Source organism: Urocitellus parryii, chromosome 15 (genome assembly GCF_045843805.1).
Source record: "Urocitellus parryii isolate mUroPar1 chromosome 15, mUroPar1.hap1, whole genome shotgun sequence".
In the NCBI taxonomy this organism is placed as follows: Eukaryota; Metazoa; Chordata; class Mammalia; order Rodentia; family Sciuridae; genus Urocitellus; species Urocitellus parryii.
In genome coordinates, this window is record NC_135545.1 from 46,719,500 (window position 1) to 46,863,678 (window position 144,179).

General features: G+C 41.1%; 4 protein-coding genes, 1 non-coding gene and 2 pseudogenes across 13 annotated transcripts; 3 read left to right on the forward strand and 4 right to left on the reverse strand.

Annotated features, from left to right (window-relative positions):
* The first annotated feature begins 14,854 nt into the window (after nucleotides 1–14,854).
* Nucleotides 14,855–24,437, forward strand: Tat (tyrosine aminotransferase). 2 transcript variants are annotated; one of them, XM_026399250.2, is made up of 12 exons: nucleotides 14,855–14,914; nucleotides 15,400–15,646; nucleotides 15,797–15,901; nucleotides 17,849–17,916; nucleotides 18,795–18,953; nucleotides 19,465–19,603; nucleotides 20,193–20,245; nucleotides 21,014–21,166; nucleotides 21,738–21,866; nucleotides 22,204–22,287; nucleotides 23,005–23,103; nucleotides 23,538–24,437. In XM_026399250.2, the coding sequence occupies exons 2-12, from the start codon at nucleotides 15,412–15,414 to the stop codon at nucleotides 23,676–23,678; spliced, it is 1,365 nt and encodes a 454-aa protein (XP_026255035.2). In that variant the 5' UTR covers nucleotides 14,855–14,914; nucleotides 15,400–15,411; the 3' UTR covers nucleotides 23,679–24,437. The 2 variants fall into 2 exon arrangements, with proteins under 2 accessions (XP_026255035.2, XP_026255036.2); XM_026399251.2 differs by lacking the exon at nucleotides 21,014–21,166.
* Nucleotides 24,438–26,210: 1,773 nt separating this feature from the next.
* On the forward strand, nucleotides 26,211–113,795 carry Znf23 (zinc finger protein 23). Of its 7 annotated transcripts, XM_077792948.1 has the most exons (6): nucleotides 26,211–26,272; nucleotides 27,396–27,514; nucleotides 104,935–104,999; nucleotides 107,290–107,466; nucleotides 108,040–108,087; nucleotides 111,605–113,795. In XM_077792948.1, the coding sequence occupies exons 4-6, from the start codon at nucleotides 107,433–107,435 to the stop codon at nucleotides 113,323–113,325; spliced, it is 1,803 nt and encodes a 600-aa protein (XP_077649074.1). In that variant the 5' UTR covers nucleotides 26,211–26,272; nucleotides 27,396–27,514; nucleotides 104,935–104,999; nucleotides 107,290–107,432; the 3' UTR covers nucleotides 113,326–113,795. The 7 variants fall into 7 exon arrangements, 6 of the variants coding, with proteins under 6 accessions (XP_077649074.1, XP_026255052.2, XP_026255055.2 ...); XM_026399267.2 differs by lacking the exons at nucleotides 26,211–26,272; nucleotides 27,396–27,514 and adding an exon at nucleotides 100,731–101,498 and having other exon boundaries at nucleotides 107,340–107,466; XM_026399270.2 differs by lacking the exons at nucleotides 26,211–26,272; nucleotides 27,396–27,514 and adding an exon at nucleotides 100,731–101,498 and having other exon boundaries at nucleotides 107,340–107,466; nucleotides 111,608–113,795.
* LOC113190095 (mitochondrial inner membrane protein OXA1L pseudogene) lies at nucleotides 31,869–37,804 on the reverse strand (annotated as a pseudogene).
* On the reverse strand, nucleotides 37,938–38,616 carry LOC113190096 (lysosomal dipeptide transporter MFSD1 pseudogene; annotated as a pseudogene).
* Nucleotides 52,537–53,724, reverse strand: Chst4 (carbohydrate sulfotransferase 4). The gene has a single exon (XM_026399221.2). It carries the CDS (start codon nucleotides 53,722–53,724, stop codon nucleotides 52,537–52,539), a length of 1,188 nt encoding a protein of 395 aa, XP_026255006.1.
* A 20,722-nt stretch (nucleotides 113,796–134,517) lies between the features above and the next one.
* Tle7 (TLE family member 7) lies at nucleotides 134,518–137,529 on the forward strand. Of its 2 annotated transcripts, XM_077793403.1 has the most exons (9): nucleotides 134,518–134,825; nucleotides 134,932–134,954; nucleotides 135,087–135,145; nucleotides 135,483–135,695; nucleotides 135,784–136,025; nucleotides 136,211–136,352; nucleotides 136,510–136,663; nucleotides 137,043–137,116; nucleotides 137,425–137,529. In XM_077793403.1, the coding sequence occupies exons 1-9, from the start codon at nucleotides 134,518–134,520 to the stop codon at nucleotides 137,527–137,529; spliced, it is 1,320 nt and encodes a 439-aa protein (XP_077649529.1). The 2 variants fall into 2 exon arrangements, with proteins under 2 accessions (XP_077649529.1, XP_077649530.1); XM_077793404.1 differs by lacking the exon at nucleotides 134,932–134,954 and having other exon boundaries at nucleotides 134,518–134,839.
* Nucleotides 137,530–140,876: 3,347 nt separating this feature from the next.
* Trnam-cau (transfer RNA methionine (anticodon CAU)) lies at nucleotides 140,877–140,949 on the reverse strand. Its single transcript has one exon. It is a non-coding gene; the product is annotated as a tRNA-Met (tRNA).
* Between the last annotated feature and the right edge of the window lie 3,230 nt (nucleotides 140,950–144,179).

Sequence of the window (144,179 nt, forward strand, 5' to 3'; positions counted from 1 at the left end):
GTGTTAGGGCTCACTGACATGAAGGTAGGATCTTCATGGAAAAAAATTAACGGAGCAGCAAAATCCAGTAACGCTCATCAGCAAATTTTTTGGTCACTGGTAGATTTGTAATATGGAAACTTTCTTGAGAAAACATTGAAACAGGTACTTGTGTATAAACACAACTACTATTTTATTTAGTTTTAAGGAAAGGAGACAGGGGTTCCTGGGAAACCCCAGAACAGCTACATTTGAATTTTGTGTAGTTATTGATTATTGCTGACATCAGGCAGTATTCCCTCATTGTCTCCACATACTCTGTATACAGAAAACTTTGCAAAATCAATCTCCAGCCACTGTTTTTTTTTTTTTTTTTTTTTGTGTGTGTGTGTTGGGGGCAGCTACTGGGGATTGAACTTAAGGGCGCTTGACCACTGAGCCACATCCCTTGCCCCATTTTGTATTTTATTTAGAGACAGGGTCTCACTGAGTTGCTTAGCACCTTGCTTTTACTGAGGCTGGCCTTGAACTTGGGATCCTCCTGCCTCAGCCTCCAGAGCTCCTGGGATTACAAAAGTGAGCAAAACTCTTTTTTTTTTTTTTTCCTCTGCATCCCTGGTGACCCCTGGTTCCTCCTCATCTCATTTACCAGGATTTAACCTTGCCTCAGCTGTCTGATTCTTGTTTGGCGGCGGGGCAGGGAGGAGGGCAGGTGATGGGGAATAGATCCATGTCAGTGGCACATGCAATAAAGTGCAACATTTAAGTCATCAAGCTGGACATTTCTCAATATTTGCTCTGACAGAGATAGGGAGCTGGAGCTGATCTCCTGTTTCGGGGAACTGAAAACCATTTTGCAAAGACAGGGGAGTGAATGGACCCAGCCTCAGGTTTGGAGGGCAGGAGGCTTGCCAGGCACCAAGTCTAGCCTTCCTTTGCCTGTCCCCTTGGCAAAATGAGATGCCTCCCACGAGTCTCAGGTCAAGGTATATAAAGCCCCTGCTCTTCTTTCAGGCTCACCCTGAACTTCCTACAGGCCTGCATGGGGATGACCACGGGTTTACTGACCTCTCACCTTTGCACTGGGGGCACCTGTGTCACCTCTCTGTCCCCATCCCCTAGCACAGTGCTAGTCACATCTAGGACATCTAGTTAATATCAACAAAACAAATCCAACCAGGGGAGGTTGGCTCTGCCTTCCTTTTGCCTCTTGATGTTTATCAGCCAGAAAACTGAACAGTACAGTTAACTGGGGGTTGATGGTGTCACTTTGGTCGTAAAAGTTAATAATATTTGTTGCTTTATTGGTTTCTTAAATATCACTTAAGTAGACACAAGACAGCATGCTTTAGTGGCTATGAGACAGCATAGCCCATTACCTTCCTTGGGTTGAATGTTTTGACTCTGCCATTTAGTAAATGTGTGACCTTGGACAAGTTCCTTAACCTTTCTGTACCTGGGTTTCCCCATTTACAAACATGACTTATAATAGCACCTGCCCCGTGGTGGTGTGAGAATTAAATAAAGTAACATATATTAAGTGTTTAGAACTTACAAAAGCACAATAATATAGAGATGCTCAGTCAATACTTATTGATGAAAAATAGTATTGTTTTTAAATTTTCAGTTAGTTGTTAAAGATAATTCTCTTTTTTTTTCTTCTTTCAGTTGAATTTTATGTCCAGGCTAGGTAGTGAAAAGTATCACCCCCTGGATTATTGCTAATTTATAATAAATTCCCATTCTCATAAAAATGTTTAACACAATTCAAAGAGTTAATACCAGTAAAGAGCTTTGAATGGTGCCAGACACAGATGCTCAACAATATTTTTAGCATTTTATTATTATGCATTTGTTCATCCAGCCAATTTTTTGAGTACCTATTATATGCTAGGCACCAACATATATCATGGAACAAAAATCCTGCTCTCATGGAATCAGAATTCCAAGGGGGACAAATAGACAATAAATAGAATACATGAACTGTACGCTACATTTTATTAATTTCAGTGCATTTTCACATGTCAATATCTCAGAATTAGAGTGCATCTCAAAGCTGGTAGCATCTTACCATTATAATTGCTGCCATTTTTCTTTGGTATTAAAAATGACAGTACATGTGTCAATCAATGGCATGTTAGACTTGGTGTAATAGGACGGCCTGTTAGATATAATCAGTCATGTGGAAAAATAAAGCAGAAAAAATGATAGAATCTTGGGGAGGCTTTGCAACTTCAATATGGCATATACCCAAGTCTTTTTACATTGACCTATCTTGGAAATCAAGGACCAATAATTACCAAATGAAATCAGAATTTAAAAACATTATTTGTGCTAAATGTAATGTATCCTGAATGGGCTCCTAAAACAAAAAAAGGCACTTTTTTTCCCCCAGGACTTGTGTTTTATTTTTCTTCTTTTTGGAGGTGATCTTTTATTCATTCCTTTTTAGAAGTGAAGGTATAATTTACAAACAGTAAAATTCACCATTTTTAATGTATAGGTCTGCTCTAGTCTTAGGACTGAACCCTTGATATGTGTTTTCCTATACATGCACACCTATGATGAAGTTTAACTTATAAATTAGGAATAGGAAGAGATTAACAAAACTAATCACAAAATAGATTAACTAGATATTAATATACTGTAATAAAAGTTATATAAATGTGGTTTCTCTCAAAATATCTTCTCATTTATCTTTTTTTCTTTTTTGCAACTGGGGACTGAACCCAGGGGTGCTTACCGCTGAGCCACATCCCCGCCATTTTTATTTTATTATTTTGAGACAGGGTCTTGGTAAGTTTTAGAGACTGGCTCCAAATTTCCCATCCTCCTACCTCAGCTTCCTAAGTAATTGGTGTACTGCTTCCAGCTCAGAAAGGACTCTTGAAGTCTCTTTTAGAAATAATCACTGTGAGAATCAGAGTTTCTGGTTCTCTTTGCTTTAAGAGAGGAAGAAAAAAGGATTTTGGCAAATCAAATGAAGGAAGGGGAATTATTTATCAATATGCAGTGAACTGAGAAGACAAAACAGGAGGAAAAGGCAGAACCACTCTGTTGTGGATGCAGGAGGATTGTGGAGATGGGGATCCTGAGGTTCCCTGCTTTCTCTCTCACCCTCCTGCAGATGACTTCTCACTGTAGAGGCTCATTGAATTGCTCTGTGTGGACACCTAGCTCTTGGATGACCACTGACACCAGGCCTGGGTTACAGAATGTGGACCCAGAACTCAGTTGGGGAGCAGGAGCAGGGAAGGAGGTTGTTCTCAACCCCAGAAGTTGGGATGCCCGCAGCAGGAATCAGTTGACCTGAGATGACCTGCTCCCAGGCTGTGACTGCTCAATTCACCCTTGTTATACTCACCTGAGAGAGGAGTCCCAATACCCCACAGTCCACTGTTGCAGGAATAACTTCTAAGAACAAGAGTGGGATATTAAAAATTCATTTATTAAAGGCTTTAAAATTCCTCTGAGAGAACCCATCAGGATCCTACCACCTTACCACTGAAACCATTGTTCTCTGAAATTGTCGCCCTGAGGGACCCTCAGGCAAGGGCCAAAGGAATGGCCCGATTTGAAGGTCCTTGGACGTGATGGAGCAGGGATGTTCGAACTCTCTGTGGGGTACTGAGTCCCAGTTCTGTGCAGACACAACCAGGAGACAGTCTCTTAATTCCCATCTGCATTTCTGTTCGGTCTCAGTGGTCTGAACCCAGCTGCCACATAGCAGGGTGACCCTGCTGCCCTCTTGCCAGAAGCACATGCCTTTTATGGGTTTTGCTTTAATTTCAGACATATTCACCCACCCCTGATGTTGAAAGGCATTCATAGAGGGTAAGTTGAGGCCCAGTCTGAGGCCACGAGATAAATGCTTTTGTGTTAGAACACTAGCCATAGTTCCTCCTCTCCTAGCCAGACTGAAGCACCTTCTCTCTGACATCATCCCCTACCACACTCCACTCGGTTCCTCCATCCTCTAGCTGGGCTGTGCGTGAACATGCCTAGTGCAGTCCCAGGTCAAGGCAAGACTTGCGGTTCCCTCTGCCTAAGTGACTGTCTTCATCCATAGGACCCATCTCCTCCCTTCATTCCCTTCTCCATTAACTGCCACTGCCTTGGTTGGGGGGCATGCTAACGGTCATACACAATCCCACACCTGGATTTCTTATCATTAATGCATTAACACTTCCTAACACCAGCTTCTTAATTCATTGCTTCTCTTCCCCCAAAGGCACTTCAGCTCCATGAAAACAGGGGCTTGGCTTGCTTTCTTCACTTAGAACAGAGCCTGGGCCAGAAACACTTGTCCGATGAGTCCATAGATGAGCCTGGATGGCAGAATTCTTGCTGTAGAAGAGATTTGAGTGACAAGTAGGCCCACAGGCCCGCCTTCCCAAGTTTGACTTGGTTCAACCCTGGCTTCATCCTGGCTCATTGTTTTTCATTCTCTCTACCAGTCCTCCCCCTCTAAGCTGGTGTTCAGTGTCCCACCCCATTGCCTCTCATCTTTGTTTTTGCTCATGGTCCTGTGGGAACTTGGTGTTCCAGACTTGGGTAATTCTTTGTGATTTACCACCCCCTCCACCCCCCGCCATCCATGGTCCTCTCCCCTTTGTAGATCTCAGCAGTGAGTCTGGATAAAGGTTGCTGAGTTACATCACTTTTGGCATTTGTTTCCAGGAAGAATAGGCCTTGAAGCCTCATTGTGGGAGGGCAGTGGCAAAACCTTTAATCTTTGGAACATTCTCTGCTTCTTGGTGGACAGAACGTTTCAGAACTGCAGACCAGGTTATCAACTTGAGACTTTGTGCACCTGCCTTGTGTGGAAGACAGACTCCGTACATCCCCCTAAGGCACAGGGCTGGGGATGCTCAAGTGTGTGCTGTGGTACCACAAGATATTCTTTCTCATATAAAATCTGGGCCTTAGCTCACAGCCATTACTGCAGGAAGAAATTTAGGTCTCAAGAAAAAGCTAAATGGGACCCCTAAGCGCACAGACCCAAAAAGGATCAGCAGGGAAGAGAAAGATTTCCTATTTCATGTTATTAGTATTTAAACCATCCTCTTCCGACAGCTCAGAAGTCAGGCTTGATGGGAAGATAATCTCATCTCTTTCTCTGGGTTATACATTGTGTCTATATCCTCCCCTTATTTGCAGAGCTAGTTAAACTGGGCTCTATTTTGGTACCAACATCTGTAAAATATTTCCAGAAAAACAAGGAATAAAATGCAGTTGACCAACTGTAGGACCTTGGAGGAAGCTTTAAAAAACTGATTTGCTTAGCCTGGAAAAGAAAATAAAATGAGATGCATTTTCTAGAGTCTGAATAATTCAGTCTGCAGCAGATTGGCCTATCCTGTTACATCTTCTCTTGAAAGTGGCTTCTGAAACATGTGACTGAAGTCCCGTTTAAGGTAGGGGAGAGAGAGACCCATGCATAAAGGATGACTTCAACTCAATGGCTTTTCAAGATTATTCCAGCCCCAATTATTCAGGATTCTGTGATCCTGGTTAGAAGTGGAATTTTGGTTGCGGTTTATGGCATCTCAACAGGAAACAGATGGTACAGGCAAAGAAGGAAATTGGAGAGAGTTTATTAAAGGGACCGCACACAAAGGTGTTTTTTTCATAAAATTATTGATTTGTGATCTCCTATGATTCTGAGAGTTGACTGGGAATAATTGAGTGGATCTTGCTTGTGATTTCTTATGCAGTCATGGTCATCTTGACCCAGTGTCATCTGAAGGCTCAGATGGCCTGGTCATCCAGGATGTCTTTTTCACTTTCCTGTCTGGTACCTCAGGATTTCTGTGTCTTCTCTTTCCAGAAGAGTAAACTGGATTTCTTACATGGAAGCTCAGGATCCCAAGAGGAGGAAGCAGACGCTAGTAGTCAACTGGCCTATATTCACAACTGTCACAGTGTCCCTTCCTCCAACTTCTATTGGTCACAGCAGTGACAGGGCATCTCTTGAATGTTAAGAGCTGAGGTGGGATTGAGATCCAGTGAGCCACAAATGAAGGAACATCAAGTTCCAACTGAAGAAAAGTGGATGAGTTAATAGACATGGTTTACACAGTTATGCAAAGCGCAGAGCAAACAGGATGGTGTTATTTGCTAAGCACCATGAGAAAGGTGGTCAGGAGGCACCTCAGTCAGTAAACAAATGAAGATTCTATTTCTTTTTTAACCTCTAGAGCTCTGATGGAGAGTGAATGGCCATAACTTTAAAATCTCAGATGCGGGGCTGGGGCTCAGTGGTAGGGCGCCCGCCATGCACGTGTGAGGCACTGGGTTTGATCCTCAGCACATAAAAATAAATAAATACATTGTAAAATTTTCTAAAAAGAATTAAAAAAAAAAAAGCTCAGATGCTCTTTCTAAACCCGGTGGCCCCTTCTAACCATAAGAAAATGCAGATTGAGGAACATTCTACATCAAATCTACCAAGGTCATGGAAAACAAGGAAAACCTAAGAAACTGTCTCTGACCACAGGAGGCTGAGGAGACATGACCATGACTATATGTAAAGTGGGTTCCTGGTGCAGGAAACAGATGCTGGTGGAAAAACTAGTGAAATATGAACACAGGTATTACGGACCAATGTTTGCTTCTTAGTTGTGACTAAGAGTGTATCAGGATAATAGGATATCAAAAATAGGGAGACACTGGGTGAGAGGTATGTGGGAACTTGGTACTATCTTTGCAACTTTTCTATACATCTAAAACTATCCTAAAATAAAAAAGTTCAATCATAAAAAAGAAAGCTCCACCAGGCCTATCTTTCTGTTCCATCAGTGAGTGAGAGAGAGACTGTTACGTGAGATAATGTAGATAATGAATATGAACCCAAATCACAAGGTTCTCTATGAATGCAAGGCATCATAAATTATAAAAATCCAAACTACCTCCTTATCCCATCTAAATTCCACACTCTACCTTCTATAAATACGGAAAGACTTTTTTCTTTCTTTCTTTTTTTCTCTTACCACTCCACCACTTCTTTCCCTCTGGTTTATATGCTCTCCATTGTCAACTGGTGAATAAGTTTGGAATGTGGCTGTATAAAAACACTGTGCCAAGAGAGTATAAAGAAGCCTCCTCACTGTTACAGGCCTCTAGGCAGTTAAAATATGTACATTCCTTTGTACCCAATAAATAAGAGGTAATAAGGAGGATTCAGGACAGATAGATAGTATGTAACTAATAAGGAACAATGAAAGTAGGTGAGCAGAGGTGGTGATGTATACTTATTATCCCATTGACTCAAGAGGTTGAGGCAGGATAATTGCAAGTTTGAGGCCAGCCTCAACAATTAGGGAGACCCTGTCTCAAAATTAAGGAATAAAAATAAAAAGGATGGGGAATGTAATTCAGTGGTACATTACCTCTGGGTTCAATCCCCAGTACACACACACACACACACACACACACACACAGAAAGTGAATGTCCATGTGTAATTCACATAGTGAATTCATTATTTTTCTAAGGCTTTTTCTGATGATCTCTCCCTTAGTGTTTTCTGTTTTTATATTCTGTAGGGAAGAAAGGGCTCTATGAATCTCAACCCATTTTGTCCTCTAAAGATAAGCAGATATGTTTGTGTAGTGAGATCTGGAGCCAGATTTCAAGACTTGTACTCCAACTCACCACTGACTACCTGGGGAGTTAGTTTTTAACCAAGTGAAGTGGAGATGATACAGACTGTCCTTCTGGGACTGAAGTGAAAATTATATGAGTTGGTTCAGAACAGTGTGTCCTTCTGCTATGGGATAGATGTCCATTCTGCATGGGTAGAGGAAGAAGAGTATTGAAACATTTTTATTGAAATTAGGGACCCAGGGTTGAAGGTGACTATTAAAAATAAAATTTACAAAATTTTTATAGTCTTAGGAAAATGTTCGCAATATATCATGAAATGAGACCCACAGAATACAAAAATTCTGATGTATAAAACATATGGATGTCTACCTAGAAAAAATAAATTTCAAAATGCTAATTGTTGGTAAAAAAGATTAACAGTTGTCATCTCTGGGGAGTTTAATTATTTTTTAAAATACTTCTATTTGAAAGGAGAAAGGTGGTTGCCAAGAGCTAAGGAAATGGAGAATGAGAAATAAGTGTTTAATGGTTGTAGAGTTTCAGTTTTGCAAGGAGAAAAAGTTATGGAGAATGGAGTTACACTGGTAGTGTATTCATATATGAACATAGGAAAGTTATATTTTACCACAATTTCTAGAAATTTTCAAAGTACCTTTTTACGACAGACACAGTAATGTAATCACTGGAAGTGGTTTGGTTTTTAAATGAAAGGTCTTAAGATAATACAAATCGAAGAAATGATTTACAGTAGAAGGGGTAGAGAGAGAAAAGGGGAGGGGAGGGGAGGGGAGGGGAGGGGGAATAGGACAGAATAGGACAGACAGCAGAATACATCAGACACTAGAAAGGCAATTTGTCAATCAATGGAAGGGTAACTGATGTGATTCAGCAATCTGTATATGGGGTATAATTGGGAGTTCATAACCCACTTGAATCAAATTGTGAAATATGATGTATTAAGAACTATGTAATGTTTTGAACGACCAGCAATAAAAAAAAAAATAAATGAAAGGTCTTAACTCCATTTGTTGATGTAGTTTCTTGTGAGTGTCCCTAAGTTTATTGGGTCCTTGACCCTTGATTCAAAATCAATTTTACCTTTTTCCAGTAAAACTTTCTCTCTTTCTCTCTCTCTCTGGTGCTGAGGGTTGAGCCAGCACTTTTAAATTTTGAGACAGGGCCTTGTTAAGTTACCCATATTCTTCTGCTTTAGCCTCCTGAGTGTTTGCTACTTCACCTAGCTGAAATTTTTCTTCCTACCTTTCTTTCTCTCTTCCTCTCTCTCTCTCTCTCTCTCTCTCTCTCTCTCTCTCTCTCTCACACACACACACACACACACACACACACACACACACACACATTTTTCTCTCTATGTCTTCCTCCTTTCTCTCTCTTCTCTCTTTTTCTTTCTAGGTCCCAGGGATTGAACTCAGGGCTTTGCTCATGCGAAGCAAGTGCTCTGCACTGAGCTACAGCCCCAACCCCATGAATCTTCCTAAGTAGAGTTGGGTCCTCACCTTTTGCCTTGTCTGCTTTCTATTGAGGGGAAACACTAGCTCCCCAAGAGTGGTGTTACCCAATCTTGTTTGCTTTGTCTGTTTTCCCTCTGATCTCAGCTGCACTGCTGGCTGCTGAGGTGGACATGAGGGTGTGTGCATGGCGCTGGCCTTCTGATGCAGGAGCCCTTGCTCTGTTCACACACCCCTCAGTCCCGCAGATTCTGCGTCAGTGGCAGTATTTGCAGGACCATTTGCCAAAACCCTGTGCTGCTCATTGTCCTTTGATCTTTAATCCTTTATCTGAGCCAGTCAGGTTGAGACAGAGGCCACTGGACCTGTGATAACTCAAAGCAGCTGTTGTGTTACCGTGTGACCACGTCCTAGACCAAGGTCTCGACTAAGAAAAGATGATCCTACTGGCAAGAAATAGGCAAGGGACATGATCAGACAATTCACAAAACACAAAGATCCAATATACAGGAAAAAATGATCCTCCTCACTAAAATGACAGGGACAGAAATAGCAGTTCTGATTGAATACCATTTTCCCTTGTCAATCAATTTGGACAATTATTTAGAAAATAATTCCCAAGGTTTGCAAACAATTACTGATTGGAAGGTAAATGGCTTTTCTGAAAACAACCTGGAAATGCATATGAAGAACTATAAGAATGTTCATTTTGGAATAGAATATTCTAGAAATAATGATGTCATAAACAATTTCTTGAGGATATAGGAATTTAGTACAAGATAAAAGTGACATTTAAAATTAGTAAGGTTACTCTATATATAGAGTTACGAAAAATTGTGCTGAGAATGGATAATTATGAATGTAATGCATTTCACTATTGTCATGTATATAAGAAATAAATAAAAAATAAGTATTATAAAAATAAATTTTAAAAAATTAGTAAGGATACTACCATTTTTGGCAATCTTGAGGATAGAATAACCTGGAAAATCTTTAGCTACCAAAATATCTAGAAATATTGCACAAAATGTAACAAAATGCTTTCCTGAACTAAGATAAAAAGGCAATCAGAAAGGACTGAAAACTAGAGACAAAGGTGGGCTAACACTGATGTTGCTTCAGGAGGAATTAATAATTAAATAATCTCAGGCTCCTGTTTTAATGTTTTAGTGGTAACTGGTCACCAAGCCAACAGGTTGCATGTGTCATGGGAGAGGGAGTTGGATCTGAGTCTCATGGGTAACTGGGATTCTTGAATTCTAAAACTTCAGTGATAGCAATCAATGACTGTAGCCTAACTTTGAGAAAATCCCATTCTTGCTTAGTCTAATGTTTTTAAAGTTCAATAGAAGAACAACCTAAACCTCTGATAAAGATTCTTTGATTGACCAAACTTTAGTCAGGTTCCTGGACCTTCTCTAGACCCATCTGTGCACCTCCTAGCAAAATCCAGTTTTAGCCAAGAACTCTGCAAGATTATTTTATGAAGAACCCCTTGATACGTGATCTCCTTGGATATCTGATGAGGTTTCTTATGCTCTTCATCTTATGTGATCACACTGGCCTATCTTTAATAACAATCCTATTAGGTCGTTTAACCAGAATCCTTCTTACTCCTAATGTTTTCTCTTAGTAAATTTCCATGCACTCATACCTACCTTGCTCCTTGGCTACAAATTCCCACTTGCCTGTGTTGTATTTGGAGTTGAGCCTAATCTCTTCCCACTGCAAAATCCCATTGCAGTGGTTCCTGTACCATTGCCACGGTGCTGAATCAAGTCTGTCTTACCATGCTTTAACACGTATCTTTGAATAGTTTTTTTAAAAAAATTGAATACTTGTGAGATACTGTTTATGTGGAGGACCCCTATAGAAGCACTTAGCTGATTCCCTGTGCTATTCCTCAAGCAGGATATGTTGTCCTGATAAGTGGCATGAGCTCCAAGAGGCTGTCAAAATAGGCATATCGGCATTATCTTCTCTTCTATAGTCTATCATTGACAGATTTGGGAGATCTATCAATATTTGGGAGATCTATCAATAATTTGGAATGTGATTCCATTTTTAGGAAAATATCCCACAAGTCACAGTCAACTCATAAAATTGAGCAATTGTAAATGTACAAGGATGCTCTATCTGCTTTATTTATAATAGGAAAAATATGGAAGCTGCTCCATGCCCAATGAGAGTAGAATAGACAAAGTAACACTGTGTAGCCTCAAAAAGGAATAACTGATTTCTATGTTTGACAATGTGAAAATGTCTAAAAGGCTTTAGAAAATATGCTTAGAATAGCCTTGTCCAATAGAAATAGGATGTAAATCACATAATAATTTCAAATTTTCTAAAAGGAATAATTTAAAAAGAAAAAGTAAATCTAAAAAAACAGATGACATTAATTTTTAGAGTTTATTTAACCTAATATATATATATTCTTTAAATGTGTAATCAATATAAAATTAAGATATTTTGCATTGCCTTTTTATACTAAGTTTTTAAAACTTGATGCATATTTTGCATTAGCCATACATCTCAATTCAGACCAGACGCATTTCAAGAACTCAGAAGCCAATTATGACTACAGGCTACAATACTAGATAGTGCAAGTATAAACAAATATATAGTATACATATATTTTTAGCAATCCTCAAACATCTTCAAAAGTGTTGTATAAACATAGAAAACAGTTGGAGAAGGATACATAAGAAGTGACTAAAAGTAGTTACCTCGACAGAGTGGAATTGTGGGAAGGGAAGATAATCAGGGTTTAGAACATTCCTATTTAAATTTATCATATAAGAGGAGCTCAGATTGTGGCTCAGTGGTAGAGTGCTTGCCTAGCATGTGTGGGGCGCTGGATTTGATCCTCAGCACCACATAAAAATAAAATAAAGGTATTGTGTTCTACTACAACTAAAACAAAATATTTTTAAAATTTATTATATAAGAATATATCATACTTTACTAAAAAGGTAAGAGAAAAGTGTTTATTCTCTTCAGTGTCGTAATTCAATATAGAAATTTATTTTAAAGAAATAATAAAATATATGAACCAACATTTATGAACAAGGATGCCCTTGGCAGTATTATTTATAATGATAAAAACTAAACTCCATGTTATGTTTAACAATAAGAAAATTACTCAACAAATTCTGATACTTATCCATGGTATAATGTTTCTTATAACATGGGAAAATATTTATGATAAAATTTAAAAATTCAAGATGAAAACACTAAGCATATAATGATCCAGTAACTTCAAGCTATATACCTAAGAGAATTGAAGACAGGTATTCACACAAAAACTCATACTCAAATGTTAATAGAAGCATTATTCAAAATAGGCAAAATGGAAACAATTCAAATGTCCATCAACTGGTGAATGCGTAAACAAAATGTAATATATCCATTTCATAGAATATTATTCATTCATAAAAAGAAATGAAGAACTCTATGCTACATGTAATATGGTTGAGCATGGAAAACATTTGCTAAGTGAAAGAAACCAGACATAAAAGACCACATATTGTATGATTTCATTTATTTGAAATGTCAGAAATAGGGAAATCTGTAGAGACAGAAGGTGGATGTTGGTTTTCAGGAGCTGGGGAGAGTCAGGGTGGGGAGCCACTGCTCCATGGGTATGGGCTTCTTTTTGTGGTGATTTGAATGTTCTGGAAATAGATAAGTGGTGATGATTGCACAAAGTTTTAAGTGTGCTAAAAATCACTGAATCTTATACTTTAAAATAATGAAAATAGTTGGGTGTGGTGGCACATGCCCGTAATCCCCCAGTATCTCGGTTGGGTGAGTCAGGAGAATCACAAGTTAAAAGTCAGCCTCAGCAACTTGGTGAGATCCTGTCTCTAAATAAAATATGAAAATGGGTGGGGATGTGCCCAGTGGTTAGGTGCTGAGTTCAATCTTGGATACCAAAAGGAAAAAAAAAAAAGAAAGAAAAGATGAAAACAGTGAATTTTCTGTTACATGAATTTTATTTCAGTTTAAAGAATATCTATATAGTCAAGACCCCAGCTTTGTGGGGGGAAATAAAACCATACAAGTACCAATATGTTAAGAGTGGTGGTGGGATTGTAAATTCTTATAATTTTTTTTCTAATTTTCCTCCAACATATTTATATTTAAAATGGACAGGGGCGTAAAAGATTGTAGAAAATAATGGTTTACTCTCTTGGCAAAATCTGTTTGCTTCTGGTTGTGGTGGTGCACACCTGTAATCCCAGTGGCTTGGGAGGCTGAAGCAGGAGGATTGCAACTTTAAAGCCAGTCTTAGCAGCTTAGTGAGGCCCTAAGCAACTTAGGAAGATCCTGTCTCAAAATAAAAAACTAAAAGGGCTGAGGAAGAGGCTTAGTGAGCATCTCTGGGTTCAATCCCTTGTACAAACAACTATGTGCTTTGGAAATAATACCATGTTCTCACTCTGTCAGTGATTCTGCCAAGTGCAATCCTGTCTAGACTGTGAGGTATACTTCTGTCTACAAGGACACTTTGGGCATAGGGTGGTAAATGCCAGAGCCGACCAGTCCTTTCCTTCTCTGTGTCTTTGGATATTCCTAAGACAGGGCTATGCATTTGCCTTTTGAGACAGAGGAGCCCTGGTTGGTGAGCTCAGGGCTTCTAATACTAGAACTCCCATTCCTTTGAAATGAAAGTGTTGACTTCCCATCCTCACTGATGCTTCTGCATCTCCACTGCTAAAATGAGGTGGTAACTGCTTGCTTCATTATAACAGAGAAGAGAAAGCATTATACACATTCTGGAAAGTAATAAGGGATACAAGGTCCAGAAAAACACAAGGTTATTCAACTCGCACCGCCCCCCCAACCTCCTGACTCAGATCTCTGAAAAGTAGATGGAGAAGAAAAAATTATGTAATAACTCTGTATCCAAACAAATAAACAGGATCTGAGCCCTGGGAGTCACTGATATTTTCATTAACTCACAGGAATATTGTGGTTCCTTCTGAGGACTGTGACTTTGCTTTTGTTTTGTAGATGTCATCTGTATCATATTCTTCCAATCATACTACAGCTGATAAATGAAGGAGGCTTTACCTACACAGAAGGATACAATTGTACAAGTTTTAGCTGCCTTGGAGACCCTGAGCTTTTAAGCTATTTGTTGAGTGACCATTTATTTCAACTGTCCACCTTTCTTCTAATTGGAGTTTGAAACTTTGGGGACTGATAAGGAAAGGGGAACAAGATGTAGGAAATTTTTAAAAAGACCTTGTCAAGCAAGTCGTAGAATGTGATTCCCTCTGTTTTGAAACCCTGTGAAAGTATGCATCTGGGTCTATCTTAATCTAGCTATCATCTTTTTTTGGTGAATGACAGAAGGAATCAAATGCCTATACTCCCTACCCCCAGGAAGGAGAATGGAGTGTGTGCACACAGAGGGGGGCAAGAAAGTACTTTCACCTTTTCACTTTATGTATTTCTGTACTGTTAAAATTCAATAGAATGTTTTGTAACCAAAAGAGATTTAATAAAAATTACCTACTGACATCATAACTGCCCTCTGGTTGTTTTCTGAAACACCCAACCCAGTGCCTGGAAAGGATTAACAGAGAATTCCAGATGTTTGAAGTGAGGACACATTCATGATTGGAGGGTGGCAGCAGGTGAGAAACAGTCAAGGGGAGAAGAGAGGCCCAGACGAGAACTTAGCTCTTACCCCTAACCAATAGCATAAAAGTTTCAGGTCCAACGCCCATTAGTGGAGACTATTTTAGGAGTCGGAATTTGTACCTGAGTTCATTGCCACGGGTAACTTGTCAGAGGACTGGTGAGCTTTCAGCTTTGGCTGCTTGGAGGTTGCATCTCCCCCAAGAGGAAGGTAAACCTCAAACCTCAGTGATATGGTGGTGGTGAGTGGGGCGCTCACACTTTTCTCTCCCATGTGCTAACTTCTTTTTCCACCCAGGGCCAGACACAGAGTGTTGAAGACTTAAAGGAGATTCTTTCTCAGATTGGTTTTTCATAGAAATGGGGCAGGACTTTTTCTTTGTATCATTTTCCCTTGGTTTTCCTTAGAGAATCCTTCTGCCTTTGCATCGATTACGTTTGTACCCAGCAAATCCTACTGAACAGTAGATAAATATTCAACCAAAATGGGACCTGTTGATGTTGTAGAATAGGTTGTTTTGTTTTCCATCTCAGCAAAAAGCTTTAAAACTTTCATTATTTATAATAAAGCTCCTTTATAAGAGAAGGCAGCAAAAATGTTTGGAAAAGAGACATCTAGTGATGTCACCCTGATGTTTAGATCCAAACGTGGCTGCCCACCCCTGCTCTGCCTCACAGGACCTTCTTTCCTCATAGGCTTCTCTAGTGATGGACCCCTACATGATTCACACCAACGGCGATGGCAACCTCTCCCCGGTTCTGGATGTGCACGTCAATATCAATGGGAAAAGCTCTGGACTGGGAAAAATGAAAGGCAGGAAGGCCAGGTGGTCTGTGAAGCCCTCTGACATGTCTGACAAAACTTTTAATCCCATCCGGGCCATTGTGGACAGCATGAAGGTGAAACCTAATCCAAACAAAGCCATGATTTCTCTGTCCATTGGTGAGTTGGGGACACTTGATGGAGGGGTAGTATTGTCTCTCCAATCCTCACGGGCTGGTTGGAGAAGATGGTGGTAGAAATGCATCTGAGTACTGAACATGGAAAAGTAATTCTGGGCTCTTTTTGGCTTTTTTCCCTTCCTATGAATAGGAGACCCAACTGTGTTTGGAAACCTACCTACCGATCCTGAAGTTACACAAGCAATGAAAGATGCCCTGGACTCTGGGAAATACAACGGTTATGCCCCATCCATAGGTAGGCTCCTGTTGAGAATATACCTGGTGGCTTTCAAATGTTTAGCTCTTTTAATAGCAGATCGTTCCTACCAACTCTAGATTAAATAGCCCTTTGGTTTGGGGGAAAAGAGTCTTGCTCCAGATGCTTCAATGTGTTGAAGGTCTAACTTCTTTCCGGGCTCCCTTTGGCATGCTGGCCCCTCCCCTCTAGATTCTCAAACAGACTTACTTCTCAAATAATGCTCTCAACCCATCATTACTAATTCTAATAGAAAGGCCTTGAGGCTGGCTGGAACTGCTTGTTTGCTGAGTCCTCTAGGTCCTACATTAATTTACTTACCGCCCTATGTAAATAGTTCCTTCATTTTATTTCTCCTTCTCTCTGTATTAAAGGCTTATTTTCATTGTGGTTCTGATCACATTGAAATGCAATTATAACTATTTAAGGTAGAAAGGTCAAAACCACACACACACACACACACACAAACACACACACACACAGGGCAGAACAGGCAGCCATACTGAAGGATAGAAGGTTTCTCTGTTAGCAAGTTTTTCTATTTAGGTTTAACATTCTCCATTTGTCAAAAATTTCTGCCCCAAATATTTTGGTAAAATAAGTGATTACTGTCAGTGTTGCACATTTTCTTCCCTGTGTTTATGTGTACATAGGAACATATTCTTAGTATAGAATAAAAATCCAGTTAAATGTTAAGATCAGATTTTAAAATTGCTTCACACTGGGTATAGTAGAGCACACCTTTTAATCCCAGATACTTGGGAGGCTGAGGCAGGAGGATCTCAAGTTTGAGGTCAGCCTTTGCAACTTACCAACACACTGTCTCAAAATAAAATTTTTAAAAAAGGGGCTGGGGATGTAGCAGCTCACTTTTAGAACACTTGCCTAACACGTGTGAATTAAGTATTTAGTATCACAAAAACAAAACAAAGTGCTTCAAAGAGGGGTCAGGACTGTGTTTTTAGTTGGGTTACTTACACATTAGATATTTTTTTTAAAATTATTTTTTAGTTGTAGTTGGACACAATACCTTTTATTTTATTTATTTATTTTCATGTGGTGCTGAGGATTGAACCCAGGGCCTCGCAGATGCTAGACAAGGGCTCTACCGCTGAGCCAAAACCCCAGTCCCACATTAGACAATTTAATACAGCAAATATCAACACAAAAGTTATGTAATTAAGTTTCTGACTTTAATATCCAAAGTATTAGGGAACTGATCCAACCCAGAAAACCAAAACCAAATCTCCTTTGACAAACAGTTGGAGGATCTGAACATCTCATGCCAAAGGAAATACAGACAATAATGTATAACTAGGAATTTGCTTCTCTTCACTCATAATGGAGAGCTGATTTATATAATTTCAAGGGGTCCATTGTTTCTATTAAATGAAGAAACATGAAATGTTGCCCCTGGCCTTGATAACTTGTCTTTTTGGATAGAAGCTTTACAAAATATTATAATGGGCATGAAACTGTCAAAACTTCAGGCTTATAAGCCAAAGGTGGAAATATTGTACAAGAATATAGTTTCAAAGAAAGAATTTGTACAAAAACTTATAAACATATAATATAAAAAAATATAAAATGGACCACACTTACTCAATGCATTGATGACAACTTTTCAAAAACTGTAGTTCCTATAAGGGACTTAGGAATAATTTAAATCTTTTATCTTTTAGAGACCAAAACATAATCACAGTAATCAAGATTACATAAAATATTTTATAGTTTGGGGATCTGTTTCTTTTATTGACAATGAATATAATAAAATTGTAAGATATAAAATATCAGTTAATCACCTTGATCTACAGTGGCTGAGAGCTAAGCTGAACAGATTGCTTTGAGCAGGGACAGGAGGCAGCTTGAAGCCCACGTTGACACTCTAGGGCACAGTTGTCAGTTGGAGGAGAAATCGCCAGCTTCCTCTCCCTGCTCTTCTTTCAGGATACCTGTCTAGCCTGGAGGAGGTTGCTTCTTATTTCCACTGTCCTGAGGCACCATTGGAAGCTAAGGTGAGCGTTAGTCAAAGTACCAGCTTGGAAGCAATTTAGGACAAACTGTACCCCCTTTCCTTGTTTATGTTTTATAGGAGTAATTGTCTGGGTGGGGATACTGAGGATAATTTCCCTTTAGCAATTTGAGGACTTTTTATTAATTGGGACCACTAATCAGTGCTTATATTTAATGTCATCATAGTATGATATGGATATCTCTTATAATATCTGGGGTGTCTGTCACAAGGAGTCTCAAAGGACCCAGAGGTCACCCTAGATTTGATGTTATGCAAAAGACCATTTGAAACACAACTCACAAACACCAAATAATTAAATTTAAAAATTTGCCAATAAGATCATTTTAATTTGTAGCTTTCTTCATTCACCTAGGGCATTCAGAAAGAGAGAGAGATATTCCAAAGGCATACAAATTGATGGCAGTGCCAAGTTTAGATGCCGCCCTTCCCTCTATTGTCTGCGGTGTGGGGTAGACATTTCCTAACATAAGAGGTGTCCTTCATCTGTGCTTCAGAGAAGAGCCAGATTTTAAGTCTCTGACCAAAATTAAGTAAATAGCCAGGCTAAAAATGCCCAGGTCAGCCCAAGGTCTCTCATGGAAGTTGGCTGAGTCATAGCCAACTTATCCTCCCCCCACAACTTATCCTTATAAGAATGATTTGTTTATTTCTTTCAAGTGGCCAACATTTTCAACAACATTTAGGTATGGACACATTTTTGGTTTTGGCTTAATATAGTTCTTACTATTTTACATAAAACTTTTTGATTCATTACTGCTCCTAACTCACCCATATCCATCTCACAAGGTCTTTTCTTCTGTGATTGTTGGAACCCCTAACAGAACTAAACCTTTTTTTTTTTTTTTTTTATCTTCACAGGATGTCATTCTGACAAGTGGCTGCAGTCAGGCTATTGAACTTTGTTTAGCTGTGTTGGCCAATCCAGGACAAAACATCCTCATTCCAAGACCCGGTTTTTCTCTCTACAAGACTTTGGCTGAATCTATGGGAATTGAGGTCAAACTATATAATCTCTTGGTAAGTGACTTTTTAATTTTAGATTCAAGTGCTCAATTACTACCCTGTAAAATTATGACTTTTACCTCAAAGAAAAGAGTCTGCCAGAATGGCAATGGTCAAGAATGTGAACAACATAAATGCCGGTGAGGCTGTGGGGGGAAAAGGGACACTTCTAAATGGTTGGTGGGACTGCAGACTAGCACAGCCATTCTGGAAAACAGTAAGGAGACTCCTCAAAAAACTAGGGATAGAACCACCATATGGAATGGGAGAGGGCAGGGAGAAGAGGAGAGAAAAGGGGGAGGAGAAAAGAAGGGACCATGAATAAAATCAATTTCCATGCACGTATGAGTTTGTCAGAATGAACCCGACTATTATGTATAACAATAAAGCACTTAAAAAAGAAGAAAAGAAAAGGCTCTGGCAGTGGGTGGTTGAGGCCAAAGACAAATTTTGTTATTTACACTGCACCCTTGGGTTGAGTACTCCCCCTGCAACCATCTTGGTCTCCCTCTTTCTTTCTCCCCAGCCAGAGAAGTCTTGGGAAATTGACCTGAAACAACTGGAATCTCTGATTGATGAAAAGACAGCTTGTGTCATTGTTAACAACCCGTCAAATCCCTGTGGGTCAGTGTTCAGCAAGAGTCATCTTCAGAAGATTCTGGCAGGTGAGTCCAGAGGAGGAGGTAGGAATGGGGTCATTTAGCAGTTTCCTGGAATAATGAAAAAGAATATTACTATTCTTTCCTATATTCCAAGCCTGTGATGAAGGTAGAGGAACTCCATTGATGTCTCTAGTCCATTGTGTGGCTTTGGAATGGTAGGACCTGCCTAAAGGAGGATAAAAAGGAAATACTTATGGGTTGAGCATCACTCATCCCAAAATCCCTGGAGCACTTTGGATTAGTCAGATTTCAGATTAGGAAAGTTGAACTGGAAAAATCTATGTAAATATTCAAAATTTTAAAAATACAAAATCTGAAACACTTCTCGTCCTGAAAAATCTTGGACAGGTACTTTACCTGTACTCACTTCATCACCAATCCCATCATGTGGAAGCGAGAGTTTAAAATATCTAGTTAATTAAATGGCAAATTTAGGCCCCACAGCCTGGAAGAGTATCAGAAAGATTTACAGTTCTTGAAGAGGAAGACTGCACAAAGAGACATGAAATTAGCAATAATAAGAGTAGGTGAATATTAAATGAGAGGGAAATTTGCATTAAAAATGATTTCAGCATGATTTTCTTATTTTCAGTGGCTGCAAGGCAGTGTGTCCCCATCCTAGCTGATGAGATCTATGGAGACATGGTGAGTCTGGGTCAGGATATAAAGCTACAATAATGTCTATCCCAAATTGTTTCATGGGAACTCTTAAATTGGCAAGTGAAACAATCAGAAGCAACTCCTAGTCCTTTCCCTGTAGCAATTCAGCATCCTTGGAAACTTAACAAATGTATAGATCCATGACTCCTTGGTCAGTTTTTTTTTTATATATCCATAAGCCTTGAAAATCCAAAGATACTTGAAATTTATTTGGTTGCAAATTCTGAGCTGACCTGATATATCTGTAGATTTTTTATTTATCCCATGTGTGGATATATATTTGTTAAGAGTGCAGGGAAAGTGGCAGAAATATTAATATTCTTAATTTTCCTAGACTGCTGTGGGCATGTTTCATAATGTGTGGTACACGTGTTGTATAGTCTTTTCAAAATCCAGACAGTTCTGCATTCTGCAACACACCTGGGCCCAGGAATTTTAGATAAGGGATTATGGACCCATGCTTTATTTTTAAATCTAGAACTCTAATAGTCACTAATTCCATAAGGCTGGCTTCATGAAGTTGTATGCACTACTGGGATAGAGTCCGTTTCCCCACTTTAGGCTTCCTTTCATCCAGACTAGACCTGGAATTAAATGTTTTAAATAATTCCCTTTGAAGCCTCTTGGAAATCTGATCATGCTTCAGGGTAGAAATGAACCTATAAATCTGAATCTCTGTTCCTCTAGATAGAAGGAAAAGGGTGGAGGTATGGGATACAGAGAGAAGTAAACAAGAAGATCTCTTCTCCTTAGGTATTTTCAGATTGCAAATATGAGCCATTGGCCACCCTCAGCACCAATGTCCCCATCCTGTCCTGTGGAGGGCTGGCTAAGCGCTGGCTAGTTCCTGGCTGGAGGTTGGGCTGGATCCTTATCCATGACAGAAGAGACATTTTTGGCAATGAGGTGAGGGCAATGTGGTGCGATAGGATTTGTGATTTAGGATATATATATTTGTTTTGTATGCATAGTAGTGAGAAGGTAGGACCCCTCCCCTTTCTTCTTGGCCATATAGTTCATGGTGTCTGGAAACACTAGATAAAGATGGGAATAGTTATAGCTCTCCCAAGTTCAGTTTTTACTATCTGGCTCTGTGAAGAAGTTCTATCCACCTCCAGTTTTAGGACTGCGGAAAGGGAAATAATGACAGTAATGACAACTAATAGTGCCGGAGGGTGAACCATGTACCTGTGCTTTATGAACAGTTTTAATTTAATTCTCACAACAACCTTATGAGGCTAGTATTAGTATTCACTCCATTTTACAGTTGAGAAAGGTGCAGAGAAGTTACATTATTTGCCTACAGTCATCCAGCAGGTGTATGACAGAGCTATGCTATAGACCTAGTGACCTGATCTAAGATGTCATTAGGCCACATTACTTCCTAGCATTAAAAACCTGATAGGTCCGAATAAGAATCCCCCAAACAGGGATGCGTAAGTAAGATGAGTAATGCATTTCTTGGGGGGACTTCTAGATTCGAGATGGGCTGGTGAAGCTGAGTCAGCGGATCTTGGGACCCTGTACCATTGTCCAGGGAGCTCTGAAAAGCATCCTGCGCCGTACCCCTCAAGAGTTCTACCACAACACACTAAGCTTCCTCAAGGTAAGGGCAGCCTATGGACTTCTGCTTGGGGAGTTTGGGAGTCAGAGAATACCAGCAGTGGAATTAGGAATGATTGATCCCATTTCTGGAGCACCATTCTAATATGGAACTTCAATATCAGGAAATGGCATCATGTAAGAATTCACCCATACTCTCACTTCTGGTAACTCACTCTGCTCTTGGCCAGGAACTCTAAGTGACAGAGTTTTTCTTATTGACTCCTTATGCCAGAAGATCAAACCCAAGTTTCCAGCTTTCACTGAGGATTCTTTTAATGATGTGGTTTTTCTTTTACTTAAAATTTGATCCTTGATGTTCTCTCTACCTCCTCTTTTAGTCCAATGCTGATCTTTGCTATGGGGCATTGGCTGCCATCCCTGGGCTTCAGCCAGTCCGCCCTTCTGGGGCCATGTATCTCATGGTAAGTAGGTGTGTGGGCAGGGAAAGGCAGTAGGTCCATGCATGTTGTAAATCATGGGAAGGTGGTAGGCAGTGCTGCTTATGGGGTTGTGCAGGGCATGCTGCATTCACAAAGGCTAGGCTCCTGAACAAGACAGTTGAGGAATTGCCTTGTTCTGAATTGTCCCACTGATAAGATTTAATTTCAAAGTTCTCAAAATGTGGTACTGATAATCATTTTATATGTAGATACAGGGAAGTTGTAAGATGCAAACAAGCTACTTTATAGCTCATAACTGGGAATGATTCTGGTCCTTTAGGGATATTTGAAACTGTATGGGAATTTTGTTTGTTTTCAGGATGACTTAAGGGTGCTATTGCCATTTTGTGGGCCAGGAATTCCAAAGATCTTACAATGGGTGAAACAGTCCCATGCAATAAAGAAGGACCTGACGCTAATGCTAATTGTACCTCTGTTGAGAAACACTGGCATTCTGTTTCCTTTCATTTATCAACACCCAAGAAGGAACTCTGTAACAAACTAAAATATGAATATAAATATATCCGCTCTTCCCTGTGATAAATTCCACACATTTATAAGTGCCAGAACGCTTAGTTATCACTAGTAGAGTTCCAAGATATCTTTTAAAGCAGTTCCTACCCTAATTTCTGGCATAGCAAATTGGCCTGTTTTCCCTCCTTCTGATAAGATAGCCTCTCCCTTTTATTATTGGTACAGGTTGGAATTGAGATGGAACACTTCCCAGAATTTGAAAATGATGTGGAGTTCACAGAGCGGTTAGTTGCTGAACAGTCTGTCCACTGCCTCCCAGCAACGGTGAGTGCTTGTGCATTTCTCAGCACACTCTCAACAGTTTCTAGAGCCCCCCCCCACCAGCTCTCCCTGAGCTAGGTGCTAGCCTGACCTTTTCCCCTCCAACAAAGTATATTCTCATTTGTCATGATTCACACTTATATGTCTCATGACTTCAATTTAAAGTTTGTTTCTCCCCATCATTATCTCATCCATAGTGGGTGAGATAACCCATGTTTATAACAAACATGCTAGGCGAGACACATTCAAGCTTGACCCACAGTCCATTTCAAGAGGAATTAACTCAGTTACTGACTCAGCACCCTAGTGTTCAGGAGGGGTGGATGGATACCCTAGGTGAAACGCCAGCACTTCTTGCTGGTGAGAGACCTGCTGTTTTAGGGTGGTCCAGTGCCAGATTCAATTGCTCTGAAAATAACAGGTTCTTATTTTTGCAGTGCTTCGAGTACCCGAATTTCTTCCGGGTGGTAATTACTGTCCCCGAGGTGATGATGCTGGAGGCTTGTAGCCGGATCCAGGAGTTCTGTGAGCAGCACTATCATTGTACTGAAGGGAGCCAGGAGGAGTGTGACAAATAGAGCCTCCTCTATTCTCCTGAAGATGTGTCCCTTCTGAGGAGGGTTGGACTGGGCTCTGCTGCTCCTCAGTGAGTCAGACACCCCCACAGGGAGAGGAGCCTCAAAAGCACCATGTCAGGGATTCAGGATTGTTCCTACTTTCCCCCGTTCACATCCACATGCACACTCTGAATCCCAGATTCTCCTCTCGCTCTGCTTGGCTGGAGTGACTCACTAGTTATTTAATTTGTCCCCCTCTCATATGGCTTCCTCCTTTTTTCCCTGAGAATACCAGGTGAACAAAGTTTACCAGAAAGCAGTTAAGCCTATAAAAGTAAGAGTTCAAGGTGGGAGAAACAAAAGACTGTGAGAACAGGTGCCCCCAACTATTTCCTTATGGTCTAAGTAAGGACACTGTCCAGACAGGTTTGACGCCCAACTCTGTTACTGCCTCATTTCAGGTATACCTCATTTTTGCCACAGAGAAACATGTATCTGGCTGGTTTTATTCTAAACACATTTGGAAATTTGCTATTTGAAGGATCATTTAAAGAAATATTTTCATGGATTATTTTGGTAAAGAATTATTTTGTGATGCAGATAAATAACCTTTAATTGATCAGTTTCCTAAATTTAGTTTTACATGCATCAGGCTTTCTTAAAATGAGACCACATCTTGTTTTAAGAGAAAAGAGAAATCAGAGGATCTTCAAGAAATACTGCTGTAAATAATACTGCCAAAAATATCCTCACTTGTCATTGTTACAGAATCATTATCACTTTTGCTGTGATGTTAATATTGATTTATTAATATTTGTTATATTATCTTTTCATGTTTTCTAAGAAACATTTGTATTACTAGATCTTTTATTTTGCCAAGGACATAAATTATTTTTTCTTCTTTTTTAAAATAAATTGTATCAAGTATGCTTCTCTGTGATGTTTTTTTCCTCCTCTGTAGGGGAATCTCCAGGCCCTACTCTGTCTGTTGATATATTAGCCAGGTGGCTTATTTCTTTGTAGGATTTATTTCTTCATAGATGTACTAATTTTTGGAGTTACTTAAGAAACATAACTTCTAGAATATTTTATTTGGGAGCTCAACTTCTGGCTTTCTACTTATAAACAAGGGAAACCCAAAAGTAACAAATTATAACCTCTACCCTTGAACTTCATACTTTCAACTTTTTTGGATCCCCAGCCTCTGGTACCCTTGCCTAGACCCAGTAACTGCTCATTGGGACACAAAGTTCAGCTTGACTAGCCAATGAGAGGTCTTCTAGATTTGCATGAACATTTTGACTGCAAATTCTCTTAGGTACAGTTGCCTGTTTAATTTTTTCTTTTGACACTTCCCTTAGAGAAGGGAAGCCCAAAATTATCTTGCAAGGTTGGTTGGGGATGGGACTACATCTTAACCAATGTGGACATTTCTCACCAAAGGAAGTTTTCTTAACTAGAAGAGGAACTTTGGGCCTTAACCCTAATAGTCACATCTAATTAATTACCTTTACAATAATAAAGATTAAATTCCCCTTCCGATCCATGTTTGAGTTCAGGGAGTTCACACAAACATTTGTCTTTCAATGCTCTTCAGCAGATCCAAAATGAATACACAATGATTGAAATGATAAAGATGTCAGTTTCCTGTATGAGAGCATTGCCAAAAATTTTCAAAAAATGCCTGGCTCCTCTTTTCCTGTCTCCTGCTACCAACCCCCCATAGATCTCTGTCCAGAAATAAACAGGAAGACTCTGTGCTTTACACAAGACATTTTAGCTTCTCATGTATAGATAATTCTATCCCGCATTACTAAAAGAATTCTGCTCAGTCCTCTTAAATTCCTGAATGTCCTTGGTGTCTACATTTTGATAAAGGTGTCAAGTAAACATTCAAACATTTAAAAAGTAGTACATGCACACTGGACAAATTTCATACAATACAAACAAACCCTTTTTCTTTTCCATTCCATCCTCTAGCCATCCAATTCCCCCATCCCACCCCTTGAAGGAACGAATACCCTCATCAGTCGCGGGTTCATAATCAAAAATATTCTGTGCATATGTAAGGGTCTCCGTGTGTCCTTTTCCTTTTTTCAAACCAACTATCACTCAGCTTTAGAATTCTGCGCCCTACGGAGGTCAAAGAAGGGATGACATATTGAAGTGTCCATCACTTCGTGGGTGTCTTCAGATAAAAACACTCTCCCTCCTCCCAGGCAGGAGCTGTTTCCAAACAAACTTTGATATTTAACTTTTTGGCTTTCCGGATACTAGCATCTGAGTGTCATGAGATAACTCTAAGAACACATTACAAGATCGGAGACAAGGACTCTGCTGTGAATTCACCTGTGCCCGAACACCGCCTATCAGGTGACTCACTTGGAAAACCTCAGAACAGCTAGCACAAAGTGTTCCACTCCTCTCCCTAGCAACCTTCAACGCCTGTTGTAGATACCACGGCTGCGCAGGCGCAGATGCGCGCGGGGGGGGAGGGGGCGATGCGGTGCTAGGGCGCATGCGCTGTCGCCGGGGTTGCCCTCCAGTGCGCAGGCGCAGATCCCAGCGGGCGGTGAGGTTTTCTGGCTGTGAGCAGCAGCTCCTGGTTTTCTTAGGTAGAGGGTACAGTTTTGTTTCCTCCTTTGGCTTCCTCGTGTCCTAAGTTCTGTTGCGAGATTCTCTTCTTCCTGTGCTCCCAGTTTGGGTCTCGTCTGGCAGAAGGTTTCTAGGGATTTGACAAATCATGCCTGAGCGTTGTACACAGCTGTTAATCTATTTCCAATCTCGGGCCAGTCCCTGCAAATCCAATGAATTGAGAAGCCGAGTAGGAATTCCATTTACCTGGTGTCAATTTCCAAAAGTAGGGACCTTTGGAACTTAACTCCAAAGAAGCGCGTCTCTCATGGTCCCCAGTGCCTGCCATATGGTAAAACCTCTACTCAGAACAAAGAATCCGGCCTGTCCTCCCTCTGGAGATGGCCTGCATTCTTCCTTGAATATGTGCCTACTTTTCTAAAGAAGCCTCTGCCTCTGAGGGGAAAAAGAAATCCACCTTTATGGTCTTGTCAAAGATAAAGCCACTAGTTAAAGTGAAGACAGTTTATAATCGGTAGTATGCTATTATAATAGGGAGGATTCCAGCATGAACTGAACTGAACTTCAGGTTGTACCGAGGTGATAATAAAGGAATAGGGGAATGAACTGGTAGGTTCAGCATTGGGGCAATGAAAAGTTACAAAATAAGAAGGAAGGGGTTGGTCCGTATGCAGTCCATCTAGGTTCACTGTTAAATGAAGAGTTAGGAAGTTGGGCTCCCATCTTCCCAGAGAGGCTGGGAGACAGGGACACAATCTCAGGTGGTGGCTGGAATAAATAATAAACTCTTTTGACAGACTTGAGATTTCTTTGGCGGTGGTTTAAACAGGTCCTGGGTGTTATAGTTTGGCTCTGGAATTCTCCCAGAGGCTAATGTGTTGAAGGCTTGGTCTCCAATATAGCTTTGCTCAGAAGTGGGACTCTTGGGAAGTGATTGGATCATGATGGCTCTGATCTCATTTGGATAAATCCATGGATGGATTAATAATCTGATTGTATTATTCGGGTAAGGATGGAAACTATAGGAGGTGAGGACTCATTGCAGGAAGTAGGTCACTGGGGGCATGCCCTGGATGGCTATATCTTGTTCTTGATCCCTTCCTCCTCCTCTGTTTCTAAGGTCTCTCCTTCTCTCCTTTTCAGATGCTTGAGGTGATGATTTTTCCTTCATCATGCCCTTCTGCCATGATGTTTTTGCCTTGGAACCAACTGACCATGGACTGAAACCTCAAAACTCTGAGCCAAAATGAATATTTCCTTCTGTAAGTTGATTTTCTCAACTAATTTTGTCACAGCAATAGAACACCTACTAACAAACTCCATCATCCTGGGGTGTGGTACAGAGCTATTAGAAATTGCATTAGTGTTTTGTTCAAGTCCCTGGAGGCTAGTTGAGAAAGGACTCAGAAGAACCTGGCTGGAATTTGATCAAGGAGAGACTCTTTGTCACACTATGTACTTGCAAATTATTATATACAAAGGGCTATATTTTAATTACCCTAAAGTTTGAATTATTGTATTTGTTGGAGAAGAATGGAGTTCCTGGAACATCTTAATCATACTCTTTATTGTATGTTTATAGACACATTTCATATGTCATAAATGTGAAAATCCAATGCTATTGGCCAAACTGTTTCATGGTACCTTCCCAATAAGCTTTTTTTTTGTTGTTTGACATTCAGATTGAAGCATATTATTTAGGAGGTAATGTCCAATTCCTCAAACAAAACAATCTGTATAACCAAACATGGCTATCTTAATATTTGTCAATATTTCAAGCACAGAATTGAATTCTCATTCCTCGAGACAGTAACCTGATAATCAATATTCAAAGCATTTTCATGTTATGCTGCATTTAAAACTAAAGCCATAAATGTGTTCCTTTGATAGTGTCTAAACTAAGATTAAAACAATAAAAAGATTATGGTACTAGCAAACCAAATTCAACAGCACATTAAAATGAGTGTGTATTCTAACTAAGTGATCTTTATTCCTAGGATGCAAGGATGGTTTAACATATAAAATCACTCAGTATAATATACTACATTAAGAAAATGAAGGACAAAAACACATAAAATTATCTCAACAGATGCAGAAAGAGCAATTGACAGGATGCAATATCTTTTCACTGAATGATTAAGAATAGAAGACATTTTGTCCACAGAATAAGGGTTACCTACAAAAGGCCTACAGCTAACATATTAAATGAGAAAAGACTGAAATTTTTTCCTCTAATATCAGGGAAAAGGCAAGAATCCCTGCTCTCAACACTTCTATTCAATATAATATTGGAAGTCATAACCAGAGCAATTAGACAGAAAAAGAAAGAAAAATTCTCTAAATTAGAAAAGAAGAAATAGTTTCTGTTCATAGATGACATGGTCTTGTATGTAGAAAATCCTAAATATTCCACAAAAAAATGTTAAAATAACTAAATTCAGCAAAGTTGAAGGATACCATAGCAGTATTCATCAGTTATATTTTTATACACTAACAATAACAACTCCAAATGAAATTAAGAAAACATTTAATAGTAGCATCAAAATAGTAAAAATTAAAAATCAATCTAATTAAGAAAATGAAAGACTAATATAATGAAAACTATGAAATGTTGGTGAAAGAAACTGAAAAAGACACAAAGAAATAGCTTATGCTCGAGGACTGGAAGAGAGTATTGGTAATATATCTCTGATGGTTAATCTGGATTATTAACTTGATTGGATTGAGATAAACCTAGGATTAAGAAATTAATGGGTGTTTCCAGAGACATTGGCATGTGGGACAGTAAACTGAAGGGTAGATTTGGTCTGAATGTGAGCAGTACTGTCCTGTAGCTAGGAAACTCAGAAGCAGCAAAGTGAACAGAGGAAGCCGTAGAAGATGCAAGCTCTGTTATTCTTGAGCAGGTGTGTCTATTGCTGCTGCCATTGTGTGTGGATGTCAGACCCAGCTTCTTCACTTTTCCATTGTAAAGCTATTCCTGAGGGAGTTTCCATGCCTCTAATCTTGGATGTGGCTGCACCATTGGTCCCTCTCATTCTGAGGCTCTAGCTTCTTAGACTGAGCAGCTACTGGTTCTTCTGGTTCTCTAGTGTGCAGATAGTCATTGAGTAACTGTCCAGCTTCTGATGATGTAAGACACCCTAATAAATCCTGTTTTATAATGGTACACATACATTTTCTATTAGTTCCGTTCCTCTAGAGAACCCTACCTAGTATAGATTTTGGTCCCGGAAGTGGAGGCTTTGCTGTGACTATACCTGACCATGTGTTCAGAAGTGTTTGGAACTGGTTTGTGAGAGGAGTTTGGAAAAGTCTGGAGATGCAGACTAGAGAGGCCTTAAAATGTTGTAGGCAGAATTTAGTGGGCAATTACGGTGGAAGCTCAAAGGACCAGAATGCCAACAGTATGTAAAGATTGTGTGCATAGGTTTCAGACTTTTTGTTTTTATTACTGGGGATTGAACCTGGGGTTTTATCACTGAGCTATGTCCCCAGCCTTTTTAATTTTATTTTTCGACAAGGTCTTGCTAAGTTTCTGAGACTGGCCTTGAATTTGTGATCCTCTTGCCTCAGCCTCCTGAGTCATTGGGATTACAAGTGTGTGCCACTTTGCCCAGCTCATGAGGTTTCAGATGGAATTGTGAGGACTCTGTTGGAAACTGGACTAGAGGTCATTCATGTTACATTCTGGCGAAGGACTTGGGTACATTTTGTGCATGTCCTGGGTATTTCAATGAGGATGAATTTAAAGTCATGGGATAATTAATTGGGTGGAGGAAATTTCAAGGCAGCATAGCATTTGAGGAGTGGCATGAGTATTGCTGGTAGCTTTTGGCTAGGTTTACTGTGAGAATTAGGATAAAAAAGCAGAGCAGAAAGATTTAAAAAACTTGTAGTTTAACCAGAAAAGTGCATATAAAATTGTGGTTGCTAAAGATATTAGAGCCATTAAAGAGGAACCAAGTTCTTTGCACAGAGATAATAGGAAAGTTGCCTTGAGGGCACCTGAGGAATCAGTAAGATCCTATTATTCACAGGCTCAAAGGTGTAAAAATGAAGACACATTTGAAAAACTTTGCTTTAAGAAGAGACTGTAGGAGCACCCTGCTGCCACAGGGCCACCTAGAAAGATATTTCCCCAGGATTTGGTTCACTGTGCTCAGTCACCCAGGCACTCAGAGACCACTACAGCCAGAGTCCAAGCAGGCCTGCTACTGTTCGAGTTGGTGGTGGACCTTGGCTTCATCCACATTGGTGCTGGTTTCAGAGGAATGCAAAATGTTAGAGTTAGGGGACCAAGGAGGCTTCCACTGAGATTTCAGAGGAAGGCCTGGGAGGCCAGGCAATGTGTGAGCAGGGAGGGAATTCCTGTGAGTGGCCCCTGAGAGGGCAATTATGAAGCTGTGAAAGTGAAACTGGAGCTGCATTGAAGATCCCAAGATCTTAGAGATGCCAGAAACACAGAACATTTATTGAAGGGCACATCTAGGCAGTGAGAAGAGATAGCCCAACAGAGAGGACATGTGAGCTACATACCTCATTAACAAGCCATACTATTATTCCTAAGACAATTAAGACTAAAGCTACTAAAATATTTAAAACTAAACAACTAAAGTATAGAAAATAAAAAAGAAAAAGACATACTACACGAATTATAAAACAACTTTTTGCAACTATTAATTGTCAAGTATTATTTATTGAGTAACATTAATAAGGACAAAAATTTGACTCATTATATCACAAAGAAGAATACTGTAGGAAATAGTATAATTACAAACAAGTATGCAACGAACATATAGCTGGAAAAATACAAAGAAAAAAGAAAGAATTACAATGAAGAACTGACAATACGCAGTCATCATGGAAATCTTTTTTTAAACATAAATCTCTCTCAGCTTCACAGATCTTGCAAACTAACAATATATGTTATATGTGGTACATATATGTATTATATATGTATGTGTATTGTATTTATATGTATATATGAAATCCTATAACCAAAATGGAATGCCCATTATTTAAAAATTGAACATTTACCCAAAGTTAATCAAGTATAAAGCCCCAATAAATGTCTATGTGTGCATTTCTTTTTTTTTCTTTTAAGTTTTTGCATAAAAACATCACCTTTCATTCTTAATTTTCACTAAAAATCTGAGTAATCTATTTCTTGATGGAAATGGAAATTGTATAGGTTATCAAGAAATGTGGTTATAATTCTCAGATACAATCTTATCAGTCATTTCTCTATGACCACAATGCAAATGTGGCTGGAACATGCACACAGGGTAGAAGTGTAAGGTCTTAATGCCAGGTAAAAACGGTCAGATACTTCCCAAGAGCATGAGCTATCAAAAGCAATCTTGACCCAACCCATTCATTTCTCTGAAGTACACAATCCATTTCTCTGTTTAATAAAGTATCAGGAAGCAGCATGTAGTACAGAGGTTTCCTAATCCTATGGAAAGGAAGATTGCTTGGCTCCCCTGTACTTTTATATGCAGGAATAAGAGTTTGTAGTGGAATCAGTTTTTAAAATGAACATTTCAAATATCCTACAGTTCCTAGGCCTGATACAAGGGCAAAACATCAAGTCTGTCTTTAGGATGGTTCTTTGAGGAGACAGAGTTCCTGACAGAATGAGCAGAGAACACAAGTCAGCCAAGTGTGTCACGCCAGGGCTGCTTTGACTTTGGTTTGTTGCTGTTGCTGCTGCTGGGGGTTTTGGGAGGGTGATTCTTTTCATGTTGTAGTAGAGGGTTGTGGGTAAAGGTCTGCTGTAAGGGACCCCTGGCTGCTAGCTCCAAGTGGTTCTGCATTCGTCGTTCACGCTCATGGAGCTGATGTGCAATTTCAGCATTTTTCCAGCCTTGTTTGAAGCTCTTTATGAAGCCTTCCTGGGGAGGTAATTTGTCAGAGTCATGCACAACACGCTGGGGTATTTTAAGTACAGTGTGTACAGTAGCCGGAGGTAGGCTACTTGGCCCAGGGAAAACATATTGGAAGAGAGCCAGTACATGAACACTGCCGAGGGGAAGTGGATGGTTATGGGCAAGACTGCCAGGGGCATCACTCTGATAACATTTCTCATCCACTGAAGGTCAGAACTTTGCACACCTGTGTCAGTACCTAGCTCCAGGATACCCCACATTGTAGCAGTGACTACTATCTGTAACATGTAGATGGGATCAGATACAGTGAGATCCTGGAACCACCAGAGGCCACCTGTCTGCATACTGAGCACAGGAAGGTTGGCCATCTCTCTCAAGGCAATGAAGAAGGAGATGAAGACTAGTGCCTGAGTCAGAGGCAGAATGAGGGGTTTAAAGAATTTAATATCTTGCTTTTTCTGGTAAAGTGTCATCTCCTTGGAGGCCCTATAAAACTCAGCTTTGTCTCCTGCCAACTTGGCCTCTCTGATTCTAGTGGAAAACTTCTGGATCTCTGGCAAGTGGTTGTGAATCTTGGCTGCCTCTTGCTGGCCCTTCACCATGAGATGCAAAACGAGGCAGAGGGCAAGGACTGTACATGCTGCAATGGCCCCCCACCAAGGAAGGCCCAGGTTAACATGCATAAATTCCAGGAGGTTCTGGATCAATCCCACTGGGGTGTATGACCCTAGTCCCAGTTCAGCGAAGCTCTGTTCTGCAACAGCATGGATTATATCTGTAGTTCTTCCAGAAGCCACCTCAGGTACTGCTGTGGGTGAAGGAGTTGCAGGAACAACAGGAGGTACTTGGACCTGGGCTTCTGCAAATGAAATAGCAGAGGTACTGAGACAGCGGTGGCTGGAGATTGTGACGAGGACATAATGCGGCTGCCTGCAGCCTGGGTGGCTTGGGAGTTGGAGCCCCTCTCTCAGTGGTTTCCACGCCACTGCGAGGACCTAAGATACTGTGGAACTAATCAGATGAAAGGATAATGGAATGTCTATGCTGGAAGCAGAAGGCCCAGCGTGAGGCCACAGGGTACTCACTAAGATCACCCCTCAAGAAGCAGACAGCTTGCCATCCAGGCGAGCACATTGCTGCTCTGCTCTCGAAGACTCTATGTGCGCATTTCTAAATCATATTGATCTTGCCAATTTATAAAGTTTATATAAATACTTTAAATGTTTGTTAAATTAATCATAATGTTAGAAAAAGAAGACCAGCCAAAATATGGGTTTAGCATTTAAAGGAATTTAATTTTTTTTTTTTTTTTGGTGGTACTAGGGATCAAACTCAGGGCCTAGGCCATGCCAGCCAGTGTTCTACCACTGAACTACATCCCCAGTCTCTCAAAAATTTTTAAAGAAAAAAATCCTGCAATCTTATTAGTGTACATTCATTTCTTCACAGTGGGAAACATAACTTTTTCTCGTGTTTTATCCAAAAGATCAACATTATTTCAGGGTTTAACATTTTGAAAGTTGGGGATATTATTATGGAGTCCACATTTACAGAAAGTACTTAAGTTTGTGAATTAGAGATAGATGAGGTGACCTCATTTGAGGGTACAAAGTGCTTATTTTTCCTGATTGGTGTTTCATAATGGAAGCAGGGCAAAGTGTCACTTGGGCTTCTGCACTGGGAAGAATAACATATTTCTAAAAAAACAACTGAGATAGTTCTGTAAATAGCAGAGTGATCGTGTATACCTGACTAGTTGTTTATGTGTTTCCTAATGTTTTGAATTCTTGACTATGAAATTCTAAAACATAAAAAAAATATGTAAGAGTATAGTTGATGCTGATATATTCCTCATTCAGATTTAATGATTATTAGGATTTTGCCATATTTGTTCTTTCCTCCCTTCTCTTTTTTTCTTTTTTAAATATTTTTTTAGTTGTAGATGGACTCAATACCTTTATTTTATTTTATTTATCTTTTATATGGTGCTGAGAATCGAACCCAATGCCTCACACGTGCTAGGCAAGTGCTCTCCCACTGAGCCACAACTCTAGTCCCTCTCTGTACCATATTTTATATCTGAAATTGTTTCTCTCTCTTTTTTTAATATTTATTTTTAGTTGTAGTTGGACACATTATCTTTATTTATTCTTCTTTTATGTGGGGCTGAGGATTGAACCCAGTGCCTCACACGTGCTAGGCAAGCACTCTGCCACTGAGCCACAACCCCGGCCCCTCTCTTGTTTCTTTTACTGAAAAATTAAAATAACATCAAGTCATTTCCCCCACACACTGCAGTTCACATCTCTAAAACCCAATTTCTTAACCATGATGCCACACTGCATCAGATATTTAGGTATCTCTGCTTGCCTTCAAAATGTCTTTTAATGGTTTCATTTGAATCAGAATCCAAAGTTCAAACATTGCTTTTTTAAGTTTTGTGTCTCTAAAGTCTTTCTTGATCTTATTTCTTATTCTTTTCTTCTCATGGCTCTGACTTGGTGCAGAAATGAGTGGCCTATAAAATTTCCCATATTCTGGATGTGTGTGTTTGCTTCTGTGTGGTGTCATTTAACTTGTTCCTCTAGCTCCATACTTCCATTAAATAGATTTTAGCTCTAGAGCATGCATTTTCAACAGGGGAGATACTGGAAACTTTACGTCTTCCTTTTCTGATGTTGTATCTTTATTTTAATGCTCCCTAGTTGATGTTGATGTAGTTTGTTTTAGTCTTTGAAAGTATTTTACTGATTATCTTTCTTTGCAACAGAAATATGGACTGATGTGACAGACTGCTAGACATTCCCCAGGACCCTTCTCTCTTCTTTTCCAGTATTAAAAACTGCTGATCTAACTGGCCAGGATCACTTTTCATGTGATTTTCTCAATTTGGGGTTTCCCAGACCATTTAGGTAGAATACATTCAATGTCAAAGCCATGAGATGGAATGTTTGTAAATCTCATAAGAGAGTTTTAATTTTTCTCTCCAGAGGCCAGAGCAAGGACGATTTCTTTTTAATCCATCATTTCATTTAAATTTAACATGGCTTAGGTTTAATATGAAATTGCTGTTTTCACATGGTCCTGACTCTATTGGACTGTTAGGATGTTGACACCCATGAACTCATGCTATAATTCTCCTCCTTTAAAACACAGCTACTTTACTTTATATCCTTTCTGGGCCCTATCCTTTGTTTACTTTGGCCCTTGACATGTGGGAAATTTCAACATCTCTGTGAATAATCTGGCCAACACCCTAACTTTGCAGCCTCTTGCCTATTCTGAACCTGAGGAGCTATGAATTCTACTCCCAAAGCCAGACCTTTGCTCTTCGTCATCATCCAAACTAGACTGCAATATTTTCACAATATTAAATCCTGATATATAATTTGCTGATCATAATCTGTTTACCCTTCAGCTTTCTTGCAACCTTACACTTTGCACTTTAAGCCCTCTAATCTCTTCATATATTTCCTCTGAAGTCCATTAGTGCCCCTGTGTTGTTAAAACTTCTTTTCCTTTCCAGTGGACATTCCATGGTGCAGTATTCCACTCACATTCTTTCTTTGCTTCCTACAGTGTTCACTGTACGAAGCTCTACCTGGGGTTAATGTAATCATGATGGCTCTTCATTTTTATACTTAAAATAAAGGCAAATGGGCATCGTTTTGAAAATACATTATCAAGTACTGGACCAGTGCTTTCTAGGAAGTTGTGAATTGGAGGTGGCAGAGCCACATAATAGGAGGAGCCTAGAGAAGAGCCATTTACTGACTATGTTGTTTATTTCAGCAAAAGAGAAAATTTAGTTGTGTTTTAGCCATCACACATTTGGGAATTTTTAAAAACAGAACCATTACTTTAACTAATAAAACAGATACCATTTTTTTTTTTTTTTGTAGTGAGAATTGAACCCAGGGGCACTTAAGCACTGAGCCACATCCCAGCCCTTTTTTGTATTGTATTTAGAGACAGGGTCTCACTGAGTTGCTTAATGCCTTGCTAAATTGCTGAGGCTGACCTTGAACTCGAAATCCTCCTGCCTCAGCCTTCTGAGCCTTAGGGATTACAGGCATGTGCCACCGCACCCAGCACCATTATTAAATTTTATTTTTCATTAGGAATAAGAAAATTATATGTATAAACAGTAATATAATATTTTGTTCCTCTGTTTTAAAATACATTATCGGGCTGGGATTGTGGCTTAGCAGTAGAGCACTTGCCTAGCACATGCAAGGCCCTGGGTTTGATCCTCAGCACCACATAAAAACAAATAAACAAAATAAAGGTATTGTGTACAACTAAAAAATAAATATCAAAAAAATAAAATGCATTGTTAATTACATAATTAAAAATAACACACACTTGAGTTAACATTTCATCAAAGGAAATATACAAGTGATTGTCAAGCATATTAAAAGGATGTTTGACATCATTGGTCATTAGATAAATGTAAATCAAAGCCTCAATGAGATACCACCTCATACCCTTTAAGTAGGCTATAATAAAAAAACAAACAAGTCAGAAAATAACATTACTGTTATTTATTACTGGCAAGAATGTGGAGAAGTAGAAACCTTTATTAATTTTTGGTTGTAATGTAAATTGGAAAATAGTTTGTTGATTCCTCAAAAAAGTAAATATAGAATAACCTTATGACTCAGCAATTCCATTTGTAGGTTTATACCCCAAATAATTGAAGGCAGGTGTCCAAATAAAACTTTCATCTGAATGTTCATATAAACACTATTTACACTGGTCAAAAGGTGGAAGCAACCTAAATGTAAATTAATAGATTTAAACAAATTATGATATATACATATCATGGAATACTCAGTCATAATAAAGAAATGAAGTACTGATACATGCTTCAGCTTTGGATGAGTCTCTAAAATATTCTAAGAAACCAGAGGTCACATATTGTATGATTTCTTCTCTGTGGAATATCCAGAATAGGAAAATCTATAGAGACAGAAAGATGACTAGTGATTGCCAGGGACTGGGCAGGGAGAGGGAATGATAAGTGGGTACTTAATAGGTGCAGAATATTCTTCTAGGGTGATGAAAATGCTTTGAAAATAGAAAGAAATGTTTGTGCTAAATTACATTGAATAGTACATTCTGAAATAGTTAATATTATATGAATTTTGGTCCAATTAGAAAAGAAAAATGTAACAACTATAAAACTAATTCAATAAGTAAATAAAAATTAACTACTTGTAATCTTCATGCCCAGAGATGACTACTATTACTATTTTGCTGTGGTAGGTTTTTTTATATGTAGGCTTTAAAAAAGTGAGAACACACTGGATATAATTATTGGTAAAACGTTATTTTATTTAATAGAATTTTGCTTCAAAACGACAAAAATAGCACATAATGATGGAAATTATATCTTGACTGTATCCATGTTAGTATCTTCATTGTGATATTGTACTATGGCTTTGCAAGAAGTTGGCTTTGGTCAGCTTCCTTTTTATCATTGTTTTTATCATATGTTATTATTATACGTATTCATTTGGTGTTGCTTAATTCAATCACTTGGTTAAGGTGGAGTCACTTTACAGAGTTGTGATGGGAGGATTAAATGAATGACAGGTGGTCCATGAACCTTACTGCTTCTTGTTCTTCTTCAGCATTGGCTTTGGGGCAGATACACATCATCCCTGACTTTACTTTCCCACTACAATTGCCTCTTGGTGGAGCTAGAGGTTATCTGTGACTTGAGAATATTAAAAAAAATTATGAAAACTTTCAAGCATACACAAAAGTAGAAAATAATTTAGGTTCCCACTCAGGCATGATTCATCAAATGAAGAAAGACCACAGATAAAAATGACAAAGAAATACAGGAAGTGAAGAAAACTTCTAGAAACAAATGTCCCGAGTATCCAGTATTAGGCCAGTGATAATGGAAATGATGGCCAGCCCCAGGTTCTGAATGGACTGCATGAAGCCATATGCAGTGCCCAGCTGATGTTCAGGAACATCAATCCAGGTGAACTTCAGCATTTTCTGTCAAATGCCAACATTGGCCATAGTGCGAGCAATGAATAGGAGAGTCCCAGAGACACATAGCAATCCAAGGATTCCTCATGGTGAAGGCCAGCATCATGTGGGACACAAGAGTGGTTGGTGGTCACTGCACACAGAATCCAAATTATGTTTTCCCCTGTCTTATCCACCAAGAGCCCAGATATTGGGGACAAGTGTGCTGATATGACAAACACGACACTGTTAACTGTACTTGCTGCCTAGGAAGACAGTTCAAATTTCTCTATAAAGAAAACTTTTCCCAGTCCAATAAAAGGACACTACAACATAGTAGCTGACACAGATGATGAATATCAGCCATAGAGGGAAGGAGAAGTCCTTTCTATCAGCCAACTTATAACTTCACCTGTCTTTCCTTATTGTTTGTGAAGGATTATCTCTGTGTCTTCTTTCCAACAAACATAGATACAAGTTTCCATTTATTTAGATCTTATTTTATTTCTTTCATTATTGTTTTAGGCTTTTCATTGTACAAGTTTTGCATCTCCAGCAAATTTACTCTTAAGTAGTTTATGTTATTGTAATTCTTTTTAAAATTTCATTTTAGTTTGTTCATTGATAGTATAGGGAAAAATAATTGATTTTTGTTTACCAACCTAGTATCTTGCAACCTAATTTTTTAGTGGATTCCTTGGGATTTTCTTTAAAGAAGATCATGACATCTGCAAATAGAGATCACTTTGCTTCTTTTTTTCCCCAATCTTTTTTTTTACTTGTCTGGTTGCCCTGGCTAGAATCTCCAGCAAAGGGGTGGTAATAGATACCCTTGTATTGATTCTGATATTTGAGGGAAATTATTAATTCCTTCACCACTAAGTATGATTTTTCCTATGGGTTTTTCATGATGCTGTTTATCAGTTTGAGGAAGTTCTTAGATCTAAGTTTGTGGATTTTTTTTTAATCAAGAAAAGTTGTTGAATTTTGTTGTGTTTTCTGCATCTACTGAGATAATCAAATGATTTTTATCCTTTATTTTCTTTATTCTCTTAACATGGCATATTATACTAATAAATTTTCCAATGTAAGACCAACTTTACATTCCTGGAATAATTCCCACTTGGTTGTGATATATAGACCTTTTGATATGTTATATGAGTCAGTTGGCTAGTTTTGTTAGGCTTTTTGCATTGACATTCATAAGAGATATTAATATATAGTTATTTTTGAGACAGATCTTGCTATGTTGCCCGGAGGGGTCTAAAACTCCTAGACTCAATTAATCCTACCTCCTTGGCCTTCTGAGTGCTGGAATTACAGGCTCATGCCACCATACCTGGGTAATATATAGTTTTGTGTGTGTGGGTGATTGGTTTGTCTGGCTTTTCTATCAGGGTAATATTGATCTTATGGAATATATTAGGAAGTGTTTTATCTTTTTCTATATTTGGAGAGAAGTTGAGAGAATTAATAATAATTATTTAAATGTTTGGTAGAATTTATCTGTGAAGCCATATGTTTTGGGGGATTTTCTTAATGAGAAAGTGTAAATTACAAATTCAGTATCTTTACTATCTTAGGAGTTTTCAATTTCTTTTTGAGTTGGGTTTGGTAGTTTGGGTCTTTCTAGAAATTTGTCCATTTCATCTAAGTTATCTCATTTTTTGACATATGTTTGTAATGATCTCTTATAACCCTCTTTATTTTTTTAAGTTCAAGATTAATGTCCCTCTTTCGTTCATGATTTCAGTACCTAGTCTTGTCTCTTATTTTGTTGATCAGTCTAGGTTAAGCTTTGTCAATTTTGTTGATCTTTTCAAAAACCAAATTTGGTTTCAATGATTTTATTCTTATGTTTTGTCCTGTTCTTCATTCCCTTTATTTTTGCTTTAACTTTTATTGTTTCTTTCTTTCTGACTACTCTGGGTTTAGTTTGATTTTCTATCCCTATATCTTAAGGTGGAAGTTTAGTTTATTGATTTTGAGATTTTTTTTTTCTTTTTAAATATTGACATTTAAAGCTAAAAATTTCCTTCTAAGCACTACTTTAGCTCTAGGCCATAGTTTTGTTATGTTGCATTTTCATTTTTATTCGTTCTTTTTGTTATTTTTTGCAGTACTGGGGATCAAATCCAGAACCTCATGCATACTAGGCAAGTACTCTACCACTAGCTACCAGCTCCTCACTCATTCTTTTAAAAATTATTTATTCTTTAAGCATCGTGTCTTTTTATTCTTTGAACATACTTCAAATAGGGGCCTTGAAATCTTTGTTAAGTCCAAAATCTGGGCCTTCTCTAAGGCAGCTTTTATTGCTCATTCCTCCTCCCCAACTTCTTGTTTTGGGTCACATGTTTTTGTTTCTTTGTATGACTCATAATTTCTTGTTGTGGGAAAATTGTATATTTCAGATAATATTTTGTAGAAATTCTGGATATTGGTCTCCCTCTTGCCTGGTGCCTATTGTTATTTGCTTGTTCATTTATTTAGTTACTTGGCTGAACAGTTTACTGAAGTATATTTCCCCACTGTATGCAGGCTCTGAGAGTCAAACCTTAAGCGTACACACAGGCTCTCTGAAGTGCTAGGTCACTGCTGTTTTACCAGTTCTCTTATCTCTCCTTACTTCAGACTCAGTTTCTGGGTAGCACATGGAGCTGTTAGACTCTAGCACTTGCCAGCTGATTTTTAAATTATTTTTGTCAATGTCTGGGACACATATTGCTCTACAGTCTGATCCAAGCCATCAGGCCCCTAGATGAGGGCAGTCTTTGAGACTTGCTTTGAATCCAGAAGGGATTTTCTTAGTTGTGTATTTTTTCTGGTTCTCTCTTTTGAATTTCTAGCTCGTCTGCCACTTTAGTTGTTGTTACTAGTTTGGTAGAGCTAAGAGCCTTCTACTAATTGCTTACCTCCAAAATATTCATTGTTTTTGCCAACACACTGAGGCACAAACTTCCCCATGTTTCTTTAAACATAAATTAAGTCCTCCTAAGAAGAGCTACTGAGCTGTTCGTTCTTAAGGTCTACTTCTCTCTTTGGACATAATCTCTGGGCTACTGCTCTAGAGTAGGGGGCAGGGACTGTAGTCCTCTTCTCCTGAAGTGACATATCCGCCTTGGTCTACAGGTGGGGTATCGGATGTAGATGGTAGCCCCTAGTCTTTTCAGCTCGCTTCTCCTGGCATGGAACCTATGACTGTGAAAAGGGGTAGAGGCATTTGGGACCCAGTATTCTCAGCATTCAGTGCCTAGAGAGGATTTCTGCACTACAAGTTGGGATTAGATTTTGCAAGGGAGTCCCAGTCCAGTCCCCTGCCCGGAAAGAGCTTCTTCAGTGCAGAGCTTGGTGTGGTCATGAGAGATGCTAGCTACCTTTCCTTCCTAATCTTAGACAAAAGAGCTTAGAAACCCTCGTCCCAGACAAGAGCCTTGAAGGAGAGGAAGCTCCGTCTTCTTGTGCACCCTGCTGGAATTAGAATTTCTGTCACACTGAACTGGGGGGAAATCAGATCAGGTGGTGGCTTATATGCCACAGACTCTTACTGTTCTCTGGTTGTTATATACTTGGGACAATATCTAGAGGTTTTAAGTGGATATTTTTCCACAGTTTTTACTCTTTAAGTATTTATTTCACTGGGGAGAGTGTCAGGCGAATTCCTCACATTGACTGAATATTCCAGAAGTGTGGTTACCTTAGAAGTTTTTACTTATCCATCATTTTAGTATCAAAAATTTAAACAGCAAGGTTGAAAGAATTTCACATTGAAGATTTATATTCTCCTCACCATGATTCTGCCATTAGCATTTTTGTTATAGTTCTCTTATAATGTATCTGTCCATCTTTTCATCTGTCTACCTGTCCTTCAGTCTCATGTAGATAACAGTAAATTCTCATAAATATATCAGCATGTATCTCATTAACTAGAACTCAATATTTATATTTTTTGGGTAAAATTTGCATACATTGAAGTACAAAAATAATAAGCACACAATCACTTATTTTGACAAATTCTTCAATGATGTAACCTAAATTCTTACCAGGATGAGGAACATTTTTATTAACCCACAAAGTTCCCTCATGTGTCTCCTCTGTCCAGAGGAAAGCACTGTTCTGATTTTGTTCTAAGATATGCAGGTATTACTTATCTTCTGTTTGGAACCAGATATAAAAGAAATCATACAGGGGCTGGGGATGTGGCTCAAGCGGTAGCACGCTTGCCTGGCATGTGTGCGGCCCGGGTTCGATCCTCAGCACCACATACAGAGATGTTGTGTCCGCCGAGAACTAAAAAATAAATATTAAAAATTCTCTCTCTCTCTCTCTCTCTCTCTCTCTCTCTCTCTCTCTCTCCTCTCTCACTCTCTCTTTAAAAAAATCAAAAAAAAAGAAATCATACAATGTGAATTTTTTAATGTAAGACTTCTTGTTGTATGCTTTTGAGAGGCATGCACATTGGTGCATTAGTGGTTCATCCCCCCATACACTTCTTTTTGTTTGTTTTGGAGTAGTGAAGATTGCTCCCAGGGTCTTATGCATGCTAAGCAAGTGCTCTACCACTGAGCTATATCCTCAGCTCAGTTTATCCTTTTTAATTGAAGAAAAGTATGGAATGATATGAATTTAACAATTTTCTTATTCATTTTCTGAATTACAGTCACTAAATTATTCTACTGGAAGATTTTAGTCTGAGAATTTATATCATATCGTTTACTCTGTAGATAGCTCATTCTGGGTAGGAATGGAAGGTGAGCTTTATGGGGAGCAGGACAAGGAGAATCAAAGACCCATTAGGAGGCTGTTGTTGCAGTTCAGGTGAGATTTGGATGAACACTGTAGTAAGTAGAGATGGTGAAAGGTTGTCTGGCTCAGTAAAATTTTGGGGAAGTTGAGCTCTCAGGTCTTGCTAATGATTAAATATGGAAGGTGAGGGATGAGTACAGAAAGAATATAACTCTAACCATTCCTTTAACCATTCCTTTAACCATTCACTCATGGGAGTGAAGTGTCAATAAAAAACCAGGTTAGAAACTTTCTGCTTAGATATTTGGCTAAAATCCAGATTGTAATCAGTTGCCCAGTATTTGCCAAGTTCTTATAGAAAGCAATTGATTAATTTGTAGGCTACACCCTGTGAATACATAAAACCCTTCAGAAAATCAGAACAATCTGTAGCTTTCTGGCCAAAGTAATATCACTATTAAAAACGCCAGTTAACTGAAGTGTTTGGATCCTTAGCTTACTGCCCCCGGCTCTGCCCACACATATCACTTGACCCAGCACTTCTGAGCTATTGGCTTTAGGATGCAATTTCCTATTTCTCTCAAACAGGAAACTTCTAAATGTTGGCCTATTCTTATCTGAGTCTTCAAACATATCACTGTTTCTCAGAATGGAAGTTTCTGTGATTGGTTAATGATATTCCCCCTAAAATATTATGTGAGGAATGAGCCCTTTACATATAATAGAGATGAGATTGATGTTTTTGTTTATTAAACAGATATTTATTGAGTGCCTACTATGTGCTAGCAACTCTGGGAATGAGATAGTCCCTTTCCTCAAAGAATATGTCATTTGTCATCCCCACAATTTATATTCCTTGTTTATCAATAGTTACTAAGTATCATTAAGTAAGCATGCATATAAGTAATTTTTAATTTTAAACTGTAAAGATCTATAAAAATGTTGATCATTACTAATAGTAAAAAAATAAAACAATTAACTACCTTTGCCCTCCTCCAAACCCAGAACTACCAATCTAACCCTCACCACTACTACCAAATCTCACACGAACTGCAACAACAGCCTCCTAATGGGTTTACATTCTCTGAAGATAGCCATTTAAGTCAGTATTGGTTTCAGCTGGAACAATACTAACTTTCTGAAATTCACCTCATTTTTATGAATGCTAGCTCCATGTGCCTATTGCACTTAATGTCCTTGAAAAGAATATGTAAACTGGATCATTTCACTGTAGTGTAATAAATGCTGTTAATTGGAAGCTCATAGCCTGGCATCCAATAAAGGATTGGGAGGGGGTCAAGCCAGGAAAAATTTGCAGAGATGTTTAAATTGAGACCTGAAGTTTGAAAAAATAGCTAGAGAAATTGAAGGTAGGACAAAGTAGGGTATTCAGGTGGGAAATCCAGAGAAAGATGTCTGTGTGGTACATCAGTAGAACTATAAATTCAGATGGGTGAGAAGTAGAATCTCTGAAAGACACAAAGACCAGATGGTGGGGCTTTCTAATTGCACTAAGATATTTGGATTTTCTGACGTCTAAAATATAGTGTAGATTCTGGATTGAAGGGGGCAGTTTAGAGGCAGGAAGCCAAGTCAGTGGTTCAGGAAAAGGATGGTAGTGCCATGAACATCAAGTGGGGAGGGCCTTGGGGAAAGAGAGAAGTAGATGAACTTAAAAGATGCTAACCAGGGCTGGATGCTGTCGTGCACGCCTATAATTCCAGTGACTCAGGAGGCTGAGGCAGGAGGATTTCAAGCTCAAGACCAGCCTCAGCAACTCAGTGAGACCTTGTCTCAAAAGTTTTAAAAAAGGTCTGAGGATGTATCTCAGAGGTGAAGTGCCCCTGAGTTTAGTACTGAAAAGGTAAAAAGCTAACTAGATATAATAGACAGTTGATGGATGATCGGTGGAAGAAGTTAAGGACAAAATCTAGGTTTTTGATTTGGCAGCATGTTGAAAGTGGAAAAGAGAACCAGAAGGATGCAGAATGGTGTGGGGTGGAGGAGAGGAAAATCTTGAATGCAATTTGGACCTTGAGTCTGAGGTTCTGAGGGTCTTTGATAGAGAAACTTCAATTAAATTTAATTAACTTGAGTTATTTGCATCCAGAATGCTAAGGTCATAGTTTGGTTAATGATGAATCAAATAATGGAGTTCTCTTCCTGCAGCTCAGCTTGACATAGAAGAACAGAAACCTTTATTCCTTCTTGTTCAACCTGTTTACATTCTCTGCAGTTATCCACTTAAGTCAGTATTGATTTTGGGTGGAACAATACTAACCTTCTGAAACGTACCTCATTTTAATGAATGGTAGCTCCATGTGCCTATTGCATTTATCAACTCCTGTCAAAATATTTAAAAAACAAAAATTAAATGGCTTCCTTTTGGTTCTTCCAGTAGCAGAAGAAGCCAACTTGAAAACTGTCCAGGAAGATAGGGCCAAAGGCTATCCCAAATGGTGAGGGTTAGAGTTGGCAGGGCTGGGTTTGGATGGGGCAGCAATCAGTTAATTGATTTATTTTTTTTACTATTAGTAATGTCCAAAATTTTTATAGATCTTTACAGTTTAAAAATTACTTATATGCATGTTGACTTAATGACAATTATTGTTGAACAAGGTATATAGATTGGGGGGATGACAATGAAAAGACATGTTAAAAAAGAAAGTGAGGGCCTGGGGAAGGAGCTAAAAAGTATTGGTGGGTGGTGGAGTGAGCCATTCTCTGCCTGCCTCTCAATGCTGGGGATTAAATCAGGGTCATGTGCGTGATAGGCAAACACTCTGCCACTGAGCTACGTCCTTAGCTCTTAAGCCATGTATTCTCACTGAAGGTGATATTATTGCCAAGGAATGAAAAATGGCTGGGGGGGGGATAAACTTAGATATTATAATGGCTTATAATCCCTCAGTGGGCTCTAGTACATGAACAGATGAAAGATATACCTGTGATTATTAAAATTTCATTGGGGGTGATGATTAAGAAAAAATATCTAAAATGCTCACTGAATCAATAATAAAAAAAAAACGGTGGAGAAACACTGACGACATCCTCTGGTGCCTAGAGAACTTTTGACATTCATGACCGATTCCTCTGTTCTCGGTCATGTTAGACAAGTTTGTCTTTGCACACCTGCAGCTGGCTGCACTGGTCCTGCTCACTGAGGCCCTAAATAACCATGTTTAAAGCCCCTTTCGTCCTTTGGACACAGTGCCTGGTGGATGTGAGCCACAGTCAGGGAGGGCAGAGAGTAGCCCGTGAGTGACTGTCCCCGGAAGCCTGGCTGCGCCTCACGTTCTCTCCTCAGGCTCTTCTCCATCTCCTGAGGTGCAGCTCTGTATTTCTGGATGCCTGCTCTACCACTTTACTTTTGAAGTGGCTGCCAAAAGAGTGGGTACCAAAAAAGCCTTGGTTATGGCATCTTTCCGGTCACGACATTTGGGCACAGGGGCTCATCCATTTGAACAAGAGTGAATGTTTTAGAAGAGAAGTTCACTGAATCATCAGATCTTTGTCTTTATTCCTGGTTAATGTGGAGTTAGGTTTCCCAGCAGCTATGCTATCATTTGGATCACATTTTGTTGTTGTTGTTGATGTTGTGGAAACTGTCCTGTCCTTGGAGTGCGTTTCTCAGCATCCCAGTCCCCTACTCACTAGATTACAGCAGACCCCACCCTCACCAAGTTATGATAACCAAAAAATGCCTTTAGGTAAATAAGTACAATAATTTACACCAGTTAAAATAAGATTCTAAAAGACGGAGCCAAATGTCACCTGGGGGACCAAGTCCCCTCTGGTTGAGAGCCACTGATGTGGAGAACCCAGATGGTCAAAAAGTATCAGTCTCTTCATCATCATATTGGTCTGATCAGAAATTTTGCCACGAAGGGTTTGAGGTCTGTTGTGAAGCATGGCCTTAATGAGAACACAGTATTATCAGAAATGGTGGATGAAAGTACTGTGGCCACAACATTCACAACGATCACTGGGTGAGTACTTGCTGAGGATGTTCCACATGTTAACTATTAGTCTTCCCAACAACTCTGGAGAATCAGTGCCATTTTATTCTGCCCACCCTACAGCTGAGGAACTGAGACATGGGGACCTGCCTGAGGTCACCTGGCTGGTAACAGCAGAGTCACCCAGGTGGCAGAGTTAGTGCTCAAGCATTCATGAGTGCATGGTATCTCTGTCCTGCTGTCTTTCCTGTGAAGTCCGTACTTCATCCTTCACAGACCAGCACGGTACTGAGCACATAATAGCTTGTCATGAGGACCGATTGGCTCTCGTCTGTTTTGACATTGGCATTTACTGGGGCACACTCCCCTGTTTCCAGAGGGTCCCTGTTCAACCATTCTTCCCTTGGTGATAACGTCCCTTATGTGTCTATAAAACAGCACCCTCCTTCATTTTCTATCCCTTTACCCCGTTTTAGCCATCCCAAGAGTACTTAGCACAGTACTTAGCCTCCTCTTAGTACTTATTGTTTGTTCCCTTGCCCTTCGACAGACTCAAAATGAATGGAAGGAGGGGCTTTATTCTACCAAAACTATTATACAGATTTAATGCGATTCCTATTAAATCCTAGTGACATTCTTCATAGAACTAGAAAAAGCAATCATGAAATTCATTTGGAAAAATAAGAGACTCAAAATAGCCAAGGCAGTCCTAAGCAAGAAGAGTAAAGCAGGAGGTATCACAATACTAGACCTTAAACTATACTACTGAGCAATCGTATAAAAAATGGCATGGTTGGGCTGAGATTTGGCTCAGTGGTTGAGCACTCAACTAGCATGGGTGGGACCCGGGTTCGATTCTCAGCATCACATAAAAAATAAATAAAGGCATTGTGTTGTGTCCATCTACCAAAAAAAAAAAAAAAAGATTCTCTCTCCCTCCCTCCCTCCCTCCCTCCCCCCTCTCTCCCCTCTCTCTTTAAAAAAAATGGCATGGGTATTGGTACCATAATAGACATGTAGACCACTGATACAAAATAGAAGATGCAGAGACAAGTCCATGTAAATACGGTTATCTTATACTAGACAAAGGCGCCAGAAACATACATTGGAGAAAAGATAACCTATTCAACAAATGGTACTAGGAAAACTGGAAATCCATATGTTGCAAAATGAAATTAAACCTCTATGTCTCACCCTGCCCCAAAATCAACTCAAAGTAGGTCAAAGACTTAGGCACTAGAACAGAGACCCTGCACCTAACAGAATAAAATGTAGGTCCAAATCTTCATCATGTTGGCTTAGGACCTGACTTCCTTAACAAGACTCCTAAAGTTCAAGATGTAAAATCAAGAATAAATAAATGGGATGGACTCAAACTAAAAAGCTTCTTCTTGGCAAAGAAAACAATCAGTAATGTGACGAGAGCCTATAGAATGGGAAAAAATCTTTACCACATGCACCTCAGATAGAACACCAATCTCCAGCATATATAAAGAACTCAAAAAACTTAAGATACAAAAAACAAATAACCCAATCAATAAATGGGCTAAGGAACTAAACAAACACTTCACAGAAGAAGAAATATAATTGATCCACAAATATATGAAAAAATGTTCATCATTTCTATCAATTAGAGAAATACAAATCAAAACTACTCTAAGAGTTCATCTCACTCCAGTTGGAATGGCAATTATCAAGAATACAAGCAATAATAAGTGTTGTTGAGGCTGTGTGGGGAAAGGTACACTCATACATTGTGTTGGGACTGCAAATTGGTGCAGTCAATATGGAAAGCAGTATGGAGAAACCTCAGAAAACTTGGAATGGAACCACCATTTTAACCTAGCTATCCCACCCCTCAGTTTATACCCAAGGAACTTAAAAACAGCATACTACGGGGACACAGCCACATCAGTGTTTATAGCAGCTCAATTCACAATAGCTAACCTATGAAACCAACCTAGATTCCCTTCAACAGATGGAAGGATATAGAAATTATGGTCCATATAAACAATGGAGTATTACTCAGCCTTAAAGACGAATGAAATCATGGCATTTGTAGGTAAATGGATGGAACTAGAGAATATTGTGTTAAGTGAAATAAACCAATCCCCCCAAAAACAAATGCTTAATGTTTTCTCTGATAAGTGGATGCTGATCCATAGTGGGACAGGGTGGAGAAGGGAGGGAGGAATGAAGGCACTTTGTATTTTGGAGAGGGGAATGAGAGGAGGGGTCGGGCGGTGGGGATGGGAAGGATAGTGGAGTGAGAAAGCCATTTTTACCCTATCTATGTATGTATGATTGCACTACTGGTGTGACTCTGCACTGTGTACAGCCAGAGGAATGGGAAATTATGCTCCATCTGTGTACAATGTGTTGAGATGCATTCTGCTGTGACTGATTGGAATAAATTTTAAAAATTGGGAAAAAAATGAAAGGAGGGGCTTTGCCTGCTGTGCTCACTGCTGTAGCCACAACATCTAGATCAATCCTTGACATAGAACAGATGTCTATTAAGCATGTGAATGAATGAAAATACACGTTAGCTGAACACTACATTCATACTCTGGTTGTTGGTTACTACTTTTCCTCAGTATTCTTATAAAAAGGTAACTCTCCTCTGAATGACCAGGGAGATTTGTGCAGAAGAGGAGCATAGTATTGGGGCCAGACAGGAGGGTCAACAGAAGGGCTGGCATCTTGGGGGTCCCAGATTAATGACTGTCAGAGATTTATTGTTAACTGGCTGGGGCACTCTCATATGACCATTTAAAAAATTTTGCTTCATGGGTCTATAGTAATTCAGTCGAGTCATGATAATATAGATAGTGGAATTAATTTTTTAGGCTTGGATATAAATCATGTAGTAATTCTAAACTATTTTAGAGAAAAATTAACAGATAATACAAGGCTATATTTTTTGTACAAAAATTAGTCCATTATACCTCTCTGTATAGCTCTAAGACTATTATTCATATGTTGAAAAGAATATAATTTCAATTAAAGTGTACTAAGAATTTAACAATTGCTCTCATTATATTGAAAAAGAAGCCACATAGTAATTACAGGTGGAAATGCAGACACATTATGACCTGCTTTTGCAGCCCTTCTAGGAATGGTGTACCAACCCCCCCCCCCCAAAAAAAAGGGAAATACAGAGAGTCAAAGCCTCTGGGTCTCAAAACTATGACTTTCTCACTCTCCACAAAATTACCTTGAAGTTTTGGGACCCCATTCTCCATTCTACCCCTGAAACTATAGGACTCGGGAGAGCTTGCTCAGTTTCCCTTTTACAAAGATGTAGATTGCCATCCTGCAGTTAGGCATTTCTCTCAGATTTGAGAGAGCTCATTCCCTAAACCCTGACAATTGGGCCTGAAAAATTTAGATCTGGTTCATCCTCATCTAGGTTTAAACTCCTCTTTAGGTCCTGTACAGGTGAGTAGTCCAAGAAGGCAAAGAAAAGCCTCTCCATTGTTGGGGTTTGGGATGGTCCAGAGACCTCCGAGTTAGAAAGGATGCACCTGGAGGATATTATCCCCTATACTCATCACCAGTGTTCAGTCCATACGTACCCCACGCCCCACAGGGAGCACACTTCCTCCCTAACCTCTGATTCCTAGTGCCACCACCTGAAGACATCATGGGAGACTGTCCCTTTGCTCTCCAAAAGTCTCTTTCAACACTGGGTCAGGTTTTAAAGAGGTCATAGAGCATGATTTTATATTGCACACAGTTTTATGGAATATAAAATGCCATGATAGTATTATTATATATTGTTTAAACTTTTGGAGGTGGGATAGAATGCTACACACAAAAAATGAATTTAGACAGAGCTGTCCAGGAGAACTTTTGCAGTGATTGAAATGATCTACATCTGTGCCTAGATGTCTGAGCCTTAAAGGACATCTACTACTTGGTATATAGGAAATTTAAAGTTGTGTTAAAGTGGATCTTGAATAAGGCCCTTAGGCTTCCACATGGCTAGTATCTTTCCTTGTCTCAGGATGGGGGGATCCTTTTGGAGAGGGACAGCAGACAGCTCTATACTTTAGCATCACATAGAAATGGTTTCCAAGGAAGTTATTAACTTTAAAACAGTTTGGCAGGGACTGGACTTTCAGAGGGAAAATCAGAAATGGTGAGTCTATCACAGCCTGTACCCACACTGGCCCACATCCTTCTGTGCACATCTGCTATCTTGGAAGATTGACACTGTTTTGGAAGGTTTACAGAGGCAAGCCTTTTCATGGGAGCTCCTACACTCTTGAGGAGTTCCTAGAGTGGCTTGGGTTTTGACATTAGAATAAATTCACTCCTTTAAAGTCACATAAATACTGACTTCAACCAATCCAACTGACAAAGGTAATTGCTCAAGTATCTTAGATGATGAAGCCACACAGGCACCACTCAGCTCAAGGGAATGGGGAAATTCAGTTCTGATATTAAGGAAACTTATGTAGTGAGAAACATGTCAAAAGGTGGAAATAAGTTGGGTGTGGTGGTGCACACCTATAATCCCAGGTACTTGGGAGGCTGAGGCAGAGGGATCGCAAGTTTCAGGCCAGCCTGGACAACTTAGCAAGACCCTCTCTCAAAAAATATTTTTAAAGGGCTGGGAGTGTAGCTCAGTGGTAGCAATGGTAGATCACCTAGGTTCAATTCCCCAGTGTTCAAAAAGAAGACATTGTAAACAAAAAGATGAAATGAAAAGGTCTCTCAGATTTGGACAATTAAGACATTAAAAAAGTCAGGTGAGGCACATACTGATACTGAGGACTTCTGGCTGAAGGATCAGAGTAAAAGAATTATTTGCTCAGATCCTAGAGTGATGCATTTGGCTTTATTATAACTTATGCCTTACACAGGAAAGGGCTAAGTGACTGAAGAGGATGTAGGCTTAGTTCACCATCTGACACCAAATATTATTGTGGCAATTTTTTATATACATGGTTTATATACATAGATAATAACAAACATATAAAAATCTATAAAGATGATTATGTTCTTAGGTTAGGCTCCTGTAAGGATGAACATTTACTACAGATAGAAAGGGAAAATTCCAAACAGAATCTTATTTTGGAATTTTAGTATTAATGGATGGCAGCTTCTTGGATCAAAGTCTTCATGTGATAGGAAATGCTGTGGGAAAATGACATCCAACCAGAGCCTAGCTATCCACTGCACTTCAGAACTTGCCCTGTTGTACAGAGTCTGTTTAAGGTTTGTGGTGGCTGCTAGTTGTTCTGGCCAAACCCATAGGTAAGCACCCAACCCTGTTCCTGATTCCCTCTTTGAATCTGCTGGGAACTGTCTCTCTGTGGAATGTGCTTCTGAACTCTTCAGTCAAAGACCCACTTCCCTAGCTTTTACTTTCTCTCCCCTTCCCAGTGTACCCACTGGGACAAATGCAAACAGGGACGTTTATGGACTTACTCCACTGATACTGTTTGGTGTCTAATGGGCCTCCAGGCCACCAAGTCTCTGAGGTATTCACAGATAGGAAGATCAAGAAGAGAGGCAATCCCCCATGTAATTGATGGGATATGCTGCTCACACCAGGTCCCTGAGTCTCTTTTCTGCACAGGAAAATAGCACAATTCCTCTGCTGGAGCACGTGTGAGCACAACTCACACCCAATGTGCACAACTGCAGACACAGTTAAGGCTCAGAAGCATTCAGAGAATGTGGCTGAGGTTAGAACCAGGTGGGGACAGAGCCTTTTCCCCCCTGGTAGACTCGCTCAGAGGGTTTCCAGGTAGACAGAAGGTCCAGGGAGAGGTTGCTCTGCTCTTGCTTGGATCTGACCTGGAGGTAGCCCAGCACATCCATAGTATCACCACAGACTTCCTGAAGCCGAGAAACCTTTTCATAAGGCAAGGACCAGCGCCAAGCCTGGGAAACGTTGAGGGCATTCCTGGCATTGGTGTGGAAGGCATGCTCTCCCATGCCCTTGCCCCGGGTGATGTTAACCACCCAGTTCTGGAGATGGGGCAAGAATTTCAACCCCACATATTCATACATCCGGGAAGTCTGAGCCAGTGGGGCCCGGACTAGGTCTTCATAGCGGATGAGCAAGTAGCGCTTCTGCAGATCTTTGGGCAAGAACTGGATGGCCTTGTATATGTCCAGCTGGCTTTTGCAGATGATTTGCATCGTGTAGTACGGATGATCTTCCTTTTTGAGTTTCTGCCAATTCTGCCCCATCACAATATGACTGTCAATCATGAGTTCTGCTGTGGTGTGTTCTCGGGAACGGAACACAGCCCGCGGGTCCCGGACCAGGTGCACGATGTGCAGGTTGAGGGAAGGGTCTATCAGCAGCTGGTAGAGGGGCTGCAGGTTGAAGAAGCGCACCTCCTTGAGTACTACGTGGCTGTAGGAGCGGCAGGCCTTCTCCACCACGGTGAAGGGCTGTTTGTTGCACAGGGTCTTGCAGTGGGCGTGGAAGGTGATCTCCTCCCTGGGGAAGAAGTCACAGGCAGGTGGGGAACACAGTGCCCGGCTGTGCTCCCACTGGAAGAGACTGGACTGTTTGAGGGGACCAGGTTTCATGTAGGCATCAAAGACACTCATGTCACACAGAAAGACGGAACGCAGTAGATCCCGCACGGCCATGTGCAGACTCCAGGCAGTGCTGTCGGTGAAGGTCATCCACACGTGCCAGGCTGGCTCCATTAGGTAGAAGACATCTGGGTGCTGCCCAAAAAGCTGCCCCACGAAAGAAGAGCCAGAGCGCCAGGAAGTCAGGATCAGCACATGCACAGGCTTGGGCTCCTCCTTTCTAAACAGGGCGCCATGGTTATACATGTGGAAGAAGAGAGCAAAGACAGCCACCTGGGAAACCAGGAACAGCAGGAGCCTCATTTTTTTGAGCAATATCATTGTGCTGAAGAGGATGACCTTTAAGGAACAAGCAGAAGGGACTGAGTCACGCTGCTGTTTTGGTACCTGCCTTCCATTCTCTTTCTAGCCAAAGCCATCTTCTCCCTGACACCTTCCAAGAAGCAACGTGGAAAGCTAGAACATTTGTGCAACCAGTTGCACAAATTCCTGTCCTGACCAGTTTCTGTTCCTTGCAGTTAGTGTGTCGATAAGTTTTATATATTTTGGGGTCTTTAATTCCTCCTTCTGGTCTTTCTTGGGTTACCAAGAATTCCTGAACTCAGCCAAGTTTAATCAACTTAGGAGAATGACTGCAGCTGGCACCCTGGTGCTGTATGCCTTCACATAGGCCACAGAGGCAAAGCTTAATCTCAGTCTAACCCAAGTGTTGGTTGGATGCCTTGTGAGTCTCCTGAAGCTTAAGGAGAGGAGCCACCCAGCAAGGAACACCCTGAGGACATTTCTCAACCGACACCCCCAACTTGAGGGAGATTGCCTCAAGCTCTTTTGTCATCTCTCCCCCATTTTTCATTAAGCACAGGACTTTCCACTTTAGTTCCCTGAAAAATCGAGCTGTAGGTTATAAAACTGCTTGGCTTTAGAATTGTATCCTCAGCAGCAGAACCAAATGCCCATGATACCTGTCATCTGGTTCTCTCTGATTTCGTCTCATCTTATGGGATAAGGACATGGGGGAACTGATCCAATGATGACCTTGGTTCTGTATAGGTAATGAACAATCTGTCTATTTCAGTTGCATTGTTGGTCTCCTTACCAGCTGACTCTGAAAGTGTGCCAAGCAACACTCAGCTGTAATAGTGATCCTTATGGCCATTTTGTCACTGTGCTGCTGCTTGTGGAATGCTTGGCCACTCGACACAACCTATTCAGGGCTGCTCAGTATGGTCGGGCAGGGCAGATAGTGCCTTGCACGACCCTAGGGCATGCCATCTCATCAAGGATTTAGAAACTTATTATAAAAAGTTCTGTAGGTGATCGTAAAGTATCTTGGTCCAACAAGGTAAATATTATAAGATAGTTTTCCAGTTGCTAGATATAAAATATTTAAAGAAAGGATTTCCATTTTGCATCAAAAAAACATATAGACTGGGAGCAACCCTGATTCTTGTGACATTCAGGGGTTGCTTCATATGAAAAGACTGTGCCAGATTTTTTTCCTTTGTCCCAGGCCTGAAGAGGCCTTTTCCACATGACCATAGATCATTTTGGGTAACTTCTTGATATAAATAACAATTGAGAGATAAAATAGCTATTATATATAATACAAATATTATTAGCAGCAAGTTGCTAATTAGCATAACCCTATATACCCAAGAAATTCTCCCTTTTAGTTTTTATATAGAAGAGAACCTATTTCTGGATAGTAACTGGAGTTAGATGTAGGGTTTGCTATTTTCCTGGTGATGAGTTTTATCACCAAGTTTTTAAAAAAGTGTTTGATTTTGTTTTTGTTTTTTGGGGTACTAGGGATTGAACTCAAGGGTACTCGATCACTGAGCCATATTCCCAGCCTTGTTTTGTATTTTATTTAGAGACAGGGTCTCCCTGAGTTTCTTAGTGCCTTCCTAAATTGCTGAGGCTGGCTTTGAACTCACAGTCCTCCTGCCTCAGCTTCCCGAGCCACTGGGATTACAGGTGAGCACCACTACATCCATCTCAAAAAAGGTTTTTGATAGGTAATTCTCACATGGTTCAAATTGTTTTGAAAAATATTATTCTCATGGATATTCCATAGACTCAGAATTTAAAACAGGGCATTCCTAAGATTCTGCATTCAGAGGAAAAGATAGGGAGTGCTTACCAGTCGGCAGCCTTGTCCGTCACACCCAGTCTTTAACACACAGGACAGAGAAGGGGAAATTTTTTTGACAAGCAGCTGTGTCTATAAGGGAAGTCTGTAGTCACATTTTAGAAAGCCTCTAGAACTACTTGTAAATAGGGATAATGATATCATTTTTAAAGGGTCACATCTTTTTTTTTCCCCTAAGGGAAAAAGAACAAGAATTTACTAGTTGCTGAACTGGTAACCTCTTCTCTGTTTACTAACAGCTAGTATTTATATAGCTTGTAGGATATGGTGAAAAATCTACCTCCAAAACCTGTCCCCCATCTGCCCATTTCTCAACTTGTCCCTAACATAGCAATTGGGTTTATTTTTTTATGTGTAATTTCTTTTGCTTTATGCATTCCCCCAATAATTCAAATGTATATATTTTCTTAATTTTTTCCCTCTTTAGAACACAAAAAATATGGGGCTGGGATTGTGGCTCAGTGGTAGAGTGCTTGCCTATCAGGTGTGAGGCCCTGGGTTTGATCCTCAGCACCACATATAAATAAATAAAATAAAAGTATTGTGTCCAACTACAACTAAAAAATAAATATAAAAATTGTTTAAAAAACACACAAAAAATAGTAAGTTATTCCCACTGTGATGCACATTTTTTTTTAACTTGTGAACATGTCTTGTGGGAAGCATTCCCTGGTAGTATATAAGGCATTTCCTCATTCCTTTTTACTACACAGATTGTATTATATGGATATACAATGACTTATTTAACTCGTTTTCTTATTGATGGGTTTTGGCTTGCTTTGCAATCTTTTACCATTTCAGATGCCTCAGTAATGACCTTTATGTTCACACACCTTTGCACACGTAAACTAAATACCCTGAAGTGGAATTGGCAAGTCAAAGAGTATGTGCATGCTAAGTTTTGATATCTATTGCCCTGGCAGCCTTCATACTGCTCGCAAACCATTCTCTATGTCCAGAGCTCCAGAGATATTTGAGAATAGCTTTTAGAGGAGGAAGATGTGACTCCTAGAATTTATAGCTTGTTTCCTGAAGAGGTAGAGCTTACTTTGCCAGCTCATGGGCTTCCCTTGGAAGTCCCCTGGACCTTCTGGGAAATGGGTAATGATCCATGCCAGGCCTTGTGTGGCAGTAGCAGAAAATCCCCTTCTCTTCCATCCATCACAACAGTGCTCTTCCTCAGGATGTGCCAGAAGGATCCAGGGAGGATCTTCTTTCTTTTGTGGCCAAAACAAAAACAAAACTAGACAAATCCCCCTCCTAAAATAACCATGTTGCTCTCTGCCTGGGAAATGCCAATGGATGGTAATTCCTGCCTTGTAGACTTGGCCCTGTGGATTAGAAGAAGGCCAACTAAGTAGGCTCCTAGTTCTTAAACTTGAGTTCAAGAGGAAATGATTGGAAACTAGAAAGTTACTGATAATGGTCAAAGGATGCCCTCTCCATCCTCCACCCAAGACAGATGCATCTTGAACAAAGAGCTTCTGCTTAGGGTAACATGAGCAAGAGAAACCATTTGGAACAAAGAGAGGAAACCATGGAGCAAAAGAGAGAGGAACCTAAGGAGAGAAGAACTTGACCTGTATGCAATTATAAGGAGACTGTTGGTAGAATTTTATACATAGAGCCTATAATCACTTTAGGAAAAAAGCTGATATTTCCTGGTGATTAGGAGAGCAGACACCTTTCAAAGTACGTCCTCCCTCCTTCCATCCCAGCTGTAGGCTGACTTTGTCCTGTGGGGCTCAATGGCCTTTTGCCTTCTTTGCCTGCCAGCTCTGCTCCTGGTCCCAAGCCCATTCCCTCTGGAAGCTGGAGCTTGACCTTCTAACTCTGTTAGAAGTTGTCCATAGTTCTCAAGAATTCCTACAGAAATCCTCTAACTTCTTTCTTTGATTTTACTCTCCATAAGCACTTTCCCTGGCCAGAAAGAACATGCTTTTGTGAAGTGAGTCCCACTTTGGACAACACATGGTGGGGCTGCCCAGGCCACCAGGGAACACTCTAGGGTGTTCTGGCAAAGCTCATCTGCAGAGACTGTAATCAGCAGTGGAGGTGGATGCTTTGGAGCCCTGGCAGAGGTGAGGGGCTGTGGGTCACCAGTGTGTTTAGGGAGGCTCAGTGGAGAAAAGGAGACTCTTCAGTTGCCTCCTTGAATTGTACTCTCATTGCCAGAATTCCCAGCCTGCTCATCTCAAGCAGGGCCTTGGACAGTACCCTTCCTCTTCTGTCTCTCAGCTCTCTCCCATCATCCACTGCTGAGCTAAATTATATTTCTAAAACACAAGTGTATCACTCCCTGCTGAAAAATCCTCAATAACTTTTCAGCATATATAGGGCTAAATCAAAGTCCCCAAATCTCTCACTCTGGGTCCTTCATGGCCTGATCTTTGATTTCCTGCCACTCCCCTTCTTTTTGGTACCTTAGAATCCAGACTCAACTTTAAATTCTTCCAAAACTTCCCTGTTATTTAGGAGTCCCAAGACCTTCAACTACAACTCTTCCAGAGTCAGCCGACCTTCTTCCTTTAAGAAAGTTTTTCCTCCTCTTTCCAAATGTCCCTCTAGCATCCATCCCACTCTAGAGGAATTAGCTGTATGAGAATGTCTCTTCCCACTGAACTGCAATAATTTAAGGGAAAGTCTGTCTTGTTTCTCTTACAGGTCCATAACAGTTTGGTGAGTGATGAGGATTCCTTAAACACTTTTCAAATGAATGAAGAAGTAAGTAGTAAGAAATCAGTAAGTAATTGAGTGTGGGAGGAGATATCATCACTGTTAGAAGCAAATAACCCAACAAGCTCCTTCTTGAAACTTATCATTTTATAGAATGCATACAGACAATATTTAGTATCAATGACTACATTGAGTACTAAAGCACATAACCAGTACTTACTCAGGTGTGGTATTAATAAAATCAGGTGCATAGTTTTGATATGAAATGGCACACTAAAATATTTTCCTACACTGATCCTGTAGTAGTTAAAACTAAGAGGAAAAACAACATTAAATTATTTTTAGAAATTTTTATTAAAATGAAATAAAAGCCCCATTCAGGTGACAGGCTGCCTTGTTCTAATCAGTTCAATTACTAGATAGACAAGGCAAAACAAACAACAAAACCCCCAAACTCAGCACATCCCATCACCCCAGAAATAATTTGAACCCGTATTGCTCTAGTGATGGGTGATTGGCATCAAACTGAAACACAGTGGACAGCCTCTAGTTGAAGAGTAGTAAGGATGTTAGGATTTTTAAAAATATCACCAAAGGGGTGGTGATAAGGTACAGTGACCATGAAAACACCAGAACAATGAGCCTCACTGAACAGTCTGATTAAAGAGGGCTGAAGTTTGGATATCCCCATAATCATACTGTAAAGACTTTTAGGAACAAAATGAGAAATTCTGTGAAAAAAAAAATAGAAAGCAGTTTAAGAAGCCTGAATCCCAGGGGCTGAGTTGTAGCTCAGTAGTAGAATACTTGCCTAGCATGTGCGAGGCACTGGGTTTGATCCTCAGCACCACATAAAAATAAATAAATAAAATAAAGGTATTGTAACCATCTACAACTAAAGAAGAAGAAGAAGAAGGAGAAGGAGAAGGAGAAGGAGAAGGAGAAGAAGAAGAAGAAGCCGCCTGGATTCCAACCACTTAGCATGTTGCTAATTTAGATTCTCCAGTGATATTCTATCCCTGCGCCCAGATATCAGGGATGACAGAAGATGCCTGTACAGCTGAGGGAATGGGGTTGTGCTGGGGACACCCACCTTAAAAAAGAGCCTGTAGACTGGGAAATATGTAGAACTAAGTTCCAGGGCAAAGGGTATCCATACATCAATTTTTTCACTAGATTGAGAGTGCCAGGGGACTGAACTTTTGTCTTTGCCAGTGCTGTGTCCATAGTGCCAAAGGCAATGCCTGGCATATAGTACACGCTTAAGAAACATCTATCAAGGAATGACTGAGTGAACAAACATTTGTAGAGGTTGTTTTACTGTTTGAGATGCCCTCACTGACCCAACAAGGAAGGTTGGACAAGGTATTATTAGTAGTAGTAGTATTAGTATTATTACTTTTTAAAAAGGTCCACTCATTTATTCTTTTTTTTTTTTTTTTTTGGTGATGCTGTGGATTGAACCCAGGGCCTTGTGCATGTGAGGCTGTACCAACTGAGCTATATCCCCAGCCAGCCCAAGGTATTTTTTTTTTTTTTTTGAGAGAGAGAGAGAGAGAGAGAGAGTTTTTTAATATTTATTTTTTTAGTTCTCGGCGGACACAACATCTTTGTTTGTATGTGATGCTGAGAATCGAACCCGGACCGCACACATGCCAGGCGAGCACGCTACTGCTTGAGCCACATCCCCAGCCCTTGTTTTTATTTTACACATATAAAGCATTCAAATTCCAATTAAAAGTTCCAGACTTGCTCAAAACCATTCAAGCTAGAGGTCCTTCTACCTTAGCTGACATGCTGGCTCTCTAACTTAATCATGTTTTATATCTGCATGGTGTTTCATGATTTTCAAAGCCCTTTGAGGGTTAGTCATGAAAATAACCCAATTAGAAATTTTGGAGTGAAGAGCCACTTTCTTATTTTTCAGAATTTATTCAGTTTATTTGTAAACTGAACTTTTGATTGATTGACTCACCAGCTGTAATAGCTCTGCCTGGCTCACAATGCCCATCTTTTGGGTCTCAGTTTTCAGTCACCACACCACACTGCACCTAAGCTCGAAAAAACCTTCAGCTCTCTATGCCTCTCCCATCCCCAGCAGAGAGCAGGAGAGAAACTGTGGGAATCACAGAAACTTGAGCTCCAAAGCAGGATCTGAACAGATCGGATGTACCAGGGGACAGTTTACAAATGTACATCAAAACAGCCCTGCCCAATTCTAGGCACTTTAGGGATAGGGTCAGGCTTGGTGGAAGAGCTAACAGCACGGGGCTGCTTTCTACTCAGAAGATGCCCCTGGTGATTCGGATACAGATTCACCCTCCCTCCCACCAGCCCCTCTAGCCAGCCAACCGGATCCCAAGCTTTGCTGCCAGAAGTTATCTGATACTCTGATCCCACAGCCCTGGGATAATTCTCTTCTTACCTTATTAATGGCTTAGGCTTCCCACTGCTTTTGAGAGGCTCACTGCTAGCCGAGCTGATCACTGTTCACTGACTCACCAGATCCCTTCATGGCTTCCTCCTCCTCCTCCTCCTCCTCCTCCTCCTCCTCCTCTTCCTCCTCCTCCTCCTCATAAAAAAGATCCACCTTGGAAGAGGCTTGACAAACCACTGGCTCCCAGGAAGCTGTGACATTTATAACTTTAACACCAGTGAGACTCAAGGGGTGGGGAGACTCTACAGCATGTGGGCAAAGCAAAGGAGGACGCATTCTCTCCCCCGCCTGGGATGTTGCCTGGAATGTTGACTGCTCAAAGGTCAGCTCTCATGGCAAGGTAGAAGCAGAAAAGAAGCAGACTTAGCAGATGAGTTCCCAGGGACATTGCTCATTGTAGGCGGAATTGCTCAGAAGGTCTTATACCTTACTCATATCTTTTTTTTTTTTAATTTCTAAGGAGAAAATGTGAAGATTGTTTATGCCTTGCACTTCTTTGCTCCCTCCACCCTACAGAGGTAAAATATCTTATCCTCTGTGTCACATCCAACATCTTTACCCTTCTCATAAGAGGTAATAAATATGTTCTGGAAGGACACAGATGTACTGGCATTTGGTTGGAGTAAAGGGGACAAAAAATTTCCCTTTAAAAAAAGAGAAAAGAGTCATTATTAAGGATGATAATGTCTTACTAGCTGTGTGCCTTGAGCAAAACACATACCCACTCTGAGCTACTTTACATAGTTGTTAAGAGTCTAAAACAGAAGATGCATGTGCAGAAATGGAAACTGTGATGCAGCATAGAAACCACAGACTTTCAGAGATCTGGGCAAGTTACTGCATCTCTTTTGAGTCCTAGAATATCAGTGTAAAATAAGGGTGACAACATCCACCTGATAGAGAACGTTGGGATTAATACACACAAAGTCCCTACATAGTATTATGACAATAATAAAAGTTTTAAAGCAGTAGCTATTATTGAATAATAATAATATACCTCTTGTTTATTCCTGGGCTGCTGGCTCAATTTCCAGGCTCTGAGAGAGTAGGCAAGCATTGTGTGAGTTCTGGGACTCTAGGGTTTGGATGATTTCCATCAGCTGAGTCCCCTAAGGCCTTATCACTGCACAAAGGACAAGAACCTGTGAGGTTGCCACGTATTGATTTCAACTGTGCATCTCTTTTTCTCTTCCTGTTTCTTTCTGGCAGAGAGAAGAGAAATTTCTCTTCCTCCTTGTTCTGTGCAGAGATGTAAGTTGAAGAGCCAGAGTAGGTAGCAGTAGTTCCGTTTTTATTCTTCTTTTAAAACTAATACTTGTTAAGTATAAAAAGTTTGAAAATACACTATTTATAAGGAAGGAAATAGAAATCTCTTTGTACATTGCTTCCCAGAGAAAATTGCCATTGATAATTTTCCTGTTCATGTAGAAAAGACAATTTTATACATGCTTTTCTTTTATGTTTTGCTCTATTTAAAGATAGTTTAAATTATGAAATGCAAATAGGTCATAAAGGTAAATTTAACAGGGCTGGGGTTGTGGCTCAGCAGTAGAGCACTCGCCTCACACGTGTGAGACCCTGGGTTCGATCCTCAGCACCACATAAAAATAAATAAATAAAATAAAGGTATTGTGTCCAACTATAACTAAAAAATACATATTAAAAAAGGGGTAAATTTAACAAAGGAACTACCACTTAAATAACAAAAATAAACCAAAATCAGAACAGCGCCAAAGCCACCCCCTTCCCTCACAGACCTCCCGACTCAGCGCTCAGGGGGCTGCTTTCACAGTAAGCAGGCCCTTGCTTCTGTGTGTGGCTTCCCATGTGGGCATCAGTGGATCAAACCCGCAGACATTCTTTTGAGCTTTCCTTTCAACCTTATCCTTTAAGAGTCATCACGCCATTTCATATAGTTATCTTTTTAAAAAATTTCTATGTAATGTTCCTTATAACATCCTCTTATGATGTATCTTGTTAATGGGCATTGGGATTGTTTATAGTTGTGATTGACTTTTTTTTTTTTTTTTTTTTGGTACTGAGAACTGAACCCTGGGGTGCTCTACCAATGTGCTACCTTGTTAATTTTTTTTTGAGACAGGGACTTGCTATGTTGCCCAAGCCAGACTCGAACTTGTGATCTTCCTGCCTCAGTCTGCTGAGTCGCTGGGATTACAGTGCACCACTGCACCTGGCGTGACTGAATGTTCTTGACATGTACCCTGGCACACATGTCTACTGCAGTGTCTCTTGGGGATGCTGGGACACAGTCCATGTTGGGCTTTGAGTTTTTTACTTCATGCTATTTACCCATGTCAACTAATATATTTGGCAGATGTTATTTTGACAGGATTTATAATATTCCAGTGCTCCACTCTCAGACAAAATTAGATTGTATTGTTTCTGATTTTTTCCTATTACATGCAACACTGTGATGAATAGGTGACTTTTTATATATTTTGGTTGTAGATGGACACAATACCTTTATTTTGTTTATTTTTTTTAATGTGGTATCGGGATCGAACCCAGTGCCTCACACATGCTCAGCAAGTGCTCTCATATATCAGATACACAAATTGTGTTTTATTTCAGGGAATCTCAGAGATCCCTACGATAGGCTCTGTATACTTCATGCACTCTCAAACCATGGTGTGAAGACCGTTGTCTTCCTGGAAGCACCATTCCAGAGGACTGGATTCTCTATCCCTGCCCTTGGATCTTCACCACCTTTACAGTGTGGGCTCCACCTGAATGGTGACGAGACCTTGGGTCAGACACTCATCTAGTCTCTGATTACTTTATATCAGTTTCTGCTGGTTGTATCATCTAGTGCTACTGCTTTTATCTAGGCCATTGTTCCTCGTGTACTGAGACTGGAGTTCCTTTATGGCTCGACTTGGGTACAGGTCTTTCCTGCTCACAGTGGCACTGAAAGGTCAATGAGGTTTTTCTTGAGTTTCTTTTCATGTGGGGGCTCCAACATTCCTCATTTTACTGTGTACATCAGCCTACAATGTGGATGTGAAGACCTGAAACTTTTGAGTGATCTGAAACTATCTTTGTCACCAACCCTACATTACTTACCAAAGTCTGGTGTCTGGCAGAGACTGTGTATTGGCTAAGTGGCTGGATTTAAAGAATGGATTTAGGGGGACTAGACCTTTGTGTTTTGGCTAAACTTCTACATGTTTGACCTTAGCATCATAGTGATCCAGCACCTTCTGAAGAAGTGTCTGCAAACCAGGAAGATAATCTTGGGTGCTATAAATCTTTTTATCAAATTGACAGTTGTTTTCAATAGAACTTGCTTCTTTGAGTTGCATCCTGGGGGTGGACACCTGTGTAGGTGCCCCATGGCAATAGGATGGTATTTATTGCTGTGTTAGAAATATTTGTTTCAATAATGGAAGAACAAGCTAGATTAGGGGAGGTCAGAATCAGGGAAAAGGGAAATGTAGTTTTAAGTTTCTTGTTGGTTGTTGTTTTTTGAGGCCTCTTAATAGGGCATAGAGGATAGGAAAATAGGGAGTTCCTGGTAGAGATCAGGCATCCTTTATGTCTTTGGTGGATCAGGAGCTTGACACTGCTGAACATTGCTGGATAATGGTTACCTTATGTGGAATCAGGATCCTGGAACTGATAGTAGAGCAGGTGAAACCAGGGGAACATTAAAAGATGTGATTATAGTAACCATGGAGACTAAGCTGGATTAGAGGAGAAACAAGGGCACAGATGGCATAGCTGAGCTAATGTGGAGGACAAGCTTTTTGGAAGCCAAGGGTCAGGATTTGAGGCATGATAGTTTTGGAAGGACCATATTATAAGAGCATTGAGATTATGTAGCAGCATCCTAGGAGCAGTGTTGGAGCACAACCGTATGACTGCTATGAGGGTCGTTTAGTCTGGCTAACTTCTGTTGTGATTTGGCTATGAGATGTCCCCTAAAAGCTCATGTTAATGTAGTAATGTTCAGACTTGCAATGATTAAATTATGAGAATCAGAACCTAATCAGTGGATTCATCTAGTTGATGGATCAATAATTTGAAAGGATTACAGTCCTGGGGGCTTGCCCTGGAAGGGTTCATCTGGTCGGCCTTACCTTGGGCCCAGAGCAATGGGGACGGCCAACCCTGGACTAAACCTCTCAAACCATGAGACCAAAATCAACTTTTCTTCATCTAAGTTGGTCTTGTTGGATATTTTGGTCACAGTGATATAAAGTTGTGTCAAATGTGGGCAACTGTAGGAAAGGAAGAGGCAGAATGATCTGGAAGCCTCAATGAGGAGAGCAAGTGGACTCTGTTCCACTGTGGGGAACAGAGAATAGCTGTCCCTAGAGAGGGCTACCAGGGAAGGAGTGACCTCAAATAAGACCCAATTTCTGTTAGAGAAACAAGGAGAAGGAAAAGTACAGACCCTAAGAAGGATTTTGTTGTTCCCAGCAATGAACTCATGAAGATTTTAGGAGATGGAGAGAGTGGAAAATGAGGTCAAAAGATGGGCTATACAGAGCCATTTGGGATGGGACATGGAGCAACATGGGATCCTGGTCTTTTTGAACTTCCAGCATAAATCAGGAGAAAGAGAATAATGATAAGAGAAATAATGGTCTCACCGCAGGCAGAGGTGGCCCAGTTAAGTGTTGGGGGAGAGCATCCAGAGAGCTGGCTCTTTACTCTTTGTTCTCATCACTGGTGATGCGAAGGCCAGGGAAGGAGTGTTGTAGAAATGGAGACCCCGCACACTGAATATGAACAGTGTCACCACTGTAATGGGGCAGAGTGTTTTGAGTCAGCTTGCCTGAGGAATGGGAGTCTGGTCGAAGGCAGGAAGGGAAGTGACGGAGCAGCGTGGAACACTAAAGGGCAAGGTAGACTCCGGGAGACTTCACAGGAGTTCCTGAGTGCTGACCTATCTGACACCACGATGTACACTCACAATTTGGGCTGATATGGCAGCTCAATGATGCCCTTGGGTGTAATCTTTCTGTAGACTTTTCAACCTCATTTATTGTGTCATGGCCATAAAAATGCTGCAGAACATCTAGGACTAACATCCATGTTTCAGAGAGGAAGTAGGGGAACAGTTAGTAGGTGGAGAGGATATGCATGGTATAAGCAAAGAGGTGCATGTACTTAAGCCTCCAAAGTTCTTAGCTCTTGTGTGTTTGCTCTGTTTAAAACAGCTTCCCTTCTTTATGGCCAACCTAACTTCTGTCTTTTCTTTCAAGATTCAACCCAAGTTAGTATCACCTTTTCTGGGAGACCATTCATTATCTCCCTAGGCTGAGTTAGGTGCCCCTGGTTTGTGTGTTTAAGTTGCAGGGATGACTCTGATTCTTCTGTGTCTCTATTTCCTGTGCTGTGTAACTGTAGTCTTGGCAGTGCAACTTATTTTAATCATTGGGATATTTTTAAACAGAGGCTTAAAAATCACTGTGCAGTTGGGTGTGCTCTTGCTCTTGAGTGTAAAGTAACAACAATGATAATGTGCCTGCTTGATGAGATGCACATGAAACAGACCCAGATCGCCATGTTTGTCCTAGCCAAGGCCATCCAAACTCTGCCAAGAGCAGTTTAGCCCTGAATACTTGAACAAACCCACCCAAATCAGCAGAACCATATGGGTTTCTACCCCAATGCATGAGAAATTGACAGCTATTGTTGTGTATCACTGAAATTATGTGGCTGGTTGTTATTCAGGATTATTGTAGCATCAGATGATTGACACAATCCCTCGGGCATGACTCTAAACATGGAACACTAAAGGGCAAGGTAGACAAACCTTAGCCTTGTCTCCCCAACTAATATTGGGAAAGAGCCACCTTTTATCTGCATATATCCAGCACCCAACCTAGTGCCTGCCACATAGGGATTATTCAGTGAAAGCCTGTGAAAGGAATGAGTGAATGAGCCTTTGTTTAAGGAACTCACTGCTTTGTGCACAACAGGTGCAAATTTCCTATATTTAAACAATGAAATCAAAATGATCTACCCACGGAAAATCCAGTTCAATAAACTACATGAAGCTCCCACATAAAATAAACTCTCATCACAGATTAAAGCACTTTTATACCTCCAGTACAATGGTCATTTCTTAAACACTGGGCACTTGCTTTTACATTTTATTATATTGTATAGATCAGTTTAAAGATAATCTAAATCCCATAATACCTTTTGTAGGGTAGAGTGTAAATAAGTGGATATGACTCAGTCTAAATATCCTTACTATTATCTTCAGTAAACACTACTAGACCATTTTAACTACTGACATTTCCTAAATAATGTGAAGAAACTTGTATTTCTGAAAGAAATTATTTGCATTAATATAAAAAAGAAAATTTTTACTGGGGGTCTGCCTACTGAGAGCAAAGGTGTATCTACTAGCTTAGTCAGTGTGCAGGTGGAAAGATGAGGCTATCATCCTTGTGAAAGGTCAAAGATCACACGACATGGACTGTTTTGGGGACACTGAGCAAACTAGTTTTGACCAGGATGAGAGTTTCCTGCAGATCAAACATTTAAAAAAAAAGTCTATGGGTGGAAGGTAGAGTGGAGCCCAGCTATGGAAATCCTGGAGTATGATATGAGGGCATTTTAACATTAGCTCTTGCTGAGCAGAGAATGCAACTTTTAAGGAAGGCAATGACCAAAATGTACGAAGCACGGTCACTCTAGCTGCTAGGTTCCAGCAGTATGCTGTGAGATGATTTTTTGCAGAAACATGTTTAATAATCACATCAAATCATTTAATATCAAAATACTATTTGCAGGCAATGGGCCATTTATTTAAAAATAATATTTCATTAAAGTCTAGATTTATGTCAAAATACAAAAGACCAAGGAATTATTTTGAGGTCAAATGTTTGTTGTTCTCTTCCTTATAACCATTTAGCCTGTTGCCCATTGGGAGTCCATGAATAATTATTATTATTTTTTTCAATTTAAAAAATTATTTTACTATTCAGTAATTCTCATAAAATACATAAATGATATCATGAGTACCAAATATAACCAGAAATATCCATAGCAAATTAAAACTGAGCATTTTGCCACAATTCTATCAGGTATTTGTTTTGTTTTGGTGTCAAGGAATTGAACCCTGGGTGCTTAGCCACCAAACCATGTCCCAGCCCATTTTTTTATATTTTATTTAGAGACAAGGGTTTCACTGAGATGGTCAAGGCCTTGCCATGTTGCTGAGGCTGGCTTTGAACTCTGAACTCTGAACTTTGAACTCTGGCCTCAGCTTCCTGAGCCACTGGGATTATAGGCTTGAGCCACTGTTCCTAGCTATCAGACTTTTTTCTTCTTTTTATCTGGACTACATTGGGTGGATCTCATTTTCCTTTGTTGTGCTTTTAAAACTCCCCTGGCTCCTGTTGATCCAGTTGTGTGGAAACCTAATTGTAGCCAGGGGCACAGCTTGGAAGTGACAAAAATGAGGCTTCTTGAAGCCAAAACTAGAATCAACATGCGAATCACCTGCTCTGAGTTCCCTTCCCAAGAACAGAGCTCCCTGAGTACTGGGAACATTTACCTTTTGGGTGTGAGGGTGTCCTTTGCCCTTGAAGTATTTCATAGCCCTATAACTGGATACTAATTGCTATGTTGGTGTCAGTTTTTCCTTTTATTCAACAGAAGCTTAGTGTCAAGAAGGTTAATTCTATATGTCATGTTAATAACAGAAGCCCATCCTTTCACACTCCATGCCTCTCTACCTGCTGTTTCCTCTAGAACATTCATCCTGCCACGCTCCCATTCCACCTGACAAACTCCATTCAGCCTTCTAAACCTTTTTTCTGTGCAGCCTTCCCTTATCCTGATGATCAGTGGTCTCCTCCCTACTCCACACCTAACCCCACCATGTAAATAGCCACTCTCTTGTTATACAAAGTTAGTTATGCACATGCATTTCAGGTCTGTCCTGTAGTTCCTTTTGTATCCCCAGCGTCCAACATAGGGTCTAGCGTCTAGTAGGCTCTCAGTTAGTGTCCAAGCCAAGGGGAGAAGATCTAAGGGCAAAGACTGAAATTCTAAATTCTTCTAAGAAATCAGAGCAAAATATAAAGTGCAATACCTAAAAACAACTCAAATTCGATTACTCCTTCTTAAAGTATTTGGTTTCACAGCCCTCCAGTGGCAATCAAGGCAATGCCGTGTGGCCCCTTTATGGTATTCATTTAAAAGGCTCTTTGAGGCATCTCTACTGCGGAGATGCGGGCAGCTTCCTTTACAACTGCAGAGCGCGGCCTCGCCTCTGTTCCAACTGGAAGCTCTCTCCTGTACACCTTTTTGTCCTGTTTTCTCACGTTTCCACCACTCAGGAACGTTGTTTTCTTCCTCAGAGATCAGCCTTCCTTGCCACATCCTCCTCCACCCACTGCCTCCCGAGCCAGGCAGAGCTGCGGGTGGTGGGGCAGGAGGGGGAGTCTAGCTCTGAGCCCCGGGGTGTTTTCTTTTTACTCTTCTCATATTTGTAATCAGACAGGCGTGCAGTGTAATCCGCCCTCCGTGAGGATTGATGGAACTTGAGCACGGTTTAGTTAGCAGGCGAGGAGGAAGTGGGCCTCAGCAGGTCAGCTCCTGCAGCTGCTTCTGCAGACAAAGCCAAGGCCCCCTGGCTTGGGGTTGAGTCCTGCGGGTGTGTCCTGGGGAAGCAGAGCCGGGGGCCCCCTTCCCTCTGTTGCTCCTGGCAGTAGGAGCCAACTGGATTAAAGTTTGTTGAATAAATGAATGAATGTGACGCCCCCATTTCTATCATTCTTGACAATTCTGTTTTGTCTTCAGCTCTCTGTATTTGTTTTATCTTCCCTACTCTTTTTTTTTTAAATGGTTGTTTTTACTTATACATGACAGTAGATTCTATTTTGATAAAATTATACATGCATGGAATACATCTTATTCTAATTAGTGCCCCAGTCTTGTGGATGTACACGGATGGTGAGATTCACTGTGTCCCTTATTCTTGAGCAATTCATGAAATATGATATCAAACACCTTGAATGTAGAAGCAGAAAAAGAACCCAGCTGTCTTCTATTAAGCCAGTGTTAAAAGAGATTTTCAAAAATAATAATACCAATATTTTAATTTAATTTTTTGGTTTGGGAAAATATAGTTATTTTTCATAAAAAGCATGTTAATTATGTTAATGTGTAATGTGTTTATTATTGTTATCTTTAAATAAAATAAATACAAATTTTAAATTATCAGTTTTAATTTCTAATATGGTAAATATTGATACATAGAAGCCCATATATACAAAAACTCCTCAGGGGTTTTAATTCTTTCAGAGTATTGAGGAGCCCTGAGATCAAAAATGCCTGAGAATAGATATATTAGATTGTTATAGTTAAAGCTTCGTCCCAGGGTTTCATAAACTGACTTCCAGACCACTCACGTATCATCGAATCAAGCCTTTATTGAAGCACACCGGTGGCGGCTGACCAGAACATAAAGCTGTTCCCCTGATCAGCCCCGAACAATTGCAAGGGCACTCCTTATAAGCCTGAAAACCGCAAAAGGGATGTCCAGGGGGTCTAGCCAATGCAAGCAAGCCAGGTTACAGAAGCGGGACAGTGCAGTCAAGCAGAGGGAAGCCTAACCAATCACAGTTAGCCCAGTCACCCCAGTTACAGAAACAGAGCCCCGTTACTCTAGTTACAGAAACAATACCCCATTAGGTGTTCTTAAAGGTTTCTATAGCAAAAGGAAAAGAACATCTTGCCCCAGTCATGACTCTTCCACTTGGCATGGTTGTTTTACAGGATGAAGTCATAAAACAAAATGGAGTCACATTTGCTCCTACTACCACAAGATAATATATAGGTTTTCCCCCCAGCTGTATAATTTTGGATATTCTCAACTCTTAAAGCAGTTTAGGCAAAGTCCAAGTTTTGGAGGGTGAACATTAGGGCTCAAGATCACTAATCAGTTTCCAGATCAACTCAGAAAAAGAGGCAGCCCTGGGGCCTGTCTCCATGCTTGTTCTTGACTGTTTTGGGCTACTTGGATTTATTCTGATCTTTTTTTAAAATTTATTTTTTATTCTACTTTGTTATATATGACAGCAGAATGCATTACAATTCATATTACACATATAGAGCACGATTTTTCATATCTCTGGCTGTATATAAAGCATATTCACACCATTCGTGTCTTCATACATGCACTTAGGGTAATGATGTCTAACTCATTTCCCCATCTTTCCTACCCCCGCTACCCTGTGACCTCTCCCTTCACCTCCCTCTCCTTTGCCCTATCTAAAGTTCAGCATGAAGCTGATATTTGAACCCATGAGAATTGATGAACTGATCTAACAGAGGGAAATAGAAAGTATTCCAGAAAAGATTGGGAATGTCTCCTAACCCAGCCTGCATGCATACTTGGGAGGGGTACACACAGAAAATTTGAACACATTGTGGGGCCTTGTGCACATACACGTGGACACACTAGCCTGCTTGTGCAGTGCACACCCATAACCCCCTCCACACAAAGCACCCATTGGCTACTACTCAGGAATGAATCTGGTAAAAGGCTCCAGGCAGATCTTGGAAATGAGCCTTGAGCTATTTGGACAGGAATTCTAGGGCCCCAAGGCTCTGGAAAATAGTGTAGAAGAGAACAGCACAGGAGCTTGGTAGATGTGTTGCTGCAGACCGCGTTCTCCTCATTCATCTGGGTAAGGATCAGAGCAGGTCAGGTCAGAGCTGGGACATCTAAAGCACCGGAGAACAGGTAGGGACATTGGCATTCGTGTCCAAGGGTGAAACTGCACATCTTATATTCATCAGGGTGATCAAGGGCGTTACTTCAGAATCTCATACGTAGTTCCTAGGAAGGGAGCCGGTGTAACTCACCCTGCCGTGTCCTAGACTCTTCCTGCAGAGTCTGCTGTGCCGGCCTTCCCTTTGCTTCATACTGCCCTTATCATAATGCAAGTGGGCACTCTTCCTAAATTGACCAAAATTTATGTTGGTGGGAAGGAGAAGTAAGTGAATAGGAAAGATTGGGTCAAGGGGGAAAACCCCTGCCACAGAGTTCAATCTCAGCTAAATAGACCAGAAGGTCTGATGCACACAATCAATGGGCATTTGAACCTCAGTCATGGTACACCTAGGTCCCCGGGCAAAAAAAAAAAAAAAAAAATAAAGTTCCTTCATTCCTCCCATACTCCTCACTCCCCCATTAACATTATGAGTCATCATCCTCATATCAAAGAAAACATTTTCAATGAACATCAGAAAACTTGTATCCCTATCTCAAGCGCACATAATTCCCAGTTATGACTTTGTACTTCTAGTCTTGTTATTTCATTCCTGACCCCCATCCTCTTTTATGCTTAAGTGACATGTCAGCTTTTACTTTCTCCTTTGAGTAGACCTCTCCCCCAACTTTCTGTACTAAATCTCACAGAGCAAATGCTCTTACAATATCCAGGCACTTCCTGGTCTAGGGATTAGCCCAGTGGGGTGTTTCACACTGTGGCAGGTACAGGATTACAACTCATTTCGTGTTTAAGTTCTTTCTGGTTGAGTACCTCCAGGGTAGGTAGCAGGAGAAAAGGCAAAGGAGGGAAACTCAACTCTTTTGCAACAGGTTCTGTATAACTAGTAAAAAGTGAAATTAAAACTTTGTCATAAGTGAAGCAAAACCAACCAAACCAACCAACCCCAAAATCGTTCCTGGTGTAGTTATTTCTAAGAACTTCCTTGTTTGGCTGGAGGATCTCCTTTAGGGGAGGCCCATCTTGCAGAGTGAATACAGAAGTAGGAAGCACGTCACATATCACGTGACAGTGGAGCATGAATATGCAGTTTAGGATGCAGACTGCCTTTGTTTTCTTCCCCTTCATATACTTGAGTCATAGCTTGATAGAATGGACTAAGAATTTTAATTGGCCTCTGTTACTTTATGAAAAATTATTTTTTAAAAATCTGTGTATACTATAAACTCAGATATACTATATATTATATACCTGACACATACTGGTAAATTTCCTTCTGTTTATTTGCTGGTGCCTGATTTAATTAGTGATTTCTTTGGGTCTTGCTTTTGCAGTTTCCCTGATAATCTTCCATGATGACACATTTTGAGAAAGCTGGTAAATGTAGAGGCTATGCCCAACCAGTTCACTTGTTTGTTGTGTGGTTTTTGGCAAGTCTTTCTTGCCCTGGGTCTCTGTGACATATCTGCCACACAGGGACAGTTGGGAGGGAAACAAAATGCAGACAACAAAGTTTTCAGAAAGTTAAAAGTATCATTCAAAACCTAAATAATATCAACTATTTCTCATACTTGATTCTCAAAATACCTTGAGAAAGAAACAGGAAACTAGGTACTGGTTCTACTTTCCACATCAGAACAAGACTGAGGAATGTTCTTGGGGGCCAGGTGTGGCGGCACATGCCTGAAATCCCAGTGGCTCAGGAGGCTGAGGCAGGAGGATTACAAGTTCAAAGCCAGTCTCACCAATTAGCAAGTCCATAAGCAACTAGTTAGATCCTGTCTCAAAATAAAAAAACTAAAATAAAATTTAAAAAGGACTGGGGCTGTGGCTCAGTGATTAAATGCCTCTGGATTCAATTCCTGGTACAAAAAAAGAAAAAAGAATGTTTGGGGGGTTGCAAAGTATGTCAAGTATGTCAGTGATTGGATTGGCCACATCTGCCTTTTCACAGCCTGAGGAAGTATTCTCAAAGCTAGAGGTCAGTATCTTCCATGCTGGGATGGACGGTTCTGAGGGAATCCAGTTCCAGATTGTCAGCTTCACTTGTGGTCTTCTGGGAGTGGGCCTGATTGCTCATGCCAGTTCTTCTTGCCCCAACCCCCTTTTGACATCTGCCCCCTCTTGTTTTGCAAAAAGAATATATACTCATAACCTGCTCTGAATTGCCTCAATAGGTTAAAAAATGAATAATCAAAAGGGGAAGAAAAAAAAACATTGTCTACCATTTGTCTTTCATTGTCGTGCACATTTTCCTGTTGGGAGGAATTGGCCTGTGAATGGATATTCTGAATTGGGGATTGTTGAACAGGATAGAGGAGCAGAAGTGATTTCACCTCTTCCAGCTTTTTGCTCCTAGCTAGAATCTTGTGATTTGCTTTCATGGACATCAAATCTCAAAATCTCTTTTTAAAAAATTTTTTTTAATTGTTGATGGACTTTATTTTCTTTTATTTTTGTGTGGTGCTGAGGATCGAACCCAGTGCCTCATGCATGCTAGTTGAGCACACTACCACTGAGCCACAACCCCAGCCCCTCAAAATCTCTTTTTCCCTACATATTTGAGATAGACCATTGTAGTCTGTACATTCAATCACCAAGACTTTTAATAAAAGTGCATTTAAAACATGAGATGAGATGAGATAAAAATTATTGAAAAAGTATTGAATTGGTGATCGTGTTTGGAATTCATATTTTGCCTTCCTAATATTTTGAGTATATCAGATTAAACAAGGTATCCATTATATAAAATAATAACATTGTTATATAAGTGAATAATTATTTATCATGATAATTCTTGAAGTTTTTTTGAGTGTACTAGATTCCAGGAATTAAGTAAGTGAATTGCTCCAATAAGTAGGCAACACATTCTCTTGAATCTTTCTACTTATTGGTTTTCATCAAAATTAAAGGAGAAACTTGTAATAAAATGATGGATTTAGACAGTGTTAAAAATACCTGCTAGCTCCATTAGATGAAAAGCTAATGGGGAACTAGATAATGAGTGATTTTATCAGATAACTGAACCTGCTAATGATCAATCCCGTCACAAAAACAGAGATGCTCAGACTCTATGTACTTCCAGTGAAGTAGGAATTACCTATTCCACTACAAAGGATTCTTGCCCCAGTATCAAATATGAATTCGACCAAGCCTTAAGCTCAAACCATCAATCTTTAGGAAATACAGGGATCAGAGGAACATGTTAACGTGGTCCAAGCAGCTGCCATTAGCAGAATTCAGAATTTGGAAAACTCTATAGGACAAATGACCCAGTTTTCATCAGATCAATTGTGAGGGTAAAAAAAGAAAAAAAAAAAACAGGGGAAGAATTGAAAGGATAAAAGAGATGTAGAAGAAATATCAGGCAAATACAACTTGTGGACATTGTTAAGATTTTCAGTGGAAAAGAAACCCCACTGAAATCCAAATCAAACCCTAACAAAAATATGTATGAGACAATCAGAGAGAATTTTCACACCAGCTTGATATTGCATGACTTGCATTTTAAAGGTATATACTGGTTTATAGTTACTCTTAAAAAAAGCATCTTCACTTTTTAGCGACATATACAAAGATCTTTACAGATGAAGTGGTCTGATACCTGGAATTTGCTTCAAAATAATCCACTAGTGATAAAATGTGGATAATAGACTGTGGAGAAGGGTTGAGATGAAACAAGATTGACCATGTTGTTAAAGCTGGTGGTGGGCACAGCTAGATTCATTTCATTCATCTATGTTTGTATAGACTTGACATTTCCAATATAAATATAGAAAAAAATCTAAAAAATAAATCGATGCATTAAAGAAGTACCTTATCTAGCCACCAGCTGGTAGATCACTAAATATAGCATTTTTTTGATGATAAAATACTGTGTGATTTTTAGTATGAAGTTGAGAGGATGGAACACCTGACATTGATTCCCATTGATTTGCTTATATAAACAGTGTTTATTATTCTAGAAAGAAAATCAAGATATGTTGAACTGGGCTGGGGATGTGGCTCAAGCGGTGGCACGCCCGACTGGTGGCACACCCGACTGGCCCTACTGGCATGTGTTCGATCCTCAGCACCACATACAAACAAAGATGTTGTGTCCACCGAAAACTAAAAAATAAATATCAAAATTCTTTCTCTCTCTCTCTCTCTCTCTCTCTCTCTCTCTCTCTCTCTTTAAAAAAAAAAGATATGTTGAACTTTTTTCATTCTATGAAGAGGTGATATTTATGTAGGAATACATAAAGAAACATGAAAAAGAAAAGCCCATCTCCTAATAGATATGTATTTTTAACACTTTTTTCTTTTTGCGTTTAATAATTGCTTGTGTTATTTTATCAAAATTTATGTTGTTTTAATCAGGTGTATACTGATACCAGTTGTAATAACCAGATTCAGAAGTTTTAAATATTTGGAGTCTTTGGTATCAGGACAACTTTTTAAAGTTCAAATTATATGCATTACATATTTTGTATGTGATAAGATAATTGGGAAAAGACTTTCAAACCTAAAACATTCCCAAAGGATGAAAATGTGTGAGGAAGTATAATGGAAATAAAATTTCAAAGAGATAAAGGAATGGTATAAAATATCTGAAAGTTAAAGAAGAGGTTACTCATGATTTTTTTTCTTTTAATTAAGTGAGCTGGACCCAGTGGCACATACCTGTTATCCCAGTGACTCAGGAGACTGAGGCAGGAGGATTGCAAGTTCCAGACCAGCTTCAACAATTTAGTGAGGCCCTCTGCACCTTAGTGAGACCCTGTCTCAAAATAAAAAATAAAAAGTTCTGGGGATGTTGCTCAGTGGTTACAAATGCACCCCTGGGTTAAATCCTCAGTACCAAAAAAAAAAAAAAAAAAGTGATTGAACATCCAATGATTAGGGCATTAAGATTATATGGATGTATTTAAAAGAATGACATAACAGTTTAATTTAAATGTTTTTTTCTTAAATTAAATCCTTTAAAATTATTAATGATATAATGACATATTATTATATGTCCAAAATGTTAAATATTAAAAATGTCAAATGATAAAAACATATTAAAAGCTGTCTAGATGTTTTTCTTTTATGAATTTTTTATTGAGTAAAATTCACACAACATAAAATTAACCATTAATAATTTCAAGGTGTACAATTTGGTGGCATTTAGTACATGCCCAATGATGTGCAACTATTGCCTCTTTATTTCCAAGATATTTTCATGACCTCAAAAGGAAACTCTGTACCCATTAAGTCCTCACTCTGCATTCTCCTCTACCCAGGTGCCTCTGATGATAAAATACTGTGTGAAACAGAGGCACCTGGGGTAGAGGTCTCTGTAGATTTACTTATTCTAAATGCTTTGTACAGTTTGAATCATGTGAAATACAAAATGCAAGGCTTGTGTGTATGGCTTCTCTCAGAGTGTCTTCAGAGTTCATCCATGTTGTAGCATGTATCAGTACTTCATCCCTTTTGTGGCTGAATAATATTCAATTATATGATTATGAATATACCATGTTGTATTTATTCATTCATCATCAGTTAATGGACAGTTGGGTTGTTCATACTAAACTGTATTGTGTCTAGTGGTATTGTCAACATTCATATATAAATATGTGTTTGAATAGCTGTTTTCAATTCTTTGAGGAATATTTCTAGCAGTAGAATTGCTGATAATTCTGTTTACTTTTTTGAGGAAATGCTAAGGTTTTCCACAGTAACCATACTATTTTATATTTTCACCAGCAATGTGTAAGAGTTCTAATTTCCTCCACATTTTCTACAATTCTTATTTACCATTAAAAAATTATGACTAACAGTATATCTCATTGTAATTAAGACTTGCATTTCCTTATTGACTACTGACACGCAACATTTTCAGGTGCTTGCTGGTTATAAGTACCTGGTCTTTACAAAACTATTTTAGGGTACCTAAAAATAAGAAGAATAACAACAAAAAGTTTGCATACCATGACCCTGAGCTTCAGACGTTGTGAAGATCTTGCCCAAATTGCCCTGTGTCCTCCAGTACCTTTCTATGTCCCTGAAACTTCAGGTGTATTTGACTGAGGGGACAGTTCTCCATTATAGAAACACAAAACTCAAATTAAAAAAAAAATCAAAATTTCCCTCGAGTGGGGGGAATGGCTTGAGAGTCTGTACATACTGAAGCTTCAACAGAACCATTATTCTCTCCTACCTGCTAAATTAGGCCTCCTCTATTTTCTTTTATAAACACTAAGAATTCAAACCTCTATGATGAAATTTGAGTGCTTATTGGGAGCCCCTTGGACATAGTTGCCTTTCCTTACTGATGTTTTGGTTAGGCAGGATAACCAGGAGGGACATTGGGCTCTGATTCTCACAGATAGGCTTCAGCACCAGTGGTCTGGGCAAGATATTTTGGTGTCACCCTGGAAGAAGGTGAGAGGACCACAAGTATCTGGGCAGATGAACTCACAGCTCAGCAGAGAGTTTACCAGGGAAGCTAACTCAGGGTGAATACTAAGCAGTAAAATTTATATTTGTGGGAATATCCATTCTAGCACATCATGGAAACCTAGGCTTTTTCTCACTAAACAACTGACTCTTCTTCACTCCAACCATCCTCAACCCCAAGTCACAGAGGAAAATTTCTGGCTTAAAACGGAACAGCACATGGTAGGAAGGAAGTTAGCCACATATTTGAGTATTTTCTAGCATTAGATCTCTAACAGTGGTTCTTAAATGTTGCTGCATTTTGGAATCACCTGGGGAAGTTTTAAAAATCCTGTGCCTGGGCTGCACTCACATCTAGAGAGTTAAAGCTTTGGATAGGGATCTTAACCTTGGCACTATTGATATTTGGGACTAGATAATTCTTTGCTTTCTGAGTGATGTCCTGTGTGCTGTAACATGTTCTGCAGCATCCTTGGCCTCTAGATGCCGGTAACATCTTCCCACAGTTGTTCTAACCAGAAGATATTGCCAAGGGCTTCCCTCAGGTGAGGGGCAAATCACCCAGTTGAAAATCACTATGATCTGGATGAGATCCAGTCATCAGTTTTGAAAAGTTTCCTGGTTACAGCCAGGTTTGTGAACCAATTGGTCTTTCCTTTGGGAAGCATATTCTGGTATGAAAGTCCCAGGAATTTTGGAGTAGGGTTTTAAAAACTGTAATTTAATATTATTAGTTCAATGAGCATGGAAATATTCTGAGCCAGATAAACAGTTCCACTCATCCTATCTCATAAGCAACTGTTCCTTTCTATCCAGGAGATTTTGTCAAACAGAGACTGTGAAGAACTTGAAAGGTTAGTAAAACCTGTAAGCCTGTAGTTTACAGAGCACTTTTACTGTGAACAAGGGACTCAAGCTAACGAAAGATCTAAGCCAAGATAAAAGACCACAAAGTGTACATTACTGGGACCAAGATAAAATCTACTATTGGATGGAGGTGTTCTGTGCTTCAAGGTCTTGCACTTGGGGATCTACTTACATGCCATTAAATAAGAAGACATCTAAATGAATAATAATAGCAATAGTGATAATTTTTAAAATAGGAAGACAAACAGAGGAAGGGGAACTGAGGGAAGGCGTAGTGGAGGGAAAGGGGGAGTACTGAGGATAGAAACAGAGAAACTATATTATATGCATTTATGAATTTGTCAAAATGAATCCCACTATTATGTATATCTATAGTGCTTTAATAAATAAAAAATTAGGGTTGGTTTGAAGAACAAGCATGTTAATTCTTCTGTAACATGTTTTAAAACTAACTGTTGTACATGAACATTTATGCATTGTGAGTCTGCTCCTCATGCCCTTGTAGTAGGAACTCCCAGTATGTTGTTGGCTCACACAGCGCCCTTTTCCATCATCCTCCTGCTCTGCAAGCTGGAAAGTGAAAAACCTGCCCTTCAAATTCCCCTGCTGTTGAGAGTAGCGGTGAGACATAATTTGACTATTAAGGACGAAAGCTCTATGAGGAAAGGGTTTTGGTCTATTTTGTTCTCTCATCTTCAAAACTCATCAGATTGTACATTCTTAAAAAAAAGGGGACCCATTTATTGCATGTTAATTTTTATTGCAGTAATGTAAACCCCAAAGAGCAATTATTATGAAAATTAAAAGACAGATTAAAAATTGGAAAAAAATTTCTTGGCCCTGCAGGAAGTTGAAGTGAGGATCCTGAGAGGAAGAGGTACTAAGACCCTGTTCTTCATTTTTAGATAAACTGCAGAGTATCAGAATTATCCAGCAGACACTAGATGTCACTGTTATGCTATGTAAACGTAGTTTTGATTCAGGAGTGCTATTTAATCAGAACAAGATCAAGCTCATCAAGTGGTTGAAGATTATTAGTCCCTTCCACTCACATACACCTCCACCCTAGATGCCAGATATGATCTGATCCAACAATGACAACAGTTATAGTTATCCCAGAAGCTTGCCTTAGGGACAACTGATAATTCTAGTATGAGGCCATATCAACTGGCATTATTAAAGAATCTGTGTATGCAAAAAGAGATTCAGGTTACATTGGAAAAGACCCAAATCAAATGTTTAAGATGGAGTTGGACATCAGATTGCAAGTCACAAACTTTGGATCTGCTCACGGAGAAGATGCAGGTGGGGGGACCTCAGGAATGAACAAAGAGCCTCAAATAGAAGAAAACTATCTCGGAATCTCGTCAAAGACAATGAAATAAAGTTAAAATAAAACATGGCAATTACTTACTACTTCAGTATAATGGGCTTGGGGGAAAAACAGGGATTGAAATACCATGTTGAAAATCTAAATTTTCTGGAGAACATGAACAAAGACATACTATGCTCATGGAGTTGAAGAGCTTTATGCAGGGAGAAAAAAAGGGATGAGAATAGTGGTAGAAACACCATTTTTAGATAACATGTCACCAGAACCCAAACCCAACTCTGTATGTGCCAGCTGCACATGTACTTCCAGAATGGACGTGGAGCCAAACTTGCAGTTTGTGGTTTATTTCCTGTACCCAAATCTGTAGATGATGAGAATTTCTACAAGATGGGAGAATGAAAATGAAATGTGGATGAACAAAATAAAAATCTTGAAAATCTGAAAGAAAAAACTAACATCTGAAGATGAGAACACAGAACTAAAAATCAGAGTGTCCCTTTCTTTGGTCTGAAACTTGAGGACAAGGGTATGCAATAAAATCTCTGTGGGTGAATTGACCAAAGGCTCTTCTTTGCATTTGATATTGACTAGATTCTAGATTTTGGAAATAAGCAGGTAGATGATGATCTGATCACTATGATTTGGGACTAAACAGAAAGTGATAATTTCATGTTCCTTTAAAATCCAGGAACTGTGTTAAATTGTTTCTCCTCCCTATTTAAAAACAACCCATTGGTGGAATTTATCATAATGAGGCTTCAACTTTTTGCAGGAAGATATATTCCAAATAGCCACAAGTTCTTTCTGTAAAATTATCATTCGACCCTACTGAACAGGTTGAGAAATCAGACATTTTCCTGTGTTGAAAGCTGGATGCTGCTTTAAAACTGGCTTGGAATATTGAATATGAGAGATGTTCATAGGTATTATTAAAATCCTTAAGCACATTTTCATTGTATTCAGGTTAGTATATGGAAAGGATGTTTTCTGTGGATAAGCAAAACCCTGATGATAAATTACCTCAAATAATCAATCTGGGGTCAGAAGAAAATAATTTGGTTAATTTCTATTCTAGTATGTTTCAGCTTTTTCCAGTGCTGAAGAGCCTGGTCTAAGGTTTTTAACTCTTTTTAGTAGAGGTTTTTAGAGTATAAATAACAGAAAGTGAAAAGAATTCTATTGTTTTATTTCATTTTCTACACTTAAGACTTTAACTTGATAATTTATTTGGCTGTAAAAACCCCTTAATTTTAAAGAAATTTCCATAATTTTATAAAATTTACAATTATCCTTCAAAGTTAATTTGGAAATTAATTTTTGCAATTCAGAGTGCTACTTCCCATTGGAATAACATCTTAGATGGTGGCTGAGTTCTCACATGGTAGATAAAAACTTGTTTCTTTCACAATGAAATAATTTTACTTTATATGTGCAAAAACCAGTAAACAAAATAATTACAAAACTAGTAAATGCCAGTGAAAATGTTTTTTTTCCATTTCATCTCTTTATTGACAGCAGGGTTAATGGAAGAAAAATCAATTATCATATAACACTATTCCCATAAAAGTAAATATTTGTCTATTATATTCACTGCTATTTTCCCATAATAGCAGCTAGCACATAGTAAGCCCTCAATAAAAATTTGGTTAAATACATAAACATTGGGTAATAAAAAATTATTAAAGATTTTTAATGGACAGAGCCCTTTGCAAATGTTTGAGGGCTTTAACATTGGATGTTATATACTTTTATCATTAAAAACAAAATATATGGCTTTCCATTCCCACATTCAAGTTTTTTTCCCTATGATTATCCATTATCAAGATGTTTTTTCCCCAAAGTGTTTAGTGAAGAGGAAGACTGAACTTATTGAATTTCAAAAAAATAGGAAAAGGAGAATAAAAATGTTAAGGAAGAATATGCAAAGAGCCTTTGAGAAGAGTCCCCAGAATTGGGCATGAATGAAATCAAGTCTTCAGATCAAACATGGGGTGTGGGCATAGGCATATGTCAGAAGGCACCACAGTCAAATGCAGAATGGGGAGATCCTGATGGAAAAATAGGACATTGTCTAACTATGAGAGATGTTGAACATTTTTTTGTATAATTGTTGACTAATTGTATTCCTTCTGTGAAGTGCCTGTTCAGTTCCTTTGCCTATTTATTGTTTCTTTGGTGTTAATTTTTTGAGTTCTTTGTATATTCTGGAAATAATGCTATATCTGAGGTGCAGGTGGCAAAGATTTTCTCCCATTCTGTAGGCTTTCCTCTTCACATTCTTGATTATATCTTTGCTGTGAAGAAGCTTTTTAATTTGTTATCATCCTATTTGTTGATTGTTGATTTTACTTCTTATTGTGTTCCTAACTGTCGTTATGAGGGTCCTTGTGAAAGTTTTATGTACGGTTTATATAAGAATAAATAAGAAATAAACTGTTCATCAATAGATGATTGCACAAAGTTTTAAAAAATTCCGTGGGATACTTATAGAGCCATTGAAAACTGTTCAAAGAATCACTATCGACATGATAACAGTGTCTATATCGGGTGGGCTGAAAGAGCAAATTACTAGACAGCATACGAGTATGCTGTTTGAGAAAGTATTTACAAACATTTGAGTGTTGTGGGGTTTCTAGTAATTTTGACATTTTCCATGAGTTATCATTTGTAACGGGAATGTTCCATAAAGGCCACATGGTAAATAAAGGCTTTGTTGCCAGCCCAAAGCATTAGGGGATGGTGAAACCTTTAGGAGTTGGGGCCTATTTGGAGGAAGAAGGTCACTGGGGGTGGCTTTCAGCTTGAAGGATATATTTTGTAACCCCAGATTCCCTTCCCGTGAGGTGAGCAGCTTTGCTCCATCACACTCATTAGCCATGATGCACTGCTTCACCACAGAAGCATAACAGTGGAGCCAACTGACCATGGCCCATAACTTAGAAAACCATGAGCTAAAGTAAATCTTTTTTTCTTTAAGTTGCTTTTCTTATTACAGCAAGAGAAAGCTGACTGTCACTGCAACACTGGGCTGACATATTCTTTTTATAAGAATGTAAACCCTTTTGATTCATTTTAAATTTACATACAATAAAATTCACTCTTCTTGGTTGTATAGATATGAGTCTGAACAATTGCATACTCATGTAACCATCACCACCCTCACAAGCAAGATTCAAAACAGTTCTGTCATCTCAATAAAACTCCTTTCTGCTGCCTCTTTGTAGTTGTTGTGGTGTGAACAAATCAATACAATCAATAAATTATAGATTATAGACTATAGGAATAAAGATTTTGATAAGTAAGATGATAACAGAAATAAAAAACTGTAAGACCAGATTTAAGCCATGGAGATAGCTTCAGGACCCATTTCTGAGAAAATAAAATTAAAGCTATTTTCTGTTAAATTCAAAAAAATATATTGTCCTTAGTACTTTGTTCCCCACAAAATGTACTCAACCCAGGTTATGGTGGTCTTGGTGACCCAAGACTTTGAACTAGATACTTACTCCCGCTTGAACCCAGTATATGGTTGTCTAACACCTGCTTAAACCCAAGATGCGGTTGTCTAAGTTGTTCTGCTAACTGCTATTTCAGCTTCTATGATTGGCTTGCTTATATGACACTAAGAAAAGTCCCTGAGCTGTAGTTTTTGTCCTTGAATTCCCAAGACACAAGCCAGGAAATTGCTGTTCTTCCACAGAGCTTCAGTCTCCAGGGGAAACAGTCCCTGGCCATGTAATAAAGCTCTCTAATTTGTTTCAAATTTGGTCTTTGAATGTTTTCTGAGTGGTCTCCTTACAACAAAATACATCTTTGGCCCGAAAGATAAAATAACTTAGAAGGCCATTGGGCTGAGATGACTTCAGCACCTTGGGTTTCTATTAAGCAAGCCAATCCCAACTGAATGTGAAAAGTGAAATGGAACTGACATTTGAACAATCAGAAACCTCTGACTAATCTTTAACTAGGGACTTTCCATTTTAACCAATCAGATATTTTGTCGTACTTCCTTGAACTTCTTGTAAAAGTTGTCTTTTCTTGCCGCTTTTGTGGTATAATGAATTTGTTGTGGCTTGATGCTATCTAATTTGTGAATTACTGACTGCTCAAATACTCCTTACAATTTTGTCTTTTTTTTTTTTTTTTAACTGGGGTCGAACCCAGGGCTTTGCAAAAGCAAGGCAGACGCTTTGCCACTGAGCTACATCCCAGCCCTACTATTTTAATATGCCTAAATTTATTGTTTAACACCCTTGATTTACTGTCACTTATCTGGGAAACAACTTCGTGGAAGTAATGTGGAAAAGTTTCAGGTGTAATAAATATATCACCAGAGAATCCACACAAGGAGATAAAAATAGAAAACCATTAAGTTGTAGCTATTACAGGTATAAACTTTAAGTTGTCCTATAGACTAGCATGACTTAATTATCCTCTAACAACTTTCTTTAGATATCCTAAAGACCCTAACTAATGGCTAGGCTCCACTACAACTGAGAACATCGTTTGGCTCCTGAGCCTCCAAGAACATTCCTTGCTCTCCCTTGGAAGCCAGAATGCAACAACCCCTGCACTGAAGCTCTGTTCAGAAGAATTCCCCCAGAAGAGACCTGGTTGTATCCAGAACAATGAGTGAGGTCAAGTTCTACCTATAGCCCCCTTTTGCATTTTTCTTGCCTCATTGAATTTGAACCGAATTATAGAATATAAAGTCCAGCTTCATCAAAGTCTATTACTATTGGTCTGTATAGAAATTGAACTGGAAGGATTTGCAGAGTCCTAAGAGATGTTAAGGCTCTCAGTGATGGAATTATTGTAGTGGGGACAGAGATAGATGCCAATGTCATAGCACAAAGGTGGGTGGAAAGCATTCTACATCCCTGTGAGAACTCAGATATGCGTTATCTTTCTAGAACTTCATTTTCTTATTGAAGTGGCAGTGTTCTTGGTAGGAAGGTGCATCTCAGAATACCTTATAGTGTTCTCAGAACACCTTTTTTGTATCTCAGTGTATTTCAGAACATCTTTGTCAAGCCAAGGGTACTGTGGCAGAATAAACATTGGCAAGCTTGGAGCAGTCTTGATGCTAACTATGTATAATAGAAAATTAAGGATACTTAAAAATTAATTTCCAGAGAGGTACCATCTAGAAGGCAGATGTGTGTGATTCATGTGTTATGTGCTTGTGTGTGTGTATATATATATTTATATTTATATATTTATAGCTGTTTCCTGTTTGAGAATAGCTTGTGAGAGACATTGACAGCAAGGAGTTATAAAAAGTATTGTCTTGATTCAGCTCTTCATTATTGTGATTGGACTTTTAATATAGATTCCTCATTACTCTTGTGTCCAACTTTGTGGTACAGTTACTATGTTTGATCCTCAGTGAAATGTGATCCAATCCAATGGGCAGAGCCAGTTTGAGTGCAGTCAAATAGGAGAATCCCCAAACGTTAGAGCTCATCCAGGTTGACCTGAGCTTCCTCCACCCCATCCAAAGGTTGAAGGCAGGACCATAGACTTGGGAGAGAGAAGGCAGCCTCCTTATAGGGGATTGACCCAGCGAAAAGGAGAGGATAACCAAGAAGCTCTAGCATCCTAAAGGAAAGGAAGTGAAGGCCCAGCACTGTGCTAGAAGGGATGATGTGCCTCCAGCTGCCAGAGGTGAGTGCCAGGTGAGGAGGCTTCTGTTATGCATCCCAGGAAGGTGGCATCATGCATGCAAGTAAAAAGCTACTTTTATGTTTCCCAGAACCTCCAGGAGGTGGGAAATGGGACTGTGAGTGTGGGCTGCCAGTGGAAGATGTGGCCCTGTGTGACCAGCTGGCTGTGGAAGCCCCATGTTCCTTTAGAAAGGATCAGGTGTGTTCAGATGGCATAGCCATAGACTTCCCTGGGTTCATTCAGTCTGTTATTCTGCCAAGCACCTACTAAGTTCAGTGTTCTTCTAGGTTTCTGGAATGCAACAGGATGAGAAGTTGCATAAACTTTCAAGTCTATGGGAAAGTCAGTATCAATCAAGATTGACCCTATCTCTGCCCTTATGCTTAACAATCTTATTGTTTTGGGGGAACAGCCTTTTCTGTTTGGTTTGGTATGAGGCTGGTCTCCAACTTGGGACCCTCCTGCCTCAACCACCTGAGTAGGTTTCAGGAGTGAAGACCAATGTTTTTAACGTTCACAAGTACCAGTGTGCACAGTGTCCTTGGATCTGCTACAGCCTCCTTGCTTTGTACAATAGTATCCTCCTTACCCTTGCTGATACTGTTCCAAGACCTCCAGCAGATGCCTGGACTATAGGATTTGTAGCAAATCCTATATATACTATATTTTTTATACATACCTAAAATAAAGCTTAGATTGCAAATTAGGTATAGTAAGAAATTAACTACACTGTTAGCAGTAATAACTGATAACAAAACAACAATTACAATAATACACTGTGATAAAAGTTATTTAAAACTTATGAATTGTTTATTTCTGGAACTTTCCATGTAATATTTTCAGACCATTATTGACTTCGGGAAAGTGAAACAACAGAAAATTAAACTGGATTTGGGGTGGGGGTCTACTGTTCTTCTCAAACATGTGGTTCCTTTAGTAAAGATTCTCTTTCTGGCCTAGTTAATTCCTCTTCCTAAATCTTCCTATCCTAGATGGACAATTATTCCACCTCTTTTGTGGCAAACTTGGGGTTTTCAGATCATCATTGTATGTCTCTTTCTGTAGCCATTTACAATTGTTTGAGTGCAAGTTACACATGAACAGTAATTTTCCATGTAATCCTTAGTGCCAACCACATTGCTCAGCACAGAGTATGCCTCAATAAATATTTGTTTACTGAAAAGACAGATATATTTCTAACTTTTGGAACAATAACTTTATTCTAATTAGCTCACAAATAGTAATATTACAACAGCTTATGTAAGGAGGATGCATGAATATTTGCCCAAACCCAAGTTGTATACCTTCTCAAATGAAATGTATACAGTCAGAACACACTTCCTTTGCCATTCGGAAGCAATGAAGCTTTAAATAATAAGAGAGGTTTAACTGATGGTTTTACTTTATACTTTCACTATCCATTACGTTTTTGTGCTAAACTAACTTGGTCATCAGAGTGATTTTTCATTTCTTTAATTTGAACTTCTTGATTAGATTAGTCTATTTGCAAGTCCATGCTGTTTCACATCTCATTGAAACCCTCATAGAGCTTAATGAGACCTTGGTTTAGGCATGTTCTATCTTCTAAAAACAAGAGCCACCAAAATGCTTCTGCTGTGTTGGCTGGGGTTGCTGAGGTTCCTGGCAAGTGATGTCAGACTTTGAGTGCTCAGCATTACTGCCTCTACGAAAGTCCCCTGAGTTGGCATGACTCAAGTTTGTGCCTGACAGCAAAGTTCACAGCCCCATAAACTGCAGTCATTACCATCTGGGCCATCAGACCTGGCTACCAGGGTGCAGCCAGGTGCATAATTCTGAGGAAACTGGGAAAAGTCAGTAATTTGAAGGCAGGACCATAGACTTGGGAGAGAGAAGGCAGCCTCCTTATAGGGGATTGGCCTAAAGCTTAGATTGCAAATTAGGTATAGTAAGAAATTAACTACACTGTCAGCAGTAATAACTAATAACAAACAACAATTAAAACAATGTACTGTATTAAAAGTTATTTAAAACAGTTATTTAAAACTGCAGCAGGTAAGCCAGCTGCAGATGGTGAGGCTGCTGCTGGTCACTGAGCTGCTGGTGATGGAGTGGGCACAACTCTCATCTGAGGGTCAGGGCTGGACAGAGGAGCCAGATGGGAAATGCAGCTTCAGCTTTCACATGGCATTCCAAGTGCACAGTAACTGTACACCTAGAAATGTGAAACCAGGAAAAGCCTATATTTGTAATTATGATGTAAAATACTTGATGTAAGAAAAGTCAATACATGCCTAGCAGATCCAACTTAATTTGGATTCTTCACAGCTTAACTTTCAGATTGAGATCTCGAGGATCAGAAGGAGCTAACCAGTTAAGCAGAGGGCGGGTTTGGAATGGCTGTAGAGGCAAAAGTATCCTGAATTGGGATCTAGTCAGTCATTTAGTACTTGAACTTGATATTTATTTAATTCAAAACATAGTGATATAGTAAGAAGTTGGGAAAACATAAAAATAGCACAAAGATAAATTGAAGATCATCATAAGTCCAACACTAAGGCATAAAAATATGCTGGGTTTTTATTTTTCTTCATATACATGGGGTGGTTTGTAGATATTTATGAGTACAAATATATTATTTGTACACAATTGGATATGTAAACATAAGTTTCATAATAATTTCTTCACTTACTGCCTTTGAATATATTTTCATGTTATAAACTATTCTACAACATGATCTTTAATATTAACCCTATTTTTTCCTCATTTGTTCCAAATTGTTGCATATTTGTTTTCAATTCTGTGTTATTAGAAATAACCCTGCAGAGAAGGTTTATGAACTGAAACTTCTGGGCACATCTCAGATAAATCCTTCACATTGAAATGCTTAAAAATTGAGTTTAACATGTAAGTTTTTGAACAAATTTAAACAGTACTACACATTCATGGTAAGAACAAGAAATACTTAAGATGAGTGGTAAGAAAGAAATCTCCCTCTTTATTTAGATCCTCCATTCCTCTCTTTAGATGTAACCACTTGTGACAATTTTCTGAAGGAGAACAAATAATATATATTATCCTTGGCACTTGATATTTAACAATATAGATGGGAACATTCTTCAAGTAGGGATTTGACTGAAGAAAAAGATGCAACAATTAAACTCCAAAGAGCAGAAAATAGGCTCTGGTTCCTGACACTTGCTGTAGCATAGTAACTATTTTAATTTGGCATCTTTATATACCATAACATAAACAGCTTTTTATATTTATTGTCCATTTATAGCTGATGTGCTTGAATTTTTTTATTGGCTTTGTGAGCATTCAATATTTTATTTTATTTATTGATTTTTTAAAAAATAAATAATAGTGGAATGTATTACAATTCTTATCATATGTATACAGCACAATTTTTCATCTCTGGTTGTATATAAAGTATGTTGACACCATTTAATTTTTCATGTTGTAGGTAGTTTCCTAGTTTGACTTTGGCTTTTTCTTAGTTTTTTTTTTAAATCAGAAATTTATCCTTCTGAGAATAGATCTTCTCAAGTCTGTCTTTCTTCTTCTTCTTCTTCTTCTTCTTCTTTTTTTTTTTTTTTTTTTTTTTTGAGATGGGCTCTTGCTGCCTTGCCTAGGCTAGGTTCAGACTTGTGAACTTCTGGCCTCAGCCTCTGTAGTAGCTAAGATTATAGGCATGTACTATTTGACCTGGCTTCTAGTTCTATCATTCTTTTAAGAGAGCAATATTATTATTCCTAACATATATTTCCTTAGCTTCTTTGGTAGTTGCCTTGTGACCTCACCATTGTCACCTTTTTCTGGATGTCTATATATCCTGGAATGGACAATTACTTTTATTTTCCTTTAGTCTTTCTTTGGTTTTATTTCTCACTCTCAAAATTTAGGGTGTTTGTAATGTATGTTAGGAGGTAAAGAAAACTAATTGCATACTTTTTCCTTAGATAGTTATCAGTTGTCCTAGAGTCATTCATTGAATTATCCATTCCTTTTCTCCATTGATTTGGAATGACATTTTTATAATGTACTTGATATTTTTTGTCCTTGTCAGGGTTTAGATTCTGTTTCATTGTTCTAGCTGTCTGTTTTTGTTCCATTCTGCTTTGTTATATACTTAGTATCTGGTATTGCAAGATTTTCTCCTATTAATTTAAATTTTAATGGCTATTCTTTTTTCAAAAAAAATTGTAGTTGTAGATGGACAGAATGTCTTTACTTTATTTGTTTTATTTTTATGTGGTGCTGAGGATCAAACCTAGTGCCTCATGCATGTGAGGCAAGTGCTCTGCCACTAAGCTACAGCCCTAGTCCTTGATGGCTATTCTTAACTGTTATTCCATATCAACCTTGGAATCACTTTATTAGGTTTCTAAATAATAGGATATACACTCAACTCTTGTAGCCCATTAGTAGTTGCTTCTTCCTCTTAGATCCTGTGCCCTTCTCGTTAGGTTTTGCTTTGATTGTGTGTGTGTGTGTGTGTTATTTGTCTGTTTTGCGCTTTGCTTTTGCTTGACATTGGTGAGTTCAGGCTCTGGTGACCTTGGGCAAATTACTGACTTTTCCCAGTTTCCTCAGAATTATGCACCTTATGATATAGTCTAGTTTAAGAGAGTGGGGGGCAGGGAGATGCTGGGAATTGAACCTAGGACCTCATGCATGCTAGGTAAGCTCTCTACCACTGAGCTATACTGGCAACCCTGAAGAAAAAAATATTTATACACCACCTACCCAGTGGCCATTGGCAAATGACTGCTGCTGCTATTGACATATTTGTTGGATATTTTTTAAAAGAGAGCCTTCAATTAGATGTAGCTTACTTTTAGTTCTTTTTGTTTCCTCCCTTAGTCCCTGCCTGTCCCTGAGAGGGAGCCCAGGTGATATCCTGAAAGCCTGGCACAGGTGAGCCGTTGTTTCCTCAGGTCAGCCATAGGAATATCTCACTTGTAGGAAATGGGGGATGATAGGGGTTATTCTGGAAAGTCTTATAGCCAGAGCAGTAGGAAGATAGAGCTTGTTAATTCCCTCCTGTAGGACTAGATGCTGGGGAAAGAGCTGATGGTTAAGGGCTGCACAGCCAGGCTCCAGAGCCATCAAAGACAGAGACAGGAGGGAGTGTTGAAGAGAGCCTCTGGCATGTTGGGGATCTCTACTGAGTTTCTTTATTTTATTTGTTTTATTTTCATGTGGTGCTGAGAATCGACCCCAGTGCCTCACTCATGCTAGGCAAGTGCTCTGCCACTAAACTACAGCCCCAGCCCTTGATGGCAATTCTTAACTGTTATTCCATATCAACCTTGGAATCCCTTTATTAGGTTCAGCAGCTCTCCCTACCCTCCAGAGGGAGCTGTGAGAATGAGGTAAGGCAGGGTTCTAGTCTAGAGTGGGAATGATCAAGATCAGCAGGGTCACAAGGTTCTTGGGAAGTGACAGCAAAGAGAAGGCAAGAAGAAAAGAAAAAGGGAACCTGTGCTATTTGTCCTCCTCTAAAGGAATGGAAGAAGTTTGGGTTTCAGAATTAGGGCATATATATCCTTCATGTGGTTAGTACCGTGGCTAAGCAAGACAGTGGGCTATGATAGGAAAATCTATATTAGGACAGGACACCTGACATTAGGGATCTCATCAAGCTTCAGTGGCATTGTGGCCTGAGCCAGTCACTCAGCCCCTTTGCATCTTACTTGGCTTCATTTGTAAAGTGAACATTAGTGCCTTAAATTTTGGAGACAGGAAAACTGAATTTTACTTCACTTTTTGAGACTGATGAGTTTGTGGGTGTTGCTTTATCACTTACTTCTTCCTTATTTTTTGACTTATTTTTCTAGTAATTTATACTCATATTTTTCTAATAATTTATACTCATATTTTTCTAGTAATTTATACTTATAAGATACAATCTTGTGAGTATAAGATTGACTTTAGTGTACACCAGGATCACTCATTAAAACACAGATTCTTCTCAGAGAGGGACCTGAGAATTTGCCTTTCAAATGGGTTTTCCTAGTTGATGCCACTGTTACTGGTGGTGGTCTGGTACCACATTTTGGGAACTACTATCTAGTAAGTGGTGATTCATTCAGGGGATTTTTTCAGAAGTTGATAGGGCTAGCCTGTCTACTGGGCAGAGATGGATTCAGTACAGAATAATCTGAGATTGGAGATATTAAATGTCCCCAGCTGTTAAACTAGTGCTGATTGTATCATGTATCAGAGTCAGATTCCAGAAATATTTAGATGATAACATTGACAGGATTTGACTACTGACAGTTTGTCATAAATGAGCAGTTACTGGGACAAGATTGTCCAGGATGAATCTCAAGCTTCTAGCATAGGAGACTGGGCTAGATTGGTTTTATTAAGTGAGAGAAGGGGAAAAATTGTCACTGTGCATTTTTTTTCTAATTCATATGCATTAGAAAGTGCACGAATTTAGGGGGGAAGGTGTGTATGGTATTGGATGGGGATTCTGATATATTGGGTCATCCAGAGTCTGAGGCAGAGCTGAGACAAGTGGGGCAGTGAGGGTTTGCAGAGTCAGTTGAGGTGTTGGAGGGTGGGAAGTTGTTTGCTGTAAGTTCAGGTAACAGTTTGATACCAAAGTCTAAGGAGTGATCAGAGGCTGTCTACCATCTGGGAAAGTAGAGTTTGGAAGGTAGGGAGGGTAAAAGATGGATACTAAAAGAGCATGAGGCTTGATTGGAGAATCTATTACAGATTATTTTGGAGGTATAAAATAGTTCCACAGCGGCAAAAGCTCCATTCCAGAAGCAAGCAGAATAGACTGCCCCAGCCCTGTCAGCAGGAGCTCCCTCTGCTGGTCGTTCTTGAGCATAGGCAGTGCGACCACTTTTGCTAGCTCAGATGGAGGGTTAGGAGTGAGTTTATCAGGACAAACCCTGACTCTAAGGGCTCATGAGCATAAGGAGCAGTAAAATGGGAGCAGAGAGCGCTTGTGAACGAGTGTCTGGACAGACTGGGGCTAATTGTCTACTTGTTGGTACAACAGCCAAAGACAAAGTATTTACCAAGTCAAAGAAATTTTGCTTTAGATTATTCATGGAAGACTCTTTTTTTTTTAAATGTAAAACATATTTTATTATGGTAAATTTTGTGTCCTAATGGAAGCTCTTCTGGTATTGAGATAAGTTTAAGATATTTGGCTGTAGACGTCATTTAATGGCGTTATACCCAGTTCTTCCACTTTTTTTCATTATCCATCCTTACAGGGCTTTCATTCAAGCCCTCATTACTTTCCCTTTTGCCCCATATTCTAGCCTGGCAGAGGATTGACTCTGGAGTAACAGAATCTGTTGTTTTAGAAGGTGGTGACCTTTGAGGATGTGACCATGTACTTCATGCAGACAGAATAGGTTCACCTTTCTCCTGCACAGAGGGCCCTGTACAGGGAAGTGATGGCTGATGAATTGTGGGAACTTGACTTTCCTGGATAAGATGATTTTCCTCCTTGGAGTCAGATTCCCATTTTATTTTTTCCTTACAGGCTGGGGATATGGTGTGGTTAAGGAGAGATTGACTCTGGTTTTCTCTTTTAAGTGAGGCTGAGTTTAGTGACCACCTTCAGAGATTACTGGATAGGGAGAGGTCTTGGGTCAGCTTGGTACCAGTGTAGGGAATTGCTGTCCCTAGTGTAATAGTATGTCCATTTTCCAAGGAGCTGTGCAATAAGCAGTAAGTAATTGCTGTTGGCTAGGGAAAGGTGTGATCCCTTCTCTGTGTTTGCAGGTATCTGCAGGATCTCACCAACTTACCTGCTTCTCTTGTGTATTTTAAAAAGAGGTCACAAGTGCTTTTTCCTATTGATCAGAATCTCTTTGGCCTTCTCCAGTCCTGAGCCCCACTTCTGTGGGTCTTAATCTTACTGAGATACCTGGAGTTTTCTTTCTTTTGGCATGCAGATTCAGGGCTGAAAGGTGCCATTTTATTTCCTTTATTAGGATACCCCGTACCCAAACTTTACGTGATCTTACTTCTGGAAAGAGGGGATTTGCCTTGCAGGCTGGCAGCACAGGATGATCCCCGTTCAGGGAGGACCAAAGACTTCTGTAAAGTTAAGTGAGGCAGATTTAGAACCAATGACTATAGAATTTTGTGGAGCAGTCTATTTTAAAATAAACCATGCTGGAAATAGATTTCATTAGGTAAACCTTTCCCACCAATCTTAACCCTTATCAACATATTACTATTCATTGTATCTCACCTACAATTCTTGAATTATTTCTGAGTTTCCACATTGCTCACCTCAGTGGTCTTCCTTCTTTATATGGGTTGGATTTATTCAAGAGCAGTTTTAGCACTTGCCATTTACCAAGCTTTGTTTAACAAGCTCTGGAGGATACATGTTCTGAAGATAGTTGTGAAGAGCTAAATATAGTAAGAGTTGATGTTAGTATACAGGCAGTGAGCTGTGGGAGCACAGCAAAAGGATGGTTGGGGCAATTCCAGAGTAGAAGGTATGTAACACTCCTTCAGTTGCAGGACCACATGTCCCAGATTTGACGGATTATTGTGATTCTTGGATGGTGGTGGGGATAATTTAGATTATCTGGCTAGAGGAAGGGAAAAAAAAGAGCCAGTAAATCATTGCAAAGAATTTTGCAGTTCAACGTACAAGAGAGTCACTTGGTAAACACATAGAAATAGTTATTTCTGGAGCCCATCTGTGAGTATTTTCTGTGGTTTCTAGTTATCCTTGCAAGAACATGAGACCTAGCCTCAGAGCCTGAATGGGTCTTTCTGTTCTTTACTTCTTAGAGACTGGAGCTGGCAGAGTCTGCGCATACCCTGAGCCCCCTTACACATGGCCAGTGGTATAGGTGAGTACAGTTAGTGTGTTTTATACACTCAGACTCATGTGGAAAACATAGAATGCAGAGTTTGTGGTGCACCTGAAGGGCTCTATCCTGAAGAACTCATGCAAGCAGTGAAGCTGGCAAAACCAATAGGAAATTAGAGTACAGGCAAAATAGCATGGAGTGGGAGCAGTGACTTCTACAGTGACCTTGCCATTATTTCCATGGGCCTGCCAGGGCTGTTTTTCAAAATACTAACTTGATGTAGGATGTGGTTTGATTGGACTGATGGGAAATGAAGGCATAAAGTCCCATTTCACTATTATTTATTAGGCATTAATTTTTGAGTGAGTAAATTGTGTAGGAATTTGGTGATGACACGAAAATGGAATGGGAAGCTAAGTTGGAGTAAAATTGACTGCATCTTACCAAATGTTGCCATAAAATGGGAGAGTTTAGATAACACTGGGGAACATGACATAGGGGAAGCTTTTTAAATTCACAGACTTCAGATCTGAGTACAGAGTGTGAGGTTCCTCTAGGGGATGGCTGTAGCAGGCCATTGGGAAGGCAGGTGTGGAATCTGGGATAAATGTCAAGTCTGAAAGTAAAGATGGAAGTGTACTGTATCACGGTGGGGTTGAACTTTCCTCCAGAGAGAATAAAGAGCTAAGTCTTATATAGTAAAGAAAATTGAATTTTAGAGGGAAGAGAAAGTAGTCAGGCAGTCAGAAGAGCGCCACCAGAGGGAACAGTGAAATTGAAAGCAAGGGTGAGAGTTTCAGGGTGGGTGGTTTGTAGAAGGGGAATGAATGGGAGAGGGAAAAGGCTAGGTAGCATTTTAGCCTCTAATTTTTGTGGTTTAGTAATGAAAGAAAATAAACAGTACTAATTTTCAAATTATTTTCATTATGATTCTCAGAAGGCTTTACACTTCACAGCAAAACCCTATGCTATGAAACCAGCATGTTAGAAAACAAAATTCACCCTTACCATTGCCATGTATGAAAAATGTTTTATTATTTTTTTTATTCTAATGTAGACCAGCATATTTCATTTTAAAAATTGATAGTGGTGTACTATATCAATTTATGACTAATGATTAGGCAGTTTAAAAGACCCTATAAGAAAAATTTGATCATGAAAGGATGATCATTAAACCCAAGTGGATTTGGGGGTCTAAAGAAGAAGCTTGAAGATGAAGAAAAGAGATGGAGCTGATAGAGCAATGTTTCAGAGGAAGTGGGAGGAGGTAGCATCAGGATGGTTGGGAAGTGTGAGACTTGGAGGCAGTTCTGGGTGGGAGGATGTGGAAATGGAAGGTAAAGAAGTAGAGAACTTCACCTGGGCAGCCTTTATTTCTCTCAGCAGGAAGGAGGTGACAGGGCCAGGAGAATAGGGAGGTAGGCTTAATTTAGGGTAGAGGACAAGTGGTTATTGCTTAGAAGAACTATCATGGGGATAGTGATCAAAATGGGTGGTAGAATAAAGGGTAGCAGGGAAATAAGTTGATGGCTCAGTCCTGATTTTATGACACCAAACTGCCTAGAAGCAAGAAAAAGGAGGGGTGTGACAGTAGACTATAGGCTCTAAGTTGCCTTGATCATTCTTTTTCAGACTCTTGGTCACCGGGCTTACGTTAGTCTTGAATTTCTCCTCTCCCAATATACTCCTTTTTGGATCCCTTACTTGTTAACTCACAGTCCCAGGAGAACTGATTAACCAAGACTTGTCCCAGATCACCTCACTTAATTCTAAAACTAAGTTAGTCCAACATTTCATAACAATAGTTTGACTTTGGGCTAAAATGTCATCCAAACTTTAGGAACACAAACACCATTTTGTGGGCTGTTGTTTGTCTCCCTTTGGCTAATATGAGAAAGGATACTCTGCAGTCTTTGTGTATCTTAAACTGGGTTCTTCCCTTTCCGTACAGGTGGAGTGTCTACAAGTAGTTTTGTTGCATGTTTGGGGATCAGACTTTGAAAGTCTGATGACAAGACATAGCAGATGCCTGTAATTCCAGTGGCTCAGGATGCTGAGGCACGAGGATCGTGAGTTCAAAGCCAGCCTCATCAACTTAGTGAGGTCCTAAGCAACTTAGCAAGACCCTGTCTCAAAATAAAAAATTTAAAAAATGGCTGGGGATGTGGCTCAGTGGTTAAATGACCCTGGGTTCAATCCCCAATACTAAAGATTGATCTATCTATCTATCTATCTATCTATCTATCTATCTATGCAGTACTTACAAGCATGCACTACTTCCTCATTTTTTGGATGAACAAATGGAGTTTCAGAAAAGCTAAGTGTTGCCCAAAGTCTCTCAGCTAGTAACTAAAGAATCCAGGACTTGATAGTTCTGCACATTTGTTTTTAACTTCTTTTCCTTTATATTTTTCATATTTTCTATTGCTATGTCTTCCCATTCACTAACTTTTTATACTATAATATCTTGTATGTTCTTAATCCCATCCAGAAAATTTTTCATTGTATCCTAGTTTTTTATCTCTATAAATTTTATTTAGGTCTTTTTTATATATCTTCCAAGTCTCCATTTATATTTTGAATATATGAAATGTAGTTATAATAATTTAAACCCCATCATGACCTAATTCTGTAGTGACTATTTCAGAATGTATCAGGATTCATTTTTAATTTAATTTTTTGATTATGTATTGCTGGTCCAAGTAGGTAATATTAACTTGAACTGTGTACTCAGTGACAAGACTATGATTACACAATCTTGGAGGATATTTACATGACTACTAAAGAGCTTAAGCAAGGACCACAGACTTCTTTGTTATGTTTCTTTGATCATGAGAAGATTTTCTTGTAATTTATCCTTTTATGAGTCCAGAGAGACCTCAATTACTACTCCTTGCTTCATTCAGGCCTTCCAGAAGTTATAAGTCAGCTTCTGCAGAGAGAAAAACTTAGAAATCTTCACCACCCACATTTATATTGGTCAAAATACCTGATCAGCTGATTTCAGTTTCTTGTTCATTTTTTTGTGTCTGGCTATACTTTCCTGTGAGCTAAGTATTTAAAATAATGTATAACTTATACAAGAGTTATTATATAACTGTAAGTTATAATGTATATTATAACTTATGCCAATTTGTATCATTCCTAAATTTTATTCATACCTTATAAACACCTAACTTTTTTTCTAGACAAACTTTAAAATAATTTTTATAAGTTCTAAAACAAATTAGGGTTTTATTTAATATAATATTGGACTTATAGAATAAATCAAGAAATATACCCTTCCTATTGAAAAATTATCACGCCTTTCCATTTTTATTTAAATTTTCTTCATATATGTCTTAAATATTAATTTTTACAATTATTCCTATGTATCTTTTGTTGCTTTGTGAATAAGACCTTGCCTATCCTAGTATATTTCTCCACATAATAGATGAATGATTTCTACAAACTAGATTCAATTGATCCTTTATTAATAAGTAACTGATTTTTTCTTCATATTGAAACTTTGAACTCCTGGAATGCACTCCAATCAGATTTATTATTTTGCCATAATTTTCAAGAGGAAGAAGCAAGCATAACTATCTTCACTTTGTCATATTAAAACTGAAAGCACAGATAAAGATTTTTAAATGTGAGAAAATTGTCAGTTTTCTCTAGTGGTTGGGAAGGAAGGGTTTTCTGGAGGCCTTGGGGCTGTGGGACAAAGGTATAAGAGAAGAAGGAAGAGGTGGTCCTCAGCAGGAGAGAACTGAACAAACATGACTGTATAGAGATGGATTTGCAGAATGCTCCAAGCATGAAGGCCAGCTTAAATTTTTAACTGTTAGGTGTATAATTTTCCATCATTCCTCATTCCAGTGGTACTACTTAGGATTTGATATTGGGAATTAATTTGAAGGACCCAAGTAAATGTGTTTTAAATCTGATAAAAGTTTATTTCTTTCTTGTATATTATCATATATTATCTGAAGTTAAGTAGTCTAAGGTCAATATAGCATCTCTGTCATTCACAGAGGACATGCCCTCATCCTCCTGGTCTAAGATGCTCACCCTTAACAAATTCCATCTGGTTGGTGGAGATATGAAACAAGGAAGGGCCATGTCCTTGTATTTACAGACATAACATCAGTTTTTCTTCAGTTTATTTGATTGAGTCAGCCATAGGGACACACTTTGCTTTCAAGAATGCTGGGGAATAGGTGCTTTTTTGGGGGGGGTTGTCATGTGCTTTACTAGAGACTCTATTATTACATAAGAAGGGAAGAATGGAGGTTGACAGACAGCAGTTTTCACTTCTCCAGACCTACCACAGATATTTGTAACTCAGATTGCATCTGTTCTATCATTCTTAGGAGTATGACTCTTATGGTTATTTAGGGGAACTTATCATATTATCTGTAAAATTAGGTGACTGGTTTATAATCCAACTCTTTAGGGACAGTGTTTTTTTATGTTGTGATTTCCTATTTCTTTTCAACAAGCCTTCACTCCTATCTAAAGGTCTGATTTCTGAGTCTAAGAAGAAGTGAAGACCTGTACCTATTGCCGATAGCAATGTGATCCCCAGTATTGCTCTGCCCAACTATTGGTGACATTTTTCTGTCTGAATGAGAGAAACCATGCAAAGTGCTTATGGTAAAACAGTGAAGATGGGATCAGAGCAAGGTGGAGAAGGGATTTTGACCATGATTACTAACACCATCCCAGGCACAAGACATATCCTAATCTTGGTGGCATAGATGTTCACACAAAATGACTGAGCTGGGTGCAAACTTCATGGATCAGCAAAGCCTTTATTCAGTAGTGGAGTCATGCATCTGCCCACTTTTCTGATGAGCCACTGCCCAAAGCGGGAATCTGTGCTTATACATATTCCACTGAGAGGTGACTTAATTATTGACAGAACGTGTCAGTTTGGGCACTCAGGAAACAGGTTTGTGAGAATTTGAAATTTGTTTTTACTGGGCAATATTTTTACTTGGGGAAGAATGGAAGGTCTGGAGTCAGCATTCAGTACTTATCCCTTTCTCTCTGGGGTCCCATTGTACATTGTACTGTCTTTGGGAAAGGATTTATTTGGGGGAAGGATCAAATTTGACTTCCTCCCAGAGACTGCCATTTTAGGCTTGATGGATATCTCCTTCCCAGGGATTGTCCTGTCACTAGGAAAAGACGTATTGGGAAAGAATAAATGTTATAAGTGTGTTGGCTTCTTCCTCACTCCCTCCCAGACCACACTATTTGGGGGTTTGTCATTTTCCATATCTTACAATAGAAATAAAGACAGGTTCTACCCAGGTTTTGGGGGCTAGATCTTTTGGGTCATTCAACAACAACAACAAAACACCTGTTGTTCCCTTCCTTTGGGCCAGGTTTGGTTTTTATACCTGATGATAATGGTGTTGAACAAGATATAGTCCCTGCTCCTTGGAGCTACCAGAGAAGCAGATATTGAAGTAAACTATCACCACTAAATGGATAAAAACGTGCCAAGTACTGAGAAGTACAGGGTGCAGTGATGGCATGTAGTGGGCTGCCTACCTTATTCTGGATGGTCAGGGAAGTATTGCTTTCTATGGGAGTCCAGCTGACACTTCCAGTAGTAGTCAAGATGGAAGGTAAGAACAGGAAGGTATTCTAGGTTTAGAGAACATCAGGGCTTAGCAAGTGGGGCAAAAGTTGAGAGAAGAGAGAACATGGGAGTGATGAAAATGCTGGGAAGGTGAGTGGGGGCCAACACCATCCAGTGCTGCAGCATTGGAGGGAGCAGAATTGGAAGGAAGAAAGGCCTACACCCTTAGGGTTGGGGAGGGAGAATTTTAAGGGTGGTTCAATCCAGCGGATTTTAGAACTTTCCCTCCTCCTCCAAGACTTATAATTTCATGGGGGATGTATGTTGTTAAATTTGGGGAAGCTGGTGAGGTTACTGCCGGCATCGTGAATGGGAGCCAGGAGTACCAAATTCTGCAATGCATAGGGCACTCTTGCCTATTGAAATTTTTTTTCAGAATTTCAAATGTCTTGCTGGACATTCACGTCAGTGAAAAATCTACATGACAGCATGTAATGCACTGGTCCAGCCCATCTGGTTGCACCTGCAGCTTTACTACAATACAGGATTTTTTTTTTTTTTTTAGAGAGAGAGAGAGAGAATATGAATGAATCTCTTAACATTCATTTTTCAGTTTTCGGCAGACATAACATCTTTATTTTATGTGGTGCTGAGGATTGAACCCAGCGCCCCACGCATGCCAGGCGAGCGCGTTATCGCTTGAGCCACATCCTCAGCCCCCATACAGGTTCTTGACGCCCCTCCCAGGACCCGGACCCTTAAGGAGTAACCACCCTCGCGGGTCACAATCGAGCTGTCACGGGGAAAGGGGCAATGGCCTGCTCTATGCAGACGGGATTCCAGCGAGGCGGGGATGGGCGAAAGCACCACCGAGCAGTAGAGCCGGTACCCGCTAGAGAGGCTGGGCGCGCTTGGTGACGCATTTCCGGTCGCGCCGTGGAGCAGCCCGCTGCGGAGGTGAGAGTGGGCCAGCAGGTGCGGCTGGCGCTGCCCTGATCCAAGGTTCCGAGCGCTGGTGGGGCGCCCTTACATCGTGGGCGGAATTGGGTTTCCGCAGACAGCAGGGCCCTGGAGGCCGATCCTGGGAGAAGGAGCCGGACGGCGGCCAGGGGTCCTCTTCCTCCTCGACTCCTGCTTTGGAGTTGGTGGCCAAGCAGTAGCGCTTGATCTGCTCGGGGTCCATCCAGTGTGGGTACATCCAGCTGGGGGAATCCTTGCGGGTTGAAGCGGCCCGAGGTGATATCACAGGTCTCAAGGAAGTCGGGCAGGGACTTCTGCTTCTATGAGTTTCAAATTTGGACCGCATGCTCCCCGGCTCCTGCCGTGGGGTCATGAATTAGGGCCGAGAGGGAACAGAAAAAAACAGAACCTCTCCCAGCCACCCGGCAGCCGAAGCAGCCTTTAGGAGGGCACGGTCTCCTAGAGCTACGTCGGTTTCCAAAGGTAACATGACGCTACTTCTCTTAGGCTACGGAATAACAGTGACCTGGGCATGACTTCTACACTGTAATTACGATTTTACTCAGTTCTAGAATACGAATAAAATAGTTAACAGAATGGCTAATCTATAACCCCAGTGAAAACAAATTTACTTCCTGTAGCACAGTATTTGAATACAGCTGTTTTTGTCTTTAGCTTTATAGTATTTAGTCAAAATACGATTTTCCAGAGTTGCTTAGCTCTTGTCTTTCCCACTTCTTCACCATGGTTATGTTATTCAGTTGTCGTACAGTTAGGCTCATTTGCTGTTGTTTGCATTCCATTTTGGGACTTTACCTACACCCCATTCAGGTTGGTGTGTGTGTGTGGTCTGTCTGTCTGTCTGTCTTCAAGAATATATTTACATGGGGCTGAGGTTGTGGCTGAGCGGTAGAGCACTCGCCTAGCATGTGCAAGGTGCAGGATTCAATCCTCAGCACCACATAAAAATAAAAACAAAAATAAAGGTATTGTGTCCAACTACAACTAACAAAAATTTTTTAAAAATTAAAAAAAGAATATACTTACATATGAGTATATATAGTCGCAAAATGAGCACCTATGGACATATCACCTGATTTAAAAAGAACAGTGCTGGTGCTGCTACATCTATCAGTGTTCTTCTCACTCATCTTCCAGCCTCTCATTTCAGAGATAACATCTATCTTGAATTTTGTGTTATCATAGCCTGTTTTAAAAAATGTATCACCCGTGTGTGTGTGTGTGTGTGTGTTATTATTTGCAAGCTTTATATAAATGGCATCATAGTGTCTGTAGTCATCTCGTACTTGCATAATCAGTATTATGTCCCTAAATCCATTCATGTTATGTGTAGCTGTTAGGTAATATTCCATTGTGAAAATGATATGAAAACTTGTTAGTGTCAGTGGACACATGGGTTCTTTTCAGGTTTTTTTTTTTTTAATGAAGTAGTGCTTATAGTGAATATTTTTAACACATCTCCTACATATATGTGTCTCTAGGGCATATGTTTTTAAAATGAGGCATGAGTATTGGAATTTTTTACATACCTTTGTAATGAACAGTATGTTTATCTTTCTTTGGCTTATTAATGTGGAAAAGAAATGGTAGAGTTGACTTATTAGATTCAAATGGAGTTACATATTCTTCAATCATAGAATAAGCTTTCCTTTTTTTTTTAAATAACTTTATTTATTTACTTATCTTAATGTTGTGTTGAGAAGCGAACCCAGTGCCTCACACATGCTAGACAGGTGCTCCACCACAGAGCCACAAACTCAGCCCTAGTTTTCCTTTTGAACACCATAAAATACATTAAAAAAATGGACACTTGAGCCATTCTTAACAATCCGTGAAGTAAAAATTAATAGATAAGGTTATTTAAAACATGCAGTAAATCTAGAACTTATGAACAGAGGAAAAAATAAGCAATAGATCAGAGACAAAACAGAGTTGCTGACTGGCTACAAAATAGTAATTAATATGTGAAATTTAAAAATCTTTGGAATGTGGCTAATAGTCCAGAGGAAAATTTGTGGCCTTATAGACCTTACTTGCTAAATAAGAAAGAATGAAAATAATGAATAAATCATGGAACTTCAGGAAGGTGGGGAAAGCTTCTTCCAAAAGCAGAACATGGAACAAAGATTTGTGTGTAGGAATTTATTGAGGAATTTGTCAGAGGGACAGTGTATAACAAGAGGAATAAACAGAAGGGAAAGCCTGTTAAAAGAAAAACTTTAGGTGCGGTGGCACACACCTATAATCTCAACAGCTTGGAAGGCTGAGGCAGGAAGATCTTAAGTTTGAGACCAGTCTTAGCAACTCAGCAAGACCCTGTCACAAAATGGAAAGATGAAAAGGGCTGAGCATGTAGTTCAGTTAAAAGCAACCTTGGGTTCTGTTTCCAGTACCAAATAAATAAATAGGAAAAAATAAATAGAAGAAAAACTTTAGATAAATTTAACCAAGTTCACTTATGTTTTGATAATTAGACACACCCTAGAACCAGGGCAGGTTCAGGAATACTCTGGGGTCTTCATGTGGCTAGAGAGCACTTTCAAACAGAAAAGGGGAAGTGCCATCCAGAAATCAGAAGTTCAGTTGGTTAATACCTGGAGTTTGCCTTATTTGAACCTGGCTTGACTGAAGCTCAGCCATTGACCAAGACTTTAGCTATAGCTGGGTATGGTGGTGCACCACTATAATCCCAGTGAAAGCTAAAGCTAAGGCAGGAGGATTGAAAGTTCAAGGCCAGCTTCAACAATTGAGTGAGGCTCTAAGGAACTTAGTGAGACCCTGTCACAAAATAAAAAAGGGCTGGGGATATGGCTCAATTATTAAGTGTCCTGGGTTCAAGCCTTGGTACTTTAAAAAAAAAAAAAAAAGGACTCAGCTGTATATTACAAAGACAAATTTGTAAGTTACATTGGGATTTTTCAGTTTATGTTCTAAGTTAGGTTGCAGCTTTATACACACAAAGACTCAAATATGTGAATAGAGGGCTTTCTTCAGCCAAATTAATTGAATATACCAATACAAGGACGCATTGTCAAAGTCTACACAGGCTGTCTTGCAGAGAAGCTCCATCTTTGAGGAGCCTCATGTGACTCTTCAGGTGTTATCTCCCCTGTACTTCAGGTCCCAGCAGGTGTCCTATAGAGGCATCAGAGGGCCTCAGGGCAGGAACCAGGTTAAATGGTATAGATTCTTTCAGAGGCATTGTTGGTTGTAGCTTCCCAAAGGTGGTCAGTGCTTCCTTGGAACTTCAGAAGTCCATGACTTTGCAATCAAAATGCCAGTTAGTGTGAGGGCGCAGTCTGGTACCTCCCTTCCAGCCCAACTTCCTTAAGGAATCCTGGGCTATGCAGGAAGCTAACTGTCAAGACCTCTGTGGAAGCACTAGGATTCTGGAGGACCCTCAGATCTCTCAGGAAACAGGCAGCTGTCAGGAAGCAGCTGTTCCTTTCTCCAGGTGCCTTCCCAGAGCCTGACTCCCTAGGCCTGTGTGCTGGGACTGTAGCACAGCCATCTTTGATTCTCTTACAGTATAATCAAGATGGTGTTTGTTCAGAGAAAGAGAAATGAGTCAAAGATCATAGTAATGTTCTGTCTGAATTGTTGATAGATGAATTTTTTTATTATTCTTTTAGACTGCATGCACTTTTATATACTTTTCTATATGATTTTTGTCATATAGAAGTCCTAGGGTTTCTGAAAGTGTGCATCATTGTCCTAGCTGGGAGGAATCCTGGGCACTGAGCCAGGGAACAGATCACTTCCTTTTTCCTGTTCCATGATAACTCCTATTCATGCTCCTGACTGGATGCTGGCTACCTATGCCTTAGATCTTCTCTGAAGGGCTGTGTTGATCCTGGTGGATGGTGACTCTCCTCACATTTTCTCTGTTTCTCCTCAGCTGCAGCCCTTCTCTGAGAGGGATACCAGGTGATGGCAGCCATGCTCCTGACATCCTGGCCCCAGGTGAGCTGTGGGTTCTTTAACTCTTCTGGCAGTTTCATTGAGCAGAACTGAGAAGGGCGCTGGTGAGCCTTGGCTTGAAACAGCTTCTGCCTGCAAGACAGGAACTTCTGGGAAAGGTGGTTCAGGAGTGGGGCAGCAGAGACTGGGATGGTGACCAGTGGAGGCAACAGGGAAGCCCATAAGGCAAATGTGGTCCTTTGCATTCCAGGGGTCCCTGTTTCTTCATACAGGAGCATCCCCAGCAGGGGGCTATGGGTGAATGGGGCTATGGAAGCTGCACATGTGGGATGCTCTATGCACTGATGTGAGTGGAGGAGAATTACACAGGTTTGGGATTCCCAATGGCAGGGGTATCAAGGAAGAGGAGGAGCAGGACCAGATCAATGAGAACGATGCTATGCCTCTAATTAGGGGGGAAAGGAAGTGATGATGGGAGTGGGATAAAGGGAGGGGAAAGACAGGGAGTCTTGTGGAACAGAGTGTCCCTTTATGTCCTTGTGAAGCTTTCAGGGCTTTAAGATTTTTGAAGAGTTCTTAGCCTTCTCCCTGCTGAATGAATGAATGAATGAATGAATGAACGAACGAACGCACGAACAAATGAACGAACAAGCTTGCAAACCAAAATGTCTAAACACTTTTCAGGGACTTTGCAGATCTCCTGAAGCTTATCCATGGATTTCTGTAGACTCTAGAATTCCATAGTCCCAGTAACATATTTGAGGCTTACTGTGTTGCAAGATCCAAATGGTGCCCCTTGCATGGACCATTTGGACAGGGTGGGTTTTTTTTGTTTTGTTTTGTTTTAAATTTTTTTAAGTTGTAGTTGAACACAACACCCTGTGCTCGGTGCTGTGTTGTATTCATTCTACCAAAAAGACATGGAGGCAAAGGGGAGTGATGTGCCCTAGGTCACAGAATTATTGTGTGATTTGAAACTGTCCAGCCACATGACAGCTGTGGAACCAGTCATGTTAACTTAATCAGATTTGTGACAGCCATGTATGAAATAATTTTCAGGGGAGATTCAAAAGCAAGGTGGCCATTCCAGAACAAATTCCACTGGCCCAGGAGATATGGGCTTTATCAAGGAAAGTTGTTTAAGAGGAGTTGTTTAAATAGTACTGCTAGAGACCTAAAAGTCTTTAGGATGTAGAAAGTCAAAGGATTGGAAAATGAATAGAGAAGAGGAAGAATCAAGAACAACCCCATGTTTCTACCTGACAATTGCTTTGTGGATGGTGCTGACATTAAGAATGAGTTCAGGAGGAGCTGCCAACTTGCTTGGGGAAAGGGTGGTGGTATCATATAGGAGGGCTCTTTTTTTTTTAATTTTTTTTTTTTTTTTTTTTTTTTAGTTGTAGTTGGACACAACACCATTATTTATTTTATTTATTTTTATGTGGGGCTGAGGATTGAACCCAGGGCCTCACACTTGCCAGGCATGCGCTCTACCACTGAGCCACAACCCCAGCCCCTAGGAGGGCCTTTAATTTTGTCCAGAGAAGTTACTTGACCTACTTGAGGTCACACATACAGGACTCACAGACACACTTAGAAATTGGACTAGAATTGTTGGTAGATGGAGGTCCACAGGATCAAGAAGACAAATCCGAGCAGAGAGGAGTTGGGAGGCAGATCTCAAGTCCTCAAGGTTGTAACAGAAAGCTGAAGTAGGAGGAGGGAGAGCCAACAGGGGACTGCAGCTGCTTAGAAGGGACTTGGGAGTTACATCAGCCCTAGCAGCAGCTTGTGCTGACCACATAGCTTAGTGGCAAAAATAGAGACCAGAAGGGTGGCAGAGCAGCTGGCAAACTGGAATGGTGGTCTTCCTTCTTTCCCGAACATTTTTGGAGAAACACTGAATTTTAGATAGAAGTTGGAAAGGATGGAACTTGAAAGGGAGAGTGTATCAGAAAATGCCAGTGAAACCACTGGCCCAGGCAGCACTGAGCCTCCCTGCTGGCAGTGCCAGAGAAAATGCCACAGAGCCCCTGGTTAGGGGGTCTGTGATGGGAGTTCCTGGCAGATGAGATGGAAGCCAAAACTATTCTAAAGGAGCAGAGTTGTTTTGGGGGAATTTGTTTATGGGAAACATTTTCTTTTAGCCTAGCTTATGTTATCTTTTATAAGCATAAAAAAAATGGCATAAGGTTTCTGTGCTGTGAGAGTAGATGGATAGTCCATGGTTTACTTTGCTGGTGCTTTTTCTCAAATCTTCCTTGTTATTAATAGTGTATTCTTAACAAGCTCCCTCCCCAGACCTTTATACTGCCCTCTGCCCCTCACTTAGGGCCTGAGCCATGCAGTTGGCCCTAGGGCAGCAGGAACCTGTTGTTTCAGAAGTCGGTGACCTTTGAGGATGTGGCTGTGTACTTCACCCAGACGGAATGGGATGGCCTGTCTCCTGCGCAGAGGGCCCTGTACAGGGATGTGATGCTGGAGAATTATGGGAATGTGGCCTCCCTGGGTAAGGTCTCTCTCCCTTGGATTCAAACTCTGCCATTTGGGGATTCCTGGCTCCCTTGTCCCTGACAGGTTGCAGGTGGAGTACCTGGTACTCTTTTACTGAGTGGGTACCTCGGTGCTATTTCTAGTCTCCTGGGGATTGCCAGGAAGAGCAAACCTCAAGCTCTCTTTAGACCAACATAGGATTTTTAGGTTTTGTATACACTTTGATTCACCCTATGGAAATTGTGTTTTGGACACAGCAAAAAAATAGTTACTTCCTGTTCCATGGTGGCATCTTCAGGATTTCCCTCATCTTACTTATTTTGAATCTTTTTAAGGATTTCTGTGCTCTGACTATTTCAGTCCAAGGTCAAAAAGTGGTAATCCCAATAGTCTGGGCCTTTCCCAAGTCTTCCCACATCCCTTCCAAAGTTCTGGCCCTTCTCATCCCCCTCCCCTCCCCTCCTCTCCTCTGCCCTCCACCATTCCCAGAGTTCTATCTTCCTCATTGCAGAGGCAATGTGAGAAGAGGTTTAGGAACTCATGTATGGGAAATAATTTATGTCACTCCTATTTCCTTCTTCCAAACCAGGATTTTCACTTCTCAAACCTGCTGTGATCTCACAACTGGAAGGAGGAGGTAAGTTGGTGGGCCCTTCTCCACTGGCCACTGGAAGTAGAACAGGCCAGGGCCTCTGCACTGATAAAGGAGGCACATGTTGCCCAGCAACATATAAACATGCCACATTTATTGGCCAGCCCTACAGAGTAAAGTTTAAATAGTTTTTATTTTTTGTTTTGTCTTATTTTATTTTAGTGCTGAGGATTGAATCCAGGGTCTTGGATATAAATTTTGATGATTTATAGAGCTAGGCCTATTCTGTTTTCAGAAATTTCCCTAATTCTAACAACGGATATTTTTTCAAGTGCCTTGTTTTCTTTTCAATCCTAATTTTGGAATCCCATCTTTCTCGGACAAAATTAATTAATTTTGAGAGTCCTTGCCATTAATATTTTCCACTTAATGTGGTGGATATAAAATTAACAGATTCTTCACACAGAAAGGCAGAAGCTGCTAAAAAGCATAGTTGGCTTAGAGAAGGCTTCCCCAAGGTCCCCTCCTCATTGTACTATTTCCTAGTAGTGTGACTTTGAGAAGTCCATTTATTTGAGATCTCTAAGATTCACTGATCTCATCTCTGAAAACATAATAATAAAAGGAGGTAGGATTGCTAGTCTTGTGGGTTGAGGATTAAATGTGTTAAGACACATCAAGTACCTAGTATAGTGTGTGTTTAATTAAATATTTTTATTTTGGGGCTTTGGGGGAGAGAACTATACATAACAGAAGTAAATAGGTTCCTTTTCAAACGTTGATATGTGGCTAAAACACTTCAGGTGTCTTACAAATATGCATATTGTCAGGGAGTCAGTCTTGCGATGGAGTCAAGAGTTTCCATTTTCATTCATATTTTGAGGTCCTTAATCAAAGGTGTTTGGATCTGATTCTATAAACAACAGATGGTTCTGAAATCTTGTCTCTAATCCCAACCCATCATGATTTAACTGAGGATTAACATGATTCAACATTAATCTCATGCCTCACCTATTTGTGTAGATTAATTAAGGTGAGGAATAAAATGGGTTCTAGGCAGGAGCTCTAAGGGAAGGAGGAGGAGGCACAAGGCCCATGTCAGCAGAGTTGACCTTCTTTTAAAAATCTTTTTTACAATCCCCATCCAGTACCTTCCACTTAAATCTCTTGTACTGAAACTGTATAAATATCCATTCTACAAAAAGAGGTTGAAAATGAGTTTTTTTAAAAAATGGGTATATTCCTACTTTTAAAAAATGGAAAATATGCTCTAAAAAATGAAGTGGAGAATAGATATTGACATCTGCCACATCATAGAATTGGAAAACAGAAGGGTGCCAAGTGTGGAAATATTGGCAAAGAATAAAAGTGGTTGATCCACATACAAAGTTTAAATGTTAATCTGAGTGAAAGTCCACGCTCAGCAGAAGCCAGAGAAATACTACTTAAAGTAATGATAGATGAGTTGGGAGTTTAACTCAATGGTAGAATGCTTTCCTAGTATGTGCAAGGCCCCGGATTTGATTCCTAGCATCATACACACAAAAAAACCAATCATGATCATCATAATGAGATTTCACCTATCAGAGAACCTATATCATCAGTGAGAGCAATTATATTAAGTGTTGATAAAAGTGCATCAAAACAGGAATAGACTCCTTAAGTGAATCCATTATGAATTAGTAGTCTTTCTAGAATAAAAGTTTATACTTGGTAACCTGACTGTACCCTAATAAAATAATCAAAGTTATAGGCAAACATGTGTATGTATAAAAGTTTACCACACATTTATATAGTAACAGTATATTGGGAGGGTTTCAATTTTCAGTGTAAAGAGAATGGTTAAATTGAGGTACCTCTGGAGTGAGAAGAGTATTTAGCAATTTCAGAAACCTATTTTTGCAGTCTGTCTAGACATTGGAAAATGATCATCATGAATAAAAGAAAAAAATATTCAGTTTTGATATAGTATGTATTTGTTTTTAGAAAAAAGTGAAAATGGTTAGGGAAAGAGATGCTTCAAATTAGCAGTAGTTATTTTTAGGTGGCCACATTTCAGGTAATTTTAATTTCCTTTTTTATAAGTTACTAATATTATAGCTGTCTCAATCAGTTTGAACTACTGTAACAGAATACCATAGATGGGGTGATTTATAAAAAACAACAGAAATGTACTTTTACATTTCTGGAGGCTGGAAGTTTAAGATCAAGGTGCAGACAGATTCTGTGCCTGGCAAGGGCCTGTTTCCTATTAAGGCAACTATCTTCTCACTGTATCCTCACATGGTGGAAGGGAAGAGAACTTTCTAGGATCTCTTTGAAAACCATGCTAATCCCATTCTTCAGGATTTTGCCAAAGGCCTCACCTTATAATACAATTTTATTGAAGGTTATGGTTTTAAAAGCATATGAATTGAAGGTCGGGGGGAGAACATTCTGTAGCATCAGATGGGAATTATTTTTTAATTAGGAAAAGACCAGTGTTATTTTTGAAAATGCTTTCTAGGAAATCCAGCTTATTTGGGTTTATTAAGGGGCATATTCCGTGTGGTTCAACAGGTATGGAAGATGAAAAAAACAGAGGCACTCTTTTTGGACCAACATTTTGAGAAGTTTGGGAACAAATGCAGAATTCAGTAGCTCTAAAGATTATTGAAATTATAAAAGAATTTTAGGAAATGATCGATTTTAGGATTAGGGGAAAAGGTGGAAGGAAAAGGCGAGGCTAATACAGTAGTATTCTGGAGGGATGGGAAGAAGTGGATCAAATAAGGGCTTTTCTGAAGTGGAAGAAAAAGAAGTTAAAGAAGGAATTTTGAAAAGCCTAGAATTTAAGTTCTGAGGAAAGAAAATTCTTTCCCTTTTACTTCCTTTTGCCATGATGTGTCATTGCCAGTATTACCACATATTGCTGGATTTCTTTTCTTTCCCAAGCATTTTCTTCTTTTATTAATAAGGAACTTGGTGTCATGGAGATGACTAAGATTGCAGAGTATAGAAAAGCATAGTATGATGGGGAAAATGCTGATATGGTGGACAAGACCTACAGTTTTTTCAGTGTTGTCAGTTTCAACGTTCATATTATTGATAATGGCTTTTTCTTAGGCAGAGCGTGACTAGTGATCTTTTATAATTATTACTTTAAAATTCATAATATTGATACATGCTCAAATCAGTATAGAAATTATATAAAGTAGAAAAAGAAAGTCTACTAAATTTCCTATACCAGTTTGCTCAGTTTCTTGTGTATTCTTCCAGAAGTAGTTTTCTAGGAATAGGCATGCATTTTTTTTTTTTCTTTACATGAGTGGAATCACCTCTGTGTACTGTTTCTGTACTGATTTATTCATTCACCTAGACTTTTCATGTCAGCATATATGGATTTATTTAACTCTTAGTTATATGATATTTCAGCTTATAAATGAACCTTAAGTTCTTTGACTTAATCTGGTGATTTTAAAAATCCCTCTGATTACTATGATCCTTTATAGTACAAGTGTTTTGTTTTTTTTTTTCCTAACATGCTTCTTGTATGAAATTTTCTATTTTCTGTTTTTTATAGTAGATCTTGATATCCAGACTGGCAGTAATTTGTCCAAAGAAATGTGTGAAGAAAAAGTTAGTACATCATTTGAACTTCACAAGGACTCTTCCCAGGAAACAGATTTTTCAGAAGCCTTTATGCTTGAGCAACAACAGGAAGTCCACTTAGCAGGAAGTATGAAGGAGGAAAAGAGCAGTGTCACTGATGGTACAGTGAAAAATGAGACAAGTCCTACGGAGGAGTGTCTCTATAGTCAGAGTTCAAACTCATTTCAATATCATACCATGTCCACTGGAGAGCAACACCCTGGTTCTATAGGACAAGAGAAAGTCTTCAGCTTTGACATAAAACTTGTTAAGCATGAAATAATTGATACTGAAGAAAGACCTTTGAAATGTGAAGAATTAGTGGAAACTTTAAAGTGTGACTCTCAACTTAATCAGCAACTAGAAAGCTACACTAGTGTGGACAAACCTTTCAAATGTGTGGAGTGTGGGAAATGCTTCAGCTACAGTTCACATTATATTACACACCAAAGAATCCACAGTGGAGAGAAACCCTATCAGTGTAAGGTGTGTGGGAAAGCCTTCAGTGTTAATGGGAATCTAAGTAGGCACCAGAGGATCCATTCAGGAGAGAAGCCCTATCAGTGCCAGGAGTGTGGAAATGGCTTCAGTTGTAGTTCTGCATATATCACACATCAGAGAGTCCACACCGGGGAGAAACCTTATCAGTGTAATGACTGTGGGAAGGCTTTCAATGCTAATGCAAAGTTAATTCAACATCAAAGAATCCACACTGGAGAGAAACCTTATGAATGTAGTGAGTGTGGGAAAAACTTCAGGTGCAGCTCCCAGCTTAGACAGCATCAAAGTGTCCATACTGGAGAGAAGCCCTTTCAGTGTAAAGAGTGTGGGAAAGCCTTCAATAATAATGCAAAGCTCATTCAGCATCAGAGAATACACACAGGTGAGAAACCCTATCAGTGCAATGAATGTGGAAAAGCCTTTAATATCAAAGGGAGGTTAATTCAGCACCAGAGAATCCATACTGGTGAGAAGCCCTATGAATGTAATGAATGTAGGAAAGCCTTCAGGTGTAATTACCAACTTCGGCAGCATCTGAGAATCCACACTGGGGAGAAACCCTATGAGTGTAATGAGTGTGGAAAGGCCTTCAATGTTAGTGCAAAACTAGTGCAGCATCAGAGAATTCACACTGGGGAGAAACCCTTTGAATGTAATGAATGTGGGAAATGCTTTACCTCTAAAAGAAAGCTACTTGATCATCATCGAATCCATACTGGAGAAAAGCCTTATCAATGTAAGGAATGTGGAAAAGCCTTCAGTGTCAATGCCAAGTTAACGAGGCATCTGCGAATACATACTGGGGAGAAACCTTTTAAATGTATGGAATGTGAGAAATCATTCAGCTGTAGTTATTACTATATTGTCCACCAGAGAATCCATACTGGAGAGAAACCCTTTCAATGCAAAGAATGTGGAAAAGCCTTTCATGTTAATGCCTATCTAATTCGGCATCAGAGAAGCCACACTGGAGAGAAACCTTTCCGATGTGGGGAGTGTGGCAAAGGCTTCAGCTTTAGTTCTGACTATATTATACACCAGACTGTCCACACTTGGAAGAAACCTTATGTGTGTAATGTGTGTGGGAAAGCCTTCAGATTTACCTTCCAACTTAGGCAACATCAGAGTGTCCATAATGAAGGAAAATCCTAATAGTGAGAATGATGTAGAAAACTGAAGACTAATATTGAAATGGATTATGTATCATCAGATTCACCCTGGGCAAATACCTTGAAAAAGAAATGAATATAGCAGTCTTCTCATGGAAACATCTCCTGTTTTATTAAGTTTTTAATCAGGAGTGTATAGTCAGTTAAAAAGTAATATCTAAAAAATATATAACATTGTTTTGTGTTGACAGCCAATCAGGAAACATGATTAAAGAAAATATCTCACTCACAGCAACATCAAGAAAAGTGATTTTCTAGGTATAAATAATTATTTTGTAGGACCTGTATGGAGAAAATTATAATTATCCACTGAGGGCCACCAGAAGAAACTTGAATAAGTGGAGAAGAGAAGCCTTGTTCTTGCATAGGAAAACCCATTTTTTAAAGATGTTCACTGTACCTAAATTAATTAATTTCTGTTTAATTTTTGGCAACAAGCATGCATTACTTTTGTAAAGAGGAAAAACAATAAAAATTTCCTTTAGAAAGGAAAACGAGTGAATATTTTTATGAAATAGAGGCAGCATTTCAAAGCTTCAGATGAAAACTAAAAGCCAGCAATAAGGAAAATATTGATAAACTGATCATTCAGAGTTAAAGTTTTCTGTACATTTTTGTTTTAAATAATCCCAAATAAGCCTAAAAGATAAAACACAAAGTGTGGAAATACATTTGTAAAATTTGTGATAAGAAAGTGTAATATCTAATATATAGGGAAGTTTTACAATTGAAAGATAAGTAACAATAAAAACCTTCAAATGACATTAGCAGGCAGCTTTTAAAAACATAAAAATGACTATTAAAGCAAGAAAAGCTGTTTTGTCAGTAGTACTCTAAGGAGAGATTAGTATTTGCTTATCATGCGCGCATGCGCACGCACACGCGCACACACACACACACACACACACACGTCTCAAATATCCTTCAGCCCTCAAAAATGAGGTTTACTATAGATACCCTTAATAGAAATAAAAAGCAACAAGTTGTTATTCAGCAAAATCATATTAAAGGGTTCCTGTTACTTCTGTTACAGGTACTTCTCTACAAACATTATTCTTGAGGTCCTGAAGGAAGGTGTCTGCCTTGGATTCCCATTCTTATTAGTGCATTTTAAGGTCTCTGACTCCATGAAAATCTTGGAAGTCCAAAGATATTGTTTTGAAGATAATCTCCCACCCCTTTAAAAATTTCTAAGCAATTAAAAGAATACTCAAGCTTTCAGGAAGCTGAAGAGTAAGAGGCCCAACTAGGAAAAACTCAAGCAAGATGCAAGGGCAAGAGAACTCCCCCCCCATGCAAAACAATGCAGAACAATTATTTAGATACTTAAACTGGAAGTATTTCTGTTTCTTCAGATATTCATGTTTGGGTGTCCTCTGTGGCTACATGAGGATAAGCAATTGCTGGTCAGTGAGACTGCCAACTCCTCAAAAGTTCTGTAGGTAAAGTTCCTTATCCTACAAGGATGAGATAAAAAAGAGTGAAGATACTCAGTAACAATGAGTAGTGAGGAGGGTGGAGAACTGAAAAGGGTTGCCCTACCTGGGAGATCACCCTCTCCTCAGCTATGACAAGTTGTGGCTGGGCAGGAAAGCAGATGAGAGAATGCCAAATGATGAATTTTCAAAAAAGGAAATAGAATTTTCAAAAATCTGAAATCTTGATATCTCTCATAATTTAATGTTCCAGAATCCTTGAACACTTATCAAAAGTCCATTTCTAGATGGTGGTTTTGTGTAATAAATCTGATGCCCAGTGTGTGGGTTTCCACACTAGGCAATTCAGTTCTCTGTGGACACCAACTGGGTGTTCTACAGTGTAAATCAATTTTGACACTGCCTGGAATAAAGCCTTAGACTGTTCCTACTTTAGGTACCCATCTTATGAAGGGGGTCCCCAAGTTACCCCACTTCTGACTGACTTGACTACAAATTGAGGGTTCCCATGATCCTTTGCTCATGTTCCTACTACAGCTCACAGAACTGAGGGAAACACTTGACAATTTCCAGTTGTTATAAAGGACATCATAAAGGGTACAAGTGAACAGCCAGATGATGAGGTACTTAGGGCAAGGTCTATAGGGATCTCAGGTGTGGGAGCTTTTGTCCTCATAGGTTGGAGTGTACCACTACTGGCACATGAACACATTCTCCATTCCAGAAACAACTCATTTGGGGTTTTTATGGAGATTTCATTATGTGCCTATGATTAACTAGATATTTGGCCACTGGTGAATAATTCAGTCTCTCCTTCCCACAGGTCAGAGGGTGGGGCTGAAAGTCCCTATCCTTTTAAGCCTATGGTTGATTCCTCTGGCAACCAGTCTTGAAGCTACTAGGGGGCCACTAAGGTCACTTTATTAACATAAACTCAGGTGTGATTGAAGAGAGCTCATTCTTCTTTCACACAAATCAGGAAATTCCAATGGTTTTAGGAGCTCTTATGCCAGAAATGGGGGAAAAATATCAAATGTATTTCTTGTTATGCCACAGGCAAAAATCGAATAACTTGGTTTACATAATTTTTTGTTATTACTCTTGATTTTTAGTTATATCATTTGCAGGAAAATGGATGGAGCTTGTGAATATTATATTAAGCAAAACAAACCAAACTTGGAAGGTCAAGGATTGTATGTTTTCTGTCATAGGTGGAAGCTAGAGAGGAAAAAGGACAAAGGCCAGGGAGATCAGTAGAACAGAGGAAAGGAACTAGGGGAAGGGGAAATACTGGGGAATGATATTGACCAAATTATATTGTGATATTTTGGGCATGTACAAATATGTAACACCAAATCCCATTCACTCAAAAATTTAAAAGGTGAAAAAAGTAAAAATTTTGATAAAATGCACATAAAAGTGATCCTTTTGACCTTTTTAAGGTGTACAATTCAGTGACATTTAATATACTCAATGTTGTGCAACCATCATCACTACCTAGGTCCTGAACTCTTTTACCACCCCAAAAGGAAATCCCATACTTATGAAACAGTCACTCTTTTTTTCCCCACATCCCAAACCTTGGCAATCACTAATCTGCTCTCTGTCTTTATGGACTTTCCCATTCTGGATATTTCATATTAATGGGAGCATATGATACGTTACTTGGATTCTCATACTTAGTGTAATTTGTTTTCTAGGTTCATTCATATTATAGTATATGTTAATACTGTGTATTGATATTCCATTGATGGATAGATTACATCTTTGTTTATCCATACATCAGTTGATGTACATATGTTGAATAAATGTGTGTTTTATTTTTGTTTGGTTTTGGTACTGGGAATTGAACCCAGGGCCTGTATGCTTGGTGACACTGCAACATTTTATATTTCCTTAAGTGTTTATGAAAGTTCCAATTTCTTCATAATCTCACTAACACTTGTTATTTTCTAATATGTTTTTTCTCATAGCCAGTCCAGTGGGCATGAGTTGTTATCTCATTCTAGTTTTATTTACATTTTACTAATGATGAATGATGTTGAGGAGCTTTTTGTGTACTTTGTTGCCCACTTGTGTATCTTTAGAGAAATTCTACTGAAGTTCTTTTCAAGTTTTTATATTGGTTTGCTTGTCTCTTGTTTGTTAGGTTTAAGTTCTTCCTAAATTTCGGATATCTCTTGCAATGCAATTCCGTATAAATTTTAGGATCAGCTTTTCTCTCTTTGCAAAAAGGCCCTTGGAATTTTGAAAAAAATTACATGAACTCTAAGTATTGATTTTGGAAGTATTGGCTTCTTTTTAAACATTTTTTTTGTAGTTGTAGATGGTCAGAATGCCTTTATGTGCTTATTTTTGTATGTGTATGTGATGCTAAGGATCGAACCCAGTGCCTCACACATGCTAGGCAATCACTCTGCCACTCAGCCACAGCCACAGCCCCAAGTATTGCCATCTTAACAATATTAAGTCTTCTAATCCAAGAACACAGGTTATCTCTATTTATGTAGGTCTTCTTTTATCTTTCAGGATTTGTTTTATAATTTTCAGTTTATAAGTTGTATACCTCTTTAGTTGAATTTATTCCTAAGTATTTTTTCTTTTCAATGCTATTATAGAATTGTTTTATTAAACACCTTTTTATATTGTTTGTTACTAGCATATAGGATATCATTAGTTTTGTGCATTGGGTTATCCTAGAGAATGTTTTGAATGTATTCAGGGAGTACACTGCTGTTTTGGGTGGAATTTTCTGTATATGCTTGTTAAGTCCAGTTAGTCTGTAATATGTCCAAATCCTCTTTTTTCTTATTGATCTTTTTTTCTGGTTCTATCCATATTGAAGGTGGGGGTATTGAGGTCTTCTACTATTATAGAACAATTGTCCAATCTCTTAAATTCTGTCAATTTTTGCCCCATGTATTTTGGAGGTCTGATATTTTATATAATCCATTCAGGGTACTATAACAAAATGCCATAAATGTAGTAGCTTATAAACAAAAATATCTATCACTGTTCAGGGTGGTGGTAAGTCCAAGAATAAGGTGCTGGAAGATTCAGTGTCCAATGCAGGCCAGTTTCTTGATTCATAGATGGTTTTTATTGTCTCACATGATGGACCAAGAGACAAAGCAGCATTCTGGACTCTCTTCTAAAAGAGAATTAATCCCATTTGTATGCGCAGAGCCTAAAAAATCACCTCTGATAGGCCCTTCCTCCTAAGATCATCACACTGGTGATAAGGCTTCAACATGTGAATTTTGAGGGAACAGAAAACATTCATGCCTTAGTAATCTGCTATGCTTTCTTGATGAATCAAGCCTTTTATCAATATGTAAGGTCTTTATCTTTCTCTTGTAACAATTTTTGACCTGAAGTCTGATTTGACTGTTATTAATATAGCCACCTCAGCTCCCTTTTGGTTATGGTTTCCATGGAATATCTTTGTCTTTCCTTTTACTTTCACCTCATTTGCTATAAGATTAATCCTTAATTTGGACCCAAGGGAAAAAGAAAATAAAGATGACAACAAAATTCAGAAATCTTAGAAATCTTATGAAACTTTACATAAAACTTAAAAAAGACTATTGAAGGAAAAGAATTCTTTAAGAATTTTAACTAAGAAGAGAGAAGTGCAGCTCTGACCTCTGCTGAGCTGGAGTAGACTGTAACATAGAAGGTTTTGGAAACTCAGGTGCAGTTCTTCAGGGGGAAGAAGACTGGAGAAAGCCACACACCAAAGTTATATTACCTGGTCAATTTTTTTTTAAGAGAGAGAATTTTTAATATTTATTTTTTAGTTTTTGGTGGACACACATCTTTATTTTATTTTTATGTGGTGCTGAGGATCGAACCCAGTGCCACGTGCATGCCAGGTGAGCGCGCTACTGCTTGAGCCACATCCCCAGCCCCTGGTCAATTTTTTATGAGAAATTTGTTCTAAAAGTCCTTGCTTACAATATGCTATAGTTTAGATCTGGAATGTCTCCCAAAAGGCTCATGTGAGGCTTGGTCCTCATCTATTGGAAGGTGATACAAATCCTTCAGAGCTGGGGCCTTGTGGGAGCCTGGGTCATTGGAGCCATGTCCTTGCAAGGGATTGTGGGACTCCAGTCTCTTTCTTTTATTCTCTCTTTGGCTAACTGCTATTAATGAGGTGAACAGCTTCCACCACCATGTATTTCCATCATGTTGTATCATGCTGCATAGCCCCAAAGCATCAGGGCCAATCCATCATGGGCTGACACTTCCGAAACGGAGCCAAAATAAACCTTTCCACTTTTTTTAAAATATTTTTTTTAGTTGTAGTTGGACACAATACTTTTATTTTATTTATTTTTATATGGTGCTGAGGAGTGAACCCAGCATCTTGTACATGCTAGGCAAGTGTTCTACCGCCGAGCCACAACCCCAGCCCCTAAACCTTTCTGCTTTTTAAGCTTTTCATCTCATGTATTTGTTCCAGAAAGCCAACTAACATACAAGGCAAAAGAAAACTCACTTTGTAAAGATTACATTATGTAGTGGGAAGAGCTGAAAGGTCAATAGAGTCATAGGATGCAGATTTGACAGATGACTCTCAGACCACATCTTTGTTAAGAGTGGTGGGAAAATACATATGTTGACAAGTGTGGTATGACACCATGGAATCTCCTTTGCAGAAAAGGAAGTGGGACAGACAGGGCAGCCCTAACGTGGGTCTTTCCGGAGAAATTCATGCTCTATCTCTATTGGAATTTGCATGGGCATGTCTCATGGCTTGGAGAGAGGAGTCTCTAGTGGCCTATTTAAATGGGGTTGAGGGCCTTTTGGGACAAGATCTCACCCTGAAGAAAGACCAAGCCAGGTGCTGCAGCCTGGACACAAGCCTGACAGCAGCTGAGAGTTGGCACGATCAGGGACTGCAGCAGCCACTGCTGCAGGGAGCAGGTCAGTGACTCCACATATGATCCCCACTCTGGGCCCCCAGATACACTGTGAGGCAAGGACTTGATGGGTGGTGGGCAGGACTCCTGGAGAGTCCTGTCATCGGTGTCCTGAAGCTCTCTGCTCCTACCAAGGGTCATCCTTCTTGCACCTACCCCAGCCCACATGGTTAGAATGCACTTGTGTGGGTTTATGTAGCTTAAAAAGCATTTTTATTTCACATACAGTGACTTTTGCTTTCCATCCAGGCACAAGCCTCCTCCTCCTTGACCCAGAGCAAGGGTACCAAGGGCACCAGCACTCCCTCCCAGAAGAGCTTGGCCTCCTCTGACCTGACAGATAAGGAACCCATGGGCTGTTCCTCTGAAGGAGAGTGGAGGTCCTGCCAGTTCAGAAGGTGCAACACTGGTTTGCCACACAGGACGCTCCCAACACACCTGAACACAGAGTCTGGTTCCCAAACTGTGCAGACTACCCTCACACACTTGCACAACCCCCAGGTGGGGCAAGGGCCAGCCAGATCCCCAGTCCCGAACACGACCAGCAATCAGACACACACTCGTACAGGTACCCATGCAGGCCCTGCACACGTACTGGCTGTGGGAATCTGAGCAGACACCTCCAGCAGAAGCGGCCTGCCCTGTCCCCACTCTTGATTCCTTTCCTCCTCTCCTTTGGCCTCTGCCTTCTCCGCACTCCCCTGCCACTCCCCTCCCCACTCCTCTGTCCCCTCCTCCTTTCCTCTCTTGTTCCTTTCTTACCTGCCTCCCCTCCTGCTCAGAGAGTCTGGGTCCCCGTGGGGACAAGTGAGGACAGAGTTGGGAGGCTTTGGCAGGTGATGTGACCCCAAGAGAAGCATAGACCTGCAGATATGAGGCAGATCTAAGGGAGGACCTAAGTCATTTATGCCACATCCATAGTCCTGGCCAGGCTTTCCAGAACAACCAACTAGACTCCATAAGGGAAATCTCTGAGACCTGACAAGATCTTGCCCCGAGGAAAGACCAGGCCAGATGGGCAGGCTGCACACCTACATAGCATAGCATCAGGGCCCAGGGGTGGGCTTCCAGGTAGCAGAGGAGGAAGTGTGGTGCCACATAAGCAGGTGGGCTTGGTGTGTGCACAGGGGACCCTCAGAGAGGCACTGATGCAGCCCTGGCCTCCTGGGTTCTATGTAGTCAAGGCCTGCAGGGGAGGACAGCAGAGCTTTTCCCATCCCCCCCTACTGGAGTGTCATGCCCCCCATGACATAGGCCTGAGAGGGCCATCACTCCCACTTCACTGAGAAGGGTACTCTGGCGCAAGGGCTTGGACTCAGATAGCAAACAGACCCAGGTTCTGGGGCCCAAGAGGCTTCGTGGGTGGCACTGGGCAGGTGCTGTACCTTCTCTTGCCTCATAGTCTCATCTTGAGAGTGCCACAGGGCCTGACTCCTTCTCCACAGGGCCTCCCAATGCCAGTGGCGCCTCACGTTGCCACCCCCTCTTCCTCCCAGGGCATCTTGGCCTGCTCCCTCCATCCCTCTCTGTTCTTCCTCCCTCTTCCCCAAATTTCCCTCTCATGCGTGCTCTCACCTCAGCCCTCCTTGCTCTCTCACTTCCATAGTTCTTGGGTGTCTGAGCTGTTTGAGAGCGGACACTGAGAGGGCATCCATCTTCCTTGGTCTTCCTGAGGCCCCATGAAAGACCTAAGTAGACAGTGGGTCATTTCTCTGGTGGCTGGTGGGATGACCTGTATGCAGTGATGCTGTGTCTAGGGGTGGGAAGGACTCCATATGGAGCTTGTGGAAACTGATCGGGGTCCAGCTCAGTACGGACACTGACCAGGTGTGTTGGCTGTGTTGGAAGCACAGTGTCCTTTTACCACCAACCCTTTCTCTGTGTTCTGTGACCTTGGGCACAATGTCCTCCTGTTCTATGGCTTCCTGATCTATGGAACAGAAGAACATTTGTTATGGGGAGGCAGCCAGTCCTTTGTTAGGAGGTTCTTCTTCCTGCCAAGGATGGTGTAAGCCACCTAAGAAATTAAAGTTTAGAATAATTAGTGAAGAACAAAAGACAAAGTCAGAATTAGGTTTAAAAGATGGAGCACCTGATGGATCTAGTCCACATAGGAGCTGGGGCTAGACAACAGGAAATGGCTCCCGTGGGGCAACATCGGAGTATACCCAAGGCAGGGACAGGTTACGGGGGGAGTCTTGCTTCATGATATTTTTCAGTCAGCAGGTTAATTAGCATCTTGGCAGGTCACATCCATCTCAGAGGGGCTGTGTGGCTACAGCAGGTCATCCCATCTCCCCTGCTGTGTGGGACCAGGCAGAGCTTGAATAGGGCTCACGATGTATCTGGGCAGTCAACCAGAGCAAGTGTCCACTGGAAGTTCCCAGACACCAGATTCTCCTATTCACTAGGTTGCAATGTGCAATATAATCCGCACACAGCCCATGATGCCCCTCAGCAATGTAGACAAGATAGAGACTAAATTCCATTGGCTCTGGCAATCTGTGTTTAGCAGCTAGCTCAGAGGACATATAATCGGTTCTTAACCATTCTGGTTTCCAACTCACATGAAGTTGTGAACCCTCCCGAGACATGCCCATGTACCCATGTTCAGTAGTCTCTACCAATTTTGAATCCCTAGCACTGAGGCTTGTCCATGGTACTTGGTACTTCTACCCTGCCCTGCTTGCCCATCCCCCACCTTCTCATGGCTCAGCACCAAGCTCAGTGGGAGCTCCCCAGCCTCTGAGATGCAGCCCAGTTCAAGATAGACATTTTGGATAATAGAGAAGTTGAGAAACATCCCCCTTGAAGGAGCCATGTGTCATTGTTGTCATCAAGAGCCCCCTCCCTCCTGGCTTGGGACATATATCCACTTCTATCCCCAGTTGAGTGTTCATTCTCTGGAAATCCAAGATCATTTAAAGATTGGACTCCTATAGAACCACCCAGATTCTCCATTGTGTGCAGGATCAGGAGGGAGTGGGGGAGGTAGGAGGAGGTGGATGTAAAGAGATCACTTCTCACTAGCACTGAGGGCCTCTCCTGGGCTTCTGGAACCATGACTCACCCCTGAAGATGCTGCTTCTGGTCACGTGCCTCCTGGGGTCTTCTCCACAGCATGCTCATACAGGTGAGTATAGGGAGGGGCAGTCTGAAGGTGTCCCCCAGGTACCTATGGGGGTCACTTGGACCATAACATGATAGAGGCACGTTTGTTAATTTCCACCTGTTCCCACTAAGGCTTTTTTTTTTACATTTTTATAATTTTAATAAGGCTTTTTAAAAATTTATTGTTCTAATTAGTTATACATGACAATAGAATGCATTTATGCACTTTGATATATCATACATAGATGAGATATAATTTCTGAGTGTACATGTTGCAGCATCATATTGGTCATGTAGTCACATATATACATACAGTAATAATGTCTGGTTCATTCTACTATCTTTCCCCTCCCCTTCCATCACTTCCCTCTAACTAATCTAACGCTAATCTTTCCTAGTGCCCCCTCCTGCCTTATTGTGAATTAGTATCTGCATATTAGATAAGACATTTGGCCTTTGGTTTTGTGGGATTGGCTTTTTAAAGCTGAGTAATATTCCATTGAGTGTGTGTGTGTGTGTGTGTGTATATATATATATATATATATATATATATATATATTTCTTTATCCATTCATTATTGAGGGACACCTAAGTTGGTTCCATAATCTAGTTATTGTGAATTGAGCTGCTATAAACATTGATGTGGCTGTATCACTATAGTATGCTGATTTTAAGTTTTTTGGGTATAAATCAAGGAGTGGGATAGCTGGGTCAAATGGTGGTTCCATTCCCAGTTTTCTGAAGAATCTCCATACTGTTTTCTATGTTGTACCAATTTGCAGTCCCACTAGCAATTTATGAGTGTGCCTTTTTCACCACACCCTCACCAACATTTGTTGTTGTCTGTATCCTTGATGATTGCCATTCTGACAGGAGTGAGATAAAATCTTAGAGTAGTTTTGATTTGCATTTCTCTAATTATAGAGATGTTGAACACTCTTTCATATATTTGTTGATCGATTGTATTTCTTCTTCTCTGAAGTGTCTGTTCAGTTCCTTAGCCCATTTTATTGATTGGGTTATTTGTGTTTTTTTGGTGTTAAGTTTTTTGCGTTTTTTATATATCCAAGAAATTAATGCTTTATTGGAGGTGCATGTGGTAAAGATTTTCTCCGAATCTGTAGGCTCTCTCCTCGTGTTATTGTTTCCTTTTGCTAAGAAGAAGCTTTTTAATTTAAACCCATCCCATTTATTGATTCTTGATTTTACTTCTTGTGCTTTAGGAGTCTTGTTAAGGAAGTCAGATCCTAGGCCGATGTGGTGGAAGATTTGGGCCTATTTTTCTTCTATTAGCCACGGGGTGTCTGTTCTAGTACCTAAGTCTTTGATCCACTTTGAGTTGATTTTCATGCAGGGTGATAGATAGAGGTTTAATTTCATTTTGCAACATATGGATTTCCAGTTTTCCCAGCACCATTTGTTGAATAGGCTATCTTTTCTCCAGTGAATGTTTTTGGCACCCTTATCTAGTATGAGATAACCATATTTATGTGGATTTGTCTCTGTGTCCTCTATTTTGTACCATTGGTCTACAAGTCTATTTTGGGCCAATACCATGCAGTTTTTGTTACTATATCTCTGTAGTATAGTTTAAGGTCTGGTATTGTGATGTCTCCTGCTTCACTTTTCTTGCTAAGGATTGCTTTAGCTATTCTGGGTCTCTTATTTTCCCAAAAAAATTTCATAATTGCTTTTTCTATTTCTTTTTTTTTAAAGAGAGAGAGAGAGAGAGAGAGAGAGAGAGAGAGAATTTTTTTAATATTTATTTTTTAGTTTTCGGCGGACACAACATCTTTGTTTGTTTGTGGTGCTGAGGATCCAACCCGGGCCGCACGCATGCCAGGCGAGCGCGCTACCGCTTGAGCCACATCCCCAGTCCTGCTTTTTCTATTTCTATGAAGAGTGTCATTGGGATTTTAATAGGAATTGCATTAAATCTGTATAATGCTTTGGGTAGTATGGCCATTTTGACAATATTAATTCTGCTTATCCAGGAGCATAGGAGATCTTTCCATCTTCTGAGGTTTTCTTCAATTTCTTTCTTTAGTGTTCTATAGTTTTCATTGTAGAGGTCTTTCACCTCTTTTGTTAGATTGATTCCCAGGTTTGTTTTTTTTTTTTTTTTTTTTTTGAGGCTGTTGTGAATGGAATAGTTTTCCTAATTTCTCTTTCAGTGGATTTATCTATTAAGTCTTTTAAGAAGGCAGTAGCAAAGGAATTTTTGAGGAAAGCAATCCAAAGAAAAATAACAACAATACCTCTCAGCACACAGGATCAGCTTGGTGAATTCAAAATTTTGCACATGTCACACTGTGATTGAGGCCTGCCCAATGGTGGCAAAGAGGGTGACTGATACTGGTTTCATGTTTGTAAGAGAAAAAATCTTAGAACCCTTTTTTAATGCGGGGAGCCACCCGGGAATTGCTTGAGGGTCTTCTCTTGGTATGGAGCCGCGGAGGTTTAATTTATCCTTGGGAACTATCCAAGGCTCCCCAATGCGCATTGGGTTGCCCAAGGCACAGGACCTCTATCTCCACTTTACTAGAAGACCCCTCTTGTAGCTCTGGTTTTGGGCTTAACCCTCTGGGAACTGGACAGCCCACTTCCTACTTTATTTGGCAAAGACCATTCTACGGAAAACCTATGATGTTCCCCGATATAAGTAAAGCAAGCAAGGGCTCCATTTTGTCTTTTCAGTGTGGAAGCCGGATCTCTAAGATCAGCCGCCTGTCCTGCCCCCCATTTTAAAATTACTTCCTGTGTTCTGTGGTTTTTCCCCCTCCTCTATTTTTCTTAGTCTTTATTTCGCAGCCATCCCACTCCACTGAGAGGAACCTATTTCTACCGCTTACACAGGATGTGGGTGGGATGTTAGTATCTGTTTAATTCATGAATTTTGTACTTATGATGAGAGGATCAGCAGAAAGACAAGGTAATTGGTTCCAAGAATATTAAAACTAAGAGAAAACTTTCCTTTTCAGTTGGAAAAGGAAAGTCAAAGCCGGATTGCTACTTTGGAAACTGAATGGGTTAGACTTGCAAACTGGATGAGTTGGTCTTGCATGGCCACCAGACTGTACTCATGTAGGGTCATCTTCTCAACCAGGCAGAAGACATGGCCCTACTCTAACATTTGAGCCAAGTTCACTGGCTGTGAAAGGGCTGAGTCCCAATTGGTTCTACAGAGTTAATTCAACCGAATTGGATTCCTGGGAGAGTCAAAAGACAGTTGAGGGGAATTGCTTAGGAAATGCATGATTTTTGTTGGTTTGTTTTAAAGTCATTTTGCCTGTTTCCAGGTTTTGGATATCTTTGTATTTTACCTGCATGTCAGTGAGAAAACTGAGGTCTGGAGAAGTGCCTCTATCTCCAAGCCTCCATTTTATCATCTGAAAAATGGAGTAATCACAGAACCTACCTTCCCAGTGTGGCTGATGAATTACCAGCTGTCCCATCATGCATGCACACGGACTCACATAGGAGGTCCCCAAAGGTATCTTTCACAGACCCTCTGATAGACATGCAGCCACATACAATGTCCCCCAGAACTCCCACAAAACAGGCACATAGAGGCACACATGGGACACCCCAAAGGTCATCCCTTCTCACAGGCATGTCCACTCTGGCAATCTATAGCTTGAGCATCAAGTGTTGGCAAGGAGTGTGTCTTGAGTGCTTCAAAGGAGTCCCTCCTATCAGAAAGCTGGTGATGTGGTATAGGACCTTTCCTGAGTGTCCCAGGGATGCTGTCATGTAAGTCTGACCCATCCTGGCACTCCCAGGAGCTGGCTATGTGTAGAAGAAGACCCTGGGGCCCCCAGAACACACTTATACAGAGAGGAGAAGACAGGACCTGGATCACCTGCTTTGCTCATAAGGGCTGATCCAGACCATGCATTGTGAGACCCAGAAGGGCTCCAGGTCATGGGGTTCAAGCTGAGGCCCAGGGATGGTGGGACATCCCCTGGTCACATGGCAAAGCAGCAATTCATCTTATCTCTTAACCTAGTCATGGGAGAGGTCGGATGGTCAGAGCTCACTGCAACTTTCTCAGCTCATGAGCAGCCTCTTCAGATCACGGATGAGGTGGTCAGGGTAGGAGAACAATGTGTCCTGTAGCCTGGCTTTCTGCAGGGCCCACAGGTTCTCTGCTGTGGTAGGACTGAGGCAGGGACTCCAAGAAGATGGAGAATCACTAATGACAGAATCAGATGTCTCAGATCTACCACCAATGTCCACGTGAGCCTCAGGTTCCTTGGTCAACACAGGGTGAGGGCTGCTTCCAGGACTCTGGAAGACCTTCCCTGACCCGATAGTCCCTGATGTTTCTGTCCCTCTGTATGTTTGTTTCTGCCCAGGGAAGATACATCTGTTTAGACCCTAAGCTTGAGGAAGGTGAAGAAAGCAGTCAGATTCCTGCAGCCTCATGAAGTCACATGGTCTGAATACCCAGGAATCCTAATATCCTGTCTTGGCAGTCACTATCCCCAGCTGAACTGCTTGAGTCCAGCCGAGGCCTATGAGGACAATAAGGAGCCTCAGAACCAGAGACACCTGTCCTACACTAAAGCATTTGTTTTTTCAACTAAAGCCTGTGCCCCCACAGGCTGGGATTAAAGTTTTTCTCCTTCAGTCCATATCAGTGTGTCTGTTCCTGCAGCTCAGGGCACCCTCTACCCTTTGACCTTGGCCTGCCCTTTCCTGGTCAGAAAGGGAAATGGAAGCTCAAAGGAAAACATGGCTCCTGAAGGGCACCAGTGAGTGAGCAGGGGAGAGCCTGGAGAGAGGCCCACAAGGGTCAGGGCTGGGAGGGTCCATGTGGCAGGAGCAGGGCTCCAATGTCATCACACTGCTCCCTGCCCGTTGTTGGTGGCCCTCTCTGCAGTGGGGCTCAGGGTTCTGAGAAGAAGGTTCTAGATTGCCTCCTGTCCTCTCTGAAGTCTCCACGCCCTCCAGACCTTCTCCACCTTTGTTTGTTATTCTCTGGCCTGACCAGGAACCAAGGCCATGCGTCCCCTTCACTCATTCCATTCCATTTCAGAATGTTTACCTGCCACTTCCACAAGCCAGCCCAGGCCAAGAGCCGGGCAACTGCACCGGAGCGGCCTGGGCCTGCTCCAGAGGGAGCTAGTGCCCCAGCCCAGGGGCAGGCAGGCAGGGTCCTGGCAGCCCCTTCCTCCACTAGGCCGCACACATGCTCCACACAAGTGGGTCCTCGGCACATCCAGCACCTTCCCCGGCTCCCAGGCTTCCGCCCCGCGTCGCAGCCAGCTCGAGGGTCCCGGGGCGCTGCCTGCTCTTCGCCTCTGGGGCCTGCACCTCCCGCTCCGGATTCATCTCCCGCTGCCCACGCCGGTCCACGAGTGGCTGCCATGTTCCCGAGGTGTGGCACCCACCCCCTACCGGCCACCGAAATCCCACCCACCCTCAGGCCAAGCCCAGCCTCCAGGAAGAGTTCCCGATTGCATGGCGCGCTGAACCTGCCTCCTCCGGCTGCCACCCAGCCGCCTCCAGCAGGGTGGCAAAAAGTCGCCAGCCCGAGGCCGCCAGGTCCCCTGGGCCACGGTAAGGGGCTGTTTTGCCCTCGCCCCCCGCGTATCTGCCACTCCCAGCGCTCCGCTGGCCTGGAGCCCCAGGCCACGTGCTGCCAGGAAGGGGCCGCCGAGGGGCCGCTCCTGGCCTGGGACCTCGGCGGAGGCGGCTAGTGCCCGGCCTCGTGCTGGCCTCCTAGTGGAAGTGGGCGGAGACGGGCCCGTGGCGGGGAGCCTGAGCCCAGCGCAGGAAGCCATTAGGTTCCCTTCCCCACCCGCCCTCGGCTCCCCCTCGCGGCCCGCGCAAGCCGCGGGCCCAGCCGGTGAGAGGAGGGTCACCAGCCGCAGGCCTCCAGGTCCCTCGGCCAGGCGAAGGCTGGCCCGTGGGCCTGTTTCGAGGGTGGCCCTTCAGCCCCTGTCCCGGCCCAGGCCCCCCAGGGACTGAGCTTTCCATGGAAGGATCTCCTGGGGCGCGCCCTGGGCGGGAGGCGAGGCCGGGAGGGGCCCCAGGACTTAACAGAGCCCAGCCCCGGGGACCCTGCAGCTGCAGACCAATCACCCTTGTGATTGGCCCAGACACTGCGACCCTTCCTAAAAGTAGCGGATCCCCCCCCCCCCTACATAAATAGAGCTGCCCCTGTGGAGGGGGATGTTGTTGATGGAGGCCAGAATAGAGGCCTGGGCAGTGCCTAAAGATCCCTCAGGAAGTAAGAGGTAATCCTGGACGGAAATCAGTGCAGGGTTCAGAACTCAAGTGTGCGAAGAAATCAGTGCAGGGTGGGCAGAACAATGCACCCTACTGGACCCGGGAACACCACAGTGATCTCATGGAAAAGGAACTTGGTTAGGCATGGTGAGCTGGGAGGCTCCCCTTGACAGCAAAGGACCAGGTGAACAATGAGGAGCAGTCTGGCCCAGCTTCCTCCCTTCCATCTGGAAGGCTCTTCTCCACACTGAACTGGGCTCAAATGCCACCTGCCCCTGGCTGGCCTCCCTGGTTTCTTTGGTCAGCATTGAATTCCCCGCTCACCACATCCTGTCCCCTGGGAGCTGCTGGTGTTCCAACCTAGTAGACAACAGGCTTAGTGGGCCAGATAGTCCCAGACCTTGTTCACAGTACCCAACTGAATGGGTGATGACTATGAATCAGAAAAGGAAGAGGAGTTTGTGCCTGAGGATATATGGCTTATATATTTTCATTGGCAGGCATCCAGCTGAATCCCACTGGACAGTGCACAGAAAGAGACATTCCCAGGGTTGGGGAGGCTACTTGTGAACACAACCACCCAGTGAACCCTGCTAGGAACTCAGCCTTACAGGTGGAAGGACAGTCGGCCTGTTCTCCATTTGCTCACTAGAGGGCACCCAGCCCCAAAATAAAGATCTGGAGGCAGATGTCTGCAGTTTTATCCAGATGACCCACACTGGCCCGGGTGTTGGCCCATCTGGGGTTGAGGTTCCTCTGCCCATTTGACTATAACCGCCAAGAGCTTCTGGAAGAGGCACCTGCAGCTGTCTGGCTCTTCTAGGGGAGCCAAGGTGAGAAAAGCACAGGCAAAACTGCCTGGAGTTTGCAGGGTGAAGAGGGAAAATGCTGTTGGGATTTGCAGTTCCCCTAACTCATGACCCAGTCTTTGGTTTTACTTATTTTTTTCTCGTGGCAAAATACATATAACATGGAATTTACCACTTTAACTCCTTTTATGTGTACCATTTGGTGACTTGGGTACATTCACAGTGTTTAACACTCATCACTACCATCTAGTTTCAAAACTTTTCATTGCCCCAAAAGGAGCTCCATACCTAGTAAGCAAGCACTTGTGCCTCAGTCCCCTGGTCCATGCCCTCCAGCCACTGCTAACCTGCTTTCTGATATTATGGATTGATGTTTTCTAGATATTTCATATGAAAAGAATCAAACAATATATGGACTTTCATGTGTGGCTTCTTTTATTTAGCCTAATGAAAATCATTCCAACATTCCACCTCCCTGAGAAAGGCCCAGGCTCTGTTCTGGGCCTTCTATTTTCCCTAAAACCCCTTCTAGATATTACCAAGGTCCTAAATTTCATAGACAAAAATAGGAAAGGTCAAATATGTAGCTTTTTGAAAAGCTTGAAGGTGCATATATCTTCATGATATTGGGGTCAGCAAGCATTTTCCAAACAAGACTCAAAAAGAATTAGCCTTGCTAGGAGTGATGGTGCCCACCTATAATACCAGAAGCTTGGAGGCTGAGGCAGGAGGACTACAAGTTTGAGGCCAGCCTGGACAAGTTAGTGAGACCCTATCTCAAATTTGAAAAAAAAGAAAGAAAAAGAAAAAGAAAAAAAGGTCGGGGAAGAAACTTAGAGGTAGACTGTTCCTGGGTTCAGTCCCCATCACTGAAGAACAAAACAACAACCAACCAACAACAACAAAAAATTAAAAGAAAATGTAAACGAGACAACTAAATGTGGGAACCTTCTGTTTATCTAAAGTCACCATTAAGAGAGTTAAAAGGTAGCCACAGATTGCTTAAAGACATTGGTCTCTCACATATCTAACAAAGGATGATGCATATCTACAATATATAAAGAACTCCTATGATCCAGTCAGTTTTTCTCAAACATTTTTTTGGGATACAGTGTCTCCTTCATGGGAGGCAAGTACTCTACCCCTGAGCTATAGCCTTAGACCCTCAAAAACATTTTAAAAAGTCGTAGAGATATGGATTTGCATTGTAGCTCTTCTGCCTGTTTGGGATCTTGGATGAGTATATGTGAGGCTCTGACTCCCCAAATTAATTCTCATATTTCCAGATTAGGAATAAAATCCAAGCTCTACGTCTTTGTTGTTTTTCCTGTGAGAATAAATAAATGGTTCATGAGTCAGGGTGTGGATTTATGTGTATATCAAGGTCTCCTCCACCCCCCTCTTAAATTGGATGATTTGGGCCTGGCTGAGCCTGATCTGTGGTCCCCGGCTGCTGGCAAAGCCCAGGTGTGGAAATGCTCCCTTATGTCCCCTGGGGTCAGGTAAGGCAGAAACAGGGAAGAGGGTGGGGAGATGGAGAGAGACCAATATTAAATGCCAAGCTAGGGAGTCTAGAGTTATCTTAAAGACAATAGGTGGCTACGAAAGTTTTGAGGGAAAAGGGGATGTGAGGAGGAGGGGAGAGACAGAGCTCTGGAGAGCCGAGGTCAGGGGTGGTAAAAGATTTCCAAGAAGCAGCCATATTAGGACTTCTGCTTCAAAGGAAGGAAGCCAATGAGTGAGAAAGAAATTGGAGTAGAGAGTAGTTTTGGTGTAGATGGTGGTCAGGAAGCAGATGAGGGGAGCTGGGCAGGACAGGTGTCCAGCTTCACCCCTTCATTCAACTTGATGAAAACACAAAGTCTGGGCCCCACCCAGACCTGAATGAGAGTCTGTAGGGGCGGGTGGGTGGAGCACTGGCTCTGAACCAGGCCTCCAGGGATTTTGATGCTCATATTGAAGAACCACTACAGAGGTGCAGGGTTTCCTGGTCCTCACTTTGAGAGACTCCGGTAAAAAGGCAGTGAGCACAGAGCCATCCTGTTCAGGCAGAGCAGGTAGAAGAAAAGGGAAAGCTCCTCCTCCCTCTCCTGATTGCCCTATGGGCTTCAGCCCAAGGTCAGCCTTCGGGAGTGAGCGGAGGGAGGGATTCCTCTAGAGAGAAGAGTTGGCACCCAACTGGCCTTTGCTCAAACACTAGTTCTTGAAGGGCAGCTGGAACCCAGTTCAAAGGCTTATACCCCCCCAAGTTTATCACCCCATCTTGTTCCGGCCATGAACTTTCTTGGGGGGAAGTCCCTGTCTTTCCCCCACCCAAAGGCACCAGTGTTAATTGGGAATATGGGCCTAGTAATCGACCACTCAGGCAGAGGCCCCACAGCTGACCCGAGTTCTGACCCAGGGCTTCCTTATCTGTTAGGCTGAGGTTTACAAATAGCAGTCCTGGGCAGTGCCTGAGTCGGGAGCGGAGGGTCTCGGGATGGGGGAGGGCCTGGCTGGGCCTGCATTCTACTGACTTCGCACCTCCTGGGGTTTGCCCTGTCTTCTGAGGTGAGCTTCCTGTGGTGGGGGATGTGTGGGTGCTTCTCTGCCTGGCAGGGTGAGCTCCCCAGTGAGATTGATCCTTTCTTCTACTCTTTTCAGAAAACCTTGCCTTAATTCATAGGATGAAATTCAGGTTAATTTGAAGTCAGAAGTGCTGGTTAAACAGCTTTACCCAGTTTCCCAAAGGGGGCCTGGACAGGAGGTCTGGTGCTCTAGTCGGGGAGTGCCCGTGCTCCGTGCTGCCTCAGCCCTGGTGTCTGGTGTTAAAGGAAGCCTGCCACATCTCTGGGAGGATGTGTTAGATTAACCGAACAACTACTTGAGAATCATGGGGGTTACCATGGAGGGGGGAGAAAAATGGCCATTAGCTGAGAAAGAGGCTTTAACTCCCACAATTTTTAAATTTAGGCTGAAGTAGCTGCAAATATGCAAAATTTCTACCAAGCTACATGGTAACTAATTTCCCTCCCATTCTTCTTTCCAGTTTACCAACTTCCATCCCTCCAAGGCAACCACTCTTCCTGATTTTTTGTGTGCATACAAACATATAGAAGGATAAATTCTCATTTCCATCCTTTCACACAAAGGTTACTTATTTTGCACATTGTTCTTAACTTTGCATTTCCCCCCACTTATTAACAGCCTTGGAATTTTCCATGTCAATTTATGTGCTCTTGTTATTTTTAACAAATGTGTAGTATTCTGGTATGTGGATATGCTATAATTGATTTCACCAATCCCCTCATATGGCCATTTGGGTTTTGTCCAGTCGTCTGCTGTCACAAACAGTGCTGTAATACCCCACCTTGTGTATATATATTTTTGTATAGACCCAATTGTATCCGCAGGATAAATTCATGAAAATGAACAGCTAGGTCAAAGGGTAACTGCTTTGGTAATTATGGTGGATATTTCTTCTAATGGTTAGGTAGAAAAAAGATTGAGAAAGACAGCATTTGAGTTTCTTTTCTAGGTTTTTCTAGCTGTCTGATCCAGAACCTGTTGCTCATCTGCTCTGAGCTTCAGTTTTTAAATTTACAAAGTGTGGCCCACACAGGCTGGGGGCGTAGCTCAGTGGGAGAGCATTTGTCGACATGCTGGAGGCCCTGGGGTTGATCCTTGGCTCTGTAAATGAATGAGTGAAAAACCAATAAAATGTGGCCCACACGGTTGTGAGGATAATATGAGATCAGCCTCATGGAACCTTTAGTTCAGAGTCAAACACAGCAATATAGCTTCCCAAAGGCAGGTGGCCTGGGTTCTCCCTGTGCCCGCTGGGGCCAAGGACTGAGCCCACCTGTCAGCCTACACTCCTAACTGGAGGACTGTGGTGCCTTGTAGCTCCTGATGATCTGTGAATAGAGCTCTGAGTCTCTCCAGGGCCTTTCTAGGACTAGTTTTTGGACAGACTGTCATGGAATCTTCCTGAAGGAAGTTACTGGGTCTGCCTTAAGTCCTCAGAGCCCTGGTTCCTGGCATAATTCACAACCAAACACCCTGTGTTACGTTCCTTATTTGCCACTAACCTTATACAAGGATGGATATTCTACACAGACGATTCCATTTAGAACGATTCCAGAGGATAGAAAACACTACCTCCGAGCCAACCTCTTTATCATTATGCGTTCTTGTCCATCCAGATGGGATGCTTTGCGTTTGTATGGCCTTTGTCTCCTTCACCCTGCCCCCTCCCAGGGGCAAGATGACTGGAGTGTGGTGTTCCTGTTGCTCGTATTTTATTTACCCTGGGGATGGACCCTCATTTAGAATGTGTGTGTTCAGATGAAAGGGTGAGTTTGATTTTATATGACCAGAAATGCAGGCCACGCATGGAAAAGGAACAAACCTACCTGGTCCTTCCCTCTCAGGGTGCCTGTGTGAAACTCTCAGCCTGGACTGTTGCTGCCAATGCTTAGTACAAAAGTCAGCCGGCGACCACTTTGAGGTCTTGCCCTGAAAAAGGAATATCAAACCCTTCCAGATAGATCCCGCGCGGCACATCTGCATTCCTGCCTCTGTTCTGTTTCCTGTTACAGGGGATCAGGATCTGTTTGGTGGGTCTATTTCTGAAGCCCTAGAGCCAGGTGGCTCAGGCACTTCATTGATCCAGGACATGAGTAGAGAGAAGGAAGAGGACTCTTTCAGTATACTCAGGATTTATGATGAACCAGAGGAGAGAAGGAATATGCCAGAAAGCTCTGGTATTTCTTCTCAGCATGAACAAGTGCAGTACCAACCGGACAGTCCTTATGCAATGCTCCAGATCCCTCCATGTCCCCCCATGCAGCATGGCCCTGTTTATCAGGAGATGAGCGGTATGACCCAGCAGCAGTGGGACCTGCAGACCCTAGACACCTCTGAGCTCCGGGCCATGTGGTTCTCGGGGGCAGAACCAGGAGAGGCAGCAGAGGCTGGCCCCAGGTGGGGCTCTTTCAGCCAGACTGGGTGGGGCGGCCCCCTGTCCCCGGGGAGAGGGGATTCCTACAGGAAGCCTTGTCTTCATGCCTCCTCCTCTCATTTGTCACAGCTTCCTACCAGGATCTGCGCTTGGTAAGTACTGACTGTGACAGTGTGGGCAGGAAGGCCTGGCACCAGGAGAGCAACCCTCTCCCGAGATGTGCACCTCTCGGTGCTGACACCCTCTCCACCAGCCGGTGGGTGTCGCTGTCCTGTCTTCCGCAGGCCAGCCCTCTTCTTCACCTTCCCCCAGTGGAGAAGCCTGGTCACTCCTCAGAGCGGTTGTAAGTACCTTTTTGTCCTGGTCTCTAACCCCCAGCCTCCCTCTCCCACCTGCCTGCTAGTTGAGAAACAGTGCGTCTGCGCTCTCCCTCCCTCCCCGAGTGTGGTGGTGCCCTGAAGGAAGCTGCCCTCCTCTTCCCACCAGCCCCACAGTAGGCCTTTCAGCTCCCAGTGACACTCCTTCAAGGGATGTGGCCCAGGGAGCCTGGAGCCACACTCTGCTGTTGGATGCATTGATGGTTAGGAATTTGCTTAGTGGACAGGACCATGCTGTCCCGTGGGTGGCTGCAGGTCAAGGCCATGACCCTCTCATTGCCTCCCACCCTGTACTCTTCCCAGCCTCCCATTCCAGGTGAAGTGGTGGTCAGGCAGAGGCCCCCACGGGATTCCTGGAAGGTTGGCACACTCCGCCACGGGAAGAGAGTCTATGCGGTGGCCGTCGGTGGTGCAACCCGCCACGTGTACACGTGTGGCTCCGGCTACATCAGGGTGTGGGACGAGAGTGCTCTGCACGCCTGGGACAAGGCCCCTGAGGCCCAGCTGGACCTGCAGGTCAGGGTGTTCTAGTAGGGATGGGGAATCCAAAGAAGGCCTCTATTTCGGCGAGGCAAGGTGACATGAGTATGCTCTGTCCCCGCAGAACCCTCAGAACTGTGTCCTCACCTGCAAGCTGTTCCCCGATGAGCAGAGCCTGATCACGGGAGGCGTGTCCCAGACCCTGACTCTCTGGGATCTGGCGCCCACACCCCGCGTCAGGGCACAGCTGGCCTCCACGGGCCCCATGTGCTATTCTCTGGCCATCTCCTCTGACGCTCATATCTGCCTGGCTTGTTTCAGAGGATTTGTGGAGATCTGGGATTTACAGAACCAAATCCTGATCAGGTATGACCTCTCTCCAGAGCTACTCGGGTGCCCCTGGGGAAGGGCTGGGCTGGGACACCTCACCTTCCCCTCTTGGCAGTCGGGTGATTCGAGGCAGTGTGGACCATATATCTGGAACTCCCTGGCCCTGAAACTGCTGGAGGCCCCATCCTACCCCTGGACCTCTGAGTTGGTTTTCTCACCAGGAAACACGAAGTCCCTATATACGGGTCCCGCTGTGTTGACATCGCAGGCAATAAATTCTGGACGGGAGGTGAAGACACCAGCTTGTATTCCTGGGACCTGCGGAGCTACCAGAGGCTTCAGCAATTCAATTTACAGAATGAGGTACCTGGTCAGCCATGTGGGGGCTGAGTGCTGCTGCCGTGGGGGTTGGATGCAGGCAGTGGCGGCCCCTGGGGGGGTGGGGTCCAGGTTGGAAGAGGCAGCATGCACCATGGCCTTGGCAATTCTGAATACTGATCCCAAAACTTTTTCCAAACAGATCCTCAGCATTACCCACGATCCTAGCGAGGAATGGATGCTAGTGGGCTTGAGAACGAGTGATATCATAATCCTACACACTCATCGGAAGGAGAAGTTCAAGGCTGTCCTACAAAAATACACGCACCACCACAGCCTCAAGTTCTCCTCCTGTGGTGAGGGAGCAGCAGGTGGCCCTCCGCTTCCTGTTTGGAACCCACTTTCCCATCATCTTTCTCTACTCACCCCTGTTTCTGTTCTGGCTGCCTCTTTGCGGGAGCTTCCTATATAGAATGACAGACAGCCCAAAGACAGACAGACAGAAGTGGCACCAAGCCACCTGATGGTCCCATTCAGTGGTACATGTCACCATCCTGTGTGTGAGGGGAGGCTGGAGGCAGATAAGGCAATGGTTTGGGTCACGTCTCTGATTTTTACAGACAGGAAAACTGAGGCAGAGAGAGAGAGTCCCCCTCCCCCCATCTAGTTGAGGACAGAGTTGGGACTGGGTGTGGGCTCAGCCTCTCGCTCCCGCTCTGTTCTTTCCTCTTCCAGGCAGCTATTTTGTGACCACACTGGACGAGTCGATCCATTGTTTAGCGGCACCTTCTCTCCAAAGGCTGTTTCAGGTACGGAGGAGGGATGTGCAAACCAGGTACTTGGAGCTCATGGCCCTAGATCCAGATGTTGGACCCAGAGAGAGAGAGAGTGCCGGGCAGTGCCTCTAAGACAGCGACCCAGGGCATTTCACAAGGAGAGCACTGAGAGTCAAGATCCCGTGGACTCACGGCTTCTACCTCGAGCCCCAAGACCGGGCCCTGTCTCCAGACCAAACCTCTGGGCTGTGCGAGCCTGGAAATAGTCCTAAAGGCTACCTCCCATGCCTGGCTCAAGCCCCTACATACCATCCCTCTTTCCACCCCCTCTTTCCTTCTAGGTAAAGGAGTCCTCAGATATCTTGTGTTGTGACATCTCCTCTGACAACCGGTATCTGGTCACGGGCTCCAAGAACAGTGCCACGGTTTACCAGCTCATGTACTGAAGATCACGCACCATGGTCCTCCCAGTGAAGACCCCGAGAAGCCAGTGTGACTTAGCATGCTGGGCAGATTCAACAGCTGTCGCCCTCTTGCCTCAGCCCTCATGGCCCGTCTTCTGCCCTCTCCCACACCTCCAGCCTGCACTTCGGGTTTTAAATTATATGGCTTGAGGCTTTTCCTATATTATTTTTCTGCCTCTGATTTCTGGGTTTTGGCAGGAAATGTTATGAGATATGGCCTTTAATTAATAAAACAGCAAAGCATAATCCAAAATGCCTGGCTATGTGTCCATTTTTTTTTCAAATAATAAAGTCATTGTAATAGATTGGTTATCCCTGTCTTTAGTAAATGGAAGCGAACTCTCTTAACTTCCTTGCAGGTGGGACAGGAATTATAGACCAGACTTACTTCTGTTTGTAATCTTTTTCTGCGAGATCAAAGAATTACTAGAATCTTTAAAAAGCTCAAGAAAAAAAATATGTATAGTTAGGCCTTTGTGGGTTCTATCTGTGTCCTTGGATTCAACCAACAATGGATTGAAAATATTAAGAAAAAAATTGCTTTTATACTGAACATATAGAGGTTTTTTCTTTATTTCCTAAACAATACAGTGTAACAACAATTTACATAGCACTTGGGTTGTATTAGGTGTTGTAAGTAATCTAGAGACGGCTTAAAGGGTGTGGGGGATGTGTGCAGATGATATATAAATACTATACTATTTTATAAAAGGGATTTTGCTATCCATGGGAGCTTCTGGAACAAGTACCCCACAGATACCAAAAGATGACGTACATGTACAAACTTTCAGATGGTATCAGGAAGTGGCTAGACCCACGATGCTCAGTCACTACCTGAGTTAGAAACCCAGGAGATGGTCTCCCCATGTCCTGAGGCTGGCTCCCTTTGTGGGTCTCACTTGGGTAATGTAGGAACTTCCTACTTCAAGCTACCTCTTCGTACCTCACTCTGTATAAGCCCTGGTCCTCATCCTGGCATTTGGTACCAGTCTATCTTGCCTATCTCATTATTTCAGGACACCTTCCTCCTATTTGAGAATGCAGTATTTCCTTGAAAAAGCCCCAGCTCCTGAAATAAAGGGATGTAGTCCTGCTCTCTGGTCCTCTTCCATCTGCCTCTTTGCATGGCTGAGGTAGCAGCCACCCATTGAAATCTGCAGCTTGGAGTTGTCACTTCAAGGAATCCTCACAGCCTGGGACCAACTGTCTCATCCTTTGCAGCTTCTAGACATGGTCATGTCCCCAGTTCTTGCCAGGGGAACATGATTGAATAATATGAACCATTTCTGGGCCAGGCCTAAAGAGGCAGAATGTCCTGTCCCCTCCAGAGACTTTCTCATTCTACCAGCTCAAAGTAAATGAGGTGAAGACCCCAGGGCATTACAATCATAAGGCAGAAGCATCCTGTGCAGGATGCTTTCATGCATCGAAGGCAGGGCAGAGAGGCCCACTTTGGACTTAATAGTCCATGGGAGGAAAATAAACCTGTATTTGAACTTTTATTAGTTTTGAGGTCTGTATGTTACTGTAGTGTTAGAAACACTAAACTTTTTCTTAAAGGGCCAGGTAGAAAATATTTTAGTCTGTGCTGTGTGACTTTCTGTTGCAACTGCTTAATTCTGTTGCTGTAGCATGAAAGCAGCCACAGATAATACATAAATGAATGAGAGTTTTATAAATAAAACTTCATATGTAAAAAGAAGCAGTGGGACAGATTTGTCCTTCTGGGGAGTTTGCCTACCTCTGCTGTTACTGGTATTCCTCAAAGTAATATAAGCAATTAGCATCCATTGAAAAATAAACAGTGGGTAGAGGCCATCAGTAAATCTATTCTTCTGGGCCATAGCAACAAAGAATTCCAAAATTTATAATGTCTATCAAGGGATGAAAGAATAAACAACATGGTACAGCCACATTGAAAAATGGTTTGGCAGTCTTCAGAATGCTAAACATATTGTTATCATGTGATCTACCATTCTGCTCCTAGGCCTATGTCCAGAAGAACTGAAATTGAAAACAAAGTCACATAAGTTTGAAGGGAAATAATTTTGAGTGACCAAGAAATTCTAACAAACTCCTTTCTGGAAAAAAGAAAAAAGTAAAAGCCCCAATTAACAGTAGTGTTGATAAGTCAAAGAGTAGTATTATAATCTCTAGGCTAATTACAAAAAGAATATTAAACAAGTGTTCAGTATCCAAACTAATAAGAACACAAAAGTAAGAAAATCAACAAAGAACAGGCAGAAAAAAAAAGGAGAAACTTAGGTAGATTTAAATATATCTGCAATTACATTAAATGTAAATGAGCAAATATTTCAATTAATCGATAGAGGTTGTATGAATGAATTAAAATAACTTTTTAAATGAGACAACATAAAGGTACGGAAAGAGTAACAAAAAAGACTATGAAAAATATTTCACGTGTACACTAAAAGAAAACCAATGTCACTGTATTGTACTAGACAACATATATATAAAACAAAAACCAGTATTTGAGATATAGATGAACACTTTATATGTGTTTAATTCAGGTTTTAATTCAGCAGGAAGATAAAAGAACTCTGCTTTCAGGCTGGGGTTGCAGCTCAATGGTAGAGCACTTGCCTAGCATGACCTTAGCCCTGGGTTTGAAGAATACTCTTGACGGAGCCTCAAAATACATAAAAGAAAAGTTGACAAAATAGACAAATGTACCTCTCACAGAAACAAACAAAATTTCATGAGGATAAAGATTTGAATAACCGATTAGAAAATTCAGAACAATGCACACAACCACTACAGAATTCATACATAGTCCACTCCACAGAACATTTACCAAACGACCCCATATTGGCAGAAATTCAGATTTAATTCTTACAGAATACATGTTTTTGAACACAATGCAATTGAGATAGAAATAAATAAGAAAACTTAAGAATTTCCCTGTTTTGGAAATTAAGAAATGTACTTCTAAATACTAATAAAGAATGTCACAACAATTAGATCTAATTGTAAACTATCAAAAATGAAAAGGTCAACAATAGCAAGACTCAGAGCTTGGACACCATCAAAACCCAAGGGGCTCTCTTAAACCACCTAGGGACAACGCCTACCACCGGATCTTCTGGGCTGGAAGCTGGTTGGCGGGAGGGTGGACAGGGTGGACGGTCATTGGGGGTGTGTACTAACGCTCAGCTCTGCAAAAGGTCTCCATATACCCGCGGCTCACAGATTGGCTCTTGGGGGCTGCGGGATTTGGAAGTCTGAACCTGAGCCTACCTTACTGGTTGGTATCGCATGTTAATATTATTTTCTCTAAATTTCAGATTTTAGGAAGGCAAAAACAGCCATGCCCTCTCTGAGGCTCGAACTCAGGACCTTCAGATTATGAGACTGACGCGCTGCCCACTGCGCCAAGAGGGCCGCTGGTGGGAGGCTGTTCTTTATTACTAAAGAGAAAATGCAGCAGCACCTTCCGCCCGCGAAACGGCCTCGGGAGAGGACTCCGGAGCAGGGGGGAGGACGGCGGAGGCACGTGGGGAAGGAGGGTCCCTTTCCGGAACGGAGCGCCGTGGGCGGAGGGAACCTGCTCGGGTTAGGGCCTCCCGAGAGCTGCGTCCCGGGCTGCTCTGCACCTGCCGGGCGCACGGCCGAGGGGCCCCTCCCGGCGCGCCGCGGGTCACCCGGGAGGAGGGGGTCCCTGTGTTCCCGGGGACGCCGGGCGCGGCCAAGTGGGGCCAGGCTGGGGAGGGGCGAGCGCGGCGGCGGCGGCTCCGAGTGAGCCGCGGGGGCGGCGGGAGCGCGCGGAGGAGGCACGTGCGAGTGGCCGGCCCAGCTGGGGAGCTCAGCCTTGGCCGCGGTGGTCGCCAGGCCAGGTCGCCCGGGAGCCCAGCCTCGGCACCCCACCTTCCAGGAACGGTGGGCGTCCTGGTGGAGGAAGGCTGGGGGCGGGGGGCGGCGACGAGGAGTCTCCGCGCCCAGGCCCGGGGGTGGGGGTCGAGATGGGAATGGGGGTGAGTTAGAGGTGACAAGGGAAGGTCTAGGAGACTCTTGGATGTGACTGAAGTAGAAATGCTTATCTTGGGCTTGCTGACTGATCTCCATTTTTTTAAAAAAAATCTCTTTTCTTTCAAATAATGATTTCGTTTCCTCGGTATCTGTACAGGCACCTCATCTTGAAGGACGAAAGAGTCGCCCTTGAACGTTGTCTGAGCAGAGTTTAAAAATTCTAAGAAAACGCAATAAGAATAAAGGATGCAGAAATGGTGGTGTCATTCCCTCCTTGCTCCTTCAGGGACAGTTCTGCTACCGACCAGAGGGAGGGGTGCCCAAGGAATCTTCACCCATCCCATTTACCCCCAAATCGCCATGGGGTAAGATGACGACCTGAGATGCATCTTCTCTTTCACTCTCCAAGCCCTTGTGAATTTTTCCTTTTGTTTTTATTAGAGTAATACTATATTTTAATATACCTGGTAGGACTAATCCTCTCCAATTTCTTTTCGGGCTCCCTTATTTCACTGTGGCTCTCTCTTCCTTGGTCTTCCAGGGCTTGTAGCGTCTAACTAGCACATGCTGTGGCTTCAGGTGGTGCTCCATTGTTCCCCCAGGCATTAGACTGGGACCTTTGTGATGGAGGGACAGGATCCGAGCCAGCCTCACCACCCCACATTCCACCCTCTCAGAAGGATGCCTAAGGGAAGGTTCTTGGTCCTTCCTTTAAACCACACTCTGCTGCCATCTTCTGGGATAGACTCAGTGGGGGAAGGCAGGTGTTCAGGGAGGAAAGGGCACTGACCCCTGCGGGTCCAGAGACTGGCTTCCCTTCCCACCAGTCTTGAGGGGGTACAAATTCTGCCCAGCAGAGCCGTGGGACAGCTGTCATGCATTCCAGCTATACTTTTAGAGCTTGTAACAGTTGAACTAAGGAACAGTTAGTTAGCCTGTTGGAGGAAACAGTTTGAGGAGTGAGAGTAGATTTTATGCTGGTCAAAACCGGTTTTTAGAACCCCAAACCTCTGTCCAAGTGTGCCCTTTGGGGCAAACAGAAGTTCTTATTTAGGAAAAGATTGTGTTTTCTCAAAGGGTCTACGGGAACAGCAGGTGGAAGGAAGGGGAAGCACAGGATGTTCTCCTGGTATCAGCGGTGGTGGTCTCCCTGGTGGGGTGATCATGGGACTCGTGGAAGGGATGGGCAGCCTGTGGTGTCTAGCTCTGTAGAAGAGAAGGGTTTCTTGCCCCTGTGGTGGGGCCTCGGCTGAGCCCTAGGAAGTGGTGTTGGGGCCTCCAGTCTAGACAGGGCTCCTCCAGCAGGAAGAGAGATTCCACGGTTCAGGCAGTGGGTGGTGGTGGGGAGACTCCCCCTGCTTTGGGGTTGGGCCAGGAGAATGCTCTGGAGGTGAGGGCATCTCCCAGGAAGTCTCTGATGGCTGCTGTTTCTGGGAGCTGCTGGGAGGGGGGGGTGCAGTGTGTGGAAATATCTCTCTGTTTCTTGGTTTCACCTGCAGGGTGCCTCGGGTTGGCAGCTGCCACCTTCGGTGTGGCCAGAGTTCTTTCACCCTCCTGTGCCATGAAGGAGGGTCTGCATAGGACTGTGCATTCTACAAGACCTTTCTGTTGCTCTGGGTTTTACCCAGGTCTAAGGATTTGGGTTAATTTCTTTTGGGGAAAGATTTTGCTGCCTTACTTCCTGGTTTTTGCCTCACTGAATAAACTTGTTTTGGGGACAGTACGTTTGCTGGTGGTCTTCACTAAGACGCTGCAGACTCTTAATGTTGATTTTCCAGGAAAGCATTGTCCCTATGAAGTCAATAAATGACTTTCAATACTTGGGTTTTATTCTAGCCCGTGCTTCACTGGTGTGCTCCCTTGGTGTCATTTTAAAGAACCTGTGTTTCTTTTGCTGCTAGCATCACTTTGCTCTGCACAGCTGGGATCTACATTCATTTTTCAGAAGAGTGTTGACCTTGCCTAGTGAGTGCTGTTCATCTGCCTTGCCAGTTCTTCCTGGTGTTGCCTGGCTGATGTAACCTCTGTGTTTCCCCTGGAAGTATTCTTGGTGTTTCCCACCGTGGGTAAACAGAGACTTGGTCAGAGTCATCCACCATTATTTTACCTACTGTTCTTATCACTTACTGGCCTTTCAGCTCTTCCCCGGGCATAGTGTGATCTTTCAGAAGGCATCTTCTTGTGTCTTGCTGGAATGGACTTCTGGAACTTTCTGAGATGGCTCAGGGCATTTGATGGAGTCTTTAAAGTTGGCTCGCTGCTTTCTGCAGCGTTCTTTTCATATTGGATTCTGACAGTTTGGATCTGCTTGTCTCTTCTCTCCATTTAAATTCTTTAAAGCTCTTCTCACCTTGGAATGCTTTATTAAATCTCGTCTGAAGTCTTGTAATATTTCTATAGATTCTGGGCTTTTTGACATCTTTGCTATTTTCCCTTGTTCCTCTGATTCCAAATGAACATGCAGATTCCCTACTAGAGTTCGGTTTGATTTATTCAAGCCCAGACATTTCCTCAGGCTGATTCCTGTTTTGCACCCTGATGAGCTCAAAAGATGCCCTTAAATTTTTGTTCAAAATATGCCAATGTATTTAGGATGCCTTGAAGTCACTTCATTCTGGGGACCAATCTCTGGGTGAGGAAGGAAA

Bases quoted from the DNA above. Each gene is read 5' to 3' on its own strand.
- Tat (XM_026399250.2), top strand. From the start codon at position 15,412: ATGGACCCCTACATGATTCACACCAACGGCGATGGCAACCTCTCCCCG. The intron at 18,954-19,464 runs GTAAGTGACTTT...CTTTCTCCCCAG, and splicing joins TCAAACTATATAATCTCTTG to CCAGAGAAGTCTTGGGAAAT. The intron at 19,604-20,192 runs GTGAGTCCAGAG...TCTTATTTTCAG, and splicing joins TCTTCAGAAGATTCTGGCAG to TGGCTGCAAGGCAGTGTGTC.
- Znf23 (XM_026399267.2), top strand. From the start codon at position 104,967: ATGGCAGCCATGCTCCTGACATCCTGGCCCCAG. The intron at 105,000-107,339 runs GTGAGCTGTGGG...CTGTTGTTTCAG, and splicing joins TCCTGACATCCTGGCCCCAG to AAGTCGGTGACCTTTGAGGA. The intron at 107,467-108,039 runs GTAAGGTCTCTC...CTTCCAAACCAG, and splicing joins TGGGAATGTGGCCTCCCTGG to GATTTTCACTTCTCAAACCT.
- Chst4 (XM_026399221.2), bottom strand. From the start codon at position 53,724: ATGATATTGCTCAAAAAAATGAGGCTCCTGCTGTTCCTGGTTTCCCAG.
- Tle7 (XM_077793403.1), top strand. From the start codon at position 134,518: ATGAGTAGAGAGAAGGAAGAGGACTCTTTCAGTATACTCAGGATTTAT. The intron at 134,955-135,086 runs GTAAGTACTGAC...TGTCTTCCGCAG, and splicing joins CCTACCAGGATCTGCGCTTG to GCCAGCCCTCTTCTTCACCT. The intron at 135,696-135,783 runs GTCAGGGTGTTC...CTGTCCCCGCAG, and splicing joins AGGCCCAGCTGGACCTGCAG to AACCCTCAGAACTGTGTCCT.